General features: G+C 37.4%; 12 protein-coding genes and 5 pseudogenes across 12 annotated transcripts; 9 read left to right on the top strand and 8 right to left on the bottom strand.

Annotated features, from left to right (window-relative positions):
• Positions 1 to 12,494: 12,494 nt before the first annotated feature.
• Positions 12,495 to 15,736, bottom strand: LOC137718098 (pentatricopeptide repeat-containing protein At1g19720). Its single transcript, XM_068457608.1, has one exon. The coding sequence runs from the start codon at positions 15,556 to 15,558 to the stop codon at positions 12,889 to 12,891; it is 2,670 nt and encodes an 889-aa protein (XP_068313709.1). The 5' UTR covers positions 15,559 to 15,736; the 3' UTR covers positions 12,495 to 12,888.
• Positions 15,737 to 16,389: 653 nt separating this feature from the next.
• On the bottom strand, positions 16,390 to 19,514 carry LOC137718099 (jacalin-related lectin 3). Its single transcript, XM_068457609.1, has 7 exons — positions 19,439 to 19,514; positions 18,999 to 19,214; positions 18,317 to 18,817; positions 18,006 to 18,233; positions 17,380 to 17,901; positions 17,074 to 17,295; positions 16,390 to 16,899 (listed from the first exon to the last, which is right to left on the bottom strand). The coding sequence occupies exons 1-7, from the start codon at positions 19,439 to 19,441 to the stop codon at positions 16,600 to 16,602; spliced, it is 1,992 nt and encodes a 663-aa protein (XP_068313710.1). The 5' UTR covers positions 19,442 to 19,514; the 3' UTR covers positions 16,390 to 16,599.
• Positions 19,515 to 26,514: 7,000 nt separating this feature from the next.
• Positions 26,515 to 33,227, top strand: LOC137716900 (beta-galactosidase 5-like). The gene is made up of 18 exons (XM_068456253.1): positions 26,515 to 26,847; positions 27,136 to 27,231; positions 27,358 to 27,470; positions 28,669 to 28,735; positions 29,579 to 29,671; positions 29,791 to 29,934; positions 30,044 to 30,132; positions 30,222 to 30,327; positions 30,411 to 30,498; positions 30,608 to 30,726; positions 30,830 to 30,991; positions 31,089 to 31,267; positions 31,353 to 31,456; positions 31,541 to 31,650; positions 31,763 to 31,873; positions 31,971 to 32,084; positions 32,167 to 32,706; positions 32,796 to 33,227. The coding sequence occupies exons 1-18, from the start codon at positions 26,671 to 26,673 to the stop codon at positions 32,940 to 32,942; spliced, it is 2,559 nt and encodes an 852-aa protein (XP_068312354.1). The 5' UTR covers positions 26,515 to 26,670; the 3' UTR covers positions 32,943 to 33,227.
• Positions 33,228 to 33,516: 289 nt separating this feature from the next.
• LOC137716902 (thioredoxin H-type-like) lies at positions 33,517 to 35,399 on the bottom strand. Its single transcript, XM_068456254.1, has 2 exons — positions 35,221 to 35,399; positions 33,517 to 34,003 (listed from the first exon to the last, which is right to left on the bottom strand). Exons 1-2 carry the CDS (start codon positions 35,302 to 35,304, stop codon positions 33,668 to 33,670), a joined length of 420 nt encoding a protein of 139 aa, XP_068312355.1. The 5' UTR covers positions 35,305 to 35,399; the 3' UTR covers positions 33,517 to 33,667.
• Positions 35,400 to 37,629: 2,230 nt separating this feature from the next.
• Positions 37,630 to 38,794, top strand: LOC137718291 (uncharacterized). The gene has a single exon (XM_068457809.1). It carries the CDS (start codon positions 37,787 to 37,789, stop codon positions 38,630 to 38,632), a length of 846 nt encoding a protein of 281 aa, XP_068313910.1. The 5' UTR covers positions 37,630 to 37,786; the 3' UTR covers positions 38,633 to 38,794.
• Positions 38,795 to 39,163: 369 nt separating this feature from the next.
• On the bottom strand, positions 39,164 to 42,011 carry LOC137718233 (low-temperature-induced cysteine proteinase). Its single transcript, XM_068457747.1, has 5 exons — positions 41,455 to 42,011; positions 40,480 to 40,718; positions 40,247 to 40,387; positions 39,703 to 40,143; positions 39,164 to 39,480 (listed from the first exon to the last, which is right to left on the bottom strand). The coding sequence occupies exons 1-5, from the start codon at positions 41,873 to 41,875 to the stop codon at positions 39,388 to 39,390; spliced, it is 1,335 nt and encodes a 444-aa protein (XP_068313848.1). The 5' UTR covers positions 41,876 to 42,011; the 3' UTR covers positions 39,164 to 39,387.
• Positions 42,012 to 45,183: 3,172 nt separating this feature from the next.
• LOC137717641 (uncharacterized) lies at positions 45,184 to 47,544 on the top strand. Its single transcript, XM_068457061.1, has 7 exons — positions 45,184 to 45,408; positions 45,670 to 45,811; positions 46,169 to 46,316; positions 46,389 to 46,464; positions 46,565 to 46,676; positions 46,830 to 46,921; positions 47,186 to 47,544. The coding sequence occupies exons 1-7, from the start codon at positions 45,376 to 45,378 to the stop codon at positions 47,228 to 47,230; spliced, it is 648 nt and encodes a 215-aa protein (XP_068313162.1). The 5' UTR covers positions 45,184 to 45,375; the 3' UTR covers positions 47,231 to 47,544.
• A 303-nt stretch (positions 47,545 to 47,847) lies between these two features.
• Positions 47,848 to 51,287, top strand: LOC137718045 (probable GTP-binding protein OBGC2; annotated as a pseudogene).
• A 4,103-nt stretch (positions 51,288 to 55,390) lies between these two features.
• Positions 55,391 to 56,182, top strand: LOC137717404 (dehydration-responsive element-binding protein 2D-like). The gene has a single exon (XM_068456769.1). It carries the CDS (start codon positions 55,391 to 55,393, stop codon positions 56,180 to 56,182), a length of 792 nt encoding a protein of 263 aa, XP_068312870.1.
• A 1,889-nt stretch (positions 56,183 to 58,071) lies between these two features.
• Positions 58,072 to 59,616, bottom strand: LOC137718044 (fe(3+)-Zn(2+) purple acid phosphatase 12-like; annotated as a pseudogene).
• Positions 59,617 to 60,795: 1,179 nt separating this feature from the next.
• LOC137718043 (uncharacterized) lies at positions 60,796 to 66,440 on the top strand (annotated as a pseudogene).
• A 1,879-nt stretch (positions 66,441 to 68,319) lies between these two features.
• On the bottom strand, positions 68,320 to 79,605 carry LOC137718042 (purple acid phosphatase 2-like; annotated as a pseudogene).
• Positions 79,606 to 82,571: 2,966 nt separating this feature from the next.
• LOC137717333 (protein NRT1/ PTR FAMILY 8.1-like) lies at positions 82,572 to 86,396 on the top strand. The gene is made up of 4 exons (XM_068456651.1): positions 82,572 to 82,686; positions 83,475 to 83,692; positions 84,431 to 84,990; positions 85,577 to 86,396. Exons 1-4 carry the CDS (start codon positions 82,572 to 82,574, stop codon positions 86,394 to 86,396), a joined length of 1,713 nt encoding a protein of 570 aa, XP_068312752.1.
• A 1,592-nt stretch (positions 86,397 to 87,988) lies between these two features.
• LOC137718347 (protein WALLS ARE THIN 1-like) lies at positions 87,989 to 91,494 on the bottom strand. The gene is made up of 6 exons (XM_068457876.1): positions 91,194 to 91,494; positions 90,895 to 90,957; positions 90,667 to 90,783; positions 90,055 to 90,517; positions 89,246 to 89,397; positions 87,989 to 88,543 (listed from the first exon to the last, which is right to left on the bottom strand). The coding sequence occupies exons 1-6, from the start codon at positions 91,412 to 91,414 to the stop codon at positions 88,339 to 88,341; spliced, it is 1,221 nt and encodes a 406-aa protein (XP_068313977.1). The 5' UTR covers positions 91,415 to 91,494; the 3' UTR covers positions 87,989 to 88,338.
• Positions 91,495 to 105,593: 14,099 nt separating this feature from the next.
• Positions 105,594 to 107,905, bottom strand: LOC137717747 (transcription initiation factor IIF subunit beta-like). Its single transcript, XM_068457210.1, has 6 exons — positions 107,604 to 107,905; positions 107,249 to 107,357; positions 106,627 to 106,757; positions 106,455 to 106,529; positions 106,222 to 106,374; positions 105,594 to 106,080 (listed from the first exon to the last, which is right to left on the bottom strand). Exons 1-6 carry the CDS (start codon positions 107,832 to 107,834, stop codon positions 105,964 to 105,966), a joined length of 816 nt encoding a protein of 271 aa, XP_068313311.1. The 5' UTR covers positions 107,835 to 107,905; the 3' UTR covers positions 105,594 to 105,963.
• Positions 107,906 to 108,369: 464 nt separating this feature from the next.
• LOC137718041 (DEAD-box ATP-dependent RNA helicase 32-like) lies at positions 108,370 to 117,735 on the top strand (annotated as a pseudogene).
• A 1,293-nt stretch (positions 117,736 to 119,028) lies between these two features.
• Positions 119,029 to 121,280, top strand: LOC137717767 (probable cysteine protease RD19C). The gene is made up of 4 exons (XM_068457245.1): positions 119,029 to 119,564; positions 119,665 to 119,784; positions 120,455 to 120,698; positions 120,785 to 121,280. The coding sequence occupies exons 1-4, from the start codon at positions 119,115 to 119,117 to the stop codon at positions 121,060 to 121,062; spliced, it is 1,092 nt and encodes a 363-aa protein (XP_068313346.1). The 5' UTR covers positions 119,029 to 119,114; the 3' UTR covers positions 121,063 to 121,280.
• The last annotated feature ends 1,219 nt before the right edge of the window (positions 121,281 to 122,499 follow it).

Genomic DNA, 122,499 nt, shown 5'->3' with positions numbered 1-122,499 from the left:
AAAACCTCCATAGATAACAAAGAAATGAAATAGTTACGGTGTAAAACCATTGTTTGGTTAAAGAAGTCACTGTTTAGGAGGGCTTTCTGCAAATTGACAACTCTTCCACCTTTGTCTAGGAATGAAAATGATTATCCAATCAGTGAGTGCATATTTTGAGCTTTGATACAGATAGACACTTGTTGGACCACGTAATAATAGCTAGTCTAATTCACTTGTCTTTTATTACAGACGTGAATGGGCATTCGCCAGTAAGGAATAATTAGGGTTCATAATAATTAAACTAGGTCAATGGTGAAAATATAACCCGAGCACACGGAAATATGGTGTTGGAAATACGTGTGGGTCGAGGTCTAATATGTTTACTCAACAAAAATGAAAAAATGAATCGGAAAGCTTAAAATTAGAAGAAATAAGGAATGTGAATCAAAACAACTAATCACCTCCAGTCGATTTGATTTTTTATTTTTTGGTATTTTATTACAGATTTTAGGGAGAAATTTTCACTTTTCTAATTTCTTATGTGTACGTAAAAGTAGGAAAAAAATTAAGGAGTGGAATGATTCTCTTATCCATAATTTAGTAACATTGGGAAATCAAGAATCAAAATGATTTTAATTCCTATTTCTGATAAGTAAACACCCTCATTTTCTACCTTAATACCTTTCTTCATTTCTAAAATTTGAATTAAATAATAAAGAAAAAAATAGTGCGTAGAAATTTTCTTTTGTATGAGTCAGAAAAATAGTACAAAGAAAATTAAATGGTACAACTTTGAGTTCAACTTTATAATTTCAACGTTCAAATTATACTAATACCTTATTTTTCAATAAGATACCATATACGGTGTGACATCCCACATCGTCCAGGGAAGTGATCATTAAATGTATATTCCCATCCCTACCTAGCACGAGGCCTTTTGGGAGCTCACTGGCTTCAGGTTCCGTAGGAACTCCGAAGTTAAGCGAGAAGGGGGCTAGAGCGATCCCATGATGGGTGACCCACTGGGAAGTTGCTCGTGAGTTCCCAAAAACAAAACCATGAGGGAATGGTAAGCCCAAAGCGGACAATATCGTGCTACGGTGGTGGAGCAAGCCCGAGAAGTGATCCGCCCCGGGCCGGGATGTGACATATGGACCCTGAATAAAAATATATAAATCAACATGGATATACGTAGAAATCATTTTTCTGCGAGTCAAAAAATTGGGGTTTTGTTGAGAATGACATTGACAATATAAAATCAAGTGGTGCCTATAATCTATCTCATTTTCTTCCACTAAACAAGCCCACATGAAATGGGGACGCATGTATTCATTTTCTTTCTTGGTGTGAATGGTTGGACCCAGCAACCTTGCTTGCTTTTATAATAAGGAAAACTAACTAAAACTCCAAAAAAACTTCTCTTTCTATAAAAAGTATTTTTTAAAAGTAAAGTGAATAGTATCATAGAAATGTATAAATATAGTTTTTAGTTAAAAATGAACAATACTAGCAGTGCTTTTGTGAAACCTCCCATAATAATATTTGTAGTATAGTTACAAACTCAATTTTAATTTTTACATACTTTTATTAATTTTTATTATTAAATTTTTTAAAATTTATTTAATCTAACAATAAAAAGTTGGCAAGTGATTATTTATCACAGTGATAAAAAGGTGTTGAGCTCTTGCATAATGACATGGATTCAAGTCTCATCGATGACTAATCTAATATCTAATATAACCAAAAATAAAATAAAAACAACAAAAAGTTGAACAAGATATAAAAAAAAAAAAAAAAAGTATATGTATGACACTGTCGTATTTTTATACAAATTAAAGAACTTGTATATGAAATTTGACCTCCATTTGAAGTTGATGACCATTTGTCAGATCAATGTCGTAAACGAGGAAAATACTTCCAAATTATTCCCATTGTTAAATCCAAATCAACACTTGCCCTTTTCTGTTCACAAGATTGAGTCTTGACAAGAAGTCTTGTCTCTGTCGGGTAGCCAAATCCAACCGGATTAGATATGAGAAGCTTTGGTTGTACAATTATCATTAAATAATTTGGCTTAATGAAGTAATCCACGTTTAATCTGTCGACAAGAAGAGGTGTGTTAACAGTGCCAATGTCCTTCAGACTTGGGATTGCAACACGAGTCCTGTCCTAAGACCAACACAAACAAACTTGTGTACTAACAATTTTAATGCCCAATTGTTTAAGTCAGCAACCAATTTGGACTGTACGTAGATATATATGCATGAGTAGGACCCCATTAATTTATAAATAATGAGAGTTAACTATTGTTAACTACATTGTAAAATATAAAGTTGGTACAAGAGAAAAGAAAGATGATAGAGAGAACTAGAAAGATTGTATTGATTGAATGGATAAAATGTATACAAAATGAACTTAATGAAATACTAGCTATACAATCCCTTATATAGCCATATATTCCAATTACAATAATACCCTTCTAACTATATTTCTGTTATATCAGTTATTACCCCCCCTCAAACTAAACTTGGAGTATCCAAGTGAAGTTTGACACTAAGGCACTGTGACTGGACCCTTTTTGGAACCTTGGATTTGCTGCAAACTGGTGACGTTGTGAAGGTGACAATTACTCTGATAGTAGGAACCACTGGGATAGCAACCGTGACTGGAAATGTACCCAATGGAAGCTTAGTTGTAAGCAGCTCCCTCAAACGACGAATTGCCGTAACCTTATTTGCTAAAATATCAAGTAATGGCAACAGGTCCTCTGTTTGTAATGGAAAGCTTGGGGAAAGCCAGAGGATTGGCCTTAATCCTTTCTTATACTCATTCTCCTTGCGAGCATCCTTGTGATGATTCCTGTTATCAGAACTTGTGGAAGAAGACGACCAAACTGAACCCTGTATCATCCTGTCAAACAAACATATTGCAGATACAATCTCTCCATCCAAAAAACCAATATTCCTCTGCCTCTCACAGGATCTTCACAAAGAATTTCCTTCTTTAAGGAGTTGTAGCACACCCTCATGCCGGTTATAACAATTTCTTGCGGGTTTACCCTTCGTGGGATTTACCGTCAACAATCTCATTCAACTTGGCTTCGGCCTTTAATATTTACAAAAAACAGAAAATTAACAAACTATAGTGTGGCATCGGCCTTAACTATAGCACCACGGGATCGCCCTTTGTGGATTTTACCAAAAACAACTTCTTTGAACAATGGCATCGGCCTTCACAATTTCAACAATTTCAACAACTGAAAATCAATATCTATGTAGGATTACCCTTCGTGGGATTTACCTACTCAAAACATGGGATTACCCTTCGTGGGATTTACCATTAACAACTTCTTCGAACTTCATCGAATAACCGGACTTACTGTAGATTCATGCTAACAACTGAGCTGGTTAGACTTGACATTATAGGCTGAGATAAGGGAAAATTACTGCACAAAACTCCTAACAGAGTTGCAGAAAATTAGTGAAGTAGAGAGACAAGAATCGGATACTGCAAAATTTGTTGAGTAATTCTACAATGAACACCCTAAAGATACAACCAGCAATCCTACTCGCACGAACACCAAGCGATGCTGCAGTTACCAGTCCTAGACCACCTTCTGACCGTTCACCCCAGTTTTATGATGAAGTCAACATGTAGCATTCTACTAACAATGTGTCACCGCCCATTTCACCAAACATATCAAGATTTGCAGAAAAATCAAATCCCATAAAATTGCAGCATATCAGTGAGAGAGAAAGAACTAGACACCATACACATTGCACAATCCAGCAATGACCAATATTCTTGAATCCAAATACCCCAAATATCACAAATACTGATCCCAGAGAAGATTCACAAGAAAGATGAACAACATAGTGAACATTCTCTTACTGAAACATTTAATCAAACAGGTTATATGCACTGTGAAAACCAGAAATCAAGAACCTGATAAGAACTTCAAGCTTGACCCACTTTCATTCTTCAAGATTTCATCTTTGTCGTCTCAAACCCACCGATCAAGAACTCATCCATTGCTTTCTCCGCAACTTTCTGATGGACAGACAGCCGCTACTGCTGCCGCCATACAAGACCATCATACACGAGTGCAATCTTTTTTTTTTTTTGGCAACAGATCCGAACCCTCTGAGATATGGGAAGCCTATGAAGGAGGAGCTCAGCGCACCGATCAAGCCTTGTATTTCTTCTCCGAACTCAAGAAATTAAACCCCATGGGTTCGTCCAAAGCCATAGCTCTCGCCACTGCGCAATACGCACCGTTTCGACCAAATGATGACACTGCGTCACAAGCAGGAGGAAGAGAACCGGAACCGGAACCAGATTGAGATTCGGGAGATGATGGAGGAGGTCCGGCGGAGCATGCTGTTCGTTTCGTCGAGGGAGAAGAAGGCGTGTACGGACGAGCGGGAGGAGGACAGCGCGGGGTCGTCGGAGGAGATGAAGTCGCCGAGGTCGGTTGGGCGGACTCGGAGGACAACGACAGATGGTTACTTGACGACTTCCTGTTGTGAAATGGTGAGTCTCTGCTAGTTTGTGGAGATGAGAGCACCGTTTGGAGGCTTGATCGGTTCTAACCCCAGTGCTAACGGATCCCAGCCCAAACATGGCGTCGGCGGAGCAGTCGGCGGAGCAGTTGGTACTCGAACTCAGCAACCCCCAACTTCGTGAAAACGCGCTCACTGAACTCTCCAAGAAGAGAGAATTATTTCAAGACTTGGCAACAATCACGATCCCAACAATCGGACAAAAAACAACTCAAGAACAATTGCGGAAGCACCGAAAATCTAATAGAAATTTGAAGAGAAACTAAACTAGGGGAAAAGAAAATTGTAACTACTACGAAGAAGAGAAACCACCAGAATCGATGGCGTGAGCCTGGTGGCTCTGATACCATGTTAACTACATTGTAAAATATAAAGTTGGTACAAGAGAAAAGAAAGATGATAGAGAGAACTAGAAAGATTGTATTGATTGAATGGATAAAATGTATACAAAATGAACTTAATGAAATACTAGCTATACAATCCCTTATATAGCCATATATTCCAATTACAATAATACCCTTCTAACTATATTTCTGTTATATCAGTTATTAACTATGACCAATTATCTTAACATTAGAAATAAAACCAAATTTATAAATATAATCGCCAATATTTTATAAGGAATGTAAATTATCAAGCAACCGGAAACTAAATAACAAAAACAAAACAATCATGCAAATAGAGCAAATTGACAGTCATCCTCTCATTTTCTTCTAATCTAAACTATGGACGTTCATCCTTAATCTTCTAGTATCTTAACTTATCTAAGCCTCAATGATATGCATCAAATACTATATAAATTTAACTGCTCGAATTGTGATTCTATTAACATGCTGAATTAAAAAAAACAAAATATATATGAACTTATACTCTTTTCTTAAACATTATTGTGTAAAAAATCCACTTTATTTTTTAGGTAACACTTAATCCCACTTTACCAAAAGGAAAAAGGAATCTCAAATCCTCAATGAGATCTGGTTTACCATTTTGGTCATTCCTCTCCTCGCTCCTTCAATATAATCAATTGGGATTAAACTATAAGAACGATTAGTGCAGTTTTAAACACCAACTAAAGTGACAATGATAAAATTAATAATATTAATCGATAGGAGTTCGTTTGTAAGCTGTAATTGCTCTTTTCAACAAAAGTTTGGCAAATAAGTGGAAGTGGGGGCTCTCTATCTCTTTTCTTCTTCTATCTTTTGTGCGTCTAAAAAAGGAGAAAGCCATTTTGTCTATTTGCTTTATGATTCGTTCATGTTGTTTTTGCTTTTGAGTTTAAACTCGTCTTTAATTTACAACAAAAAGTTTTTTTTTCTCCCTCAAAGTGCAGAGCAATGAGGCAACAAAGGTCCTACACAAGGGTCACTTTACAGGCAAAGCTGTGCTCAAGAAAGCAAACACAATTGCTTTTGTGTTAGTTTATAACATAGCAGCCTCTTTTCCTTCCTGACACCAATTGTTCCCTAGATTAGATTCTTAAACTTTTTTCTTCAAAAAATTATAATTAAAGGGAGCTAAATCACAGATTATATTGCGTATTAAAACCCTAATTGCAATTAAAACCGTGATTAGAATGCATGTCAGAAGTGAGAAAAATTTTGCTTTCCTCGGGTCTTGATGATTTTAATTACATGATGAACAGCTCATTCATTCCCTATTGTTTTCATTATCATTATTGGTTCCCCATTTTTCTTTACCATATTATAAACGAGAGAAAGCTGCCAAGCACCATGCAGGTGCATGCAAACTAGCTTAATTAGTCCCTTTTTAAAACCATATAGTATTATATTAAATTAAATATTTGTAATTTCTTCTTGAATCATGCGGGCAAAGGTTAAGTCTTTTCCAGAGGAATCCCCTTGCACTGTACATGGAGCGGAATAGATAATATCATTGTATTGACTACTTCGTGATGGTGTATTCATCATAAATTAGAGAGTAAATCCAACATCCAAAAAAAAAGAGAAGTTGTAAGTGTTTATAAAAATTTAAACTACTCTACATAGTGTCAATTAGTTTTATAGTTGACTCAGTATTGAAACGTATCTATCAATATGTAGAGAGACAATTCTAGTTCACAAAATACACAAAAGATAATTAATGTATGGTACAGAGTACGTACGAGCTGGCCAAGGTCCAAAGCTAACCTAATTTTGTAACCATTCATTTCGTTTCATTGCATGCAAATAGTGTACTCAATAAATTGCACATGCATTCTGCGACAGTTTTACCCTTCACGGCCAAGCTACCAAGGTGTTCATGTTTTGCTTGCACATGCATTCTGCGATAGTTTAACTATTCACGGCTGAGCTACCAATTTAGGTGGTCATGCTATATGCCCCTTTAATTTTTTGTTCAACAGATTTATGCTACTCTTGCAGGCTGTATGCGTATCGAAGAGGAACTTCGATGGAGCTGACACGTGGTCAGCTACATTATATAGTTTCACTAAGAAGTTAACACGTAAACATAAGTGCAGTATAGAAAACCATGATGCAGGGGGTTTCCGAGAGTGGAGAAAAGGAAATGACTCATTTTCCTCGGAAGAGGATCCTCTTTGGATCCACTTTGTCGGGATAATAAAGATTCTCACATTTTAGTAGTTTATCGGATATCGTGTGGTCAATTTTCATTACGTACTATTTTTGTTTAATTTTAAATAAAAAAATTAAATGATTTATGATTACACGATACATAATGAATGATTAAGATAGAAAGATCCCTAGAATTCCCACAATTTGAATTCAAATCCCATTTTCCCTACCAAAATTACACGACGTACGCGAATTCGTACCTGGATTGAACGATAACATAATAATTAACATTTCACATCAGTGATGACTGATGAGGGCGCAAAATGTAAACAGATACTAACAAGACATTATTAAGGCGTCCATCACGGCTGATTGCTTCTTACGTGTGTCTCCTTTGTGTAATACAAATTATACAATACTAGCAAGATAGCTAGCTAGCAATAGGGAGCTTAAAGTCGCATATCGAATAGTGAGATATGGATAAGCATTGGCATTATGCATAATTGCCTATGCTATATATATATATATATAGAGAGAGAGAGAGAGAGAGAGAGAGAGAGAGAGAGTGAGTGATTAGATGCAACTACCCGAAACACATTGATAGAAATGAAGTAAATGGTTTTTGAATCAATGCATGCATGGCATCAAACAGCACAAATAATACCCCAATAATTTACACATGAAATGAAATGAAATGAAAGTGCTTGTAACTCAATGCATATGAAATAGGTGGAAAATATTGGAAAGTGTGATGCTATTTGTAGTGAAGGAGCTAAAATTTTATAACAATGAAGTTACAAGCTAAAAAAATTTTATTAGATCATTTCGTTGAGCTCCTAGTGGGTACCTGGTGAGTTATGGCACATTTTATCGATTTCTGTTGAGCCCTGTAAAGTGAAGCATTTAATCAAACACTTGTTTCAAACCATAAGGTCGCACGCAAGAAATACTAGTAGAAAGACAAAACAAAGAAATAAGAAAAGCTACAAATAACTATGCATAGGGTTGCACAAAAGAAGTAGCAGGTCGTAATTTAGTGTTTTTGACTCAATTTTTTATATAAATATTCCTTTGGGGCTATGAAGCAAGTGGGGTCATGAGCAGTCAATGACCCTAGTTGGCTTCGCCATTGGCTATTTGAACACGCGAAGTTGATGCTTACTGACATAATCTATAATATAGCCAAAACTCATATATAATGAAAGAGCGTACTTGTATTAAAAGACTTTGTGTCAGTTTTATGTGTCCAAACAATTTCATTGAACGGGAAAGAAATAAGGTATGCATACATGAACTTCCTTATGAGAGAAACCAACAAGACCAAAATATAAACGCATTATGCAAGGGCCTTGCTTTTTATGTATATATAGCATGCATATGGATGAAATTTCAAATTATCGCGCGACTATATATTACAGGCTGTAGCCTATACATATACAATTAGTGATTCTAAATTTTTACAAGAAGACAGGCAGTTCCCATATATGTATAAACTTTAACCTCTATGTTATATATATATATATATATATATATGAAAAACAAACAAATTACCCATTTCATCATTTGTAGTACCATACCTATGAGCGTCTTTTATCTAGTGAATTGAAGTTCTTTATTTTCACAAGAAATGATAGCAGTTTTTTATTACGTACTGAACGATAACAATTATAAGGGTTGCTACATGGGTACAATCCTCAATGAAGAAATATTTGATTTGGAGGTAGTTCGTGCACACAAGCAATAGTAATAATCTCCTAATTGGCGCACACACACTAGCACAAGCACTTCCGGAACAAATCTGAAATGAAGATGGCAAACTCAACAGATTTATACGGAAGCACATATAATGTCACCACCACACAAGCAAGACTACCTCAAACGATCGCTAGCAAGCGAAGCCACATTAAAACCACAACGCATACGCGGAGCCACGTCAATAACTAGGCAAGACGTTATCCCCTAGATACGGTACAAACCAATTAAAATGGGGCTATTTATTTGTCGGTGGAAGAAGATGCAGCCGGCCTGTTAATTTGCAGCATTGTTCATTCATCATCTCTGTGTGAGCCTGCGACCTTCAGCAATCCTGAGAGGTTGCTATGTATAATTTTCTTTTCGTGGTCATGAACATTAATAGTTAAAGAAAACTAATGAAAATAACTTGAAAACTTTGAGTTTTAACGATAAAAACAAAATAAAAGGTAAAGTGAATAGTACCAAGATTGACTTTTTAGTGTAAAAACGTAATTTTTCGTTAAAATGAACTGCATCGAGAATTTTTCATTAAAGTTCTCTAATAATTAATGGCTACTCGACATAGCATTTTGCATCAACGTGCATAACTGCATTGCCCCATGCAAAAAGCTCAGCTACGAGGATAAAATCTAGCACAGAATCTTGGTGTCCATCATTCGGGGGTTATATATAGTAGCAGATTGCCAGATCCAATTTAATTATTAGTTTGCCATCTGACATCATTTGTTCTGGAATTTCCCACAACAAGTGGCATATCAATTATCCATACGGCACAACATATATAGGTCATAGGTCCCATGCATCTCCAATTCTCCATAAATCCATTTCTTCTCGATTGGCATCGTCTTATATTTTTCTTTATATTTATTGGCATTTTTTTATACTAATTATGCCATATAATCCGATACCTAACCCTAATTATTCACTTAGGTCTACCAAATTAAGTGACACTTCATTTTCATGTCAGCTATAAGCTGTTATTGATCAGCTCATGCACACAACCACATTTTACATGTATCTTTCACATGTAGCTCACTCTTAGATTCTAGGGAGGTCTCTCACTTGGAACTCTCACAATTAGAATTAGTCGGTCAATTGGAATGTGTATGATCTAGAGGATCTTTGAATTGAGAAGATCCGTCAACCTAAGATGAAGAGAAAGAGTTGGAAGTGAAATACAAATAATGTTATTCAGAAACACGAAATTGTCTGACAAGTACATTTTTAGTTAGATGAACATTATCATTTTATGTGAGGTCTACCTGTATTAGGGAGTATATCAATTTCTCGTGTCTAAATAATGAACATTACTCTAATTATAATAATAATTTTTTTTTTTTTTGGTGCTATAGTTCGGGAAGCTGATTGCTTTGTTAAAAGGGTGTTTATTATTTAAAGCAGTTGAGTAGTGGACTCATATATCTATTATATATAAATTTCAAGTGGAAGAAGTTATAACAAACCTAATAGTTTATTGCACAAGTTCAGGGGGGAAATTGGCTAAATTAAAGTTCAGGGGGGAAATTGGCCAATGGTCACAAGTTCAGGGGGGAAATTGATAATATACCCTTTTTTTAATCTCTTTATCTTCATATGTAAGTATAAAATCTAAGAAAGATAATATTAAAGCACTTGATAAAGAAAAAAACAAAAAAATATTTTGATAAATAATTACTTCAAGTACTTACCTAAAAAAATGTTTAATTAATTAATTAATCAAAAGCAGTTGATCTACTCAAATTTGTTTCTTTCTATTTATATTATTCTCCCAATTGCATTGCGTCACTCGTTGGGTGATGACACTGATGGTGGTGGTGATGGTGGTGCAGTTTGACATCATATACATGCATGCATGGTTTCTGATTAAAGTTTGGCTTTACAACTGTGTATGGCATCGAGCTGATGAATGTACAGCAACAGCAGCAAACTTTCACTAATATGTCATTCTCTAAATCAACTTTACCTGAAATTCTCACCATCAGCATTACTTTTTCTTGAAATGTTAGGTTAGCTGGCTAAATCCATTCATACTTTTCCAAAACAACGACGCGATTATGTCTCTTTTGTCATGTATGATTGGATTGAATTTGATAACTTATTACATTTAAGGAATGGTGGATTATGTCACGAATGAAAATTGGTGTGCAACTTGAATAATGAGTTATACATTACCATTCAATTCTATAATTGGATTAGATTACTTATTAAGAGCTTGTTCAGTGCATAAAACTCAATGTATGTTGAAGACGTGAATTATTTTTTGTCGACTATTAGAAGGAGATTAGACATGATGAAACATATATCTTTCAATCCTACTATTTTTCTGATGATGAGGAAAAGATGAGTTTCCTTATATGTTAATCCGCTTTTTAACCTTCAAAGTGGATACAATTCTTTTTTCTTTTTTTGTCTTTCAACATACCTTGCTAAATATCGACACGACTGAACCAAAGTTCTTTAAGAGAACTTGGCCCATTAATAACCTAAGGTCTCCATAGCCATCACCTTAATTAAGGATTGTTAATTAGGCCCGTAAAAAATCAAACGAAATAGAAGGAAGATAGATTAAGGATTATTACACGATGTGAGGAATTTCCTCCATTGCCTCCATGCCTAACAGACCAGATGAATTGGCCGTTTCGATCGTACTCGATGTGGATTGAGCAAACACCGTCTGCTGTTCTTGTCAAATGAATCTGCTGATCCCAGAAAACACTCCGTCATCCCATGATCTGCCGCCACCTCCGCCCCAAGGTACCGGTCCACACAAGTGCCCGTCTAGCTCTTTTACCACCCCATAACCAACCTGGACAAACACAGGATCACCAATACAATTTGTACATTATTTTCTTCTGATTGATCTGAATTTTTCTGTTAACGTTTTCGGCATAAACCAAATTGGATGATCCATCTCTGCAATGCCCTCGGCAATCTTCATCCGGATACTTGCCATGCAAGTAACTTGTGACAGGTGGTGATTTGAGTTTTTGGGATGTATATTTCAAAGCTTCTTCAGCATTCCAAATCTTCAGAGGCCTGCTTTCAACTTTCAACCAGCAACAAGGATAAATGCAGTAATCTATCAATGATCAAATTAAAATCCAAGGCAAATAAGGTAGGTCGAGCGAAGGTTAGGATTGGATTGGATTGGACTGGAGTGGACTGGCGATAGCAGATTAACGACGCATGTACGCCGTAAAAAGATTAAGTGGGTTTATACAGGAATGAAATCTGATTCCAAGCTCCGACAGTGACCAAAAAAAGGAGAGGGAACCTAATCTGAGCAGAGATCATACGCAGAAATTAACTTTATTCTGGGGAAAAAGTTTGTTGTTTGTGGATACTATGCTGTTTGTCACGGACTTCATGAGAAGTTGACCCAATAGAAGAACAAAACAGATCCAAACCAGTCAATGAGTAGCTCGGCCTTGGAGTAGGAGGGCTTACGAGGAGCCCATGCCGTGCTTTTCAGGGCAGTATAGCCGGTCGTTTCTCTAACCTGCAAATCACGAGCTGACACATACGTTTATCTACACGCTTCACATTAATTGGTCTTTTCAGTATGAATGAGTTGTTACATGCGGAGGGAAAATGTGAAACAAGTCCAAGCAATGCTTAATGCTAATTAAATAATGTTTATTTATTTGTTTTGTATACAAAGAATTTCAGAAAGAAAAAAGGGCCCTCACCTAAACCCAAAACAGTCTTACAAATCCTCTAGGCAAACTGTGCTCCTTGATTGGCTTCCCCCTCCTAAATGTTCAGAGGTGAGCCTGGTCAAATTGGAGCAGGTTGAGTTCTGCACAATGAAAACGAAGAGGATCGAAGGCTTCTCTCTAAACATTGGTATTGAATCTGCTCTTGCAGCCGAGTCACAGAGCTACATCGAATCCTAAGTTTGGCTTCAAACTAAAAAATGTTGACGGATTGGAGTTGATGTGACTATACAAAATGAAGTTGAATGTTAGCTGCAGTCGTGCCTTTAACAAGCCCTGTTTCGCTGCACCTGATCTTTCAACTTTGGCCTTTGATGATTTTCCTTGATGGCCTCTCTACCAATAGTCACCACAAGAACAATGACCATTACTAAAATGGTGAAACGACTTTGGGTCACTCAAATATATATCACACCCAAAAGCCATAGATATATACTTGGCTGTCCTGTGGCAGTCTCCACACATTCTCAGATTTTTCACCATCCTAATACTTCGGGGTACACTCGGGGAGCCAATGAGAGCAAAAGCAAATGCAAGTTTTTCACTATGGACCCATCTAATACCCCCCTCTTCTTCCTCAACACAAAGCTCATTACAAAAATCAGGTCTCTTTGCTTTTTCGTCTATGTTTTGTAACCATGAATTTAGAAAGTTTGAGCATAACTTCGACCTGTCACCTGCAGTGTACGTATGCACTGAGTTCTTGAACTCAATCCAGCACTGCCCAGTAAATTTCTTTATTGTGGCATCTCGACCAAACTTTCTCAATTTTGAAGTATCCTCAGATATCCCACATAGAGCATATGCCTGTAACAGTAACTGTTGAATCAAAATATTCCCTGGTTCCAAGTCGAGTAAATGCTCCCCCACACGAACTGCCAAGGCAAGATTTCCATGAATCCTACATGCTGTAAATAAGGCAGCCCAAATAGAGGAGTCTGGTTCTATGGGCATATCTTCAACAAACTGCATTGCTTCTTGAAGCCTACCTGAACGCCCAAAAAGATCTATCATAGCTGAATAATGTTCTAGACCTGGTATGATTTGATAGTCTTCAGTGATGCTGTAAAAAGCTTGTCTCCCCTCGTCTACCATTCCAGCAAGACTGTATGCATATATGATACTTGCAAAGGTACCTCTATTTCGTTTAAAGCCCGACTTCTTCAGCTGATCAAAAAGGTCAAGTGCAATGTCTGAAAGACCATGCAAGACATAACCAGAAATTAGCGAGTTCCAAGTGATGATATCTTTGGATGGCATTCTATCAAATATGAATCTTGAATATGCTATATTTCCCGATTTGGCATAGGTGTCTATCAAGGAATTTGCAACAGGGACTACGGACTCCAAATTCCTACGCAATACACTACCATGGATCTCTTTCACCTTTTTCGTGGCAACTAAATTCGCACAAGCAGGCAGGACACTCAATATAGTAACAGAATTGGGATTAACACAGTAGGCCTGCATCTGCCTGAATACCCCAAGTGCCTTGTCTTTCTCCCCAAGTTGCAGGTAGCCAGAGACAAGAGAGTTCCAAGATGCCGTATTTCGTTTAACTTTCCCGTCTTTTTCCATCCCTTGGAAGAGGTCCATTGCTTGATCTGCATCTCCGCTCTGCATGTATCCTGTGATCATCACATTCCAGGTCACAGCATTGGGATGCACATCTGATTCCTGCATCTTCATGAACAGTTCATAGGCCTTACCACAGTATCTAGCTTGGCAATATCCTCCTATCATTGAGTTCCAGGTATAGACATCTTTCTCTGGGATCCTAACAAAGACCTTCTGAGCAGCTTCCAGTTCCCCACATTTTGAAAACATACCAATGAGTGCATTTCCGACCAGTACGTCATCAATGAAACCCATCTTTATAGCAATAGAATAGATTTCCAACCCTTTGTTGAGTGATTTTAAAGATGTGCAAGCTGAGATTGCACTAGTGATTGTAATCCCATTTGGTTGTACCCCTGCCAAAAGCATCTTCTTCAACAAATCCAAAGACTGATTTTTCCTGTTGTTTTGAGCAAACCCCGAAATCATAGAAGTCCAAGTATATACATCAGGAGTTATCCCACAGCTCTCCATCCTCCTCATCAGTTCCATAGCGACATCACAATGCCCTAACTGGTTATGACTAGCAATCAATGTATTCCAAGTTACCAACCCCGGTTCAATCCCTTCTTTGCTCATCGCATCAAACAGTCTCTGAGCTTCTTCAGTCTCACCTTTGTGGCAATAACCAGATATAATTGCATTCCAACTCACCCCATCCTTCTCATCCATGTTGTCGAAAAACCTCCTTGCCCACTTCAATTTTCCACACTTTGCGTACACAGCCAGTATCGAATTGTTCACTTGAATACAACTACTCAAGTTACACCGAACCACAATGGAATGTATCAATTTTGTGGCCTCTAAATTCCTACAATTCCCACAAGCCTGCAATATCTTAGGAAACAGAATGTAATCCGGCAAAACCCCATCTCTCATCATTGAGTAAAAAAGCTCCACCACCTCTTTCCACCTCTGGTCTCTGAGACACGCACCAATCATGGCAGACCAAGAGTACAAATTTCTCTCACGCATTGCGTAGAATACCTTGCGCGCATCATCCAAAAACCCGCATTTCGCATACATACTCACCAACTTCGTTTCAACAAAAGGGTTCAATTCCTCAACTACATCAATACGCTCATGGATCTTCCGACCCAGTTGAATAGAATTGGTGTCAATGCAAGATTGAAGTAAATTCATGTAGGTAGTGGAAGTTACCTTCGACCCACTTTTGGCAATGGATTCAAGAACCGTGACGGCCTTGGTGAGCTCGCCATTCTTGCAGAGGTAATTCAAGTGAGAGTCTGTGGATTTTGGGAGGGTTTTTCTTGAAAAAGAGATTGTCGGTTTGGTTTGTCGTGGTGAGAATTCAGATGGGTTGCTAAATTTGGGGGGAATGATGGCTGTTGGAGGGTTTGATTTGCAGGGGATTGTAAAATTCTCCATTGCTGAAAGCTCGAAGCTTGAAGGATTGGGTTTTTCTGGGCGCTATTTGTTTTAGTTCATGGCTGGAAGATGAGGTGGAAAGCGCGGATAGAAGATTGCAGAGTTTGTTGTGTCCGTTGGAAGTGGAACCCGCGCGCATTGCAAATTGCAATGGATTTAGCCAATGATATTGCGCCACGTAGAAGCACGGCCTTTCCAACGGAATTGGATCCCCTTTGAACCTTAGTGTCCGGAGCATGGGGATCAATTCATTTAGGCCACACAAATTGAATCCAACGGTCCTTATTAATTTATTTTCCTAGCCTACCACACAAAACTAACCGCTCTTATTTCTTTTACACACCAATCAGTAGCCCAGTTGATTTGATTCTTAGGCTCCGGACACTAAGGTTCGGAGCGGATCCAATTCCCTTTCCAACTATCTAATATTAACAAGTGTAGGAATACATTATCAACTATCGATGTGTCGTTGATATTACCGATATCACATTTCTGTACACAGTTGTCGATATACTTGTTGATGAAAGTTTTATTAGAAAATGACTAATGACGCGATATAATCTTATTAACAAATTGAACTAACAAGATCGTTATATGGTATGACTGAAGTTTTTCACTTATGCAACAATGTCAATGCGTGCAACATAAAAATAATAGAGAAAACTGCGAATGTTTGGTTATTTTTAATAGTAAGAATAAGCAACTTAAAAAACAATCTATTACGTCAAATAATCATATAATTACAATAAAAATGTTAACAACTCCAAAATAATCATCATATACTGTCACTTTCTTATTTTTCTACAAAGGAGGACGAGGATGACTCCAGAATTTCCACAAAATGGCACGACCATAGTTCGATTAAGATAATCTAAGGTTCGACTCACTTAAATGACAAGACCAACTAAACCACATAAGAAAATGACCCAAACAATCAGAAAGCTTCTCTTGTGCTTTTTAATCAAACAAATATTATTCACGAGTGAAAAACTATTTATTTTCCCAGCTGTATGAACTCCGATTATTGCTTGAGACGTTTGATCAATACTTCTTGAAGAAGGAGGGCTTGAAGCTTGTTTTCTGACCACTTCCCAGCCAATGCTGCATGTGAACTCCGATGGCGTCCAAATACAGGCTGCTCCTCCCATGGAAGCCCACCACCTTACCCTCCGTCGCGGTCGAAGTGAAGAATGTCCCAACTTCTTCTCCAAACGGACCGTACTTCCCTCTGCTTGTATAAAAACTCAGCGACTTCATGATTTTATGTCCCTCGTCATTGCTTACGCAACCATAATATCCAGATACGCAGGTGATCACTTCATGAGGGTACTCCAATTTTATCTGCAGAATATACAAATGAAAACGGTAAGTAGAAAACCAGTCAGTCAAGGCAGTATGTCCGCCCACTTGCACAAAGGTTCAAATCTTCTTCCCGTAGATTACTAAGATTATAGTTGTTTATGATATCGCGAAAAAATAATCAAATTGATGAAGATGTTGATTAAGCATTAGTACTCTATGTGGGGAAGTTCCTCCATCGCCTCCATGCTTAGCAGACCAGATAAATTGACCGTTTCGATCATACTCAATCTGCACTGAGCAAATGCCTTCTGCTGCTCTTGTCAAATGAATCTGCCTAATCCCGGAAAACACTCCATCATCCCATGGTCTACCTCCGTCTCCGCCCCAAGGTCCCGGTCCACACGGAGCTGGTTCTTTTATCACCCCACAAGCAACCTGGCCAAACACAGAATTACTAATACAGTTAGTACATGCACAATATTGTCTTATCTACCAACGGAATCGGATTGAACTTACTACCTCTTCGACTTTTCCTCTGTTTGTCATCAGTAGTTTATTTGTCCAGTGAGGATTATCTATCTCAGTAATTGCCCCTGCAGGCGCCTTTGGGACCATTGCAGTGCTAGTATTAGGAGTATTTGTGACAGTTGGTGTCTTACTTTTGAGGTCACTGTGACCGTTACGAATATTAGGAGTATTTGTGGCAGTTGGGGTCTTATTTCTGTGGTCAGTGTGGCCGTTAGGAACATTGGGAGTATTTGTGACAGTTGGTGCCTTTGTCTCTACAACATGGACCTTTCCTTCTATGGCATGGACCCCAAGAGCATCCAAGAACAGACCGCTCCTCCCATGAATTCCGACGATTTTCCCTTCTTTAAGCTTGGTGGTGAAACAGGCTCCTTGTTCTTCTCCATATGGCCCGTGCTGCTTCTTCGTGGTGTGGAAAGTGAGGGACTTGATGACACTAGGCCCCATCACCATTGTAGGCGCGAATGTTCCTGTTATATGCGTCAAGATCTCGTTCGGATAGTCAAAAACTATCTGCAAATACATGTACAGAACATTATAATTTCAAAAACACCGTAATATATAGTGTAAATACACTTAACCTGTAAGACAAGTTTGTTTAAGTACTAATTGTTCACCTTGTCACTTTTATATCCTCCAGTCCCTCCACGTCTGCCTCCCCAAACCGCTTCACCATTGCGGTCATACTGAACCTTAATGTATACAACTCCGATGTTTCTTGATAACTTGATTTGTCTAATCCCCGTATAAATTCCATCATCAAATACAGTACCACCCGTTCCTCCGAAGGGACCATATGCTACCACCCCTTCAACTTTCGAGGGAAACTTCTCAATATTCGTCATCTGAAATAAATAACTACTTGTTAATATGGCGTATTTTCAAATTGAACCCGAAAAGGAAACGGAAAAGGTGAAATTTTCCTTACCAGCTTACGTTTGGTTCCTGCATCACTTAATTCGGAATCAGAAAACTGCCCTGAGAGCATTTTGGGTACTGGTGCTGGTGCTGGTACTGCAGCTGGTTTAGTAGTGGAGTTGTCCTTCGGTCTTATAGCGAAAAACACATCACAGTTTTGGATTAATGAGTAGCCAGCAAGGTTCTGATCAGTATCAACAGTCAGGTAATTGAACTGTGTCTGAAGCAGAGTTTTCGCGTGTTGGTTTTGTTCATTCCGATCAAGGGGCTTTAGGTAAGCGCCTATTGAATCAAGATACCAGCCAGACATGCCATGGAACCCAACAATCTTACTATTCACAGCTGTCTCCGGGAGTGAAAAATAGGTTCCTTGTTCGATCCCAAACGGTCCATAAGTTGTTCTGTTGCTCTTGAAAGTAAGAGATCGAACTGTGACCGGTCCCCATTCGCTTATCTTACCGTAATAACCCTCAATTGATGTTAAAAATTCTTCTGGAGAAGCAAGCTTCACCTGCAGCAGCATGACATATATATACACAATTAATTTGTATAACACCGTGACTAGCTGACTTTTATGTCATGTACTTTGGGATGAATTGAAGAGGAGGAGAAGAAATTCGATAGGGCTGCCTAACTAAAACAAGTCTCACATGCTTTTGTGAGAATATTTAACGTGGACTAAATTAACTCACCATGTCAGTTTTCCAGCCTCCATTGCCACCGTGCCTGTCTGACCAAAATGAGTTCCCTTTCTCATCATACTCAATCTGGATGGAATCAATGGCAGCACCATGAGCTATCACCAACTGCTTCACAGTTGAGTAAACTCCGTCGTCCCAAACGAGCCCGTTGTGGCTTCCCCATGGCCCAACTGACACGGGTTTGTTGTCGGATCCCTCAAAAGTATCCTGCCATCGTTAACATTCACCTCAAATTAGTCAGTCATATATAATTAACTGGGGTTTAAGTTCCGATCAAAATACAAGAAATCACACAACAACGACGGGCCGCCAATATTTCATCAATATTATTCACCCCAACAAAATTTACCAACATGCTATCGACACATTTATAAATATGCGTTTATACGGAACACATAAAATATCTTCAAAACAAATAGTTATCTACTTACCATTTTGGATCAGTGACCAAAGGAAAGAGATGTAGATGGGGTGAGATTGTGAATGCAGTTGATCGAATACTTGAACGCTGCACTCTGAAGAATGATACGGCTGAGCTACGCATTTATATGGAACACAAAGCGTGCGTGGATTCATGAATTAAGACAATAGTTTATATCTACACCTTACAACTGTGTGGAAGAAGATAATTATTCTCTCCACTACGGAGCTAATGGCTTCAAAAGTAAAAGGAATCAAACAATTGTTCCCATCACTTCTGAGTTCTGACCTCAGATCAAGAATAAAGACTTTACATGGAATGGAATTTACCATCATCGTGGCATTCCAATCTAATAATATAATATTATGCGTAAGTTTCTCGTTACATGTCATTGCATATCGAATTGGAAAGCCACATGACGATGACCTGGACTCATTTCATATGAGTTGTTCGCCATAAAAGAAAGAGTACTATCTTTAGCTAGCTAGAGAGCATTTTACAGGGTCTAGAATTTTCCCTGTGCAAAGTTTTCTCACTGAGCATTTGGAGGACAGAAGATTACGCAGTAACGCAAAAGAGCACTGCTTTATTCGGATTCCTTGGAAATTTGTAATATATGGGAAGCTCTTCATATATGCATGGCACATCGTGGTCGATTGGACACGTCCGTATGTCAGTCAAACTTTTAGAGACGTACGTACATTTCCCAATCATTGTTTATTTCCTCAGAATTCAGACAGGGATGTTCTTCTTTGCTGGTAATTCTGGTTTTTTGCTTTTTACTACTAAGATACTCAGAATCCTTTTTTTTATCACCTTCATTTCTGTTTCTGCCCCGGGAAAATTTGTTTGGTCAATTTCTGTCCTTTCTGCAGAAAAAAAAAAGAGAGCAAAAATGGTAAATATCGGATCGGAGGGGAGGCTGGAAAAAGCACCGCAGGTAGAGACGCGACCACAGTGATGGAGTCGACCCACAGGGTGGCGGGCAGAAAGCAATTGGGGAGGAGGGGGTAGGGTGTGAAGAAGGTTGAGAAAGCAATGGGGGAGGAGGGGGTAGGGTGCGAAGAAGTTGAGGCACACCGTTAGGAATGGCAACAGTTTGGTTTGGGGACGGAAATGCTATATCCATCCCCATAACCACGAAAATTAATCATATTCATAACCGCAAATTAACCAACGGGGATTATCCATAACCATATCCACCGGGTAACAAATTTTCAATCAGTTATCGGTTATATCCATCTTCGTCAAAAAACAAAAAAAAAAAATATATATATATATATATATATATATTTATCCAATTGATGCATTATAAATTTTAGTAGATACTAATTCCGTCATTAAATAGCAACATCCAATTACAAAAAACTAACAAATATTTGAAGTTGTTCATGATAACATGCACCAATTTCTTGACAGTGAGACTCTTGAAGAGAGATGAATATGATAAACTTGTAATATTTGATAATTGATATATAAAATGATTCAATGAATTAATTTGGTTGAGTATAACAATAAGATTATTGAATTGATGAGGTTGTTGGTATGCCTCATGCATGATGTTTGGTGCATAATAAAGATAGTATAGGGTTTGATGCATGCATAGTGAATTAGTATAGGGAGGGTTCGGTAAATTGAATAAAATTATATTATATATCAAATATATATATATATATATATATATATTTGGGTCGGATTCAAGGACATATACGAATTGGGGACCCCTATAACCATATCCAAAACCATAACCGAATAAAGTTTATGGTTTTTCCCCATATCCATACCATACCCGAATTTTCATATCCAAATCTAATCCATTCAGGCGGTTATCCACAATTATTGGGTTTAACGGTTATAATTGTCATCCCTAACCACCGTAAAACCAATTGGCAATATGGGGAGTAACTCAACCTTTTATAAGTACATACAAAGTAAATAATTTCATTGATGAAATTAATTCCCAACAGTGTTGAAATCGTATTTGCAACCTTGAGATCAAATTATGAAATATGGGCCGACCCAAATGGCTGAACAGACATACAAATTTGAGCCCGAATGAACACTTATGTGAGTCCAGCCCATATACAACTTGGGCTTCAAGCCTTAACAAGAGAGCCAATTGTAGCCCAATGATTCCTTTCCTACTTTTCTGTATGAGTCAAGTAGAACTAAAATACATGACATCTCTTGCTTTTGTGTAACACCCTTACTAATGATCTCTTTCCTATTCTTTCAGTTGGCACCACCACGCAAAGATACGCGCAATGAGAGAAATTTTGATAGGTTTGCTTAATTACGACATATCCCGCACTGAGTGCAATTAACATGAGATCAAATAAGACCGAAATACATGATCTCATACTTGCGAGAGGTGCTCTACAAATACTCTCTTGGGGTGTGCTATCCACACACCCCATTTTACTTCTCACACACCCCTTGATAATTTATGTCCGTTGATTTTCTTCAATTCATCTGATCCGACGATCGAAAATTAAAAAGATGTGTGAGAAGTAAAATAGGGTGTGTGGATATCAGATCCCTACTCTCTTTTCTATTTCTTCAGCTATCACCAAACACAATCCATGGAAAAATTTGTGCCAAGACACCCAGGCTCTCCGTAGTAACTTTTTAAGTGGGATAATTGGTATCGTATCTTGCTAACACATTTTCACATAATTTTATTAATTTACTCGTATTACAATATCTAAATTACATCAAAAGTTTATGAAATACCAACTATATAGTATATTGCATATTTTAATACAAATATTAGTAACAACACGTGACAATGACGATGAAACAATTTTTTGTATTTTCTTGTATTAAAGTCCTTCTAATCCTGTTTGTCCAGAACAGATTATTATCCGGGATAAACCAAAGTGTACGACAGCTGAATGAAGGGTCGCACCGACGAAAACGGAACGGAGATATGGCGCGCTGGACCAACTTCCACATGCAGACAAACGGCCGTCAACGGTTCCCCGGTTACACGCTTCAAAGAAATTGTTAATTTCCAACCCAAAAAAAAGGGCAATAAGAAATTGAGATCCACCACTCTCGGGTGCACCTTAATTCTATCAATTTTTTTTTTTTTTAAATTATACCGTGAGTTAAATTATTAGTTGTTTGTAAGGGAAAAATGAGCTCGAATCCGCGTGTCAATATAATTACGTTATTCCTTTACAATAAAAAGCATTTGCTTATTTTATTTTTTTTTATTTTTATTTTTATTTTTAATAAATCAGTGATTTTATTCCTTTTCGTACTTCTTTTGATTTAGAGTAGACAGCTGGTTCTATCTTTTTTTCAAAGTGCTAATTTGAAATTATGGTGATGGTTTAGTTTGATTTGAAGGTATCGAAACCCTACTTAATTATTAGGTGTAGCATGATCAATCATCAAACTTTAATCATATCTGCATGTAAAAGGTCATACGGACGTGTTTGACTACAATTGTATTCACACGGCAGATAAAAGTTTGTAAGTCAAGTGATTAATTAACAGCGTTTATCTGCACATTGTAAGTTTTGTGTCGGTATCTTTTCCTTTTAGTACCGCTTATAACAAATAGTATATTCACAAAAGAAAAGGTAAACCAATTTTACAAGCAAGTTTTTGGTAGAACTCGGGTTTTATATATATATTTTGATCGTCAATTGATAGGACTTTTATTGCTAGTAAGGTTAAATATTCTATGTAAGATAAAAGATAAAGATATTTTCTCAAAATGTGATTTTTTTATTGACTCTCCATCACCTCAAAATTTAACGTTTATAGAAAAACATAATACATTAGTTTACGGGTTCTAAATTCCAACATTAATCACAACCGTATTAAATAAAATTCCAAAAGAGTGAAAATGAAGTTAAATCGGCATGCCTAAAATAAAAAATAAAAATTAGAAATAGAATGCTTTTTAGTTGGTCATTGAGATTGACATAACTCCTTACATTAGTTCCTGATATTAAAAATCAATAGAATTGGTAGAGGAGTTTGTCAACTATGAATTATTTTGGTCATTTCGTCAAAATTTTCAATTAAACAAGAATAAAATCACAATAATACCATCAATTTTTGTCATATCATTACGGTCTATTATTTATTAAACTAAGGGTATATTTGTTATTTTGATTCTTATGTAATAGAATTTTTTACGAAATGATCAAAATGATTTATGACAGGCAAACTCAAAGACTATGGGCTCGTTTGGATGTGTGTCACATCCCGGCCCGAGTCCCCACCACATCCTGGGCTCAACTCCACCGTAGTACGATAATGTCTGCTTTGGGCCCCGACCACGCCCTCATGGTTTTGTTTCAAGGAACTCACACGAGAACTGCCCAGTGGGTCACCCATCTTGGGAATGCTCTCTCCCAAACTCACTTAACTTCAGATTTCCGACGGAACCCAAATCCAGTGAGTTTCCAAAATGTCTCGTGCTAGGTAAAGATGAGAATATGCATATAAGGCTCTACTGTACTTTACTTATACTCTGACATCACGTGTGAAATGAGTTCATTTCCGCTCACAACGCACTCTCACATTTAGGCACTTTTAGATTTAAATTTATTCACATTTTCCCACATCACTATACTTTATGGCTTCGTCACCCTCTTGGTGTCGGCCATCACAACTCGATTTGGAGTCCAATGGACTTTCCGGGTCGAGGTGTGTTATGTGCTTTTAAAATGACTGAAAGCACTTTTAGAGAAATATATTTTTGGGTTTCAAAAGCACTTTAAGTGCTTTTTATAAGAAACACTAGTTTTGTGATTCTTCTATGAAACACTTTAAGTGTTTTTCTAAGATTTACTAACATTTTTACTAAGGATTGTTTTCAAAAATATTTTCATCAAAAACACTTTCAATCATTTTAAAAAAAAACATTCAAACAAGTTATATTTCTATTAATTTCAAATCTCAGAAAACAAAGTACGTATTTATATCTATCTCAAATATATTTAGCTAAACAAACCAAAATAGAAAGATGGTTAGGATTTTTGTTAAAGAGAAAGCGAGTGAAGAGTCAAAGGGTTGGACCACTGTCGAAGAAAGAAAGAAAATATTTCCAATACTCGATCAGCATTAATGGCCCCGCCCACGGGCTCAGTCTTCTCGCACCTTCTTCGATTTCCGTCTCCATCCAACCTCCTTTATTTCTCCTCTGAATGTATGGGAGACAGGTAGAAAATAAAACGGGGCAGAATTTATACTACCTTAAAGATTATTATTATTATATATATTTTTTAACAAACAATAATGTTAATGCGTTAAATAGTTAGTTGTTAGAGCAAAAGAAAATTGATGGGAATGAAACCCGCACCATTTGCCTTGGTGACGGTGCATATATGCACGTGCGTAAGTTAGAGTTGCTATTGGCGAATCTTAACAAATGTATATATTCGGGTGTTATTATTTCTCATCACGTGATTAGAGATATAGGAATACAATTTATTTGGCGACACACCAGAACTACTCTCTTTCACTTTTTTTTTTTGTCAACTCTCTGTCACGAGTTTATGAAGAAAGATTTTGATAAAACGTGTTTACACCATGTCGTCCTTATCTAATGTTATAATGTCATATATAAATTTCTTTTTACGTAATATCGTATTGTTAAAATAAAAAACGCTATAGTGACAATAAACCTTTTACATATAAGCTGCTCTCGAAATTCATGACCATCATCCAACCCATCCACCACATTTGGATTTTAAAAGGTATGGGTTAGGGTTTTAATATGTAAAGGACAAAGTGTTTTGTGTGGATGCAAATTTCCGCCTTTTCCTTCTTTGACGAAAACGCATCTGTAAATCTCTAATGCTAAAGTTATAATTTGAGAGAAAAAGTGTTTGAGAATTTTTGGGAGAGAATGAACCTCGGATTTTGGTGGAGAAATGAGGCTATTTATAGGGTTGTGGCCGGTTCTATTAGGAGAATTGGGACCGGCCACATATGGTTGATTTGTGGGATTGATTGCAAGATATTATGTGGCAATCAACCTTAATTTGAATAGATAAATTGGAAGTTACAATTTGATGAGAGAGATTTGAATAAATACTATTTTGATCACATTTGACTCTTCCTTGATTGAGCCTTTATTATCCGTTGCATGTGCTTGAGAATTCCGGTGTGTCTCAAATGAAATTCTTTTTAACCTAAAAATTCACGTATCGTTTCTATAATTTTCTTGATTATTTTTTGCACTACATTTTGTATGATGAATGCTGTAAATATAGGACAAAACAAAGACAGCTCACATGGTGCAGTAAACCCATGGGACATAGGACAGAAGGGAAGGCTTTTGCTTAAATAATTGATGAGATGTGGTTTTGGTAGGGCAGGTCGGTGCTAGCAAAAGCAAACAATTACAGAACAAAAAGCACAATCGATTGGATGGGAAATTTATGGGGGCCCTTTTTTTGATCAAATATTTACACATCCATCTATTGTTTTTTTTTTTTTTTTTTTGGAAACACATCCATCTTTTGTTTGGCATGGAAAAGAAGGCATGATCTGTTGTTTTTACATGTTTTTAAAAAGCATGTGACTTCATCATGAACCTAATCCACCTCAACCACTGAGATTTCAAAACTAATATATATTTGTGGTTTGTTAATTCAAAATAAAATCTAGTTTAATAACCTAATTAGTTAATTAGTCCGACTATGAAATGCACGTTTGTTATTTTTTAGCAAAGATCGATATAATTTTATTGATAAGAAAGTTATACAATCACGAAGTAAAGGGCGAATAATAGATTAGGCGAGAGCAAGATTACACATTAGAGCTTGATAATCGGTGGTTCAAGCTTCGCCTGAAAATACAAAACATAAAAAATATATAAAGAAAATATATCAAAGACGCATTTTAAACGTACGTGATGCACATAAAATTTTTAATTACGTAACAATCCAAAAGTTAAAACTCAAAGTAATATATGCTTTAATTTTAAATAATTGCTTGATTAAACTGAATTTTCCACCTCCCAGCTGAACCCATCAAATATTGAATAATGTAGTTAAAAGTAAGAATCACACAGCTAATTTAAGTACAATCCAAACCAAACCTCAGTGTTGCTGTCAGTGTCGTCTTGTCACTGCACAGTTTTATGGATCAGAATTCAGAATTTTAAGCTCAGAACTTCTCTCTCTCACTCACTCTGCCTTTCCTCTTTCCAGTTTCCTTACACACACACAAACACATTTTCCAGGTTCAAATTTCCCTCCAACATTTCCAGAGATGGAAACTCACTCGGTTTCCAAGCTCTTAGTTTTGTTCTTGACGATGACATTGTTCATGGCTTCCGAGCTGATCCACTGCACCACCGTCACCTACGACAAGAAGGCCATTCTCATCAATGGCCAAAGAAGATTGCTCATTTCTGGATCCATTCACTATCCCAGAAGTACCCCTGAAGTATTTCTCCTCTCTCTCTCTCTCTCATATTTTTTTGTCTGAAAAATGATTTCCGCACTCTAGTTTTCTCATCTTGCACAATTCTATTTATTTATGTCTTTTAATTCTTGTTTGATTTATTTAATACAAAGTATAAAAAATAAAAACGAGCATTGTGTATGCGAAGAAAAATTGTGTGCGAAAATCACTTACAGCTTCCTTCTTTCACTATCCCAAAATCATAAAAATGTGAATTTTGTGACTTTTTTTTGTGGTCTTTGAGAAATCATGAATTGGGTTTTTCTGTAGATGTGGGAAGGCCTCATACAGAAAGCCAAAGATGGAGGCTTGGATGTGATCGACACCTACGTTTTCTGGAACGGCCATGAACCTTCTCCGGGCAACGTACTATTTTTACTACTACTCCTATTAATTTTCACTTAATTGTTCAAATTTTAGTTTATTATTATTATTTTTTTGTAATTCTATTTTCCTTTATTTTTTATTTTTTATTAATTTTGTATTTTTCAGTATTATTTTGAAGGGAGATACGATCTGGTACGGTTCATAAAGACAGTACAGAAAGCAGGGCTCTTTCTTCATCTGCGCATTGGACCTTATGTTTGTGCAGAGTGGAATTTCGGGTACCGTACTTTCCCTTTCATTTATTTATCTATTTTTGCTAGAAACTCCACTTATCTTACTATGTTGGTCTCAAATCTGGATAAAAAAAAAGGAGGAAGAAGGCATTAGATAGTCGACAGTTGTAAGTTCGTTTTCACATCGAATCCCTAGTTTATTTTTGCTAGAAACTCCGCGTATCTTACGATGCTGGTCTCAAATCTGGATAAAAAAAAGGAGGAAGAAGGCATTAGATAGTCGACAGCTGGCAGTCCGTTTTCACGTCGAATCTCTATAGTTTATTTTTGCTAGAGTTATATCAAAGGGGGCGTTAAGGGAGAGCAAAAGGTGCAGTCACACAGGGCCCCAAATTTGAAGGGGCCCTAAATTTTTGCCATCTAACATCATGTAATAATGTTCTATATATAAAAAAATTGATTTATTAGCACTTTAAAACCGCATTGTGCACTCCTTATTAGAGATTTTTTTTCTTTCTAAATATAAAAACTTAGAGTACAATGAGATATTTTGTGTGTCTAATAGTAATAACACCCTAAAAAACAAAAGTTTCTTAGTTTTATTATATAACAACATTATACATTATACAGTCAAGTAAAACTTTAAAGTTAGAGGTTTGAAGTTTTTTTTTTTCATGTTTGATTGTTTAAGATAAAATTGCTTCTGATTAATTAGTGAAGGTTATGTTTGTAGATCTTTTTACTTATCATTAATGACACTTGTAAACAAGCAATCAGTAAGTGCTAAAATTTGTTTGTTTGTTTGTTTGTTTTATTTTTTTATTTTTGAACAAACAATATTATATGCACTAAAGATGTGGGGGAGTGGGCTAACAATCATGTGGTTCAAATTTGCCTTTGACGATAATTAAACCGAAGACCTCTCACTTACAAGTGAAGAAGAATATCACTAAACCGTAGTACTAAGTGACTTTGTTTTGATTTAAGTGAATGTTTTCTAATATCAATATATTGTCATACTTTTATTAATACTTAAAACTATCTTAAGGAGGACCCCTTTTACAAATTTCGCACAGACCGCCAAAATTTCAAAGACGGCCCTGAGTTATATCTGCATTCTGTATGATGCAGTGAGGAATAAATGCTTCAGATATCAGAATTGTTTATTTATTTTAGTTTTTCTGATATTCCATATTTATTATCTTTAACTTGAGTGCTTAAATTTTGACTCCCATTTGTGCAGAGGATTTCCTGTTTGGCTTAAATATGTACCTGGCATCAGTTTCAGAACAGATAATGGGCCATTTAAGGTATCTTTCTTCCTGAAAAATTCTACTGAAAGCTCTAGATTTTGTTCGATTTTGATGAAATTAGAGGGTTAATAGTAGAGCTTGTCCCTAGTAGACGCGGATTAGGCCAGTTGGATAGAAGAGTGTGTTCGTCCCTTTCTCCATAGATTACAGTAGTTTAGAATATTGGTATGTAAAATGAAAAAACTTGAAACTTCATTCTTTTGTTTTTTGGGTGAAGGTGGCAATGCAAGGGTAAAGCTCTAGATTTTGTTAGATTTTGATGAAATTAGAGGGTTAATTGTAGAGCTTGTCCCTAGCAGAAGTGAATTAGGCCAATTGACTAGAAGAGTGCTCGTCCCTTTCTCCATAGATTACAGTAGTTTAGAATATTGGTACATAAAATGAAAAAACTTGAAACTTCATTCTTTTGTTTTTTGGGTGAAGGTGGCAATGCAAGGGTAAAGCTCTAGATTTTGTTAGATTTTGATGAAATTAGAGGGTTAATTGTAGAGCTTGTCCCTAGCAGACGTGGACTAGGCCAATTGGCTAGAAGAATGTGCTCGTCCCTTTCTCCATAGATTACAGTAGTTTAGAATATTGGTATGTAAAATGAAAAAAACTTGAAACTTCATTCTTTTGTTTTTTGGGTGAAGGTGGCAATGCAAGGGTAAAGCTCTAGATTTTGTTAGATTTTGATGAAATTAGAGGGTTAATTGTAGAGCTTGTCCCTAGCAGACGTGGATTAGGCCAATTGGCTAGAAGAGTGTGCTCGTCCCTTTCTCCATAGATTACAGTAGTTTAGAATATTGGTTTGTAAAATGAAAAAACTTGAAACTTCATTCTTTTGTTTTTTGGGTGAAGGTGGCAATGCAAGGGTTTACCCAGAAGATTGTCCAGATGATGAAAAATGAGAAGCTATTTGCATCACAAGGTGGTCCTATCATCCTTTCCCAGGTAATGTATTCGAGTTTCGATTAACTTGATCCGCTGGAATTCGACTACATTTGCTTGAAAATGTTTGAATTCTTTGATGAACTTGTTTGACTCGATCTTTTGAATTTTGTGTTGTGCAGATTGAGAATGAGTATGGACCGGAGCGGAAGGCACTTGGAGCTGCTGGACAGAACTACATTAACTGGGCTGCTAAAATGGCAGTTGGATTGGATACGGGAGTCCCATGGGTGATGTGCAAGGAAGATGATGCCCCGGACCCTATGGTTAGCTGTCTTGTTTTTTTTCGGTTTTCTTGGTGCGCTAGGATTGGATTGGATTGGATAACTCTGATGCTCGTAATCCTTTCTCGACGTTACTATATCTTGGTTACAGATAAATGCATGCAACGGTTTTTACTGCGATGGATTCACTCCCAACAAACCTTACAAGCCTACCATGTGGACGGAAGCTTGGAGCGGCTGGTAAGTCGATCTTAACCAATGTTCGGAATTTAGCTGAGTGTATTCATGTTCATTCTTCTAATTCCGTCAGTGCAACAAAAAATTTTTAGGTTTACGGAGTTTGGTGGCACAATTCACCATCGACCTGTTCAAGATTTAGCATTTGCAGTTGCTCGATTCATAGAAAGGGGCGGCTCATATGTGAATTACTACATGGTTAGTTTCCTTGTTCATCAGTTCCTAGTTTTAAAAGACTGCCGGCTGAAAATTTGAGTTTCGCCGTTTATGGTTTATGACAGTATCATGGAGGAACAAACTTCGGACGCACTGCTGGAGGCCCCTTCATTACAACCAGTTACGACTATGATGCCCCCATTGATGAATACGGTACAAATTTAGTATGAAAGTCTAAATTTTTCAATGAATTCAAAATACAGTTGATTTTCAATTTCTGTCTTATGATCGTACACGGAACTAACCACCCAACTGTTTTTAGGTTTGATCAGACAACCAAAATACGGTCATCTGAAGGAGCTTCACAAGGCTATCAAATTATGTGAACATTCTTTACTCTCTTCAGAGCCTACCGTCACTTCACTTGGAACGTATCATCAGGTTTGGCTTCTTGAATGCGCATAATTTCTTGCATCAATCGCACGATCCCTGCTACATTATCAACCTTACGGAAAAATCTTTACATATCTTGGTTATCTTCCAGGCTTATGTATTCAATTCAGGACCGAGAAGATGCGCAGCATTTCTCTCAAACTTCCATTCAGTAGAAGCAAGGGTGATTTTTAACAACAAGCACTACGATTTGCCTCCTTGGTCTGTTAGCATCCTTCCTGATTGCAGGAATGAAGTATATAACACTGCAAAGGTAAGCAAAGATGTTGGCGCTCGTATTGCAAGTCGTTTTATTCATAAATTCGTACCTCTATCTCTCAATTTACTGATACAACTGGCTTTCCATCAAGGTGGGAGTTCAAACGTCACACGTGCAGATGATCCCAACGAACAGTCGGTTGTTTTCATGGCAGACTTACGATGAAGATATCTCTTCTGTACACGAGAGATCGAGCATACCAGCTATCGGACTTCTTGAGCAGATAAATGTTACTAGAGATACTAGTGACTATCTGTGGTACATGACGAAGTGAGCAGCCACGCAATCCTTTCTTTCAAAAATCGTTTCTTAATCTATGTCACACTTTGACATTTTCAGTTTCCATGCTATTCAGTGTTGACATCAGTTCTTCAGACCTCAGCGGAGGAAAAAAGCCTACTCTTACTGTACAGTCAGCTGGCCATGCCCTCCATGTCTTCGTCAACGGACAGTTTTCAGGTATGCTATCAAATTTTTGTTTTCCAACAGCAAGCAGGAATTTACTCTCCACTGGAAGTAAAACTTTGTCATAATTTTCTTCAGGGTCGGCGTTTGGAACTAGGGAGCAGAGGCAATTTACATTTGCTGAACCAGTCAACCTGCATGCTGGAATAAACAGAATTGCACTGCTCAGCATAGCTGTTGGATTACCGGTTAGAGCCTTACTCATAGAGTCATAACTCATTGACTCCGAAAAACTTGTGCATATAAACTCAATGATGATGCCCGTAAACAAACTCATAAATTTTTGTTTTGGTGTTGAAGAATGTCGGGTTGCATTACGAGTCATGGAAAACAGGAATCCAAGGTCCGGTTTTTCTGGATGGTCTTGGCAACGGAAAGAAAGACTTAACATTGCATAAGTGGTTCAACAAGGTCAGACAACCTGCCGAATATACATTTCTGTCACTTGTTGTTCTCACCCTCTCTACTTTTCGCTGAGGTTTTAATCTCATTAAAATCTTTCAAACAGGTCGGCCTTAAGGGAGAAGCAATGAATTTGGTCTCTCCAAACGGAGCATCATCGGTTGGTTGGATTCGAAGGTCACTAGCTACTCAAACCAAGCAGACGTTGAAATGGTACAAGGTAAGGATTTCGAGATAGTGATGAAAACTAGTCAAGCATTAGGCTTTGTAAGCTAAACTAAATGTTATCTCGGATTGTGCAGGCTTATTTCAATGCACCCGGAGGAAATGAGCCGTTGGCGTTGGACATGAGGAGGATGGGAAAGGGACAAGTATGGATCAATGGGCAGAGTATCGGTAGATACTGGATGACTTATGCCAAAGGTGACTGCAGTTCGTGTAGTTACATTGGGACATTCCGACCCACGAAGTGTCAACTTCACTGTGGCCGACCAACTCAACGATGGTATCATGTTCCTCGTTCATGGTTAAAGCCAACGCAAAATTTGGTGGTAGTGTTTGAGGAACTAGGCGGAGATCCATCAAAGATAACCCTAGTGAGGAGATCAGTGACCGGTGTATGTGGTGACTTACATGAGAACCACCCGAACGCTGAAAATTTTGATGTCGATGGTAATGAAGATTTTAAAACGCTTCACCAGGCTCAGGTTCATCTGCATTGTGCACCAGGGCAGTCTATCTCGAGCATTAAGTTTGCAAGTTTCGGAACTCCTAGCGGAACTTGTGGGAGTTTCCAGCAAGGAACATGTCACGCGACCAACTCACACGCTGTTGTGGAGAAGGCATTTCCCCATCTATAATCTTTTACTCTTTTCTTTTCTTGTCCTTTCACACACACAGGTTTACTAATATCCGTTAACATGTTTTGCAGAATTGTATCGGCCGCGAGAGTTGCTCAGTTGCTGTATCGAATAGCACCTTCGAGACAGATCCATGTCCGAACGTACTCAAGCGGCTGTCTGTTGAAGCTGTTTGTTCGACAGAAGTTACGACCGATGAAGCCAATTCGAGGAGATGAAGATATTGCAAAAGGAGGTGGAGAAAAACCTCGACACAAAGATAATATTATATGCACACCACACCATGTACGTTATAAAACATACAAATCAAGGCAGATTGAAGGCATTAACGTTTGGTTTTCACAAAATATTAGTGCATAGGCAAGTGCTTTTACCTTAAGTACTAAAGCACAAGCAAGTGCTTTTACCTTGTGTTTGATTAGATGGCTAAGATTTTGACTCTCGTTCCCGGCCTAGGGCTCGTTTGGACATGCTTATAAATTCCTGAAAGTGCTTTTAAATTATGGAAAGCACTTTTAGTCAAAATATTTTTGGTACCAATTAACAAAAATGCAAGTGAATCTTGAAAAGTGCTTCTTGTAAGAAACATCAGTCATATGCTTCTTATAGGAAGCACTTCAGGTTTCTGAAACCCAAAGACATTTTTTATAAAAACGCTTTCTATCATTTCAAATGAACTCCCAAACGACATAGTTGGGAACGAGCAATCCCGGCGCTTACTATTGAATTCGAAGCATCTCAATTAAATATGATTCGTCAAGAAAATTCATCTTAATTAAATGTGATGCCATCTTAACATTAAAATAAAAGCATTCATAGATAGTTACCATGAGGCATCAGTCATATACATAAAACATTCAAGTCTTGGAGAAACCCATAAAAGTTACAAACAACCAGCAAAGCACAGTAGGAGGTTCACATTCTCGAAAGATAACGCGAAAAGTTAAGCAGAAGCAGTAGCGGGGTCACCAGCAGTCACGGGATCACCAGCAGTCGCGGGATCGCCAGCAGTCGTGGGTTCATCAGCAGTTGCATGCTTCGCAACTTTGAGCTGTAACTCTTCTTTCTTAGCACCCACAACCTTGTCGACTACCTTGCCTTCCTTGAGGAACAAGAAGGTCGGCATTGCCTCCACTCCCCACTCCTCGGAAACAGTTTTCAGCTCATCCACGTCCACCTTTAGGAATGTCACCTCCGGGTTCTTCCTGGCCAACTCTGCGAAGATGGGGGCAATGAACCGGCATGGTCCACACCATGTAGCTGTGAAGTCGACCACAATCTATTGAAATACACACCGAATTAGTTTTAACTTAATTTGCTAAACATTGTATAAAGAAGACACACAAAATCAACCACCAGGTATGCAAAAATTCACAAGCAGTCATTAGCATAAAGCCTTAAAGCAACGAAAACAACAACCAAACCTATCCCGCTAAGTGAGGTCGGCAGCTTAAAGAAATGAATCGTGAAAATGACAATTTGTTCTCCAAACGGGAATCTCTAAGACAAAAGTTTAATAAATTCAAACCCAAAGCGGCACCAAAATCTATGAGTTCGTTTGAGGAAGCACATTGGAACCCAAAAACGTATGTAAAAGCACTTCGAAACAAGAAGAGAGACTTAGGAATCGTTTAGATGTGCTTTTAAAATATTTTAGAGAAAATATTTTTGAGTTCCAAAAACACTTTAAGTGTTTTTCCAAAATTTACTTGCATTTTTACTAAAGATTGATTCTAAAAACATCTTCACCAAAAACGTTTTCAATCATTTTAAAAACATATCCAAACGCACTCTTATAGACACCCTGGATGCCACCATGGAGTCTCAAACCACTAATAGAATCTCATACAAGACCGTTACAACACATGACATTGTATTATTGACTTGGAATGACATGCCAAGAGGTGTAGGTAAGTCATTCCCTAATCGACGACATGAAATCGACCACGAACTATAACATATTTAATAGGCTAAGCAATGTACCAAAGCAATCCAAACATAAAGGGAGCAGGATAAACAGCCGTAAACCCTAGGTCTTCCAACCATTACCCAAATTGCATCTTTTCAAAAAATGTAATATGCAACAAACCCAATTATTGTCCTTGATTTTGAAAACCGCATACCAATTTTTACTTCTCATCCATCTTCCAATACACACCTCTTAATTTTCTCAATTTTTTTGCTGTCAGATAAAAAAATTCAATTTTTTACTCTTTTAAATTTTCTTAATTTTCGACCGTCAGATCCAACGAATAACATAAAAAATTAACAAGGGTGGTTGAACATGTTTGAATAGTCATTTTCTTTTGAAAATTTTACCAAGATTTTTAGCCACAAATCCAGAACGGTGAAAGAAAAATCAAAATCCTATAGATTTTTAGCCACCGCATCACAGAACTACAAAATAACAATACAAATTCACTAATTTACTGTCTGCAGGAAAAAAATTAAAGAAAAAAAATAGCAAAAAAAACGATTGAAATTTTGAAAATATACCAGTTTCTTGCTGACGTGGCTCTTCTCGAGGTGCTCGGTCCAGGCGGCAACAGAGTGGCAGCCGATGACTTTTTCTTCCGACATTTTCTTCTTCTTTTACTCTCAAATGTTTTCCGAAGCGAATCTAGGTTTTCTCAGAGCTCAATTCTTTTGCGACGATTTGGGAAAGGGATCGGCGCTCCGCGTATATATAGGCCGGGCTTTACAAAAGAGGTCATGTTTCGAGGTTTATTGCGGAATTGCCATTTGGTGTGAATAGCGTGTGCGCTGGTGACGGTAAGCGCGGGTGTCAACAGCGGACGTGGAAGGAAGGTACAAAATGAACCTGGACAGAGAGGCGGGAAAGGACCATCTTTGGATCATTTCCTCTTAATCTTTCAAATCAACGAACTCGTATCATTGAAATTTGATCAAACGGCTACAACTATGGAACCATTTTAAAAGTTATAATAATTTCAGTCGTTAAATCAAATTTCAATGGCATTAATTTCCTGATTTGGTTGATTAGGAGGAACGGATTCGGAAAAGATTCATTTCCGCTCAAATGGAATGGAATAATATTCCACACGGTCGTAGATGGAGCTCACAGAGATATTTCACCATATTTTTGTCATTATTATGTGATTTATTAGCATTAAAAATTAAACTCAAGTTTTAAGCCTATTTTACTTCTTGAACTATCGCTTCTATACAAAAAAAATGCAACGTAATTGAAGATTGATTTTGATCTTTATTTTACTTTAGCTATGTTTTAAAGGTGTTTTTTCAAACGGAAAGGGATTCTTTCTACCAAGTTTATCCATTCGAACAATTAAAATTTGATCTAACGGCTAAAATTATTATAACTTTTAAAGGAATCATTTATTTGTAGCCGTTAAATCAAATTTTAATAATTCGAATTAGTAAATTTAGTAGATTTGATGGAAGGAATTCGAGAGGATCCCTTCAAAACATTCTAATACAAAACGAGATGGATTTAAAGTTTAGTGAAAAAGGACGAGCATTTTGTCTGCACAACCTTATCCAATCACATCTGCTTAGTTGTACGTAATTGACAATTATTATTTTCTTGGTTACTTGATATTGATGGTGACAATGATAATTATAAATTGAAATTTTTTGGAATTGATAGTGTAACTTAAAATTTATTTTTTATTTTATTTTAAGTATATCAATATTTTTACATTAGATGAAGAAAGATTTGGGTAAGTCACATAATGAACAGTTTAATTTGATGTTGAATTTGCCATTCATAAGATTCGAACCTAAGACTTCTCACTTCTAAGCGAAGAAGAATACCACCAAACTGTAGTATGAATAATAAATATACAAAATTATTAAAATCAGAATGTTAGTTTTGGAAAATACATGGAAGGACTTCCTTTAAACCTAAATTGGACAATGGGCTTTTCTCTTCAAACAGACAAGGAGTTAAAACTTAAAACTTTGCCAGCCCATTTATATAAATGGACTGAACATCACAGTCGGCCCGTTTTATTTTTCCGCCTATCTATCAACATTATCGGCTTAGGCCCATTGCATAAACCTCGGCAATTAAATGGGGAAACGACGTTTTTAATAAAATAAAAAATAAATATCAGGGTTTTCATCGTAAATTATCCTTGACAATGCGCAAGTTTTTGTTTTGGTATCTGAGTTTTAAAATCAATTGATCTGACTGCCACACAACAATATGATCATTTTCATTGTCATGTATTAATGTGGTCATTTTGTTAAATTTTCATCGAATATATAATTTTTTAACCTCTAAGTGAATCAAAAGAAAATTAGAAGAAAGAAAAAAAATGATAAATAAAAAATTGGAGTTCAGATCTCGTTATCCTAACAATATCAACATTATTAACACATTATAGGATGGAAATGAGGACAAATAAAAAAGGGGTTGTAGATTTTTGTGTTTGAAAGAAAAAGATAGACCAAACCATAGAAACCACCAGCCCAACTTCCACGTGGGAAGTCTAAAACCACATCCCAAACACTCTCCATATTTCCAATTCCTTTCCCATCTATCAAATTACAACAACAATTTACATTAAACGAGTTCACTAACGTTTTAATTTAACAATATATTGTATTATGACCAAAAACATAATTTTGAACCAAAACGTTATACAGTGCCACAGTGGTGAATCCGCTCCATACAATACTTCTCACCAAACAATAAACCAAATAAGCTATTGCTAAGCTGATCACTTGCCCTGAAGAAAATTTTAGTGTGCTGAAAACATGATTCAATACATCAAGTGTCACAATACAAATGATTAAATACTTGAAAAAGAATATTTTTAACTAATTATATTATGACACATCGGAACATGTTTCCGACACAAAATTTCTCCCTCTCTTGCCTTCTCTCTCCATATTATCCACATCTCCTTCGCTGCCTCAAAGCCACCAGATTTTTCCACATTTTCTAAAAATTTAGAGGAGAAAAACGGAAAACCAGAAAAAAAAAAAAAAAAATTAGTCACTCCCAATCTCACTCACTCTTTCAAACATGGCAATCTGACTACTCTCTCTCCTCCTGCTCCCAAACACCACTCCAATGGCTCTCCCTCAGCTCATCCCCTCCGCTTCCTCCTCCTCCCTCCCCCATAAACCCACCTTCAACCCCAATCCCATCCCCTCCCCCTTAAACCCTAACCCTAATTTCCTCTCCCCACATCTCCGCCGCCGCCGCCAACGACCCGGATCCCTCAGATGCTCCGCCTCCTCATTCTCTGAGCGCCACCCCACCAATCAGCCCAAATCAGACGACGTCGTCGAGCTCCCCATCTTCCCCCTTCCCCTCGTCCTCTTCCCCGGCGCCATCCTCCCCCTCCAGATCTTCGAGTTCCGCTACCGTATCATGATGCACTCCCTCCTCCAGACCGATCTCCGATTCGGGGTTATCTACAATGATGCCGTCTCCGGCACCGCCGACGTTGGCTGCGTTGGCGAGGTCGTCAAGCACGAGCGCCTCGTCGATGACCGGTTCTTCCTCATCTGCAAAGGCCAGGAGCGGTTCCGGGTCACTGACCTCGTCCGTACCAAACCTTACCTGGTGGCGGAGGTCCAATGGCTCGAAGACCGGCCGTCGAACGACGGCGAGGAGGACCTGGAGGCGTTGGCCAGCGAGGTCGAGTCGTATATGAAGGATGTGATTCGGTTGTCAAATCGGTTGGGCGGGAAGCCGGAGAAGGATGTGCAGGACCTGCGACGGAACCTGTTTCCGACGCCGTTTTCGTTTTTCGTTGGGAGCACTTTCGAAGGGGCACCGAGAGAGCAGCAGGCGTTGCTGGAACTGGAGGATACGGCGGCGCGGTTGAAGAGAGAGAAGGACACTCTGAGGAACACGCTTAATTACTTGACGGCGGCCTCCGCCGTCAAGGACGTCTTCCCGTCGGCGTGAAAATTGAACGGAAATTGGGATTGAGGTCTTGGAATTGCAGCCGGTGTACCACTGCAATCTCTATAAAGGATGAACTAAAGCAATCAAGTTGTAAAATTTTCAATTTTGCTTTCTTTTTTTTCCTAGATTTTTAGATATAATTACAAGTTCATTTTGCACATACTTCGTAACTTTATATGGCATTCATGTGTGTTGATCTCGTATAAAAACAAAAAACGAAATGGTTATAAACCAAACTCTTAATCTGAAGATCTATAACCGTTAAAAAAAAACAAAGAACGAAATGATTACCAAACAACTATGTTATTTTACAATTTTGTATTAAGTTCCAAACTCGGAGCGGCGAATGTGTCGATTTTGGCTTCATGAACTGGAATTATTGAACAATTTATGACCCTTCAACAAAGCAAAGAAACGAAACACAACTCTTTGCCGCTTGTTCTCCGTCCGCCTCGCGGCCCTCGCCTGCCGGTTCTTGGACCGGCAGGCGGATGAAACAGAATGGCGGGCACTACTCTCATTGTTGCGAGGTGAACTAAAATTTTATTCAGATGGACTGAGTAAATGTTACATATTACATTACATGAACAATGAATAATTTAGACAAAATTGGCATTTGCGAGTGCAACAGTTGTTTGTTTGCAGTTTATATACAGAATCTGTATCTGTGGCAAAGAAATGTGCCTCACCATGTCATTACCAATTTACTACTACACTCTGCAAAGGAAGTTCAAAGGATGCAATCGTCAACTAAGTTACCGGCTCGACTTCCTCAAAACGCTTCTGCTCATAAGCGCTTTTGTTGTTACGTTCGAAGTGACCTGGGATTGCGTTGATGGTTCGCTACTCTGCAATACAACAATGGAGTAAATTTAGTTCAATAATTGAACAATCTAATTCATTTGATATGTGGTGGTGTGAATTAACGCGCAATGATTGTGATTAGTGTGAGTCCGCAGTCCACAACAGGCAATATGACTAAAAATCATGCTTCAAAATTGACGGACAAAAGTAAACAGGAGTGTGCGGAAGTCGTTCTCTCTAATTGACAAGGAAAGATTCATGCAAACCTTGAGGCAGAGCGCCCTTTCTGTGTCACAGATGGGATAATCATGGGGACAACAGTGACTGTTATCCTTGCAACAAACAGCGGAGTTCAACTCACAGCATCTCCAAGCAAAGCATATTCCAATAAACCTCTTGGCACAACAGCAGGTTTCCCCTGCTGCGCAGTGCGTAAAGAGGTCGCATTTGGTTGGACCTGGGGGAGGAGAAGGAGGGGGAAGAGGAGGGTTTTGCCCGGTCTTTATCGGATATGAAGCTAAACTGTTGATGCCACAGACCCCTTGGGAATTGCTATGATCGCGTAGCATGTGGATGTAGCCATTCATTCCCCAACTTTTTCCCCATGAGTTCTTCACAATCCAATAGTCCACCCCATTTTCCGAACCATAACCTACGATTAGAACAGCGTGATCCAAAGAATTCGAACATGGGCCAGTGAAAATTCCCTGTAACACAAACATAAACATGAGTTAACACACTTAAGACATCTAACGATTATGATTATCCGTCATTGACCTAACAGGATTGGTGTAGAGGATTAGGGCGAACCTTCGAGTACAACTGAAATGCAATGTCGCTGCCACATATGCCAACGCTCACAGGCTGATTTGCCACAGCTTGTAGTAGTTGTTCCTCATCATTTGGGGGCACATCAGTATAATCATCTATGATCACAGCATGCCTCTTCAACTAAAACGTATGGAAAAAGGAGCATAAGTAACAATGTTTGAAAACAGAGCATCTGTACGATTAAAACATCTTTTCTCCAACGAGTTGGATACCTTTTTCTTATTGCAGGTGCCATCCAAACCTTTATACGGGTAATCCTCCTCAGTGTCGACCCCATTGTTTTCTATGACAAATTCGAATGCATCGTCCATAAGTCCACCACTGCAGCCACTGTTTGGATAAACTCTGTCACAATCAATCAGCTCTTGTTCGGAAAGGCTGAGAAGTGATCCTGTGACGATTTTGTTGATACCTTCGATGGCACCAGTAGTTGAGAATGCCCAACAAGCCCCTATGCAAAAATACAAGAAGCATTACGGCATTACTCAGAATTTAGGTCAAGAAAACCATAAGGTGTAAAAACTGCACAAAACAAACACCTTTCAAGAAATCAGAAAGGATGGTTTTTGGTTTTTTAGTTTTCATTTCGCATACCATTTCACATACATTTCTCGTCCCCAATCCCTCCAACCATTCTTCTAGTAAAATGTGAGCACCAACCAAGAACCAGTTGGAGAATACCAGGGAGAGGTTCAATATCATAGGAATTCGGCATGAAGAACAAATTGTCTACTGCCGACTACCTAACGCACTCCCCCTACTTTATCCAAGCTTGGGACCAGCCGCGTAAGATAAAGTTAAGCAGGCGGAGTTAGGGAGATGTTAACTATCATTTAAACTATTAAGCAACGTTTTAATTCCCCGATGTAGGATTCACTCTCAACACCCGCCTCCACCCTTCTTCACCTCTCCATTCCCCCGAGTACTCTCGTTATCGTTACTAACAAAAATGAAAACTAAAAACTTCAACGACGAAATGGTTATCAGACGGACCACAATTTGCCTAATTTCTCATAACATTTGGTGCTAACAAACCAGATTTCAGGCAAATTCAAATCACAAACAATATCAAAATTGCAATCATAGATATTAAAGCTAATGATTAACTAAAAGACAAAAGTCAACCCAAAAATTTACTCACTTCTCATTAAATTAAACCTAAATATTCAGAACAAAAATCAGCTTACCACAACTCCCTTGATCCTTAACCTTCGTCACCGCCCCTTCCTCCCTCCAATCAATCGAAGAAGGAACATCACGAGCCAATAAACCGGGTTTTCTATCCGGTTCACGCTTAAGACCGATGAACGAGGGCGAGAAGCCTAATCGGGAGGCCTTGAACTCGCTGCGGGTGAGATCAGAAAACGCATTGAGAGAAAGGGTATAAGAAGAATTCCCCATTTCGTTGTGTCGGGTGACAAAGTTGAGATTGCCCTCGAAGACACTGAGCCTGCGGAGCTTTTCTTGCGGTGAGGGGTAGGACTTGCCATACTGTTTGCACCAAGCTTCGAAGAGCTCGGAGGCGGCGGTTTGCGGCGGCGAAGAGAGGCAGGTGCGGGAGAGGAGGAGGAGAGTTGGGAGGAGAAAGAGAAAGACGGAGGGGTTCATTGTGCTGGGTTTGGGGTTTCGAGGGGTTGTTGGTTGCCTTTGGTATAGCTAGAAGTATGGAGGACCGTATACTTGTATTGTATGGACGTTGTCCAATTGGAGGAAGTTTCTTCAAGGGTCTTGACCATTAAAAATTGGACATTTGTGGTAAGAAGTATGATTGTAGTGAGACCCTCTTCGTAGCGATACGGTTGGACCAGTAATGGGGGGCATTCGCTAGCGGCATTAGGTCTTCACTTAGTCGAAAGAGGTTTCGAGTTTGGCTTGGATTAATATGAGAATGATTAAGTAGCGACATATTGTAATTTGTTTCGAGTAAACTTGTTGTAAGAGTATTTTTTAAATATAGATTGCACGCGATAAAGTATTATTCGACACCTTAAGTTAGGGGAAGGACTTCCTTGTAACGAGTTTATCATGATCATGGCTTTCTCAATCGGATAATGTAATGTCATTTGCAGCATGACGATAAACTCATTTCATGTAATTTTCCAAAAATTAGATTTCGCTTCTTACTCTCATTTTTATATGACATAAAAAGGTAACTTATATGACGTTTATTTTGTGAATGAGTCCTACACTGATGAGATGATGGACCTTACATGTGTAGTTCGGTTACTTCCCATATTGATGAGAAGATGGATCATACGGATGCTTATAAGTAGTTAGTATCAGAACAAGTTGTCTCACGTGTAAAGCTCAATGGCCACACGTGCTCCACGTCATCCGTTGTATTTTTCACTTGTTAGACTTGAAAATTCGCCACACATGAATAGACTTGAAAATTCGCCACACATGAATAGACTTGAAAATTCGCCACACATGAAGGGGCGTGAGAGGAGTTGCCTTACATGTGCTTATAAATAGTTGGACTATTTCCCATATTATCCATTGGTTTTATGATGAAACTTCTACTTCTCCAGTTTCTTGCTACCGATAACAGCTATGATATAGTGGCATGTCAACTTGATAGGTTCAAGAAAAGGCACTCGAAGTCAGAATCTCTTATAGTAATACTAGGAGCTAGTTTGTCATCTTAATTTCATACCACTTAAATTGTAAAAATAGTGTAAAAAAATGAAACTTTCCTAGCAAATAATCGCGTGAATTGTAAATTAACTCAACATTAACAATGAACCAGTTAAGGATGAACAACGGTTATAATGGGCAGGTAACCACAGTTATTTATCCATAACTGTTTATGTTTTTACTCATGTAACCGTTTACCTGTAGGATAATTGGCTAAACGGTTATATCTATACTCATAACCGTTTATTTACGGTTAATCATACCTATAACTGCATACCCATTTAACCGTAACCATTTACCCGTTTATCCGTTTAGCTGTTTTTTTACCCATTTACCTTTTTTTTTTCTTTTTTTTTTTTCCGGTTTACCCATTTATCAGTTGGTAAAGTTAATTTGAAGGGACTGTTGAGGGACCTGTGTGTGTGTGTGTGTATCATGTATCTGTACATAAAGCACAAGAGTTAGCAAGTGAGATTGATTGGAGTCTTATCTTCTCCTGTCTCAGCCATGTAAGTGTCCCCCGTATGTCGAATAAGCTCCCGAACTGAAATATGGCCATATTCTCCGAAGTAGAAGCTGTAGATTGCCTCGTACTGTCGCCCTTTTTCTCGGAAAAGTTTTGATCAAAACACACATGATCAGTTGCTCGCTTCTATCCAAAACGCACTTATGTTCATAATCACTATTAAGAAAAGTGCTTTTATTAAAATAAATGGTTTAGGGTTTGTTAGCCATAAGATGATCATCTTAGGGTGATCCTTTTGTCGATGGATGCTCCTATTACACTTGTAGTTTCTGAAGAATGAGAATTAACTATGTAGCATCTACATCGAGAATTCAAGTATTGTATACGTCATTAGTCCGATCTTTTGTAAGAACTACCCGTAATAAAGAACTTGCAAAATGAATCTCTTTATCAATTTTAACTTTTTTTTTTAATTTTACGTATATTAAAACAAACAGTTAAATGGCTACCAGTTTATAACTGCGGATAATACTCATAACCGTCCATTTAAATTTCACGGATAAACGGTTATACCCATAACTGTTTATTTATCTAAACGATTACCCATAACCGTAACCGTAAATTATAAATGAACGGGTAACCGCGAATACCCATACCCATGAGTATTTTGTCCATCCCTATAACCAACTGTTATCCCACCTTTTGTATACAACAAACTTTATTATGTTATACATCACCTTAGTTAGTAGAAAAATATTGAAATAATAATTGTTTTGAATATTTCAAATTTAGGCAGTGCAACTTAATTGGTAAAGAGCATTTCTTTGCCCTCACTGAATATTTTTTCTCTTTGCCCTCACCGATTAAACTTTCTCCTTCCCTATATGCTACATGTTAACATTAGAATTTATTCCATGAAAATTTGTCGTTCAATCGATTAAGAATACTCAATTTTATATTTTAGGCCTTGACATATCACTTTTGTAAAAAAATTTAAAAAAAAAAATCTAATACCAACAAAATAAATCATAGTATTGATACTTTGATCACATAGTTACCAGTAATGTTAGAGAGATCCTCAATTTAAACTATATTTGTAAATATGACATGGTCATTAATGATTAAGTTATTACTTAAATATCAATTAATGTGCTTATCTATTATATTCTATAAAGAGAACCGTCCTTGTCAACTTTTTGCCACATTTTTTCCAATTTTGCTCTCACTTTTGATACACAATACTTATATAAGGAGGGCAAAATAGTAAATTTGTATCTTTTGAGAAAATGACAATCATATCCCTATTTTTCTATTTTACCCTCATTTTTTATACATAATATTTACATAAAGATGGTAAAATGGTAATTATGTAATATTAAGAAAAATATGTTCTTATTAAGAGATATCATCATCATTGTCTCATACCCTTTTTAAAAATTTTAAAAACTAATCACACTCCTTAATAAATAAATAAATAAATAAAATTGAAATTGTTCACACATAAAGTGTGTGCTCATCTTCTAATTTTTTTTATTAATGAAACATCACATGATTTACAAATGTAATCTTAAAATTTGGTCTATCAAACATTAGTGGAAGGCAATGACAATGTGACATAAAGCCAGACTTGTGACCAGATGTGAGTTTTCTCGGGCTCCAAAAAAAATGAAGAACCGTAATTTGTCACAAATTATATTCTTGTATAAAAAGAAAAAAAAAATCATATTATTTGCAGGTCGACCCACGATTTATAGAACCTAGTAAGGGCACGTGTACAAGAACCTATAGACACAGTGAATAGCGGTTTAAAGTCGAGAATTAAAGATAGATATCGGATCACTCTCTCTAGTGACTCGAACTAACTCGGATTCGCCAGCCGATACGTAAAATCGTTCGTCGTGTCGGACCGAGACGGAACTCCCTTTTCTTTCTCCGTTCCTCAGCCGCGCCCGCCTCCGCTCCTCAGCCTCATTCCGCACCGCAGGATTTCAGAACGCGGCGAGTCATGGACGTCGATCCTCGTCACTTCAATCAAGTTGTAAGTTTCCAGTTTTCTGTTCTTAATTTCCCAAATTATTGCAATTTCCACAATCTTATTTCGATTCAAAACCCAAGGATTACACAATACTTACCCAATTAGTGTTAAATTTCATCGATTTTAGACATTGACTCGTTGATTTTGTATTTAGGGCTTGCTGCATTTGCCCAATTGGGGACGTTGGGCTCGAATTATATATATATATTTATCCTTTGTTTGATCTTTTTTAATGGGGATTTTCATTTGGTGTTTTATTGATAGGCTATCAATGACAATGATATCAACAGTATTGTTCTGTCATACCTTGTGCATAACTGCTACAAAGAAACTGTGGAGTCGTTTGTTGCTTCGACGGGGACGAAGCAGCCTGCCGACTGCATTGAGGATATGGAGAAAAGAAAAAGTAGGTTTGCAACGACGTCGAGTTTACTGTCATGTAATGATTGAACACATTGTCCCGAATGGTTTTGGAACCGTTGGGATTCTAAAAGCATGTACTACCAACTAAAAGCGCTTTTGATTACGGTGGTTAGAAAAACTTAAAAGTGATTTTGGGTCACAAAAGCGTTTTCTAGAGAAGCTTGTATATAATATAGAAAAGTATAGCTAAAGTATTTATGAGCAGTTTCCAAAACGAAAAAAAAAAGGTTATTTATGAGCAGGAGTGGCAGTTCCAAACGGACCCAAAAAAACTGTTATTGGGGATATCTTGGATTGGTTGATCGATGTCGGTGCTAATGGTATGTTTTGTTGTCTTCAGGGATTTTTCAATGTGCAGTGGAGGGGAATGCTCAGAAGGCGATTGAACTGACGGAAGAGCTGGCACCTGAGTTGCTGGAGAAAAACAAAGACTTGCATTTTGACCTTCTGAGCCTGCACTTTGTTGAACTTGTTTGCGCTAAAAAATGGTGAGCAAAATTACAATGACACCTTGTTTGTGGTGCACGTCGTGCTATTTTAATTCTTTATTTCTTTGGCAGCACAGAAGCTTTGGAATTCGCCCAGAACAAGTTGGGCCCCTTTGGGAAGGTGGACAAATACGTTACAAAGCTTGAAGTACGCTTCAAACTCTTAAGTTTCCTTTTATAAGTATATGTGTATGTTTTTTGTATGTTTATTCATGTCCGTATGGAACTCAAGTTTGATATTTCTGCAGGATTTCATGGCTCTGCTTGCTTACAATGAACCGGAGAAGTCTCCTATGTTTCATTTGCTTAGCTTGGACTATCGGCAGCAAGTTGCAGATAGTTTGAATCAAGCAATTCTTGGTTTGTTTCCCACATTCCTTACTTCTGTGTATCATATTTGTTTTGATCTTTTGCAGAGATATCCATACTGTGCCAATATCATATCCTTATTTTCTTTGATTATATTTGCAACAATCACTAATGTACTGGTTTTTATTGTGTTTCATGGTTCAGGGCATTCAAACCTGCCCGATTACTCTGCATTGGAAAGGCTAATACAACAGACAACAGTAGTAAGACAATATATGAGTGAAGATAATGTCAAGGTAACATGCAGTTACTACATTTTTATTTTTGTATCAGTTCTCGGGGTGCAGTTGCGAAAATTTAAGCCCGACTTTCACTATCTGACTTTGGTTATTTGGTCCATATCCAAGTACCATACTATTATTGGGATTGCAGAGGCCTAAACTATCCATGTTAAAGCGATATGCTCATACTAAGGATGAACAAGTAATTAGGTTATAGGATAAGTGAAATGCGTGGTGCATTGCAAAATTGCGTTACTTAGTATTACGTGGTTTTTGCAGAATGGGAATCCTCCGTTTTCTTTGAAGGATTTTATTAGAAGCTAAATGTATGAAACTTTTGGAGCAGCACCAGATGGGGATGATTGGCGATCGTTGAGCTCTCGTATACTACAGTTTGGCTAGTTTCCTTCCGACAACATTCCCACATGTGGATTTGGTGTGTCATACATTATTTCATGTTTAGAAGTAGTAATCGAAGGAGGTGAACTTGGTGGGTCGTATAGAAAACTCGGTTGGGGTATGTGCCAATGGTTTTTCTTTAGGCTTTAATGCAAGGCTTGCATATGTTATGGTGCTTGTTTTAAGACTTGCAAACTTGTGTAATCTATCTATTGAAATTGATCCAAAGTTTATCTACACGTTGCGATTTCCCAATGACTGTGAACCCTAAAGCCACATGCCACATGCTGGGGATTTTAAGACCTCTTAATTACAAATGAAGAAAAATGTAACGAGACAGTAATATTAAATGACAAATTAACACGTGTCGAAAATGATAGGAGATTCTAACTTCGGACCTCTTTATTACTAACGAAGAAAAATTACACCGGACTATAATATTAAATGACAAATAACACGTGTCGAAAATTGAGAAACTTGTAATAAAATTGGAAGTAGGAGAAGTAGAATTCCAAATAAGACATGGGCTTAAGAGTAAAAACATGCAGAAGATTAGTCGCGCCATTTATTTGGGCTTTTTGAAATACCGCAAAGGTAACTTCGTCTTTGTCTGTTGGACTGTTCGTCTCCCTCGCTCCCTTGCTCGCTCACTCGCGCTGCTTCTCTATTCGGATATGGCGTCTCTCATCTCCCCGCCACCGTCAACTTCCTATCTCTTCCGTCACAAATCCTCCTTATACGGCACCGCTTTCCCCCAAAGGTAACCTCTGAACGTTGAGGTTTCCCAATAAATCTGTAAAATATTCTCCTCCAATTCTCAACGATTAAATGCAGCAACTAAGCAGACAGTAATGTATACCTTCATTTGCTCACGCGAGTAGTTTCCATGGCGTTTTACATATAGGTGCGAGCAGGACTCGAACAATTCAAAAAATGTCAGATTCTTCGGAATTAGCTGCCGAATTAGCACCAGAGCCCAGGGGTTATCTTCTACTCAAAAACCCAATACTTTAATCAAGGAACCCCACAAGTACTTTTGATCAGGTGATCATCACCGTTCGTTCCGGAGACGGAGGCCACAGCGCGGTCCTCGCCATGCCGAACAAGAGACCTCCCAGTAAGCCGTCGCAGGGGAAACATGAGAAGGAGAAGCTGAGGAGGAAGAGCTTGCTGAAAAGGGATTTTGGTGGGGGCCTTGTTCTCGGTGATGTTGTGATTTATGCCGACGAGGGTAAGGATTCCTTGTTGGAATTTCATACGAAAAGCAGGTTCAATGCGAAACGCGGTGGCAATGTGGCTGCAATGGGGGTCTTGACATCCCAGTTGCACGATGGAGTTTCTGCTCAGGCTCTGCGTATTCCCATGCCTCCCGGTTTGTTTATTGTTTTGTGTTCTTTTGTTATGATTTTGTGCTGTGGATGTAATGAATTGGGAGTTTTTTCTTCAAGGTATAATCGGTGATGATAATGTGGTAGGATGGTCAATTTAATTTGTGTATTTGCGCTATAGGTACTGTAGTGAAGCGTAAATGAGGAACATTGTTGGCTGATCTAGCACGGCCAGGGGATGAAATTCTTGTGGCGAGGGGTGGACAAGGAGGGGCGAGACACCATGCTTATAGACTGAGAAATTTTGGCAATTGGGAAGTTAGCCTCAATCTTCGTATCATATAACTTGTCAAGGCTGTTATGCAGATTAGCTAACTTGCATGTCAATGCTAATCTGCAGTTTACATTTAATTTTTCCCACTTTTGCGGCAGATTAGCTTGGTAGAAACGCCAGAGCGTAGTAAGAAAAAGGTGATGGCTCTGACCACAAATTTGATGAGAGATGATAGTGATAAGGTATAGTTGTGCTAACGTGTTTCTACGAGTTGTTGCAGGTTTTAGCAGTTGGTCAACCGGGAGTATTCATCCTACGAGTTGTTGCTGATGTTGGTTTGGTTGTAAGTATTGCTTTCCCGTGCTCTATATTTTTTATAGTATATTTCTCTGTGGGGTTCATTTTTCTGTTTGAAGTTCTGTCTTAGAAGTTCAATTATCATATCCCCATGGTTTTAATGGAACTGGTGGTAACGATATTCTTGGTACTAGCTTTCCGAAAAAGAAACAATATTGTACCATGTTGATCACAAAATCTGTCAGACCAGATTGTACTTTATCGGATTTGGTTTCCAGTTTTGATTTGCTGTATTGTAATAAACTTGACACAGTTGAGCTGATTCCTAACTATTGGTGTTATGGTAGTGATTCTTCAGCAGTTCCTTACACTGGTTAGCAAATTTCGATGAGAGGGAAATCTAACTAGAGACTTTTGCACGTTACAATCTACTAGAGTAATGAATATATTTTGATCAAGTTAATTTCGAATAGAATCAAAGAGAAAAACCTTATATTTTGGCGTTTCATTTCAACGAGAAAGAAATGGAGCAAGACTACTTATAGAAGGTATAGGTATGGTCATTAGATTCCTAATATTTACCTGCCTTTGTTGCAGGGCCTTCCAAATGCTGGAAAATCAACCCTTTTGGCCGCCACTACACTTGCAAGACCTGATATTGCCGATTATCCTTTCACAACCTTAATGCCAAACCTTGGACGCCTTGATGGCGACCCAAGTTTAGGGCCAGGGATGTATTATTCTGAAGCAACTTTGGCAGATTTGCCTGGTCTTATTGAGGGCGCTCATCTTGGTAAGGTAATGCTTGTTATCATGTTTATCACTTATTGTAAAGCTCCAACTCTCGTAATTCAAACTCTGTCCTCCTTTAGGATCTTGGTCGCAATTTCCTGAGGCATCTGAGGCGGACTCGGCTATTGGTCCTTGTTGTTGATGCAGCAGCCGAGAATCCTGTGAATGACTACAGAACTGTCAAGGAAGTATGTGTGCCCTTGTTCATGTGTCACTCCAGCTGACTGTAGTATTACAAATACCTCACTGCCATTTTACCCAACTGTTGTTTGACCTGCGAACTGCTGTTATATAATTTTCAGGAATTGCGAATGTGTAACCTGATTACCTTGAACGGCCATACATAGTGGTGTTCAACAAAATTGACCTTCCCCAGGTTCGTCTCTTTTTGTTTGGTTTTCCGGCGTGAAAATGCTTCCCGGTTCTAATCACTATTCTTTGCTTGTCACTAATACCTTGTTCTATGAGATACTTTGATATCCTAAATTTCAATTTTTGATTAATATTAGAATATATCTGCATTTTAGGCAAAGGATAGGCTTCCATCTTTGACTGAAGAAATAATGAGACTTGGTACTGATAACGCATCTTCTGAGTTAAAAACGAGCATTATTGATGCAGTTCAACGACCGTCCTCTGAAGGTCAAAATGCAGATGTGAGTTCATCAAGAGTTCCAAGTAATGACCGAAAGGAAAAAGATATTGAGGACTATCCACAACCCCTTGCCATTGTTGGTGTCAGTGTATTGTAAGTTCATCTCTATCATCTTTTATGCTTTCTCTAACGTCTTGAGTTCTATGCTTAAACTTCATTTCTGTTTCTCTCTACTCTTTTTCTCCACTGGTTTTCGTCAGTAAGTTTTTGCTTGACAGACTATGTCGTATGAAAATCTCTAAAGCTCATTATAGTTGGAGCTACACACTTAGTTCTATGTAGTAACAACAGGCCCTGCATAGTTCTGTGTAGTAACAACAGCAGCAGCCTAAGTAAAGGTTTTGTTAAGTTGCCATTGGTTTTTGCAGGAAAGGCATCAGAGTAAACGAAATGTTGAAGGCGATAAGAGCAGGTCTGTGGAAGTGCCGAGGCATAAACGAAGCATTGCAATTGAGTGAGACTGGCTAGAACCTTTTTTTTATGCATTAACTTCTATATGTACGATGTATAGATTATATCATGTAATACACACTACAAAGAAGGCATGAATGCAATATTTTTTTAATCCCTTTCTCCTTTGTCTATCTACTTTAAACCCCCGAACGAATTGAGTTATTCGGATTAAGAGAAGGTTGGACTGAGATAAGAACAAAACTACATGAGGGTTCAGTTCCTTCTATGTTATAAGATTGGATTTTTAAAATGTTAAAAAGATTGGTGTTTATATGTGTTATGATATATGATTTTTGAGTGTTAAAGTTGGATAACTCTAAAAGAGTCTTCTGTTCAGTAATTAATAATATAAAGATCTGTTAGTGTCTGTATATGTGAAGTAACAGTTAAAAGTTAAGATTGTTATATACTTTGTACTATCTTAAAATTGATACGTTGTTCTTTTTTCTTTATTTTTTATGACCACAATAAAAATGTAAATTTGACTCTAATAATACGAAATTGTATCTATCTGTATCACAGTTAAAAGTTTATCATTAAAATATTAGTTTTGTCTTACAGTTCGTACTATCATAGGATTGCTAGGTTATTCTTTTTTTTTATTTTTTTATTTTTTATGATAACAATAAAAATGTAAATATGACTCTATCATAATACTGACAAAACTGTATCTGTCGGTAAGTGAAGTGATCTTAATTTTTGTCGTACAGTTCGTACTATCAGAGAATTGTTAGGTTATTCTTTTTCTTTATTTTTATTTTTTATGATGACAATAAAAATGTAAACCTGATTCTATTATAATACTGACAAAACTGTATCTGTCTATAAGTGAAGTGATCTTAAAGTTTTAAGATTAAAATCTTAATTTTTGTTGTACAGTTAGTACTATCATAGAATTATAACGTATCCCTTGTTTTTTAGGATGACATTAATGATGAACTCTTGACTCTATAATAATGCTGACGAAAGCCATCATACGCTTTAGTACGTAGTTCAACACACTCCTAAAGTGCTCCCCATACTTTGGGGTTCAGTTACTTATATTTTATTTGGTCAAGCCTTCAAGAAGGAGAAAAATTTATAAGTTAGTTTATGTAATACACACTATAACATGAAGGAATGAAAGCAATCTTTCTTCCGTTGATACTTCAATCCGTAAACAAAATAATGTTTCTTGGATATATTGAGTGGGGTGAAATTTAGATTAGATAAAAGAGTTAGGCCAGGGTTTAGTCTTTTTGTCAGTGCGATAAAATAAAGAATCATGATTGAAAGCTTAGAGTATGATTGTATTTTTGTGTTGTACATGTGATGTTTGAAGGTTTAACTTTACAATATTATTATTTATGTATTTATATGTGAATCATGGCATGTGACTTCTAAGAGTAGTTAAAAGCTGATACGATTGTATTTTTGTGTTGTACATGTAATGTTTGAAGGTTTAACTTCACAATATTATTGTATATGTATTTATACATGAATCATGGCATGTGACTTCTAAGAATAGTTAAAAGCTGATGTCAATGCACGGTTTGTACAAAGAACTATAAAATTTGTAGGATGTACCATTTTTTTTAATTGTTTATCATATAGTTGACAGGTTTGACAATATTATTTCTTCTGTAATGTTAGTTGTAACATATTAATTTTGATGTCGTTCACTATTACGGTTTGATGGTATTCATTTTCATTTGGAAGTGAGAGGTCTTAAGTTTGAATATCATGGATAACGAATTCGATACCAAATTAAGCTATCCACTGTGTGGCTTAACCGAACTCTCTATTCTCTTAATATAAAAATATCGATGTACTATAAAAAAAATATTAATTTTAACAGTTGTTCTTTCTGTAATGTGATTAGATCTTGACAGTATTTAGAAAGCTGATGCAAATTTAGGTTATGTATATTTTGTTTCAAAAGTAAGATATCTACATGTGAATATGTGTGTACGTGTTGATTTGCTGGAGGACAAGAACAACAACAACAGCGTGAACATAGAGAAATTTTTTATTGTCATGAATATACAGATAATAAATCATGTATTTTTATATAAGTAGGGAAATTTTTTATTTTTTAAATTATTAATTTTTAACATATAAAATATATTATTTATATAATAACATGTAATGTATTCTAGGTACCGATTATACTAAAAAATATCTCGTGTACATGAACGGAGGAAATGAGAATCAGTCCGTAGGATTCATTGTCTCCGTTAGGATGATGTCATCCTCGCACTCTGGGGCCTGTACGTCCCTTCCTATCCTTTTCGGAAAACTCGCAGATCAACGGGACCCAAGGGACCCACGGGATTTAGCAAAACACACCACGTATGCAAGCTTTGCATGCCAAATTGCAAACTGTCAAGCCCTGATTTAGGGGACTAACGTAGGGTTTATCCCCACCGTTCACACCGCCTCCGTCACTAAATCGTCCAAATTCCTCCCCCCCAACCCAAAACACTTTTCTTTTTCCAAAATGAAAAGAAAAAAAGAGAGATATGATGAATTAATTGGGATCTTATCTTGTTATAAATAAAAGAAAAGTGAAGAAAAATAAAAAGAAAATCTCACTGTGTCGAGATAACTTTTTCAAACAGCAATGCTAAAAGACTGAATTTTTAAATTAAATTTACAAATTAAATGATGTTTTATTAATAGAAAATAAAAACGTTAATCAATATTTAAGTAATAATCTAATAATCAATCACTACGCCATTTTATTTGTAAATTTCGTTTTGAAAATTTAGTTTCCATGACTTTACAAATGGTTTTCCTGACTTGATGTGTGTGTGTAACAAATGGAAGATACTTGAAGAATGTGTAATGTTGTATACATTCTTCAAGTATATTAAAATGAAAGATGAAAATCTAAACAAGTTTTAATAATTTCTTAAATATCTATTAGATATCTATTGTGAGTCTCTGCTATCCCAACAAATGGTTCTGATGTAAAATTTACTTCTTAATCAATCTTGTTGTATCTATACCATTTGTTCCTTTCCATTATTCTTGGGTCATAATTTTATAATTTTGATATCCGACGTGGATGTTCATTGTAATGTTTAAAAAAACTACCACCATCCAAATACCTATGTAGTAAGAGAATAAAAAAAATAAAGTGAACATGTTTATCTTGTCATCAACAAGTTTCTCAGATATCTCAATTATTAAGTTTCTCTCTTATTTTGACGGTCAATTAGCTTAAATAAAACATATCCATGCTTCAATAAATACTATACTCCAATCAGTTTTTCTTTACCGTTTAAATTTTTTCCTTCTACTATTATTCATTACATTTATCTCTGAGTTAACATCCCTCCCTTCTTCTCTGGTAACCCAAAACACTTCTCTTTTCAAAATATTGAAAACTAGAAAATAGAGAGAAAAAGAAGAGATAAAAAATAGAGTTCTTATCTTGTTATAAATAAAAGAGAAGTAAAAATAAAAATGAAAATCTAACCTATGTATGTGTGTCAATGGATTCTTCAAACATCTTTTAATATGAGTCAAATACGGTTACAAATGGTTTTAATGAACTAAAGATGCACATATTATTATGAAAAATTAAAATCTAAACATATTTTAACAAATTTCTTAAGTGTATATGAGATATCTACTGTGAGTCTCTACTGTACACAACAAATAATTTTGTACTAAAACTTATTAATCAATCTTGTTATAATTTTGATGTAGGATAAAAACAATAAAGTGAACATGTTTATCCTATTATTTAAATAAAAAAAGTAAAAAAAAAAGAAGAAAAACTGACACTTGTTTCAGTTGTCAGCAAATCTTTCAGTCAGTCAGCTTCAGTAAAATATACTCTGTTCCAGTAAGATATACTCTGCTCCAACAGAAATACTCATTCAGTCTTTGTGTACAGTTTAAAAATTTTCCCTCTTACTATCATCTATCAATTACATTCGATTTGTCTCTGAGTTAAAATCTGATGTGATCTTCTTGTAAAAGGCCGATTTAATAAAAGAAAGAAAATGAAAAATGAAAAGCACAGCACAACTGGAATTATAAGGCTCCTCTCCTATTGCCACCTGAGCAAGAAAGCAAACAAAGGTGTAAGCCAAGTGTGTATTAGGGATTTAAATAGTGAGGCTAGCCATGGACACGATATCTCCTGTTCACCATGCCAAATATTTAAACCCTAATCCTCCACAAGCCACGTTTCTGGTCATGTCTGCCTTACTCCTTATATAAATATCACAACTGGTTTCTCAAACTCGCCACCCAAATAAAAGTTCAGGAAATCTTCTCATAAAAATCTCACAATGTTGAAGTCGGAGATGAATGGTGGTGGTAGTACCAGTGTTGGGGTTGAGGAAAGGAAGCTGTCGAAGCGGCCGGTGCAGGCGAGCTCGAGGAAGGGTTGCATGAGGGGGAAGGGAGGGCCGGAGAATGCTATGTGCACTTACAAAGGCGTCAGGCAAAGGACGTGGGGAAAATGGGTGGCGGAAATCCGTGAGCCGAACCGTGGGGCCCGGCTCTGGCTCGGGACTTTCGACTCCTCCCATGAAGCTGCTCTGGCTTATGACGCTGCGGCCCGAAAGCTCTACGGTTCCGGGGCAAAGCTCAATTTGCCGGAGCAGCGAGTCCCTCATTGTCATCAGCATCATTTGAATCAGCATCTGCAGAATCAAGTCGTTCCCTCGCCGGTCAATCCCGGCGTGCCACCTCAAATTCCGAACCAAACCCTTGTGCAGAACAATCCATCAGGTACTAGGACTAATCCTGCAGGTTATGTTGCTCTTGTGAACGATATTGCGGTACCTTTTATTGGCGATAACTTTCTGACTGTGAAGGCGGATCAGCCCCATAGAAATTGGGCTGTGGCCCTCCCGGAGCAGGGCGGCTCGGAAGTGGGGGAGAATATGAGTAGTGGTGGGAATAATGAAATGGAGGGGATACTCTGGGGGGACACAAGCGGGAACTTTCCGGTGTTTGATGACTCGATATGGACGGAGGCCGCCATGTCGCTTGATCTTCCGGCGGTGGAAGATTATGGTGTTTTCGGTGGCGGTTTCGTGGATGGAACTGGCTGGGAAACAATGCATTCGTATTAATGGTGCATGTAAATCAAAATTGAAGGTATATAGATAGAGGTGGTAGCTTGGTAAATAAAGTTGCACAATGTCTTCAGAAGTGCTTCATATGTCGAATAATAATATATGTACAGAACTAGTAGGGGGTGTGTGTATATATATAGTAAAAATATATGGAGGTGTGTATAAATATCTAGAGGGCTGCGGCGGCGAATGAGCTTTTCTGCTCTTTGTCGTGGTCATTCCAGTGTGCTGTATATATTATAAACCAATAAGCAATAAGGTTTTCTTTTCTTAACCCCCTTTATTTTTAGTTTTAATTTGGGAGTGTACTAAAAAAAATGTAATGTGCAGGGTATTGTAAAAGAGCCGCAGCTTGCAGGGTTTGTTGCAAATCTTAATGTGGGTATATGTATAATATGAATGAAATAATTGTGGCTGTACTCTGTCTTTCTATATTATGTGAATGAATTCCTTATAAATGTGTTGTGTTATCCAATTTAATCTAATTTAAGGCATTGAACGAGTTTTCTAAACTAAATCAGGTGCGGCGTTTGGATTATTTCGTCTATTTCATTTTCTTTATTAACCAAGTTAGCTTTCTTATTTCACCAGGCGCGATGGTTGAATTATTTCGTCTATTTCGTCTTTTTATATTAACTAGACAACTTTTTCATTTTTGAGTTAAATCAGGCGCAACAATTGGATTGTATAGTTCACTTCGTCTTTTTTGTATTGTGTGATGATTTTTGTGAGTTATCCAATTTAATCTAATTTAAGACACCATATATATTCTTTGAAATATCTTTGGCACGATGGTATGATTATTTTGTCTATTTCTTCTTGTTAGATTCCTGAATTCCACCTTTTTATGGGAAGTTTTCTAGCCTCATCATTAGGATTTGGAGGATTCCTGTTCCTACCTCTTGGGGAGGTTTACGGTTTGGGCTTATCCGTACAACAGTTGAGACATTAATTCATCTCTATCTCTGTTTTCAAGCCATGTTTGTCCCTTTTATTCCACATGAACCACAAGCATCTTGTATATTTATCAATGCTGGGAATTATTGCCAATTCTGCAAGTGCACTTATATATTGCAATCGAAGTTGTTGAGTCGTAATTTATTCTTTACCATACTTTAAAGAAAGTGCGTAAAGGGTAGGCTATGCTAGTAGTTCCATCTGATGTGTAGTTAGAATATATATAACTCGTAAGATTGAATGGAAACCATTCACACAATATAGAAACATGAAATAAATGAAATAATTTAATCGTCATGCATAGTCTAATTTAGAAATCAGAAAACTCGCATAGTTAATATAGAAAGATGAAATAGGTGAAATAATTCAACTGTCGCGCTTGGTTTAACTCAAAACTTAGAAGGCTCACCTGGTTAATATAGGAAGACAATATAGATGAAATAATTCACCGTCCCGTCTAATTTAACTCATGACTCAGAAGGCTCACTTGAGTAGCATAAAAAAAGAAAAAGAAATAAGACTATCATCGCGCCTTAACTTAGAAAGCTTGCCTAGTTAATATAGAAACACAAACTGAAGAAAAATTGTTTGTTGAATTCATTTCCCTACCTCTTGTGATGAAATCGGCCCTTTCTCTTCAAAAAAGGAAGAAAAGAAAGTGGTGAGTGAAAATGGTTTTATCTTTGGAGTTAAAAGAGGATGAAGAACAGATTGTTTTATTCAGGATGAAGAATAGAGTGCTATACAATGATTACATGAAACCTTTCTCATCCTTCCCATCTCTTGAACATTTGAATTTACAATGATATGGCAGATGAGTGAAAACCTCTGCAGCAAGTCTACATGGTTGTGAGGGCAGTGAAAATACAGCTAAGGATGATGACTCTTCCAATCTGTTTCAATATCTGTCCTTCAACCGCATACCCGTCTTAATTCCGATGCCAACTGAAAAAAGCATGAGTTCTGTTCTTTATATTGAAAATCCCATGACCGAAGCTAGCTTCCCGGAAAGCTGAGTAACTTGGCTGTGGTTCTGACATTCTGCAGAAAAACACAAAATACCACCGAATTTCAAAATTTTTGATCAACAGGAAAGACTGCTCACAGTTAATACGAATGGGAATTAACATCGTACTCGGTAACCAATCCTTCTAGGTTTCCTCCAATAGTTATGTAAACCGGGGCTGACTGGTCACTTCTCGGAGTGCAGAGTCTTCGAAATGTTGTAGAAACATTTGATAACCGTTCCTGTGATGGAAACATTCATTTCTGAAACCTATATAGTTTAAACAGATTGTTCGCAGGCATGTATAAGGTACACTTACATATCGGTCGTAGGCATGAACATGGACAGGGAAGACAACATCTACTTTATATTCCACAAACTATTCCTCGTAAAGGATTCTCCTTCCATATAGTGATGCACGTAACTGTTATACAGTGGAGAATGAGAATGCATAAGAACAATAAGCCATGGTGTCACTGTCTTGTTCACTTTCTTAAGCTACTTCTTGAGCCTTGTATCGAGAGCACATAAGCATAACTAACCACGACTGACACAGTACTGCAAAATTGCTCGCACCAGATGAATTGTGGCTATAGAAGTGAGATGTAAGCATTCTTACCATATGCTGAGTAAGGGGATAAGAATACTATATATGCTGAAGCTCTCTAGATGGAGTACCATAGCGGAGATATACTGCATGAAGCTTCGTACAGAAGAAAATAACGGGTTGTGTATGGTTTGAAGGGTTTACTTTCTCCCTGAAACAACATTGCAATTATATCATACGCTTAATCATTTGTACAACTTGTTGCAGAACAAGATCGAAGTACTGCAAAAAAAAAAAAAAAAAAAAAATGAAAAAAAAAAGAGACATACAAGCTCAGGACAAAATCAATTTCGTGATTTCCAGCAGTCTAAGTGCAAGGCTGGTAAGTGACATTTCTCTCTACGAACCTCCCCCATGCGTCCGGTATCCCACCGGTTATTGTCATGAAACGGAGAATCATCTGCGTAAGAGAGGTCCCCAAAAAGCAACACCGTCTGTCCTTTCGTGGAGTTTAATTCATAATGTGAGTGTACGATTTGAATCGTGAGTTTGGCCAAGATCCCTGCTCAAAAATGCACACCACATTGATGAGAACAAGATAGGACACACAAAAATATGGTTCAAAGCATAATAAACAGCACAAGTGTGCCAATTTGTGCAAAATTTCTAAATGCATCAAATTTGAATTACCTGTGAGGCCAAGACACAATCACAATTTTCCCCTCATGATCTCGTTGTGTTATATGCACCTTCATCCATCACAACACTCAAAATTCAAAAAGCCCTAGTTAGGGTTCACCCAAACCACTACACAGAAATCAAAATCATAATAAATCATCAATCTTGAAGAACCTATAAAAAAATCTAAATCTCGGACGTGAATTAGGTAAAAAGAAACTACCATAATGCAAATACCTCCATAGTAATTGAAAAAAGTGATAAGTGAACATGTTTATCTTGTTATTTAAATACAAAGGTAAAAAGAAAAATTAAAAATTGACACCTTATTTTAGTTGTCAGCAAGTTCATCACTTATCTCAACTCTCAGTCAGCTCAGTAAGACATACTTATAGTCAGTCTTCTCTACACTTTAAGAATTTTCCCTCCTACTATCATTCATCAATTACGATTTATCTAAGTTAAAATCCGATGTGGATCTTCATGTAATGGGCGGATTTAATAAAAGAAAATGAAAAATGAAGGGGAAAACTGGAATTTGGCTCCTCTCCGATTGCCACCTGAGCAAGAAAGCAAACAAAGGTGTAAGCCAAGTGTGTATTAGAGATTTAAACAGTGAGGCTAGCCATGGACACGATATCTCCTGTTCACCAATGCCTAAGTATTAAACCCTAATCCTCCACAAACCACGTTTCAGTTCATGTCTTCCTTACTCCTCCTATATATCTCGCTACCCTTATGGGTGATCACCACCCAAATTAAAAAAAATCGCGGTAAAATAATCCTCAACTCTTCTAAAAAAATCTCAGAATGTTGAAGTCAGAGATGAGTGGTGGTAGTACGATGGTTGAATTATTCATATGTGTTTTAAAAAATTCACGGACAAAAAATCCTCAACTCTTCTAAAAAATAGACACCATATGTGTTCTCTGAATTATCCTTAGCACAACGGTTGAATTATTTCGTTTATTTCGTCTTGTTAGAAGACTGATTCCAATTATCTCTATCCTGAATTCCAACTTTGGATGGGAAGTTTTCTAGTCTCACCATTAGGATTTGGAGGATTCCTATTCCTACCTCTTGGGGAAGTTTAAGGTTTGAGACATTAATTCATCTCTATCTCTGTTTTCAACCATGTTTGTCCCTTTTCTTCAACAAGCATCATCTATATTTGTCAATGCTGCGATTTATTGGCTGTTCTGCAAGTGCACTTATTGCAATTGGAGTTGATGAGAAGTAATTTTATTCTTTACCATACTTAAAGAAGTGCCTCACCTCCCCTTGCCTTGCTGCATCGTGCCTTTCATTGCAACACCATTTGTTCGTAGACATGCCAAGGAGGCAAGGCTATGTAGTCACCCTTCCCCAAAATCTCCTTTTCCCTTGAATTTACATATAAAACAACTTATGCAAACATTAGGTATGGCAGGTGAGTGAAAACTTGTGTGCAGAAACTCTACATGGTCTGAGGGCGGTCAAAACTTGTTAAAATGCCAGCTAAAGATGATGACTCTTCCAAACTGTTTCAATATCTGTTCTTCAACAATGTCGCTTGATCTTCAGGTGGTGGAAGACCATGGGATTTTTCGGCGCCAGCGAGTTCGTGGATGGAAATTGCTGGGAAACATTGCATTCGTCTCAATGGTGCACTGAAGGTATAAAGATATATGAAGCACTGAAGAGTTCAACTTTATTTACCAAGCCACTGCCTCTATCTTTATACGTTCTTCTTTCTATATACTATAATTTTAATTATTCTTGTGTCATAATTTTTTAAGTTTTATATCCGACGTGGATGTTCATTGTAATGTTAAAAAAACTACCACCATTTATCCAAATACCTATGTAGTAAGAGAGTTAAAAAATGAAGTGAACATGTTTATCTTGTCATCAACAGGTTTCTCAGGTATCTCAATTATTAAGTTTTTCTCTTATTTCGACGGTGAGTTAGCTTCAATAAAACATATACATGCTTCAATAAATACTCATACACTCCTAATCAGTTTTCTATACTGTTTAAATTTTTTCCTCCTATTATTCATTAGGATTTATTTCTGTGTTAACATCCCTCCCCCCTTTCTCGTAACCCACATTTCTTTTCCAAAATATTGAAAACTAGAAAAGAGTGATAAAAAGAAGAGATAAGAAGAATAGAGTTCTTATCTTGTTATAAATAAAAGAGAAGTAAAAATAAAAATGAAAATCTAACCTGTGTATAGGGATGGGCAACGGTTATGGCGGGCGGGTAACCACGGTTATTTACCTATAACCGTTTAAGCTTTTATCCACATAATCGTTTACCCGTTGGGTATTTACATAAACAGGTATACCCATACCCATAACCGTTTATAAACGGTTAACCATATCTATAACCGCATACCCGTTTACTTTTTTTTTTTATACCCGTCTACCTATTTTTTTAACAACTTGAAAATTAAAAAGAAAATTGTCATAATTTTCTTTTTTCTAACTATTAAATACCGTTATAAGTACATTTAACATGTATTTTATGGGGTAAATTACACTTTCATATCTCAGGTTTGAAGTCTATTTCAATTCCTTATAACATCTTCAAAACATTTCACTTTCATACCTTAAGTACTATTTTATTTCAAAATAATACCTCTATTACATTTTCCATCTATTGATCCGTTAAATGTTGATGTGGCTGCCACATATATGCCACGTGACTACCAAATGTCTATCATGTGGCAAATAAAATAATTTTTTATTTATTTAAAAAAAAACTGAAATTTCTCAAAAAACTAAAAATGAAAAAAAAAAAATCCCTCCCCTCCCCCCCCCCCCCACCCAAAGCGACCCAAATCCCTATCCCTAACCCAGAACCCAAAAACCTGATGCAGCAACAACAAGAAGAAGAAGAGGGAGGAAGGAGGGAAAAAACAAATCCCAAAATCTAGTTCCCCCACCCCCCCCCCCCCCATGAAAAAAAATATAATAATTAAACCCACTATCCCTCCCTCCCTCCCCCCCTACGCGACCCAAATCCCTATCCCTAATCCAGAACCCAAAAACCTGCTGCAACGGCAAGAAGAAGAAGAGGGAGGAAGGAGGAAAAAAAAAAAAAATCCCAAAATCCAGTTCCACCCCCCTCCCCCCGGGGGACCTCACCTCGCTTCCCCCTATCTTATTCCCACCCACCCACCTGCGCGACCTCACCTCGCTTCCCTCTTCCCTCAATCTTATCCCCCTCATCCTCCTCTCTTCTCCTCGCAACTCCCAAACCCATCTCCCCCATCTTCATCTTCCTTGCAACCCAGGAAGAAAAAAAAAAAACCCAGATCCCGTCTCGCCATCGCCGGGTTCGTGGAATGGGTGTGGATTTAAGGAGTAGGGGTGTGTGTAGAGGAGAGTGGGGGGTGTGTAGAGAAGGGAAGAGGGTGGGCGTGAAGGGAGGGAGGGTCATAGGTTGGGGGGTGCGCAATGAGGGTCATGGGCGGGTGGGGGTTCTTTCTGGGTTTCTAGGTTTTGGTTTGGGGGGTTGACGAGGGGTGGTTTATTTCAGTTTTTTTTTTTAATTTTTAAATTTTTTTTTATAATTATTATTTATATTTAGAAGATTAAGGTTTAAAAAAAATTAAAAAATTAATTTTTTTTTGCCATGTGTCAAACATTTGGTAACCACGTGACATATATGTGGCAGCCACGTCAGCATTTAACGGATCAATGGATGAAAAATGGAACGGAGGTATTATTTTGAAATAAAATAGTACTTAACGTATGAAAGTGAAATGTTTTGAAGATGTTGTAAGGAATTGAAATAGACTCCAAACCTGAGGTATGAAAGTGTAATTTACCCATTTTTATATTAACGGCAATATTATTTATGAATATATGCGATATCTCCCAATTATTTGACGGTCAATCTATTACAAGAATCATGCATGGTTGTAGGTTAATTAATATTCTTGTATATATATATATATATATATATATATGTAAGTACGAATCAGTCTGCTAATAGGCTAATTTGATAAATATTTGGATTTTTATTTAGAAACATATGTTCATTGATCCAAGCCATTTAATCGATTTCTAATTTTGGGGTCAAATATTTATTGAAAACTCGAGGCCAATTAAATATATATATATATATATATATATATATATGTACGCATCATCTAATAATAACATGTTTCTAAATGCTCAAGGTAATGATTATCTTGAATTGATCAAAGCTTCAAAAGACTCCAAAACAAAATTGTCGAACACTAATGCTTTAGCACATTCAATCACATATATTAAACATTAACCCGTTCTATCAACTATATTTTTCTCTCAAGTAAGGTATAAATATATATATATATATATATATATATATATATATATATTATATGGCCCTTTATAACCAAATATATCTCGGGATACTAAACTTAGTTAGAAACTAATTTTTTTTTTAATTTTTAGTTTTACATATATTAAAATAAACATTTAAATAGGTATCCCTTTATAACCGCGGGTAATACCCATAACCGCCTATTTAAATTTCATAGTTAAACGGTTATACCCATAACCATTTATTTATCTAAACGGTTACCCATAATCGTAACCGTCAAATTTAAATGGGCGGATAACCGCGGTTACCCATAACCAATGGGTATTTGCCCATCCCTAGTGAGGATCCTCCTGACCAAGCCCATCAGACTGTTGAAATTTTATCCAATGAATACAATTATTATAACTTTTAGAGGGGCCCCCTGTTTGTAGCCGTTGGATAAAATTTCAACGGCCCGATGAGTTTGGTCAGGAGGATCCTCACCCTTTGCTCAGGAGAGGATCATGATCCGCATGTTTTGATATGGGTCTAATGTATTGCACAATCATAGGTAGGGTCTAATAAGTAGAGCAATTAAAATGTCCATAATTTGAAAAAAAAAATGCACCGATTGTCGTTGAATGTTTTATCATGACTCTTCCAAAATTAACATGGAACTTTAAGTTACACATCAAATCTCATCATTTCATAAAAAAAAACTCTCATTTTTTTTAGTGTAAAATATATCATTGTATTGAAAAAAAAAGAAAAAAAAAGTTACTCGTCAAATCTCGTTGTTTCATCAAAAACTCTATCTGACTCCTGTTTTGAATTTTCCTTGCGATTCATGCAGATTAGTATCCAAATTTGAATTTGAATTTGCATGAAGCTATGAGAACTACAAGTAATTTTACATGTTTTCATTGAGTTGTTTACAACAATAAGTTTCATTTTTGCTGGTATTTGTTACATGATTCTAGTCTACATGATTCGCGAGCATTATACATTGATTGTCTTATGTAAGTAATTGCTCAAGAGGCTTTTGACATTGATTGTGTTAGCTTCGGGGGCTTTTAACATTACCAAGATGGAGGACTACATCTTATTGTAAGAATCATGTAAAATTACTTATTCCACCATGATAGGTAGTTACAATACGATAGGTAGTTTAGCTTGTACAAGTACTTATATGGCAGGTAGTTTAGACTGTAAAAGTACTTATATAATAGGTAGTTTAGATTATAAAAAATCAGTTGAAATATAAGTTTATGCCGACTAATATTATAATATGATAGGTAGTTTAGCTTGTACAAGTACTTATATGACATGTAGTTTAGACTGTAAAAATACTTATATGATAGGTAGTTTAGATTGTAAAAGATCAGCTGAAATATGGGTTTATGCCAGCTAATAGGGTACCTGAGTTGAAAAAAAATAATAATAATAATATAACTAATAGCGAGGCCCCCCAAGAGATTTATAGGTGTCCGAAATTTTGGAAATGTCCTAAATTAATTTTAGGAAATATGTGGTGCGAATAGAATAACTCTAACTTTGGCTTATAGCACACAGTTTTTTGTGAAAAAAAATTGAAATTTTTAGCTTTAAGAAATATTTTGCGCTGGAGCTAAGGAAAATATTGCAAAACCTTTGGATGTGATCCTACTGATTATTAGGTCCTGAAACTATTTTTTTTTTATTGATTCTTAAAGTGAGAAAATAGAAAAATATCTTTAAATTTAGGTTTTAAATCATTGATTACAAGTGTTTAAAAATGAATTATAATATATTTTGCACGGAAAAAATATATTTTGAAAAACATGAATATGATAGTTTGTTGTTATGGTAAGATAAATAAAAGAAAAATTAACAAAATAAAAAATTTTAAAAAATGAAAAGGAAGGGATCGGTATGAAGATAGCGACTTTTTGGGATACTAGTCGCTATCTTTTTAGCGATTATCATCAAAGAGAATAGCTAGGAAAGTACCGATCGTATCATTTTCTATTTTTTTTCTTTTTCCATTGAATAGCTATAGTAGAATAAAATAGTAATCACAATGCAAAGTATCAACCTAACAACAAAAAGTGTTGACACATGGTGTCCTATTCATGGACCTAAATAAAAAAATAACTAAAAATTGGACTAATCTAATTGTTAGGCCATAAAATTGGGAAATGGATCATTTCCGGATCTCTTCCACTAAATCCACCTAATTACCTATTTCGGATCCTTGAAATTTAGTCCAACGGCTAAAGTTATTCTAACTTTTAAAGGAGCTCCCTGTTTATAGCCGTTGGATAAAAATTTCAAGGCAAAACTCAAATTGCCAGAGCAGCGTGTCCCTCATTGTCACCAGCATCATTTGAATAAGCATCTGCAGAATCAAGTCGTTCCCTTGCCGGCCAATCCCGGCGTGCCACCTCAAATTCCGAACCAATCCATCAGGTACTGGGACTAATCCCGCAGGTTATGTTGCTCCTGTGAACGATATTGCGGTACCTTTTATTGGCGATAACTTTCTGACTGTGAAGGCGGATCAGCCCCATGGAAATTGGGCTGTGGCCCTCCCGGAGCAGGGCGGCGCGGAAGTGGGGAGAATATGAGTAGTGATGGGAATAATGAAATGGAGGGGATACTCTGGGGGAACACAAGCGGGAACTTTCCGGTGTTTGATGACTCGATATGGACGTAGGCTGCCATGTCGCTTGATCTTCCGGCGGTGGAAGATTATGGTGTTTTCGATGGCGGTTTCGTTGATGGAACTGGCTGGGAAACAATGCATTCGTAGAATCGTATTAATGGTGCATGTAAATCAAAATTGAAGGTATATAGATAGAGGTGGTAGCTTGGTAAATAAAGTTGCACAATGTCTTCAGTGCTTCATATGTCGAATAATAATATATGTATAGAACTAGTAGGGGGTGTGTGTATATATTTAGTAAAAATATATGGAGGTGTGTATAAATATCTAGAGGGCCGCGGCGGCGCATGAGCTTTTCTGCGCTTTGTCGTGGTCATTCCAGTGTGCTGTATATATTATAAACCACTAAGCAGTAAGGTTTTCTTTTCTTAACCCCCTTTATTTTTAGTTTTAATTTGGGAGTGTGCTAAAAAAATGTAATGTGCAGGGTATTGCAAAAGAGTCGCAGCTTGCAGGGTTTGTTGCAAATCTTAATGTGGGTATATGTATAATATGAATGAAATAATTGTGGCTGTACTCTGCCTTTCTATGTTATGTGAATGAATTCCTTATAAATGTGGTGTGTTATCCAATTTAATCTAATTTAAGGTGCTGAACGAGTTTTCAGAACTAAATCAGGCGCGACAGTTGGATTATTTCGTCTATTTCATTTTTTTATTAACCAAGTTAGCTTTCTTATTTAACTAGGTGCGAGGGTTGAATTATTTCGTCTATTTCGCCTTTCTATATTAACGAGACAACCTTTTCGTTTCTGAGTTAAATCAACAGTTGGATTGTAAAGTTCACTTCGTCTTTTTGTATTATGTGATGATTTTCATGTTGAATCTTGTGAGTTATCCAATTTAATCTAATTCAAGACATCATATATGTTCTTTGAATTATCTTTGGCAAGATGGTATGATTATTTCGTCTATTTCGTCTTGTTAGAAGACAATTCCAATTATTTCTTTTCCTGAATTCCACCTTTTTATGGGAAGTTTTCTAGTCTCATCATTAGGATTTGGAGGATTCATTTTCCTACCTCTTGGGGTGGTTTAAGGTTTGGGCTTATCCGTACAACAGTTGAGACATGAATTCATCTCTATCTCTGTTTTCAAGCCACGTTTGTCCCTTTTATTCCACAAGCATCTTGTATATTTATCAATGCTGGGAATTATTGCCAATTCTGCAAGTGCACTTATATATTGCAATCGGAGTTGTAGAGTCGTAATTTCATTCTTTACCATACTTTAAAGAAAGTGCATAAAGGGTAGGCCATGCTAGTAGTTCCATCTGATGTGTAGTTAGAATGAATTATATAACTCATAAGATTGAATGGAAACCATTCACACAATATAGAAACATGAAATAAATGAAATAATTTAACCATCGTGCATAGTCTAATCTAGAAGTTGGAAAGCTTGCATGGTTAAAATAGAAAGATGAAATAGGCGAAATAACCCAACCATCGCATATGGTTTAACTTAGAATTCAGAAGGCTCGCCTGGTTAATATAGGAAGACGAAATAGATGAAATAATTCACCGTCGCGCCTGATTTAACTCATGACTCAGAAGGCTCGCCTGACTAGCATAAAAAAAAAAAGAAAAAGAAATAAGACAATCGTCTCACCTTAATTTAGAAGGTTTGCCTGGTTAATATAGAAAAACAAACAGAAGAAAAATTGTTGTTGAATTCATTTCCCTACTTCATGTGATGAAACCCTTTCTCTTCGAAAAAAAAAGAAGAAAAGAAAGTGGTGACTGAGAACACAAAAACAGCAGAGAAAATGGTTTTATCTTTGGAGTTAAATGAGGATGAAGAACAGATTGTTTTATTCAGGATGATGAATAGAGTGCTATACAATGATTACATGAAACCTTTCTCATCCTTCCATCTCTTGTACATTTGAATTTACAATGATATGGCAGGTGAGTGAACACTTGTGCAGCAAGTCTACATGGTTGTGAGGGCAGTGAAAACTTGATCTAAAATACAGCTAAGGATGATGACTCTTCCAATCTGTTCCAATATCTGTCCTTAAACCACAAAGAATCAGCTTCAACCGCATACCCGTCTTGATTCCGATGCCAACTGAAAAAAGCATGAGTTCTGTTCTTTATATTGAACATCCCATGACCGAAGCTAGCTTCCCGGCCGGAAAGCTGAGTAACTTGGCTTTGGTTCTGACATTCTGCAGAAAAACACAAAATACCACCACAATTTCAAAACTTTTGATCAACAGGAAAGACTGCTCACAGTTAATACGAATGGGAATTAACATCATACTCGGTAACCAATCCTTCTAGCAGCTCCAATGGTTATGTAAACTGGGGCTGAATTGTCACGTATCGGAGTGCAGAGTCTTCAAAATGTTGTATGCAACATTTGATATCCGTTCCTGTGATGGAAACATTCCTATCTGAAACCGCCATAGTTTAATTGTTCACAGGCATGTATAAGGTACACTTAAATATCGTTCGTAGGCATGAACATGGCCAGGGAAGACAACATCTACCTTATGTATAAGGATTCTCCTTCCATATAGTGATGCACATAACTGTTATACAGTGTAAAATGAGAATGCATAAGAACAATAAACCCATGGTGTTGTTGTGCGGAAGCGTCAACCAAGTGTGAGTGAAAAATAAACCACAATAACTGACAAAAGATAAATGGAACAATACCAACAAGAACACCAAGATTTATACTGGTTCGGCAATGCCTACATCCAGTTTGGAGACGACGGAGTATTCCACTATAATCAATGAGAACATACAATAGTGTTTATCACTCAATTTCCCAAAGACCCGAATAACCCAAACTCTCACACTTACAATAGGAATAGAAAACCAAAAATACAAAGCAAGACAATTTGAGAAAATTCTTCTCTATGCCAAATGGCTTCTTGCTATTTTTCTCTCTTCCTTTCTCCTTGATGTTGTTTGAGTTATGCCTACACCTCCTTTTATAGGCCAAAGGCCTCTCATCAAGTCAAAAGAATTAGGCATAATTGCATCCATTCTTTGACCACAAATTAGGCATAAGAGCATCCATTTTATTTCCCACATGTAGCATACCAACCATCAATTTTGACCACAAAAGTAGCCAACATCATTTGTTGGTTTTAGACTACTTTCTACTTTGTTTGAGCCAACAATCAACAATCTCCACCTTGGCGCAAACCCTCTAAGTAGAACTTCCAATAGTCGTCTCCCACTCCCCCATGGGGCAATCAACAAATTTTACAAATGCCAATCAAGTCTAAGCAGTGCTTAAACTTGAGCAACGAAACTGGCTTTGTTAACATATCCGCAGGATTGTCAGCGGTCCCAATCTTCTGAAGAAGAATATCTCCCTCGTCAATAATCTCACAAACAAAATGGAACCTCACGTCAATGTGTTTTGTACGTGCATGATGAACTTGATTCTTTGCTAAATGAATAGCACTCTGACTGTCGCAATGAACATCCACATGGTCTTGTTGAACCCCTAAGTCATCAAGCAACCCTTGAAGCCAGATGGCTTCCTTTATAGCTTCTGTTACAGCCATGTATTCTGCCTCAGTAGTTGACAGAGCAATTGTAGATTGCAGAGTCGACCTCCAACTTACTGGACCTCCAGCAATAGTGAATACAAAACCTGTAGTGGATCTACGCTTGTCCAAATCACCTGCGTAATCAGAATCCACATATCCAACAACACATTGACCAGTAATTTTATCCTGCTGGAACAATAAACCAACATCCACAGTACCCAGAATATACCGTAGAATCCATTTCACAGCTTCCCAATGCCCTTTTCCTGGATTATGCATATATCTACTAACAATACTAACAGCTTGTGAAATATCAGGCCTAGTACACACCATAGCATACATCAAACTACCAACAACATTTGCATAAGGAATTTGAGCCATGTACTGACTCTCTTCAACAGTTTTAGGAGACATAGAAGCACTAAGTTTGAAATGAGGGGCAAGAGGTGTACTAACCGGTTTTGAATTTTCATTCATCCTGAAACGTTGTAGTACCTTCTTCAAATACTGCTTCTGACACAAACTAATCTTGCCCTTCGGTCTATCTCTTTCAATTTCCATACCTAGTATCTTCCGAGCTTCTCCCAAGTCCTTCATCTCAAATTCATTACTCAGTTGAGTCTTCAACCTTTCAATCTCCACTTTGCTCTTACATGCTATAAGCATATCATCAACATATAAAAGCAGATAAATGAAGGTTCCATCTTGTAGTTTGCGAAAGTATACACAATGGTCATAGTGACTTCTTGTGTACTTTTGCCCGATCATAAATCGATCAAATCGCTTGTACCATTGTCTTGGAGACTGCTTCAAGCCATACAATGATTTTTCCAATTTGCAAACCCAATTTTCCTTTCCAGCAACCTTAAAACCTTCTGGCTGAGACATATAAATCTCTTCCTCCAAATCACCATGTAAGAACGCAGTCTTGACATCAAGTTGGGCCAACTCAAGATCAAACTGCACAACCAAAGCCAACAGAATACGAATAGAAGTATGTTTTACTACAGGAGAAAATACCTCATTGTAGTCAATGCCTTCTTTCTGAGCATAGCCTTTAGCTACCAATCTGGCTTTGAATCTTACATTGTCTTTTCCCAAAGATTCCATCTTTTTGGCATACACCCATTTACAACCAATTGCTTTCTTCCCCTTTGGTAACTGAACCAGCTTCCAAGTCTTATTTTTATGAAGAGATTTCATCTCCTCATCCATAGATTTCTTCCACAACACGTACTCTGAACTCATGACAGCTTCTTTGTAGGTGGATGGAATATCATCTTCAATAACGGGAAGTGCATATGCCACAATATCAGTAAATCGAGCAGGCTTTCGAATTTCCCTTCTCGATCTTCTAGTTGCAATATAGTCTTGTTGCTGTGGAGGCTCTTGGGTAGGTGCCTCCTCTCCATCATCCTCGTCCTCATCATCATGATTAACTGTAGGACTATCAGACCTTACTGGAACAACTGGAGTCTTCAGTAACTCCACCTGCTTTGAGCTACTCATGGTCTCGGTTGTTTCAGTTTCACCTTCATGCTTGTTCTGATTAACCATAGCAGCCTCATCAAAGGTCACATCTCTGCTTACAACAAATTTCTTCTCATCTGGACACCAGAGTCGGTATCCCTTCACGCCAGTGCTAAAGCCCATAAATAGAGCTTTCTTTGCTCTTGGATCCAACTTGCTTTCTCTAACATGATAGTAAGCAGGACAACCAAATATGTGTAAGAACTTGTAATCAGTACAAGGTTTACCAGACCATACCTCCATGGGCGTTTTGCCCTCATTCGCAACAGCTGGCAATCGATTAATGAGATGGCTTGCATAAGTAATTGCCTCAGCCCAAAACGTCTTGCCTAATCCAGCATTAGACAACATACACCGAACTTTCTCAAGCAAAGTACGGTTCATGCGCTCCGCCACCCCATTCTGTTGCGGTGTCTCCCTAACCGTGAAATGCCTCACAATACCCTCATCTTGACAAATTTTCAAGAAAGAATCAAACTTATATTCACCCTCATTGTCTGATCTGAGAGTCTTGATCTTTCGACCGCTTTGCGTTTCAATTATCTTTTTCCACTTCAGGAATATCTTCAAGACTTCATCTTTACGCTTCATGGTGTACACCCATATTCTTCTAGAGAAGTCATCAACAAAAGAGACAAAATAATGGCTACCTCCCCAAGATGCATTCTTGGAAGGTCCCCAAACATCAGTGTGAACCTAATCAAGAATGCCTTTAGTGTGGTGAATAGCAGTGCCAAATTTTACTCTAGTTTGCTTACCCAACACACAATGCTCACAGAATTCCAATTTGCATGCCTTTGCACCTTTCAATAAGCCTTGCTTCACCAATCCTTGCAACGCTTTTTCACCAGCATGCCCAAGACGCATATGCCATAACTTCGTGGTGTCTGTGCTATCTGCGTCAGCAGCTTCGGTGACAGCTGCTTCACCAATAACTGTACTCCCCTTCAAGAAATACAAGTTATTTCGTCTTGTACCTTTCATCACCACCAGTGCCCCGTAAACAGCTTTAAGAACTCCACCCTTCATGGTGATCTTGAGACCCTTCGATTCCAATGCACCCAGTGAGATAAGATTTTTCTTCATATCCGGTACATACCGAACATCACTTAATTCTCTGACTGTTCCATCATGCATCTTCAAACAGATTTTGCCTATCCCTTGTGTTTTGCAGGCTTTATCATTACCCATCAAAACAACTCCACCATCCAGCTCCTCGAAGCTAGAAAACCATTCTCGAATGGGACATATATGATAGGTGCAACCTGAATCCAAAATCCACTCCTTGGAGTGACCATCAGCAGATGAACTAGTCAAAGCAAACTCGAAATCATCATCTCCAGATTTTGCAATATTTGCTTCAGAACCCGCTTTCTCCTTCTCTTTGTTCTTCAATTTGGGGCAGTCTCTCTTCCAATGACCCTTTTGGCGGCAAAAGGCACATTCATCTTTAGCAGGAAACTTCCCTCGTGACTTTGAACGAGATTTTCCCCGCTTCACATATTTTCTTTCCACTGTTCGACCCCTTGCAACAAGTGCCTCGGTTTGTGAATTGTGAGTCTTCAGTTCCTTCTTACGACACTCATGATTCACCAATGCCGCAGACACCTCATCAAGTTTCACCTCGGATTTCCCATACAACAAAGTAGTTGTCAAATGATCATAATCATCAGGCAATGAATTTAACAAACATAGTGCCTTGTCCTCGTCAGGAATTTTCACATCAAGGTTTGCTAAATCAGCAAGTATTTTATTATAATCATTGAGGTGTTCATGTATAGAAATACCTGGACTATACTGAAAACGGAAGAGTCGTTTCTTCAAGAAGAGCCGATTTTCTGCGCTCTTGGTCATATACTTCTCCTCCAATTTTGTCCATAACTCCTTAGCAGAAGTTTCCTTCATATACGGGTATTTCAACTCCTTATCAAGGAACGATCGAATAGCAGCACAAGCATGAAGATTAATTCGTGTCCACTGCTTGTCATCAATATCTTCTGGTTTATCTTCCAGAACCATATCCAACTCTTGTTGATACAACACATCCATAACTTTACATTGCCACATACCAAAATTATTAGAGCCATTGAATTTATCAACCTCTAACCTTGTAGTAGCAATTTGATGTCTATTGGATGTAGATGCCGACGAAGACGATGCCGACTCCTTCCCCTTCACAGATTCATCTTTATCTCCAGCCATCTACTCGGCACTATTCACGGGATTGTAGCGCCAGCAAATTTTTCACTCCCACGAGAACGCCTAGTCGAAACACTAGGCTCTGATACCACTTGTTGTGCGGAAGCGTCAACCAAGTGTGAGTGAAAAATAAACCACAATAACTGACAAAAGATAAATGGAACAATACCAACAAGAACACCAAGATTTATACTGGTTCGGCAATGCCTACATCCAGTTTGGAGACGACGGAGTATTCCACTATAATCAATGAGAACATACAATAGTGTTTATCACTCAATTTCGCAAAGACCCGAATAACCCAAACTCTCACACTTACAATAGGAATAGAAAACCAAAAATACAAAGCAAGACAATTTGAGAAAATTCTTCTCTATGCCAAATGGCTTCTTGCTATTTTTCTCTCTTCCTTTCTCCTTGATGTTGTTTGAGTTATGCCTACACCTCCTTTTATAGGCCAAAGGCCTCTCATCAAGTCAAAAGAATTAGGCATAATTGCATCCATTCTTTGACCACAAATTAGGCATAAGAGCATCCATTTTATTTCCCACATGTAGCATGCCAACCATCAATTTTGACCACAAAAGTAGCCAACATCATTTGTTGGTTTTAGACTACCTTGTTTGAGCCAATAATCAACAATCTCCACCTTGGCGCAAACCCTCTAAGTAGAACTTCGAATAGTCGTCTCCCACTCCCCCATGGGGCAATCAACAAATTTTACAAATGCCAATCAAGTCTAAGCAGTGCTTAAACTTGAGCAACTTAAGCCCGATCGTAAATCGATCAAATCGCTTGTACCATTGTCTTGGAGACTGCTTCAAGCCATACAATGATTTTTCCAATTTGCAAACCCAATTTTCCTTTCCAGCAACCTTAAAACCTTCTGGCTGAGACATATAAATCTCTTCCTCCAAATCACCATGTAAGAATGCAGTCTTGACATCAAGTTGGGCCAACTCAAGATCAAACTGCACAACCAAAGCCAACAGAATACGAATAGAAGAATGTTTTACTACAGGAGAAAATACCTCATTGTAGTCAATGCCTTCTTTCTGAGCATAGCCTTTAGCTACCAATCTGGCTTTGAATCTTACATTGTCTTTTCCCAAAGATTCCATCTTTTTGGCATACACCCATTTACAACCAATTGCTTTCTTCCCCTTTGGTAACTGAACCAGCTTCCAAGTCTTATTTTTATGAAGAGATTTCATCTCCTCATCCATAGATTTCTTCCACAACTCGTACTCTGAACTCATGACAGCTTCTTTGTAGGTGGATGGAATATCATCTTCAATAACGGGAAGTGCATATGCCACAATATCAGTAAATCGAGCAGGCTTTCGAATTTCCCTTCTCGATCTTCTGGTTGCAATATAGTCTTGTTGCTGTGGAGGCTCTTGGGTAGGTGCCTCCTCTTCATCATCCTCGTCCTCATCATCATGATTAACTGTAGGACTATCAGACCTTACTGGAACAACTGGAGTCTTCAGTAACTCCACCTGCTTTGAGCTACTCATGGTCTCGGTTGTTTCAGTTTCACCTTCATGCTTGTTCTGATTAACCATAGCAGCCTCATCAAAGGTCACATCTCTGCTTACAACAAATTTCTTCTCATCTGGACACCAGAGTCGGTATCCCTTCACGCCAGTGCTAAAACCCATAAATAAAGCTTTCTTTGCTCTTGGATCCAACTTGCTTTCTCTGACATGATAGTAAGCAGGACAACCAAATATGTGTAAGAACTTGTAATCAGTACAAGGTTTACCAGACCATACCTCCATGGGCGTTTTGCCCTCATTCGCAACAGCTGGCAATCGATTAATGAGATGGCTTGCATAAGTAATTGCCTCAGCCCAAAACGCCTTGCCTAATCCAGCATTAGACAACATACACCGAACTTTCTCAAGCAAAGTACGGTTCATGCGCTCCGCCACCCCATTCTGTTGCGGTGTCTCCCTAACCGTGAAGTGCCTCACAATACCCTCATCTTGACAAACTTTCAAGAAAGGATCAGACTTATATTCACCCCCATTGTCTGATCTGAGAGTCTTGATCTTTCGACCGCTTTGCGTTTCAATCATCTTTTTCCACTTCAGGAATATCTTCAAGACTTCATCTTTACGCTTCATGGTGTACACCCATATTCTTCTAGAGAAGTCATCAACAAAGGAGACAAAATAATGGCTACCTCCCCAAGATGCATTCTTGGAAGGTCCCCAAACATCAGTGTGAACATAATCAAGAATGCCTTTAGTGTGGTGAATAGCAGTGCCAAATTTTACTCTAGTTTGCTTACCCAACACACAATGCTCACAGAATTCCAATTTGCATGCCTTTGCACCTTTCAATAAGCCTTGCTTCACCAATCCTTGCAACGCTTTTTCCCCAGCATGCCCAAGACGCATATGCCATAACCTCGTGGTGTCTGTGCTATCTGCGTCAGCAGCTTCGGTGACAGCTGCTTCACCAATAACTGTACTCCCCTTCAAGAAATACAAGTTATTTCGTCTTGTACCTTTCATCACCACCAGTGCCCCATAAACAGCTTTAAGAACTCCACCCTTCATGGTGATCTTGAGACCCTTGGATTCCAATGCACCTAGTGAGATAAGATTTTTCTTCATATCCGGTACATACCGAACATCACTTAATTCTCTGACTGTTCCATCATGCATCTTCAAACAGATTTTGCCTATCCCTTGTGTTTTGCAGGCATTATCATTACCCATCAAAACAACTCCACCATCCAGCTCCTCGAAGCTAGAAAACCATTCTCGAATGGGACATATATGATAGGTGCAACCTGAATCCAAAATCCACTCCTTGGAGTGACCATCAGCAGATGAACTAGCCAAAGCAAACTCGAAATCATCATCTCCAGATTTTGCAATATTTGCTTCAGAACCCGCTTTCTCCTTCTCTTTGTTCTTCAATTTGGGGCAGTCTCTCTTCCAATGACCCTTTTGGCGGCAAAAGGCACATTCATCTTTAGCAGGAAACTTCCCTCGTGACTTTGAACGAGATTTTCCCCGCTTCACATATTTTCTTTCCACTGTTCGACCCCTTGCAACAAGTGCCTCGGTTTGTGAATTGTGAGTCTTCAGTTCCTTCTTACGACACTCATGATTCACCAATGCCGCAGACACCTCATCAAGTTTCACCTCGGATTTTCCATACAACAAAGTAGTTGTCAAATGATCATAATCATCAGGCAATGAATTTAACAAACATAGTGCCTTGTCCTCGTCAGGAATTTTCACATCAAGGTTTGCTAAATCAGCAAGTATTTTATTATAATCATTGAGGTGTTCATGCATAGAAATACCTGGACTATACTGAAATCGGAAGAGTCGCTTCTTCAAGAAGAGCCGATTTTCTGCGCTCTTGGTCATATACTTCTTCTCCAATTTTGTCCATAACTCCTTAGCAGAAGTTTCCTTCATATACGGGTATTTCAACTCCTTATCAAGGAATGATCGAATAGCAGCACAAGCATGAAGATTAATTCGTGTCCACTGCTTGTCATCAATATCTTCTGGTTTATCTTCCAGAACCATATCCAACTCTTGTTGATACAACACATCCATAACTTCACATTGCCACATACCAAAATTATTAGAGCCATTGAATTTATCAACCTCTAACCTTGTAGTAGCAATTTGATGTCTATTGGATGTAGACGCCGACGAAGACGATGCCGACGAAGACGATGCCGACTCCTTCCCCTTTACAGATTCATCTTTATCTCCAGCCATCTACTCAGCACTATTCACGGGACTGTAGCGCCAACAAATTTTTCACTCCCACGAGAACGCCTAGTCGAAACACTAGGCTCTGATACCACTTGTTGTGCGGAAGCGTCAACCAAGTGTGAGTGAAAAATAAACCACAATAACTGACAAAAGATAAATGGAACAATACCAACAAGAACACCAAGATTTATACTGGTTCGGCAATGCCTACATCCAGTTTGGAGACGACGGAGTATTCCACTATAATCAATGAGAACATACAATAGTGTTTATCACTCAATTTCCCAAAGACCCGAATAACCCAAACTCTCACACTTACAATAGGAAGAGAAAACCAAAAATACAAAGCAAGACAATTTGAGAAAATTCTTCTCTATTGTAAGTGTGAGAGTTTGAGTTATTCGGGTCTTTGGGAAATTGAGTGATAAACACTATTGTATGTTCTCATTGATTATAGTGGAATACTCCGTCGTCTCCAAACTGGATGTAGGCATTGCCGAACCAGTATAAATCTTGGTGTTCTTGTTGGTATTGTTCCATTTATCTTTTGTCAGTTATTGTGGTTTATTTTTCACTCACACTTGGTTGACGCTTCCGCACAACAAGTGGTATCAGAGCCTAGTGTTTCGACTAGGCGTTCTCGTGGGAGTGAAAAATTTGTTGGCGCTACAGTCCCGTGAATAGTGCTGAGTAGATGGCTGGAGATAAAGATGAATCTGTAAAGGGGAAGGAGTCGGCATCATTTGTTGGTTTTAGACTACCTTGTTTAGACTACCTTGTTTGGCTTTGGTTCTGACATTCTGCAGAAAAACACAAAATACCACCACAATTTCAAAACTTTTGATCAACAGGAAAGACTGCTCACAGTTAATACGAATGGGAATTAACATCATACTCGGTAACCAATCCTTCTAGCAGCTCCAATGGTTATGTAAACTGGGGCTGAATTGTCACGTATCGGAGTGCAGAGTCTTCAAAATGTTGTATGCAACATTTGATATCCGTTCCTGTGATGGAAACATTCCTATCTGAAACCGCCATAGTTTAATTGTTCACAGGCATGTATAAGGTACACTTAAATATCGTTCGTAGGCATGAACATGGCCAGGGAAGACAACATCTACCTTATGTATAAGGATTCTCCTTCCATATAGTGATGCACATAACTGTTATACAGTGTAAAATGAGAATGCATAAGAACAATAAACCCATGGTGTCACTATCTTGTTCACTTTCGGAAGCTCCTTCTCGAGCCACTTGTATCGAGGAGTATATTTCCCTGCAAACAAAGCACAATTTGCGCGAGAGCACATAAGCATAACTAACCACGACTGACACAGTACTGCAAAATTGCTCACACGAGATGAATTGAGGCTATTGAAGTGAGATGTAAGCATTCTTACCATCTGCTGAGTAAGAGGATAAGAATACTATATATGCTGAAGCTCTGTCGATGGAGTACCATAGCGGAGATATACTGCATAAAGCTTCGTACAGACGAAAATAACGGGTTGTGTATGGTTTGAAGGGTTTACTTTCTCCCTGAAACAACATTGCAATTATATCATACGCTTAATCATTTGTACAACTTGTTGCAGAACAAGATCGAAGTACTGCAAAAAATAAAAATAAAAAATAAAAAATAATAATAGAGGTATACAAGCTCAGGACAAAATCAATTTCGTGATTTCCTGCAGTCTAAGTGCAAGGCTGGTAAGCGACATTTCTCTCTACGAACCTCCCCCATGCATCCGGTATCCCACCGGTTATTGTCATGAAACGGAGAATCATCTGAGTAAGAGAGGACCCCAATAAACAATACCGTCTGTCCTTTCATAGAGTTTAATTCATAATGTGAGAGTGTACGATTTGAATCGTGAGTTTGGCCAAGATCCCTGCTCAAAAATGCACACCACATTGATGAGAACAAGATAGGACACACAAAAATATGGTTCAAAGCATAATAAACACCACAAGTGTGCAAATTTGTGCAAAATTTCTAAATGCATCAAATTTGAATTACCTGTGAGGCCAAGCCACAATCACACTTTTCCCCTCATGATCTCGTTGCGTTATATGCACCTTCATCAATCACAACACTCAAAATTCAGAAAGCCCTAGTCAGGTTCACCCAAAACACTACACAGAAATCAAAATCATAGTAAATCATCAATCTTGAAGAACCTATAAAAAAATCTAAATCTCAGACGTGAGTTAGGTAAAAAGAAACTCCATAATGCAAATACCTCCATAGTAATTGAAAAAAATGATAAGTGAACATGTTTATCTTGTCATTTAAATAAAAAGGGAAAAAGAAAAATTAAAAACTGACACCTTGTTTCAACTATCAGCAAGTTCATCACTTATCTCAACTTTCAGTCAGCTTCAGTAAGACATACTTATAGTCAGTATTCTCTATAGTTTAAGAATTTTCCCTCCTACCATCATTCATCAATTACAATTTATCTGAGTTAAAATCTGATGTGGATCTTCATGTAATGGGCGGATTTAATAAAAGAAAATGACAAAATGAAAGGGAAAACTGGAATTTGGCTCCTCTCCGATTGCCACCTGAGCAAGAAAGCAAACAAAGGTGTAAGCCAAGTGTGTATTAGAGATTTAAACAGTGAGGCTAGCCATGGACACGATATCTCCTGTTCACCAATGCCTAAGTATTAAACCCTAATCCTCTACAAGCCACGTTTCAGTTCATGTCTTCCTTACTCCTCATATATATCTCGCTACCCTTATGGGTGATCACCACCCAAATTAAAAAAAAAATCGCGGAAAGAGAATCCTCAACTCTTCTAAAAAAATCTCAGAATGTTGAAGTCGGAGATGAGTGGTGGTAGTATGACAGTTGAATTATCCGTATGTGTACTAAAAATTTCACGGACAAAAAATCCTCAACTCTTCTAAAAAAATAAGACATCATATGTGTTCTCTGAATTATCTGAATTATTTCGTTTATTTCGTCTTGTTAGAAGACTGATTCCAATTATCTCTATCCTGAATTCCAACTTTGGATAAGAAGTTTTCTAGTCTCACCATTAGGATTTGGAGGATTCCTATTCCTACCTCTTGGGTAAGTTTAAGGTTTGAGACATTAAGTCATCTCTATCTCTATTTTCAACCATGTTTGTCCCTTTTCTTCAACAAGCATCATCTATATTTGTCAATGCTGTGATTTATCGGCAGTTCTGCAAGTGCACTTATTGCAATTGGAGTCGATGAGACGTAATTTTATTCTTTACCATACTTAAAGAAGTGCCTCACCTCGCCTTGCCTTGCTCCATCGTGCCATTCATTGCAACACCATTTGTTCGTAGACATGCCAAGGAGGCAAGGCTATGTAGTCACCCTTCCCCAAAATCTCCTTTTCCCTTGAATTTACACATAAAACAACTTTTGCAAACATTTGGTATGGCAGGTGAGTGAAAACTTGTGCAGCAACTCTACATGGTCTGAGGGCAGTCAAAACTTGTTAAAATGCCAGCTAAAGATGATGACTCTTCCAAAATGTTTCAATATCTGTTCTTCAACAATGTCGCTTGATCTTCAGGTGGTGGAAGACCATGGGATTTTTCGGCGACAGCGAGTTCGTGGATGGAAATTGCTGGGAAACATTGCATTCGTCTCAATGGTGCACTGAAGGTATAAAGATATACGAAGCACTGAAGAGTTCGACTTTATTTACTAAGCCACTACCTTTACCTTTATACGTTCTTCTTTCTATATACTCTATATTTACACACGTACGGCAATAGCGAGTGGTAAATATGTGTATATATATAGTACAAATATATACATATATATAGAGAGAGGTGTTTATGAATATCTATAGGGCTGCGGCGGCGCATGGGACTTTCTGTCGTGATCACCCTGGCGCGCTGTGTGTATCATCAAGCATGGGACCTGCAAGTGTTATTGTCCTTGTGTATGCACGTATAATATGAACGGTATACTAATATACAAGTAAACATGTATTTGTGGCTCTACTCTGTCTCTTCCATATTATGCGAAAGATTTTCCTTATGAATCTTGTGAGCTGTCTATCTAATCTAAGACACCAAACGAGCTTTCTAAGTTCTGAGTTAGACTAGGAGCGAATGGTTGATTATTTCGTCTTTCTATGTCAACTAGCCGAATCTTCTTAATTCTGAGTTAGATTAGGCACAAAGGTTGAATTATTTCATCTTTTTATATTAACCATACAAGCTTTCTGAGTTCTGAGTTAAATTAGGTGCAACGGTTGAATTATTTTATCTATTTTGTCTTTTTATTTCATCTATATTTCGTTTGCTAGGAGAGTGGAAGACTAATTTCAGTTAGTCTCCCTATCATTACTCCTCTTCTTAGATTTAAAGTAGTTTTGAATATTATACTTTTCATGATTATTTATGATAATAAGATTCTTCTCGAGGTTGAGCCCTCCATGGAAAAATTTGAAGATTTTGTGGATATCAAGAAGGTAAAAATATTTTTATTTTTTAAGTCACTATGTCATCTTATTTTTGTTTTCATGTACCAAATTTACTCTTAAGTGACTAATAAAGTAAGTAATATTCTCCCTTGATTTTAGAATTATCATCTCTCTTTTTTTCTTCATTTGTGATCAATTTTGATATTTTAAGAATAAAATCTTCTTAATAAGGGGATTAGTTATAGAATAAGATCATTTCCCATATTTTCTTCAATTGAGGGACTCTGAATCGTACGGATTCATACTTTCCTGTTTCTTTTTTTCCCCTCTTTTCTTCTACTTCTTGTTATATACCCCTTACTTCATTAGGATTTCATTAGGATTTAGCATTCCTCGCACAATCTTCTTCTTCTTCTTCTATTGTCCTGCTCGTAGATGAGATACATCGATCGGAAAAGCCTCTAATTTCTACCATATACGTTTGATTGGTAGAAGGACCGAGATTGCATCAGCCAATATCGTCCATTTCTTATGGTAATCTTTTTAACTCTGTAAAACTCAGTTCGTGTTTATTTATTTATTTCAAATGTGAGTGCATGATGCATATATCAACGAGTTTAAATATATTTTCAGTTTTACTATAAAGAGCAAAACGTTCATAAGAAAAAATCAACTGAGCCTGCATTGATATGAAAATGGCACTGAACTAAATCCGAAAGCAGCTTATACTTTTGGACACGGATCTAATTGCCCCTAAATAGCTATACACTTATGCTATAACTAATCAACATCAACATGCAGGAAGGAAGCGTAACCACAACTTTGGTAAGCAATGGATGTGTGGACTTCAGGGGAAAAATTGCTGACAAGCAAACAACAGGAGGATGGAAGGCCGCACCATTTATCATAGGTACTTTATAGCAATTCTCATATGGATTACAAATTTACGATTTTATTATTAGGCTTTTTATAAAAATGGTCTCTGAAATTGACATAACGTTTCACTATGATCTCTAAGATTTAAAATCAATAGAAGTGTTCCGAAGATTGTCCACCGTCAATCATTTTGGTCATTCTGTGAGAAATCTATGTTAAACTGACAATATTTTTGTCAATCAACCCCTCCTCTTGAACTTATGGTTTCTTTAATTTAACGAAGATTTTCCATAGAAGTACTAAAATGAGGAAAAGGATCCTCGCCAGCTCCTTTTCCTAGGGATCTCATGATCGTAACCGTTCATCATATATCGTGCATTTAGAAATCATTTCAAAATTTGAATTTTAAAATTAAATATAAACAATGTCTAATGAAAACTGACCGCACGATATACGATGAACGGTCACGATCATCCCCAGGAAAAGGATCTGGCGAGGATTGTTTTCCCTAAAATGATTGAAGGTGGATTATTTTAAGGATCACTTCTATCGATTTTAAAACTTATGGACAAAAGTTATGAGTTATGACAATCTCAAAGACCATTTTAACTAAAATGTTTATTTATTTATTTTTTTTTAGTACATCGATATTTTTACACTAAGGAAAATAGGAGTTTGGCTAAGTCATACAATGGACAGCATAATCTGGTATCCACAAGATTTGAACCTAAGACCTCGTACTTCCAAGTGAAGATGAATATCATCAGACCGTAATACTAAGGTTAAATTAATTTTTTTTATTTTTTGCTTAATTAATTGTAGTGAATGAGGTGGCTGAGAGGCTGGCATTTTTTGCAATTGCGGTGAACATGGTGCGTTATTTGGTATACGAGATGCGACAGTCGCTGCCGACAGCGGCGACTCATGTGACGAATTGGATCGGAGCTTCTTACGTCCTCACACTATTTGGAGCCTTTATAGCCGATGCTTACTTGGGCCGCTTCAAAACCATCATCACTTTCTCTTGTATCTATGCTGTGGTATGAAAACCCATTTCCACTTTCATTTTGGATTTTCATCAACTTTCTTAGGCCCATATGCCGTATTGGCTGAAATTCAGATAATTGGACCCATTTGTATGGGGTTGTTTTGGGACTTGTGTGAAGTGATGGAAGTGTTTTTTTTTTTTTTTTTTTTTTTGAGAAGGGTATTTTTAGGATAGCCATGTTTACTTCCCAGACACTTTTTATTAATTTTTTTCCTTTGATTTTTTTCAACTATTTCGATCCGACAACCAGAAATTGAGAAGGATATATGGAAGATAAAAAAGGATGTGTGAATAACATCAACCATTTCAATCACAAATAGTCCTTTATCTCTTACCATTTCATTAGTTTAGTCTTTGATATTTCGAACTCATCAATTTCATCATGAACGCTCTCTGTACATAATTTGTCAATGTTCTATACATGAAACACTTGAATTTTTCAATAAATAGCTTATGAACGTAAGTGCTTCCTGCAAAAGCCCTTACTGCTTAATGTGAAAATAGGTTTAAAACTCGAGGATGTATACATAATTCAAAATTTATGTTTAAATTTCCTCAAAAAGACTTTATGGTAAAATTAATGTTTGGATGTATTGATGTAAAGTGAAAACTATTTAAAATCTCAATGAATGTTGACATATTTTCTAGAACTTCAATAAATCTTGTGAAAACAGAAAAATTCTCAATAGAAGTTGGTGTAAGTTTAACTAACCCAATGTTTTTCTTATAGGGTATGGTCTTGTTGACAGTATCAGCCTCCGTGGACAGCCTACGTCCACAGCCATGCACGGTTGAACCGTGCAGCCAAGCTACCAGCGGCCAGACGGCCTTCCTCTACGGCGCACTCACTCTCATCGCCCTTGGAACCGGTGGCATAAAACCATGTGTTTCGTCCTTTGGGGCCAATCAATTCGACGAGGCTGATTCAAAAGAAATGGTAAAGAAATACTCGTTCTTCAATTGGTTCTTCTTTGCCATAAACATGGGCGTACTATTGGGGATCACGGTGCTGGTTTACATACAAGACAACAAGGGGTGGACTTGGGGTTTCGTACTCCCGACCGCGTTCACGATGTGCTCCATTATCATTCTAGCCACCGGTGTTCCGTACTATCGTTATCAGAAGCCTATGGGGAGTCCTTTCACTAGATTCATTCAGGTTGTTGTGGCCTCAGTGAGGAACCATTTGAGCGGAGTTGAGGTGGTGCGTGATGCTCAGCTCTATGAGGTTAAGACCGACGAGTCTGACATCCTGGGTGCACGGAAGCTAGCGCACACTGCACAGTTCAAGTGAGTCTTAATATGTCTCGTTTTTGGGCTGCATAGCAATGCACATATAATTAAGTTCTATCTTTTGTCAGATAGTATGTATACATAAGGTTTTTTAGTCAAAATGGTCATAAGATTTTCATAACTCCTCACTTTGATCCCTCAAATTTAAAATTAATGGAAGTGGTCCCTGAGATTGACAAGATGTCTATCGTCAATCATTTTGGTCATTCTATGAAGAATTTCTGTTAAATTGAAGAAACCACATGTTTAAGGGGAGGTGTTCATTTAACAAAAATCACCCTCAATTTAACAGAGATTTATTAAAAGAATGACCAAAATGATTGACGATGGATAATATCAAGAACCACTTCTATTGATTTTAAATGTCAGAGACCAAAGTGAGTAATTACATGTTAATCTCATGGACCATTTTGGATAAAAGCACTACATAACCTGTTTTGTGTATTGTGCGCTAGCTTAATGAGCATGAACTTGCTGAGAAATGTAGTATCAAGATTGTGAATTAACTGTTTTAGAATCCCATTTGTGTGATTTAGGTAAGTTATATGTTAATTAGCCACTTAATCAACTTGTTAATATGCAGGTTTTTGGACAAAGCAGCTGTGATGACAGACCCAGACGGCAACCCAAAGAGTCGTTGGACGCTATGCACAGTGACCCAAGTCGAAGAATTCAAATGCTTCATTAGGGTTCTCCCCGTATGGGCATCAACCTTAGCTCTCGCCATCTCATTCGCTCAACTCTCAACTTTGTTCGTCAGCCAAGCCATCAAAACCGACCGCAAACTCGGCCACCACTTCGAAATCCCCCCAGGTTCCGTCCCTGTCTTCGCGGCCATCAACGCCTTAATCCTCATCCCCCTTTACGAAAAGTTCATTGTTCCCATCATTCGCAAACGCACAGGCCACCCGCGTGGCCTGACGTCGTTACAACGAATGGGGGTCGGACTCTTTATCTCAATCTTCGCCGTGGCCTCGGCTGCCTTGGTTGAGAAGAAGCGCCGAGACGAGTTCAGTCCTTTGAGAAAAATGAGCGTGTTTTGGTTGGTTCCACAGTTTTTTCTCATTGGAAGCGCCGAGGTGTTTACGTACGTTGGGCAGTTGGAGTTTTTTTACGATGAGGCCACGGACGGTACGAGGAGCATTAGTAGTGCGATTTTTCTGAGTGAGATTGGGATCGGGAGTTGGCTGAGCACGGTGCTTGTTAAGATCATTGGGCGTGCAACCGGCGGAGAACAAGAAGGGTGGCTGAGGAATGATTTGAATAAGAGCAAGCTTAATTACTTTTATTGGATTTTGACCGCCATTAACGGTGCTAATTTCTTGGTGTATTTGTGGGTGGCTCGGCGTTACAAAGGCAGGGACGCTACTGGCACTAACGTGACAGATGGGGACGAAAAGTGATGAGATATATAGTTTGAAAGTGTTACACAATTTGACAGTGTATTAATTAGTTTCTTCAATATATGGTCATGCCATTTCCAATAAAGATTCATTTAAGCTTATATTTCTTGATTTTTTTTTTTCAATGATCGAAATTGAATAATCACTATAAATACTTTGACAATATACTCTGATGTTAATTTTTATATATTTTCTTAGAATGTTTACAGGACCAATGGCAGGTAACAATTCAACATTTTTTTTTTGTCATGAAGGAGGGGTGTCAAAATATCTGTTTGAGCCTTCATCAATGGTTTAGGTGAATGTGATACTTATATATAAGAATCAGATACCGTAAGTTTAATTCGTACTACACTTGCCATAGTGCTTGAGTTTTATATCTTAAATATTGTGAGACCCATCGACTTTTCATTTTCTGTTTTTATGGTTGAATACCTATTTTCTCTTTCTTGTTATTTATGATACAGATATCACACTTATGAGTTCAATATATTCAGCTCAAAAATAAAACTCACTCTCATAGCACTCAAATTTTCCAATTCACTGTGAAAGCCCTTAGATGCAAAAAGCGTGTAATTTAGCTCATTAAAAGTATGTATATGTGTGTGCGTGTGTGCGTAAGTTCGATTTCATTCTCTGACTGATATTCCTTGTATAAAGAAATACATACTTTCACGGACAGTAGTCCTGGAACATGATACAAAATAACTAACTACTTGCACAATGCTCTAATATATGGGGATAAATGAACACAATTGATGCCGTTCACATCACTAAAAGGAAAAGCAGCTTCCATTATAAAAGGAATGACTGCTTCTTACAAAAAATTACAAAAAAAAAAAAAAAAAACCTAATGTCATTACTGTTATGGACCCCTTTCAAGTTTCAAATAACGTACTCTTTGCTGATGTGATTTAGGATCTTACAATAATCATGCATCAAATCTTTACCTGCAATTTTGTCACCACACTAACTTAAAGAATTGTAAATAATTATACTTTTAATAGGAGAAGCTAAAATACTTATTTGAGTCTTTTAAAAGAATAAATAGTCACAGCAAAACCACTGGTTGATTATTTTTTTAATATAAAAAAGCCTGATATCAAAATTTTCTTATGGAGGCAGATTGTCTGCACTCCTGGATGCTCTTCTCATCTCCTTCTTTTTGTGCGGTCACGGTTAATTCAAGTCGACATTTAATTTTCCTATTGCTTTTTGTCTTATTATCTTTATAAAAAAAATCAATACAAAATGTTGATATGGTTTAACCGTGACCGCACAAAATAAGAGGGGATGAGAAGAGCATGGAAACAGGAGCGCAGACAATCTGCCTCCTTGCTTATTGTGATTATAAAGACATGAGTTGAGGTGATTGTGATATAAATAGTGATTTTTTTCCCATCAAAGTCTAAGATTAGTTTCAAAATGGATCACGAGGATGTGATTTTCTAACATTGCACCTCTTATAAAATTAAAATTTCGTGGCTCATTTTGACTTGATTCCAAACTTCAATGGTGTTAAATGTACTTCGACCATATGAGTTTGTTTGCTGTGATATGAAGAGCATGAATTTAGCCAGCTTTGACTACAGTGTAGGAAAACCTTTTTCATTTAATCAAACCATAAAATTAACATATAATTAAAGCATTTGAGATTTAAGGCTCTGAGTCCCCCACATAGCTGACACTGATCATGATGAATATATTCATCCCCCTGAGATCTCTCCCTCTCTTTGATTTTCCCCCTTCTCCCCCTACTAAAGAAAGTGATTGAATAAAAGTGAAAAAACAAAGAGAAAAAAAAAAGAAGAAAGAACACCTTCATTACACACACAAAGCTTTCTGATATATTATATAGCTACGGCAGAAATTTTTTTTGTCCCCCTGATATCTCTTGAAGGAGAAAGGCCCAAGATTGTCGCTAAAAGTTGGAAAATGGCGATCAAACATTTTCGGTGGATGGGGGGATGAGCGGCTGAGTGAGGGACGTCTTGGTTTGGATTTTCCTGTTGTTTGTGTGCTCTGGAGGGGACTGGAGTCCAGTCCTGCTGCTTCCTTGAGTAATTAGCTGAGCAAACTTTCTTTCTTCGCTTTTACCCCACAGCACTAGGTATAGTCCCACTATAATCAGCACTGCCCCAATGATCCTGTCCAATATTGTAGAAGACCAATATTTAAGTATATGTATATTCCACAACAACAAAGATGTGACCAAATTGTGATGCATGTGTTTTACATGAACTTCTGAATCATTCAAATATTGTTCGTTTATTATTTATATATATCTTTGTTTTCAAGTGTAAACATAATAGTTTACAAAAAATTAGTATATATGTGGTATTTGAAACACGTATAGATATCAAATTTATGTAAAATGGAGTATAAATTCTGAGGAAAAGTACAAGAAAAACACATGTTAAAACACATGAAATGCATATATTACTTGTTTTGACTTGTCAACCTACGTGTCAATGAATCTAACCCGTTTCAATGGATATTCTATAAAGAGAAATTGTGATGACTTGATTAGAATAACTCTAACTCCCACACTATAATAGAATCAGTGTGAAGTTAAGTAGGACAAAATGAGAGTTCATATTTGTGTACTGCCATACAAAAGACGTGATCGGAAACCCTACTCAAGTTTCTATCTATTCTATGGCTTTCTCTTCTAATATCATACTAATGGTGTTGGGCTGCATAGATTAAGTAAATGTTGGGTACAAACAGTGGAGGGTAATGATGAATGTCAGAGAGAGAGAGAGAATGATGAAATGAGACGGGAATGATTATTTTTAGGGTTTAATGGACCCAGGTGGTGGTGGTGGTCAGGAGTATGAACTACTTACCCGCCCAAGTAGAACTCTTCGCCTAAAGCGACGGAGGCCATTATAGCGACAACAAGGGTCTGAACAGGCTGATATACGGCCACAAATACAGGGCCCCCTCTGTCGATGCACCATATCTGTACAGCGAATGCGATCCCTGATGCAACCACTCCCTGCAATTGCAATTATACATATACAAGTCCTATTAATTAACCACAAAACAAAAATAAGTAAGGAAAAAAAGGAAGAGTAAAAAGAGAAAAGATTTAAACAATATCATTTGTTTCACTTTCATGCCCACCACCCTGCATTATTGTGTTTGAACCCTAGAAGCTTTTTTAAGTTAGAAGCAACCGGTTCACACATGAACAAGTTGTGCCTTTTATTTATTTTATGACTAGTCAGACTTTAACTTTGTGCTTCTGACTTGTTTGGTTAACTAACCAGAAAAATATGGCACATGACACCATACTAGAGAGGAAAAAAAATTCATCTTCTAAATTGGGTTGAGCGTGTTACATAATAAGAAAGATAAGGAAAAAATGTCGCATTCCTTCGCATAAATTTTATTTTTTATTTTTTATTTTAATTTAACACACTGTAGTATATGTTTATATAAAGTATAAACAAGTAACCTTTTTTTTAAAAAAAATAAATAAATATATATATAGGCGTTTTTCTTTTCATAAGTTGGGTACGGATTCAACCTAAAAGAGAAATAGATAGTTACTTAAGAAGGCGTTTTAGTTTTAGTTGAGGATTAGGAGATTTTCATCGATCATATATATACATATATAATTTAGTAATGATCTTAGCTACTAAGTACTTACCGCGTAGAGGATGCTGAACACTTCACCACCGTTGTGAAAGATCCAAGCCTGATAGTCTCTCTCAAAAACGGCAGCAATAATAATGAACTGTATGAGACCAAAGAAACACGTGTACGTCGTTACCGAGAGCCGAGCTGGGTACTTCTTCAGAACCGGGGCTTGTAGCACCAGCCAGCCGGACCACGACAGGCAGTGCCCGATGAGGTACAGGCAGCCCAGTGTCCAGCTCTTTCCATTTGCATCGCCGAGCGATGAGAGAGTCGACACTATTGCTGATGAAGAAGCTGATGAGATTGCAGAGGCGGTAGTTCCGCTCATCAGGCTCATCATCTGGAGTGGAGGAGTTGGGCTGTATATGGTGGGCCCCTTGTATAGAGTTATTACAGACGCTCCAGCGACGCAGAAGACCGTTCCGACCACCTTGGCGATACCATCTTTGCGGTTTAGTCTTACGTGCTCTATCCTGCAATATTAATTTTATAAAATAATGTTATTTAGACATGCAAAAGTGACGCTGACAAAGTAAGTGTGTGCGTGTGTGTGTGTGTATTGATGAAAAACTTGGAATAAAAATATTATGACTTATTATGTAAGTTAATAAATTAACGTTACCGGAGTATGGCTGCCATGAGGAAAGTGATGGCGGGGACGGAGTTCTGGATTGCAGAAGCAAAGGTGGGTGATGTGTTGTCCAACCCCAGCAAGTAAAATCCTTGGTTTGCTGTAATTCTGTAAATTAAGAAAATAATTAAAGTGAAACAAAAGGTGATTATTAAATAGTTAATTAGCAGAATATATGTGTCTTGGCTTTTCAAATGTGTAATTTTTTTTTTATCATACCCAATAAGTGCAAGCAGGAAGAACTGAATGATAAAGTTTAGAGTGATTGCAGGCCTGTCCTTCCTGATGAAGCAAAAAATCAATAATAAGATGAACACATTAATTGATTAATCTCCATTATGCAATATTTATTAATTATAAATAAGCACAAACTGCTTTTCTCTCCTTCTCGCTAATGTTTATTTCTTTTCTTTGGATTGAATTAATCAAAACAAATCAGTTGATAGAAATAAACATGCTTGAGCAGCATAAAGAGAAAAGAGATGCGCCGAATTTTTTTATTTTAAAGATATGCGTACTTCTCTAGAAAATAGGCAAAAGGAAGGAGGAGGAGAATAGCGATGATGTTTCTGTAAACTGGGAAGACAAGCTTGCTAATGCCCATGTTTAGGGCAGCTCTTGAGACGACATGGAAACCAGCGTAGCCGAACTGCAAGACCAGCATGGCGCCATGCAGTTGGAGCCTCTCAGGCACCGAACACATTCTCTTTGCAGAGGATGAGCCTACTGCGTCAGCCATTGGTTAATCACCTAATTAATCTAGCTGATTAAGCTAGAAAATGGAGATTAACAACGTAAGACAAGAAAGAGGAAGAAGAAGAGAAGTGGAGGTGGAGAGTTAGGAATGGAATTAGAGATATAAATATAGAGAGGAAGGAGGGAGTCAACAGAGTCAAGAGATAGAGTGAGGAGATGGATGCGGGTCCCATGTGGGTCCAACAGGGCCCTAAAATGATATTTTGTCAACTGTTGCTAACCTTCAAATGTTTTTATTTGTCTCCCACATTCACATATATTCTGCTTGGCTGACAAGACAACTCTCCAATGGATCGCACTACTACTAATATGGAAAAATAAAATTAATTTAAAATTAAAATTCTTAATCAATGATTAGTGTACACTATTATGAATGCACCTATATGAAGATTAGGTAAATATACAATAGGAAATAAAACATAATAAGAAACAGAGATAAATTACGTTCAATTCTAAAGATATTTTATGGACACTTTCAAAATTTAATTGTGCACTCTAAATTTTATATATTTAAAAAGAAAATTACTTATATAAAAAATACTCAATTAAATTTTTAGAGTATCATTTTTCGAATTGCACTTCACGCCAACAAATTGGTAGGTATATTATGCTGATACATTTCATTGTGTGCACAACCATAACAATATACCTAATTTAAATTACCAAACAAGGCAATTTTATCTAATGGAATTACCATAAAAAACCTAATTAAAATTACCAAAAAAATAAAATAATAATATGCCTGATTCAAAGAACGAAAGTCAAAATCTAAGCTACTACCTTGACTTAGTAAAAAATATATCTTAAAAGGTTAAAAATGTAAAAGCCCAAAGGGCTTAAACAGATTCTCTATTTTGGCAGCACGCTATTGATGATGATAATCGAGGGGAAAGAGCTCGCCATCGTCCAATTGCATGATCCATGATAGATAGCGCGCACGAGTACCATACGTTCTCATCCCCTGTGAAACCCTAGAACCCCACCACCACCACCCATCCCCATTCCCTCAACCCCCCTCCCCCCTTAACCAATATATATATATATATATATGAAAAATCCCACTTTCCTCCTGTACAAGTCTCATCATTTCTTGTATTGTATCTGTAAAGGTGCACAAATATAGTTTTAAGGAGAAATTAGATTCACATCTTTCATTTTGCTGCTACTATATTGATTAAAACCTTATTCATTTAAACTTTGTATCATATATTTATATTTTTAGTTTATACCCACTTTTAATTTGCAACATTTTTTTTTTTAATTTGTAGTATTTTCTTTTTAGTTTTAATTTGTACCCATATATTAATTTCTTTTAGCGCCCATATTTTTTAAAAATTCATCTGTAATCATAATTTTTTAATATTTTATTTGTACCCTAATTTATTTATAATGTACCCATTCTTCTTTATTAATGTACCACTTTGTTATATGTGAAATATATCATTTTTTTTGCAACATGTACCAATTTTTTTAACACTATGGATACATTCTTTTGCCATTTATTATTTTTTATTGTTACATAGTTTTTATCCATTTATTCAATAAAATGTTTGAATTTTTTTATTGTAACCGTTTCTAATAGTATTATAATAAGGGACTTTAAATTTATAGGATTATAAATCTCATAAAATATCAAACAATTAATGTCAAAACTATAAAAATAAAAATATTATTTGTCACATCCCGGCCCGGGACGGAACATTTCCCGGGCCCGCTCCACCACCATAGCACGATATTGTCCGCTTTGGGCTTACCATTCCCTCACGGTTTTGTTTTTGGGAGCTCACGAGCAACTTCCCAGTGGGTCACCCATCATGGGATTGCTTTAGCCCCCTTCTCGCTTAACTTCGGAGTTCCTACGGAACCCGAAGCCAGTGAGCTCCCAAAAGGCCTCGTGCTAGGTAAGGATGGGAATATACATATAAGGATCACTCCCCTGGGCGATGTGGGATGTTACAATCCACCCCCCTTAGGGGCCCGACGTCCTCGTCGGCACACACGCGGCCAGGGTTAGGCTCTGATACCAAATTGTCACATCCCGGCCCGGGACGGACCACTTCCCGGGCCCGCTCCACCACCGTAGCACGATATTGTCCGCTTTGGGCTTACCATTCCCTCACGGTTTTGTTTTTGGGAACTCACGAGCAACTTCCCAGTGGGTCACCCATCCTGGGAGTGCTCTAGCCCCCTTCTCGCTTAACTTCGGAGTTCCTACGGAACCCGAAGCCAGTGAGCTCCCAAAAGGCCTCGTGCTAGGTAAGGATGGGAATATACATATAAGGATCACTCCCCTGGGCGATGTGGGATGTTACATTAATAGTAATATAATGAGGTGTACAAAGTCAAGGGACTTTGATCAAATTTTGAAAACCATTAAGGTTTTAGTCAAAGAATGTTTAGGATTAGGGATCGCATCCGAAGTATCCCAATACAATATAGGAAAAATACTTGGACTCGTTCTTCTGGAAGGAGGCATTTCCAGGCATGCTGATTCCTCCTTGTAAGAATTATTTTGGGCAACTCTAACGTACTATACACGTAGGAGAAAACTAGAGCTTTGGTTTCTGAAAAATTTAGGTTAGTAAATTTACGTATAATACACTTACGAATTTATTCTTCAAAAGTACTTCCTGTATCCATCCATATTTTAACGTTTCATTAAATCGCACGTCTTTATAATTCTGAAGTACTATACATATATCATACACGAACATATGTATTTTTACGTTTAAAACATGTTATTTTGACACTTTTTTCAATATATGATTACATTTTATATACATATTTTTAACATATTATAGAAGTAAATGAATAATTTTAATGAAAATATTAAAATAGTTTAACAATCTTGCTCCTAATGAGTATCATACTAATTCAACAAACAGTTTATACATTATTGCTTCTATTGAATATAGTACTCACTCAGAAAAGAATTATTGTAAAAGGAAAAATATAACTAATATATAAAAAGAAAGAAAGAAAATGATTTATGTTTCCTATTATTGTTCAATATTACGTAGCACTAAATGATAATGTCTGAGTTTGAAAATATAAATTATAATAATCAAAGCAAGCAACAAAAAGATCGTTTAATTTGAAAGGTGCAGCCACGACAGCCAAATATAACGGCAAAAACTCTTGCAACACCGACTTATATGTAACATTAAAGTCACACCATAATATTGAATCTTAACGAGTCAAAGATGGACTCGACCAATCACTGGCTCGAAAGATTCTCTCGTGCAAAGAAAATCTAATTTTATCTGTCATGGATGTACTTAAGCACCTGAAAAGAGAATGGAACAGAGCAAATGCAAGTTAACATCACAGGAGGTGGATTGTCTGCCCTCCCATTTCCATACTCTCCCCATGCCCTTCTGTTTGTATGGTCCCGGTTAAGCCACGTCAAGATTTTATATTTCTATTACTTTTTGTTTTATTATTTCTATAAAAAAATTAATATAATATGTTGACGTGGCTTAACCGTAATCACACATCACAGGAAGGCATGAGAAGAGTATGGAAATGGGAGGGCAGACAATCCACCTCCAACATCAGAACTCCAACATCAGAACTGGGTTGGTAAGGGTGGTGTTCGATTGGTTCATGTAGGCTGAGTCAGATCACCCCATCCTTCTCTTCCAAAACCCTAGCCTTTACAATAAACAGTACTTTTACAAAAGTCCTCTTTGCTGTCAGAAATGAGAAAATTTTCAGCGTGTTAAGAATACGGTCTGATAAATTAAGTGTCACAATACAAGTGGTTGATAAATATATATATATATATATATATATATATATTTTTTAATATCCAACCACTTTTATTGTGACACTTAGTGTATTAAACTGTTTTTCCAGTACACTAAAAAATCTCTTGTCAGTTAGCAACACCTTTTAACGATAAAAAAAACAAAAAAACCCCTAATTAATTCAAATTAATAAATATATTGTTCCTGGGCAGGCCTTTGGTTCCTTTTGAACTATAGAATGATGGCGGTCTCAATTGAGGGGAGGCAGCATGTCTCTTAAAGCGAAGAGGATTCATATCACCATATCACAACACAACCTACACAATTGATCGAGCAAAACTTCATTAGGTTTCCTTCGGGTGGCCAGTCAGCAGTGGGAGAATATTTTTACTAGCTCTCACTTAGTGGAAACACTTCATTAGGTTTCCTTCGGAGGAGGATCAATGCATCATCAAACATCTTAGTAAAACAAATTAAAGACACTTTAATTCTGAAGGGTGTTTTAGATTTAACCCCTTACAACTGTTGAACTCTAGACATAAACCCATATATATTAAAACATCTAAATAAAGCCCAAGTTTTGAATTTGATGCCATGTAAGATAAAAGATGTCCATACATTTAAATTTATTTACAAAACCATACCACCAACATTAATATGGCTATTACGGTTTTTTTTTTTTTTTTTTTTTTGTAGACTTTTAATTTATTGTCTTTTGTTTGTCAACAACATTCAATTAGTTTAAGTTTTTTTTGCGTTTAATTTTTTTTTTGAAAAAAAGAAGAAGTTCTTTTCTTCTTTTATGTGAAATCGCCTAATCCAAATCTAATTAGTTCAATATCATTTCTATTGAAAAAGTAGATACATTAACTTGTGAAAAAAAAAAAAAAAAAAAAGGTAAAAATAAACTAGTAGATACATTGTTTCTTGTAAAAACTAAACAATAGTTACATTATTTTCATAAAAAATAAACAATATGTAAATTTTTTTTTTTTTAAATTACACAATAGGTACACAATTTTTGTAAAAATTAGGTACTTTATTTTTGGAGAAAAAAACTAGTAGGAACATTGTTTCTTTTAAAATTAAACAATGAATTTATAAGGTAAATTAGTTTGCACGTATTTTGCATATGTGGGTTTGTTATTATGTATGTAAAATATTTTTCATGTATTTTACATATACTGGGTATATTATTTTTCTTTTTTTAAGCAATTTAACATTTTAAAATTTTAATATAGTAGGTGCACTATTTGAATCAAATGTTTTTTTTTTTGTCGGTAAATTATTTTCATGAATTTTGCATATATCAGGCATTTATATATATGTGTGTGTGTGTGAGAAATATTTACCTACATTAATATGTAAAATATAATTTTATTGACTTAATTAAGCATGTATAATAACATATATTAGACATGTTTTATGTTATTATATATTAGGCAATGAATTTATAACATTAATGTTTTTTTTTTTGTAAAATTATTAATTCTCCCTTACCATCCATCCGCATGGCATTAATTGTATACATCAAACATTCAAATAGGGTTTATAAAAAAGAAATTCAAATAGGGGAATTTTAGGCATCCAAAAATTTTTTAATGTGTGAAGTCAAACATAATTAATGAATTTGCTGATGTAGAATCTAGTCAATGAGTTTTATTCAAGAAAAAAACTTATGTTGGGTTTTATGTAGAGAAAATTAAATTTTATGGGCTGAAGTCATATTTTCAGTTGAAGCACAAACTAAAAAGATGGCATTGAGGATTGGAATTTGAAGGGTTCTCGCACTAAAAAGACTCGAAAACAAAAAACAATGCCAACTTCATCAATTTAATTATTATTTGTTAGAAACTGCTTTTCAAATAACTAGAAGAACTTTTTACAATAATGTTTTTTTAATCAATCCTTATTAAAAATGTAAGTGAATCTCGGAAAATGACTTCAAATACTTTTTGTAAGAAGTACATAACTATGTTTCTTTTAAAAAACACTTCAAGTGTTTTTAAAACCTAAAACTATTTCACCAAAAACGTTTTTAGTTATTTTAAAAGCACTTTCATTCATCAATATGGTGACTGTTAAATTTGCCAAGTTAGCCCTTATATTTTGTTTCGAGTGTTTTTAGTTTGCAGACCTTTCCGACTTGATATAAGATACCATCTTTAAAGTTTATAAGAGAACCACTATTGTTTCGCCTAAAATATATTTTTCTTGAGTTTTATACCAAAGGAAACGCGCAGAAAATATGGATTCTTCTTGTTGGCTGCTACTTTTTTTCTTTTTGAAAAATATACTAAAGGTCCTGATCGATCACCTATCAAAGTGGCGTACATTTTTTTCTTACCTTTCTGATCGATCTCAACCAATGGTGGACCCTAATCGAAAAGAAGGTTTTAGTTGATCCTATGATCTTAAAATCTTCACGACCATTTGAATCTTGTTTTCTTTTTTGTTTCTCTCCTTTTTTATGTTTATTTATACTATACTTCACCAATTCTAAAATTATCGAGCTCTGATCAACTTCATATTTTCAGGGATCCATTGAAGCGTTCATGCTGAGGCACTCTTGCCGAAGCACATGAGTTCCTCTCCAATCAAGAGACCAATCACATAATGACACATGTCAACGTCAGAATAAAGCTTCTAAAGTCCCTCATTGACTGCGGACGAAAGCAAGCAACTCTTCTCAACTATAAAACGAAATCACTCTCCTACAATTAATCCCTAATGTCATTATTGTACTTAAACCCGTCATTAGAACTCACTATGATGATTGTGTTTGAACCTATATATTGTGTAAACTCTCCACTATTAATGAGAACTCCTCAACTTGTCGACGTAGCCCAACTTAGGATGAATTACGTACATCTTGTGTTTGCTTCCCTATCTATATCTCTTTACATATTATCCTCACTAAGTGACCAGAGCAACCTTATAAAAATTACAAACTTAACACTTTACGTTGTGATTTTGTGATTTTGTGCATCAACATGTTTAATATATAAAATACTTATTAAGTAAATTAGCAGTTCTGTTATGTGGAATTATGAATTTAGGATCCTAAGGTAGGTAAGATAAATAAACAATATATTAAGTTATATATTATTCTTTTTAAGCCTTAATGGGAAAGTAAACAATGCAACATGAGATCATCATCATATCAAAAATATTTTTACTTTTCAGCCTTTAGAAGGGGTGGAGTCTCATGTCAAAATTACCAGCTGATTCCTTTTTTTAATAAAAATAAAAGAATATCCTTACTTTCATGGTGTGAATAAAGGTGTGATACATGTATGGCATAACTAATTGGTTTGAGCCTCTATACACATGGGCGGAGCCACCAAGGGACCATTGTGGTTCTGGGCCTATCCCAACCACTTTGGAAGATATTTCTAGCAGCATCAATCGTGTAGTTGTAGAAAAGTTAGACATGAGGAAGATTTTCCTCATAAAAGTATAGATTTGAATGACGTCGTGTCTTATATTTTTCTACCAGTTTTGTTTATTTTTTCTTTGTGGTTTAGTGAAACTCAGGAATGGGGTGTTAAAATTGACTTTAATGTTATTTCAAAAGCAACCTAATCAATATTTGCAAGCCCCCTCTTTGCCCTCAGTTTTTTTGTCAAATGATTCAAATTAGATTTCTTTGTATTTTCTTCCTATATAAGTTAGTTGTATTATACACTTCTTTTAGTTATCTCTATTAAATTTAATGAGTCTTTCGGTTTTGTGAAGATTACTTCAATTGCTCATGTTATGAGTTCAAATTTTTTTCTCAATACATACGAAAGCCCTCTCTCACAAAGATTTCTAGCTCCGCCACTATCTACAATATATTAAGCACACGACTTTTGTTTTATTTTATTTTGGTAAACGTTTGGAGTACAAAATAAGGTAAGGTTAGAAAAGAGAGATCCCAGAATTTTTTGTTGGGCAAGTAGTAGATAACTATAGTGGACTTTCGTTTTATACTATGATTCTGCCTTGATATGGAAAAAGATTATGAGCATCAAATATGCATCCAGCATATCCCCTAGAGTTAATTAACGTTAATTCACATAAATCAAGGAAAAACCCCATGATTAAGATGTTAGAAAAAATTGGGAGGCAGCAATGATCAACTGATTGAATACACAAGAGTCGTCTTACTCGTGCCTTTACGCAATTGAACACAAATGTTTAGCGATTTCGAGACAATATGAATATTATTGTCTTCTTTAATTTATTTTTGCCCCCATTTGTACCTTTCCCTCTAGTTGATCAGCATGGACAAAGCTACACCCATCACACAATGCTAATGTTAAGTCACATTCAGTGTTAGCAAGCTAGGGTTCTTCAATTTAATGAATCTCAAATTGACAAAAAAAAAAAAAAAAGAAGAGTTTTTCAGCTTTATTGGTTAAACACTGTGGAGGAAGTTTGGGTTTTATTATAAAATTATTAATTCACATAGATATGATGAGTAACCCAAATCGTAAAAAAAAAAGAAGGTGCATTGTTCCTTATTCTTGGTGGGGGGGGGGGGGGGGGGGGGGGTGGTAGGGATGTGGTGGGATTCACACTTTCAACTTATTTTAGCCAAACAAGCTGACAATCCATATTAGATGACGTACGAGGATGTAGGCCGTTGAGCTCAACATGCATGCACTTGGGTATCTATTTTTATACCACAATGAAAATTGAAGTTTCACCATAAAATTAACTTATTTTTATGCCACAAAGAAAATTGAAGTTCTACCATAAAACTAATTGGCAATATAAGATGTTGTACAATCCTAGACATGCACATAAAATGTCCCCTAATTTCTTGATTGAGATTCACACTTTCAATACTATGTTCAAGGTAGCTAGGCAATTGATATTGCCCCGATGCCCTCCAACCTCTCAGTGACGCAGCATAAAGCTAGTAAGGATTACAAGCATAAATCCTTGAAGGGTAAAATTCTGGAGTCCACTGGTTTGTAGAAATCTCAAAGGATAATTTAATTAATTTATTGAAAGATCATTATAAATGATAAGCCAAATAGATTAAACAAACAGATTACAATCCTCTGGACATCTCAAAGACTTAGTTAGGTAATTAAGACAAAAACAAATGACAATAATCAAACGGAAAATCAAAAGTCCAATTTAAATTACAAATATTAAAACACTATTTTGGAAGCATAACGATTGTTTTTGGCCTTAAACGCGTCAGACTCGTGGTTTACCTGTACCATGTGTCAAGTTCGGCTCGTGATTCTCTTCGAATTTATATATTACGGTCCCAAATCAAATATGCCAAACCAACCACTGCATCAATCCGCACGATCCAAAACATCCACTTCTAACATATAGCAGCAGCAAGTAATTTATTAACACGTGAATTACTAATGTGCCAATCACTTTTCTCGATTGTTCGCTGCTTCCATCTTTTAATTTTATTGCATGTGAAGGAATCTAATTTTTTTCCTACATCACTCAGAGCCAACAAGTTTTGGAGATAAAATAAGAGAGTTGTGATTTTCCTTCCAAATTAAATAATCATCAGTTAAAGCATATAATAACTATTTTGAAGTGCTCTCCCAACAATTATTTAAAATAAATGAAAAGTTGTAAGGGTGTAAACCATAGCTTATTGATTGAAGAATAGCTAGCTTTGGCCTTTGGGTCACAGTCATTAGGTAATGTGACCTACCCTATCACGGTTGGACGTTTCTTATGCTTTTTCTTTTAGTCTTACGCTATTGTCTCGAACTTGTTAGTTTAACAATGTGCACGAACATATGTTTGGCATCTAAGTTGTCACACTGATAATATATCTAAACCGCCGCTCAACTAAACTCAGTCCCACTTATAGTTAAAGCTACTGATATTCCAACTAATAATTGTACAATTAAGGTGATCCTTTGAAGGTGTATATGACTGAGTGTGGGCGTTTGCCCCACTGAGATGCTGAAATTTGTTCTCCTTTTCTTTTGTAGCTCGAGGAATTTCAATTTAATTTGATCATTGGAGTTTCAACATAAAAATCGAGCTGATCTAATGAATGGTCTATAAATGTATGAATCTTAATATAACTAGAGAAGGAGAGGATTCAAACTTTTGAGTGCAAAAAACAAAATACAATGGTCTAACCAATTCAGCTGAGCTCAGGTATGTCAACACATAATTCTCGTTCTTAATTTATTTTCTTTTGGAGGGTATATGAATTCATATACAATCTTCCAAAATGAATCATGAGAATATACTACAACTAAAAATAACATATGAAGATCAATATGTTCATGTTTGGTAGATGAAATCGGATAGACATGTAAATGAAGGAAGCCTTTAAGGGAAGGGATTCTCATTTTTTTTAATATAAAAAATGAGGATTAGTTGTGAGGTCCACACCATATCAAAGTTTAACAATTCGAACCGTCTATTTTTTAAGTTGCAGCTTATAGATTATCTTTGCAAAATATTAGTCAAATCAAAAATATTTGAGGCTTTTAATTGAGTTCAAATAAATTTACTAAGTAGACAGTTCGGATCGTTAAAGTTCAATATAGAGTGGTTCCCACAACTAATCTCCATTAAAAAAAAAATGGATATCCCCTCCATTGAAGAGCCTATGTAAAGGCAAACCAAATAATCCCTCGGTTGGTTCGGTTCTTCTTCGTATTTTCCACTAGCAACTCTTTAATGCTTTTGTTTGCCTCTTTTGGCACAAAAATAGATTCTAATTTGATCATTTGAGTTTAAATTATAATTTTATAATTTGGGTTTCAGTATAGTGGATTCTAATCAAATTTCAACATAAAATCGAGCTGATCTAATGAATGGTCTATGAATGATTGAATATTCATATAAATAGATATGGGGAGGATTCAAACTTTTGAGTGCAAAAAACAAAACACAATGGTCTAACCAATTCAAATGAGCTCTGGTATATGTTAATACATGATTCTCGTTTACACATGATTCTCATTTTTAATTTCTTTTCTTAGAGTATATGAATTCATATACAATCTTCCAAAAGGATCACGTGAATACTTCAAATGCAAATAATATATGAAGATCCATATCTCCCTGTTTGGTAGATGAAATCGGATTGACATGTAAACGCAAACCAAATAATCCCTCGTTTGGAAAGATCCCTACGGCTTTATGTGGGTTGGTTCGTTTCTTTTTCATAATTTCCAATAGCAACTCTTTATTGCTTTTGTTTGGCTCTTTGGGCACAAAAATGATTCCACCCACCGGCAACACTTTGTAAACATTGTAAAAGAGTGATAGGGCGGATATTTAATTTGAGAGTACATACTACATATATTATATATACTATTACTTACTTTTGTTAGAGGAAACTGATGCATGTGGTGTGATATCCTAATGGATATGGTGGTCCATACTTCCCAATTCGAAACTATCCTTTCCCCTATATTAATGTAATTGTTTTGAACCCTCTTCCTCCCCTTAATTGTAATAAAAAAAAATTAATGAAAAAACAGAGGAAACTGCATGATTATTGGATAGGCTCATGTTTATTATCATAGATTAATCTAAAGTATAAAAAAATCCGACTAACGTACCCATCAAAGACAATTATAGTTTTCTCCTTTTGACCAAAAATTGTTGGTGATTACTGAGTAGGGCATTTTTTATTTAACTAATTGGTTAGCTTTAGCATAGTAGGAGTAGGATTGAAATTGTATGTTACTAATCAACTTTGAGATAACCCACATTTGTTTAATTAATCTACGTGAAGGGTTAATAGTGTTGACTTGGTGAAGCCCAAGTCTGTTTAATTTGCTTAATTTTCAGTTGTACTTTTAGCTTTACATATCTTTGCACTTACCTTGGTCTTTCATACCCATATACAACTTTAAACACATGTCCTATGACCGAAGACATGTAATAGGTAAGAAGCATCGGCTATTCTTGAGTATCAACAAGCATTGTGTAGGTACATTGAATGTTGAATTTGATCAACGACTTAAATTTAGTGAATGATGATCGTTGGACTAAGAGCATGTAGGTATTGAATTACAACAACAAAAATTCTATATACAAATATAACCAACCTCACTCTCGTTGATTTGGTATAACCATCATATAATCTGTCACTTCTGCAGTCGGTTTCTCTTCTAGGGTTGTGATACGTTAATAACCATGAGATCTAACTTGGGCATAAAAGCCTAAGTAGGTAATGCATGTAGAAGAAGTAGTTGTTTTAATCCCCCAAACAAGAACAATTACACAAAAACATGCATTTTACCAATGCGACTTTGTCATCGATTGCCATCTGCCTTCCACATTTATGTCCACAACATACTGTGGCAGACCACTCCTACCATCCCCCATTGAACTGAAACCCTCTCTGTCGTCTCTCTCTCTCTCTCTCTCTCTCTCTCTCTCTCTCTTCATCAATTTGTTTGCCACTTTTGGCATCCACGTTCATGGGAGTGACAGGGTTCCCATTACCCTTCGTTTTCAATCGCACCATTAACGTGAAAAAAAAGAAGGGTCCCAAACCCTAACCCACCATGCACTACCGCATTTGCATGAACAAGTTGATACCTTCTTACCTTTGCTCTCCCATGATCGGGCACGTTCTTTGAGAAGATAGTGTTGGAATCTTTTGCAAATCTTCCAAAGCTGACAAAGAAGATTCCTAGTTGGTCAATTCTCATCATCCTATTATCTAGACTTTGAAACAATCAGTGGCCTTTGGTGCTTGACAATTGACAAGGCCTGGCCTCGATTGTGATCAGCCTTGTTTTAGATAGGCATCATGCATCTTCATGCATTTTTATTGAAACATCAACTCACACACTGAGCTCAGTGGATGTCAGTTGCCTTGAAACTCCAAGTTGTTGGAATCTCGTAGTCACTGGTCTAATCGCGGCACAATCAATGAACTTAATAATTGATTAGGGTTTGTATCCTCACACCATAGATCTGTTTGATAACATTTCATTTTTTTTGTTTCGCTTTTTTATTTATTTATTTATTTTAATAAAAAAAATTGAGAAGCTGGAACTTACTTTGGTAATTATTTTATACTTTTTAAGCTGAAACCCAAAATTTGAATATTTTTGTGAGTTTTCAAGAAAAAATAAAAACAAAACAAAACAAAATGGTTATGAAACAACTCTAAACAATTTGACATTAATTAAGAAAACATGCGTGATGGATCTACATGTGTGACAAGATTCAAACGATTTGTTTTGTTTGGCATGAGTAATAATATATAACTATGCATTTTTGCATAGAAATAGTGCGGGTAATGATGGTATTGGAGAAAATTATAGATATATATCCCCATACCCTATTGGCATCATAATATTTTGAATCCAAAATATTCTACGTGTTGGTCTAGTGGCGGCCCCTGCTCTCAACATTTCAACTAGTTAGGTTTTCGTATACCATTTTCATACAAGTTCATCATACAATTTTTCAAAAAGGGGTCAAAGACATGCAGAGTTTTCATTTGCTTGATTGAGTCGTTTTACATTTCATACCATAATTCTTCGATCTGTCTTGATCAATTTAGTTTTATATCAATAAATAAATAAATATAAACAAAAAGCAGATGTTGCACATTTTTTTTCTTTCACAAGACTATGTAAGATATATTTTCTTAGCTTTATAACCAATACAGCCACCATTGTACTAACAATGATAATATGATTAGACCAAACCAAGGACATTAAGGTGATCAGAGAATACTTACATGAAACAAGGGCGTTAAGGTGACTCGCTCAAACCAATCATGCGAGGCCAGATATAGAAGCTAAAGCACATAAAAATGCATGGTTTGGGTATATTTGGCATCTCCATTTTAATGCAAGTCTCTCTGCGACAATTGCAATAGGGATGGTTGGGCCTTTAGCAGGCCAGTTAGCATGTACGTATAGCCCACATCATTATTGATTGGATAATGGAAGTTTTAACAAAAAGTCCACGGTACTGTTGACTTTAACGAAAAACCATATTTTTACATTAAAAAGTCAAATCTGGTACTATTCACTTTACCCTTTATTTTGTCCTTATCGTTAAAACTCAAAATTTTTAAACCATTTTCATTAGTTTTCCTTTGGATAATCAGCCCTTAAGTAGTCCTGTTTAGAGTCGTTTTGTGTACACCCAAATTTTCTCTTTGAACACCTTCGTTTTTCTGAACATTCAATTCACTCTCACATATTTCTTTAGGCACCCAGAATAATTTACTAAACTTCCAAACATAGTCTTCTTTTATTTTTTTTATGAATCCATTGTTCTCTATACCCATTTCCTTGTATTTGAGAGGAGTTTTAGAGAAGCATGACAAAGTGAAATTCAGATAAGCACAAAAAAGTGAGATTCGACAGTCGCTTGATTCCCACAATATTTTGTTTCCAAACCAGATTCCGCAGCAGGAACAACTGAACAAGGCATCCAAGATCATTCTACAAAACAATGCATCTATGGTTTCATTTGTCCAGCAAAGTATCAAAAGTAATAAAACTATTCAGCTAAAACCGCAGTGAAAGTATTATCTTACAAGCTGATACAGAATTATACATGCTTGCCTCGGAAGTTTAGTTTATCGAAGCATTTATCTCTCTCGTCAGATCAAACACATTATAGTTGCACATTTCAGGTTGGAAAAAGAAAATTAGACTATTGCCTCCGATATTTCGTGGGTTGAAGTTCTTGATGTTGTTACTCTGCTGCCCCACGCAACCAGCTGGCTATTCTTCTTGCTAATTCATTTCGACTTCCTGTTCTTGAGAGAACAATGGATGACGCTCGATTAGGCGGAGTGTAAGGCTTATTCTTCAGTATCCTCAACAGATTTCTTGTATTCTGGCTTGAGCTCATAAGTACCCTGGTTCGTTCCCCTTTTGTTGTAAACGCAGAGCTCATTCAGTATCTCTTTCAAGAATTGCTGCAGATGAAACATCCAAAAATTGTAAGATTGCAGGGTTGAAGCATTATTTATTGCATTTATGAAACTAATTCCAAATTTTTCGAAAATACAAAAAATAGCAGTTAGCTTAAGCATAAACAAAACGACTAAAATACTAACCGCAGGTTGATTGGTTTCTTGCACCAGCTGCTTCAAGGTCCAGTTTGGTTGTTTTTGTTCAAATAACTTGAACACTATGTCCTCCAGTTCCCCACGATCTCTTCTAGTCCTTTTCATGTCTGATTGTTTAACCGGTGCCGTTTTCTTCTTATCCTGAAATAGATAATTCAAAAAAGTTATTCCTTGTTTTGGTATTAGTTTGTAGAAATGGATGAATAGGAAGCAACGGATACCTTTGAGGTGGATGAAACCAAACCAATCATCCCAGGCATGGGCCTCATAAGTATTCCTCGGTCATTGTCGATCATCTTTGGAATAAATTAAAAGCAACAAGAGAGAATCAAAATCTGTTATTCATATACCATCGGAACTGCTGTATCAGAAACACATGGAAGAAAATGGTACCTGTATTTGTCGGTTCTTGATCATGGATTTGTTTGTCCTTTCACGACACAGCTTCCCATACTCCTCAATGTTAGTACCGTGAGGCTTCATATCAAACTTGTGATCCACTTTACCTTCCACAGAAACTTTGCCTACAATGAAAGCAAAAGCTTTTGACTATTTTTATCGACCTCAAAACTAAACGGTGTACAACGAAGAGAGAGGGTAGTAAAATGGTGAGCAGGAAAACAAAAGCAGGACATATAACTTATGACTTGATGAACAAATTGGCCACCGATAGAGGTATACTTATTGGGGAACAAGTTTCTGCAGGTCGCCCTGCATATTATCTATAACATAGATGCATCATATCTTATGTCTTGGAACCAATCAATTTCTACAGCCCAAGACTCAATTTTCGGCATTTTTTTCTTATGTGCAGTGGTCTAAACCCTGCATAAAGCTCTTATTCGTCTAAACCCTAAGCACGTCGTGAAAGAGAAGAAAGTTTTGCAACCAACGGAGTTGATCATTAGTTTAAATGTGCAGTAAACAAAATGAAGAATCTCAACTCTATTAGATATTTACGAAAGGAAATCTACGAACACAACGAGTGTCAGCAAATTGAATTCCTAAACCTCACCTTGATTTGTTTCCGAAAAAACGCACATGGGAACGAAGTCTTTAAACATATTCAAGGAATAACTTTGTGGCAAATTCGCAGCCGCGGAGCCAGGCATCTCCATCTTGAACTGATTGCAAAACCAGAAATCATAATCAACCAAATGCAGAATGCAAATGGAGCATTCGAAAACCAATCAATCAGTGGCAGAGCATAACAACAATTAGGCTTTTGCTCTAAAATCACTAGTTACAACCTCAGCTAAGCTACTAGTCAACTGAACTAACCCCAAATCCTTCGAATTTCTAACCCTAATTCAAAATTTTATATCAATAACTCCGAAATAGCGTAAGAATTGATAGAAAGCAATAAGAACCTCCATGGCAGATGGGTCGTCGGCGCGGAGGGGATCGAAAGAGAGGACGACTTTGGCGATCGGGTGGGGATCGGAGGGGTTGTGGGAGCTCCAGGACTTGGCGACGACCACCGGGCACTTCATCAGCCACACCGGGGCCTCCGCCCTCCCCGTGTCCATCCGACTGCTGCTGCTGCTGCTGTTCCCGCGCTCCTCCTCCGTCGAATCTCTCTCTCTCTTCTCGACGCCCATAGTTTTTAGGGATTTTGTTTCTCACTGACCAGGAAGACTTGAAGCTTCACCGCAGCGTCAAGAGACAGGGACGCTATCTTGGCTTTTGGGTTATAATCCCCTGCATTGCAGCTTTTATATGGAGCAACCTGTAAATTTATGGGCCTAAAAGCTTATAGCCCGTTAGGACGGCTGGGCTGCTCGGCCCGGCCCAAATTTACAAGTTTACTCTATATTGTAAATGAAACTTTAACGAAAAACTTCTTGTACTATTTATATATCGAAAAATCATATTTTTGTACTAAAAACTTAAAAAGTCAATCATGTTAATATTCACTTTACTTTTCATTTTGTTTTAAAACTCTCATTAGTTTTCTTATTATTTATAAACCCTACCGTTTACCTTGGAGACCTTTGCCTCTCGCTCGCTCTGTCTGTCTGTCTCTCTCTCTCTCTCTCTCTCTCTCTCTCTCTCTCGATCTTAGCATCTGTCAGTTTGTGACTCTCTAATCGTATTTCCACAGTTCAAAGTAGAAACACAACCGTTGAAGCGACAATGAGAAAACCCAGATCAAAGAAATCTCGCATGCAAAGTAAACACTCGGAGCTCCAGGAAGTCGAGCTTCTGAAATCGTGGATCGAATCCCAGCAACCCAAATGCGGTTCCAACCCCATGTCTCTTCCCGCTTTTCCCTCGGACGCCCGCGCTGGCCGCCTCGACTCCACAAGATTTTCGCGCTACGCCGGCGCCACCAGGTTCCACCAGCTGCCCATCTCTAAGAAGACCAAGGACTCCTTACGCCAATCCAAGAAGTACGTCCAAATGAGCGATATTCACAGGGCGTGTTTGCCCCACGCCTTAAGCGGCAGAGATGTTCGCGGTGCTGCCAAGACTGGCTCCGGAAAGACTCTTGCTTTTTTGTTAAACAATGTAAGAACTTAGTTGCCTTTGCCTTGTTTTCAGATTGTGGAAAAATTGTACAGAGAGAGATGGTGTCCTCAGGATGGGAGGATGGGGTGGGCAGCATCATAATCTCTCCGACAAGGGAAATAGCCAATCAAACATTTGATGTGTTGAGACTGGTGGGGAAGCACCATAGTTTTAGTGCTGCCCTCCTAATTGGACGTCGCCGTGGAAAAGATGTCGAAGCAGAGAAGGAGCTCGTAAATGAGTGCAACATATTGGTTTGCACGCCCGTCCGGCTTCTTCAGCACATGGATGAAAAGCCACATTTTGACTGTTCACAGCTTCAGGTCGACTTTATCATCTCTATCAGTAATATTGTATTGAATCTGCAGTTGCTTCTTGTTTCTTAATTTTCTTTATTCTTTGACTTAATTACATCCACACTAGCTTGGAACTCAAACTTGGTCTCAGTTAACCTCCTGCAACTCAAACCGTCAAGTCTGTTAACTTGGAACTCAAGTTATCCCCTTTTTTTGGGTATCCGTGACAGTAGTATTTCTCCATTCTCTCTCTCTCTCTCTCTTAAGAGGGATCCATTGTTCAGGGCACTCCGACAGTGGGTTTCAATAATCAAAACCAGATAGTTTTTAGATACCCTTGTAAGAATGATCCTTACAAAAAATTGTCAAAATCCAAGACCATTTGATGATTCAAAATTGAACGGTTCGGATTACCAAATAGCATTACATGTTTGGGCTCCCATGCAATCCCCTTCCGTGATTAGTAGAAAAGGCATCCCTATTATGAAGCTTCTCCTATATATATATATATATATATATATATATATATATGTGTGTGTATATGTATGTATGTATTTGTTTTACTGCTAATTTGGGTGGACTTTCACGGCTGTGGAGCAGGTTTGTGTCCTTGACGAGGTGGATAGTATGCTCAGCGATCCGAGTTTTAAGCAGACGATGAATGCAATCATTTCACAGCTACCGAAGCAAAGGCAAACCTTACTCTTCTCGGCAACTCACCCGAAGGATGTTAAGGATCTCGCAGCTCTATGTTTGAAGGGTCCAGAATTTCTCAGCGTGCATGAGAAGTCTGCGACAGCCACTCCTAGTAATTTGCAGCAAACATTTGTCATCGTTCCTCTTCACAAAAAGTTAGACTTGTTGTGGAGGTTCATAAAAAAAAAATCTAAAATCTAGGGTTCTAGTGTTTCTATCAACCAGAAAGCAGGTAAGTCGACATGTGTTATGTGAATTTGTGTTTTTTTATAAATGTTATCGTCCTTTGTACATTTCTCAATGATTCGTTAAAGTACACTTTTTTGAAACTCAAAGCATATTTGCTGAATAATACTTCATGTACATTTTTCACGTGCTACCGATCCATGATTTACCAAGTATGATTGTCGAATTGGTGTATTAATAGGTACAATTTGTATATGAAGCCTTTACAACGCTTCGTCCTGGAATACCCTTAATGGCTTTTTATGGTAAGTTGGACCAACTTAAAAGAATGGCAACGGTATCAGAGTATTGGAAGAAAACAGCAAGTAACGTGCACATACAGCACAGCAAGCTCAGTAAGGAACGTGCACAGACAGCACAGCAAGGAACGTGCAAGTGCATGTGTGCTGTCAGATTACAAGTGTGTAGGGTGTAAAGCTTTCAGCTTTCTTTGTATTGTGTATAAGTATGCCTTCCATAAGGCTTTCTAAGACATGAAATACATTAAAATTCAATATGGTATCAGAGCAGGAAAAATAACCTGCTTCTGCATCATCTTATCCATGTCGTAGATAGCTTCGTTGTTGAGGAGAACCGACACATCGGTGTGCTCCAAGAGGGAGTGAGTGGAAAGCACGCTGTTGTATGGCTCAACGACGGAGGTTGAGACCAGAGGAGACGGGTAGACTGTGAACCCAAGTTTCGATTTCTTTCCATAATCGACAGAGAGCCTGTCTAAGAGCAGAAAGCTGAGGCCAGAGCCGGTTCCACCTCCAACGGCGTGGAACACCAGAAAATCTTGAAGCCCCGTACAGTTATCAGCAAGAATTCGGATTCGATCAAGGCAGAGATAAACAATCCAAGCTGCTCCTTCCATTTCCTCAAACTCTCATCATCTTTATCTTTCTCAAGCTGCTCCTCCTTGCCTCATTTGAATCTTTGCTTTAACATCATCTATTGTTCCCTTGCTATCACACCACCCTTCCTCAGCTTCTTTTAAGAGATCGGCCTGGGTGCGACGTTCATTGATCATGTTCTGCACAGCTTGTCCCTCCATGGACATTCGCACGCGACGAGCTCTCACACGAGCCTGAACTCAAACAAGAGCTTGCATGCACCTCAGTGTCACAGCAGCCTGCTTCCTCACTTGTCGGCCCCGAACCAGAGCTTGCAGCCTCACTATTCCTCTCAAGGCCTTCAAAGCCCTTCTCGCCAAGAAGCCTCGGAAAGCAGTTTGGATTCTGATAGCAGCCCATTCTTGCCTCACAACCCTGAAATCCTTCGGCGGAGCTCAAACCACCGCAGCCACTGCTGCATTATAAACATCCGCCCCTCTCGGAGAATCCGACCCCTCCGATCCCGCCCTGTAATTACCTCTGTGTAGAGTGGTTTGGGATTTTATGATTCGTTTTGTTTGATAGCGAGTGTCGTTTTAGTGGCTGGTGGTTATGGATCTATAGGGATTTCGTTTACTGTGATGGATTTCTGAGTAAAAAAAAAATAAAAAAAAAAAAAAGAAAAAGGAAAAAAAAAAAAAAAAAAAAAAATTCTTTCTTTATTCTTATAGGTCTTTATATGGCGGAAGAGAATTCTTATTCGTTTGGAGATTCCCAGATACCTTCCTCCTCAACCGTGTCTGAGATGGATGTCAATCAAAATCAAAGATTAAGCTCGGTCTTGTTAAATGAGTTTAATTACTTACCTTGGTCGAGAGCAGTGAGTCTTGCCCTAGGTGGAAGGTCCAAGCTAGGGTTCATAAATGGAAGCATCGAAGTTCCTGATGTTTCTTCACCAACTTATGAAATCTGGCTTTGCAAGGATCAGCTGGTTATGTCATGGCTCCTAAATTCCATGGAACGTAAACTAGCTGAAATATTCAGTTATTCTGAATCATCATTCAAACTATGGCAGACAGTCAAGGAAATGTATGGCAGCCAGAACAATGTTGCACGTGTGTTTCAATTGAAGAAGAACATTTCCAACATACAACAAGAAGGAAAGCCCTTTGTTCAACTTCTAGGCAGCATGAAGAGCATGTGGAATGAGCTGGAAATGTATCGGCCTCACACAACTGAGGCGTCTTTACTACTGAAAAGGGCAGAAGAAGACAAGATATTCCAACTCTTGTCAAGTCTTGATCCAGGATACGAAGACCTACGAAGCCACATACTCATGAACCCCGAACTACCTTCCTTCACCAGCATATGTGCAACAATCCAACGTGAAGAAGTACGAAGGAAAGTCATGAACACTGGCACAAAGACCAGTGTAACTGAAGCAAGGGCTTATCTAGCCAACGAAAGAAAATACAAAGTGAAGAATCCACACTTAAAGTGCCAACACTGCAACTATACTGGTCACGTTAAGGAGACATGCTGGATTTTACATCCAGAATTAAAGCCAGAGTTCATGAAGGATAACAAGGGCTCACAAAGACTGAACCGTGCACCACATAGAGCCAACAATGCAACTACCTCAACCTCTCATAGGTCTGATGCACTCAAGAGCTTCACTGCAAATCCAGCTGCACTCATAAATGAGTTTGCAATGTATCTTCAAAGCAAGAAAGAAAGGATTAAGAGTGACCAAACGGTCGGCTTTGAAGATGGAAGTTCAATAGCTTTGCTAGGCAAGTTTGCTGGATTTCTGACAGAAACACAACACATGGCCCAAGATGACATGCAAGGTATCATGACTGCTTTTAAAACTGCTCTTAATGTAAATATGATGCATGATTTGTGGATTGTTGATTCGGGTGCCACAGATCATATGACCAACCATGTTTCTAAGTTTCACAAGTTTGAAAATTTTTCAAAACCGTCTCAAGTCTCAACTGCCAATGGTGAGAGTTCTAAGGTTTTAGGGAAGGGAAATATCAACTTAATATCGGACAAAATTGAGTAAGTAGCCTTATTTGTTCCTTCTTTTCCATTTCAACTTCTATTTGTGGGAAAAATCACCAATACCTTAAATTGTTTGGCCATTTTCTCTCCTCACAATGTCATTTTTCAGGATTGCCTCACCAAGAAGACGATTGGTGAAGGGTTTTACCTTGATGGCCTCTATTACATATCAAAAAACAGTCCCAGAGGATTTCAAGCCAAGTCCAGTCCATCCCAAGATAGTCAATTGTGGCATCAACGTTTAGCTCATCCTTCCCAACCTGTTTTGTCTTCCTTGTTTCCAAACTTAGGTAATGATTTAATTTCGTGTGAAACATGTCATTTGTCTAAAGCCACCAGATTGTCTTTTACCTCATCCTTATCTAGGACTAGTAAAGTTTTCGAACTAGTTCACTCAGATGTATGGGGACCAACGTTTGAATCTTTTGATGGTTATAAGTATTATGTAACTTTTGTTGATGATTTCTCTAGAGCCACATGGTTGTACCTTTTAAAGTCTAAGAGTGAAGTGATTGAAGTTTTTAAGGATTTTCACAATCTTGTTAAGAACCATTTTTCCTCTCAAATTCAAACCTTAAGATCTGACAATGGCACCGAATATATGTCTCATATCATGTCATTATATTTGAGCAAGCATGGTATCATGCATCAAACAAGTTGTGTCGGCACACCTCAACAAAATGGTGTAGCTGAAAGGAAAAATCGTGACATTCTGGAAAAAACGAGAGCATTAATGTTACAAATGAACGTACCAAAGAGATTTTGGACACAAGGAGTCATGGCGGCTGTGTACATCATCAATAGACTTCCTAGCCGAGTCTTGGGTTTTAAATCTCCACTTGAAGTCATGAAAGGAAGAAAAATCGACCTTTCACATCTTAGAGTCTTTGGCTGTGTCTGTTTTGTTCATATACAGTCACACCATCGAGATAAGTTGGACCCTAGAGCTCTCAAATGTATTTTTCTTGGTTATTCATCAACACAAAAAGGATATAAGTGCTATGATCCTCAACTAAGAAAAATAATTGTATCTAAAGATGTACGATTCCATGAAGCTAACCCTTTTTTCAGCAAATCACATGAAGCCACAAGTCAGGGGGAGTGCATCTTAGACCTAATTCCTCTACCAAGAATCTGTACTTCTACACCTCCCATTGAAGTCAATAATGAAGGTACTCATCCTGATAATTCTGTGCATGATGATGACAACGGCAACATAGAAAATCCTCAAGGAGTGGATGACAATTTGAATGAGGATGAGACAAACCTCCTAGTACCTCGACGCAATCCTCGGCGTGATAGACAACCTCCCACAAGGTTTCAAGATTTTGTCACATATAAACCGAGGCATCCAATTTCAAATTGCGTGTCGTATCAAAAGGTAACTCCATCTCATGCTGCCTTTCTTAACAACATTTCAAGTCACAGTGAGCCTTAAAACTTTTATGAGGCTAATAATCAAGTTGTGTGGAAAGAAGCAATGAGAGAAGAACTCAAAGCACTAGACCAACACAAAACCTGGAGCATCACCAAACTTCCACAAGGAAAAAAGGCAGTAGGCTGTAAGTGGATCTATAAGATCAAGTTTAATTCTGATGGTTCGATTGAGAGGCATAAAGCCAGGCTGATGGCTCGAGGATTCACTCAAACATTTGAGGTGGATTACAAGGAAACATTTGCTCCTGTCGCAAAAATGAACTCAGTAAGGGTTCTATTGTCTGTTGCCGTCAATAAAGGTTGGTCTATGTATCAAATGGACGTGAAGAACGCCTTTCTACATGGTGATCTTGAAGAAGAAGTCTATATGAGATTGCCACCAGGACACCCTCAAAGCCAAGAGCCTAATTTGGTGTGTAAGTTACATAAGTCAATTTATGGACTGAAGCAATCACCACGTGCTTGGTATGCAAAACTAAGTACCGTTCTTCATAGCATTGGTTTCAAAAGGAGTAATGCAGATTCATCATTATTTGTTCGCACAAGAGTTGCAAGCAAATTAGTTGTGTTGATATATGTGGATGACTTAATAATTACAGGTGATAATGCTGCTGAAATCACCACACTCAAACAGTCACTTCAACAACAATTTACGGTTAAAGATCTTGGGGTGTTGAAGTATTTTCTTGGAATCAAAATGGCATCTTCTTACAAGGGACTATTTCTTAATCAACGAAAGTACGTCATGGACCTACTTAAAGATGCAAATATGAGTGATGCCAAGCCTGCACTTACCCCTCTTGATAGCAAGCTCAAGCTTGACTTGGGAGGCACGCCACTCTCGGATATCAGCTTATATCAGAGGCTTGTCGGCAAGCTGATCTACCTAACGATCACCAGACCAGACATCTCACATTTAGTAAGTATTGCCAGTCAGTTCATGCACTCTCCCACCATCGAGCATCTGAACCTTGTCAAAAGAATCTTACGTTACTTAAAAGGGTCTGTTGGTCGTGGCATCCTCATGGCAAAGAATGACAACACTCAAATCATGGGGTACTGTAATGCTGATTGGGCAGGAAACGCAATCGATCGCAAGTCCACCACTGGTTATTGTACCTTTGTTGGTGGAAACCTGGTCACGTGGAAGAGCAAGAAACAAACTGTCATCGCAAGATCAAGTGCCGAAGCTGAATATCGTGCAATGGCCTCAACCGCGTGTGAGCTGATATGGCTAAAAGGACTTTTATGTGACTTAGGTGTGTTCACAGCTCAACCAATGACCTTATTCTGTGACAACCAGGCTGCCATGCACATAGCATCAAACCCCGTCTTTCACGAGAGGACGAAGCATATTGAAGTCGACTGTCATTATGTCCGTGAACAAGTACAGTCGCAGGTGATTCAGACACATTATGTAAAAAGCCTCGATCAGCTGGCTGATATATTCACCAAACCTCTGGCTTCTCATCAGTTTCAAAGACTCCTCTCCAAGCTTGGATCCATCAACCTACTGGATCCAGCTTGAGGGGGAGTATTGGAAGAAAACAGCAAGTAACGTGCACATACAGCACAACAAGTAACGTGCATAGACAGCACAGCAAGAACAGCACAGCAAGCTCAGTAAGGAACGTGCACAGACAGCACAGCAAGGAACGTGCAAGTGCATGTGTGCTGTCTGTGCACGTTCCTTACTGAGCTTGCTGTGCTGTCTGTGCACGTTACTTGTTGTGCTGTATGTGCACGTTACTTGCTGTTTTCTTCCAATACAGAGTTTAGTAAACAACCTTCAGTACTTTTTTCGACTGATGTGGCTTCAAGAGGCCTTGACTTCAACCAGGGAGTCGACTGGGTTGTTCAGGTGAGTTTTTGTCTTCAACATAAGCTAGAAAGGTAAAAGGAAGCTCTGATGGAATTTGTGATGTTGCATCTTTTTCGCATGTGCAGGTGGATTGTCCAGGAGATGTTGCATCTTACATACACAGAGTTGGTCGAACCGCTTGCTATGACTCGGCAGGGAAATCACTTTTATTTCTGATGCCGTCGGAAGAAAAAATGCTTGAGAAATTACAAGCGGCAAAAATACCTATACGGGAAATAAATGTAAAGTGATTGTACTTTTTCTCTATTTTCCACATCTTTCTATTGTTCCTGCCATTGATTTGTGGCCTACGTTAAATTAGCTGTTCCACTGATTTCTCAGCCTAACAAGAACGTAGTGCAATCAGTGTCCGGAAAGTTGGCAGATTCTATAGTCCAAGACCCAGATCTACACGGTCTGGCTCAAAGTGCCTATAAAACGTACTGAAATCTGTTTACAAGAAGGACAAAGAGAATATCGACGTTACAAAACTACCCATTGATGAGTTTTCTGCATCGACCCCCAGAATCCGCTTTTTAAACAACAAAATCAAGTCCTCATCCAAGAAAGTATCAGAACTATCTCCCACTGTTGAACCAGAGCATTTGGACAAGGACAATGAATTGGAGCTGCTTCGTAAAGAGGAGCTTGATCTTGGTTATTCTAGTGACGAGGAAGGGGATAAAGATCCTCTTCTAACAAATGATATAGCACATGCCGCAGACGGGAAAGGAAGAAAAATTGAACATATTTTGTAAGTTTCTTGTATATTATGTTTTATACTTGTTTTAACTCAGATGATTAGCTTAAAGGGCAGTATGATAACATTTTTGTTTTTTTGTTTTCAGTTTTCAATGAGTCAACAAAAACTATAAGCTAAAAGTGACTTGGTTATCGAAGAAGATCTTGTCCAGCTTTAGTAATAGTGGACGCATTACCATTGTCACACGACGAACTCTGAACTTATAATACTTATGTGACTCGCAGGTTGCATTGTACAGCGTCAACTCGGGTTTTCAAGAAGAAGTTAAAGATCAATATCCATAGACCAGTGGGAACTAGAGTTGTTTTGGGCGAGGAAGGCAACACGCTACCACCACTAGCAAGGCTGGCTGATACCAACAATGACAGTGGTCTGCTCGATCAAATTCAAGGTATGCATTTTCGTGTCGGATCTTGTCTCTTCCAAAGAAAGTGATTGCCCTGAAATTGCTCTTTTTTTAACGTAGACAAGAAGAACGAATATTATAGGAAGCTTATGGAAGATTTGAAGAAGGTGGACAAGGATGACAAGGTTCTATACCGTCATTGCTGCCGCGAGAAGCGTTTAAAGGATAAGATTAAGTCGAAGAGAGGGAACACGGACGAGCAGGAGGAGGACGATATTTCAGATTCGGAAGGAGAGCCGTCTGCAGATCGACCCCGTAAAAGGCCAAAGATATACTTTGATTGTGGGAGCGATGGGGAGATAAAAAAGAGGGATAAACCGGGGTTCATTGCTGACTCAATATCTTTGGGGGAACAAGAAGTTATTGCTCTCAAATTGTTAAGTTCCATGCACTCGCAACTATAGGGAAAGGACTTACATGGAATAAATTTATCGTTATGTGGCTTTCTGTATCTAATAATACATGGTCAAGTGTAAGTTTTTCTTCACATGATAATGTATTATTAGATTGAAGCGTCACGTGGCGGTAAATCCGTTTCATGGAAGCCATAATCTTTTTAAATGCTTTATTAGGGACGGTCAGTTCATGAAGTTGTGTATGCTGTGTTTTTAAATTATTTTTTAAAATTATTTTAGATGCTTAGTCATAGACTTGTCACTGGTGAGTTTTTTTGTTGATCGAAAACTCGTGCCCATCTCATTACCCCTCGACTACTATAACAAGAAACAAATATAATACTCGAGATAAGAGAGATCACTCGAATTGAACTCAAGATCAACTTGAGGGGCGTCGAGATAGTTCGAGTTGTTTTCGGAGGTCGCGGCGACCAACCCAAGACACCTCTGGTGACCCATTCTCTCGACGCTGCTCGCGACAACAAGCACCCAAGACCCTGCTCGTGACCCATGCCTTATATATGAAAGCTTATCCACACATATGGTGTCACATGATCGACTTTCTCCTTCTTTATATCGATTGTGTTAAAAATAAAAAATAAAAGGCATAATTAGTGTTATTGCTCGTGAGTCGCGAACATGCATGTTAGCAATCCACTTTGCCAATCAAACTTGTCACCCAAGTTCTATCCTCGTGTCCAACTTTTCCCTTATGCTGTTAGGCCGGTCTGAGATGAAGGTTGGTCCGAAAAATTGAATAAAGAGGGGGTGTCACTTTAAGATAATAATTGATATGGCATAGGTTTACCGTTATGGTAACGTTGTGTGTCAATGAGATAAAAATATGTAAAAAAATTTGTCTTTATGTCTTTGAAAATGAAGAGCAACTTACATAAAACGGGACTTACTACAACGTGATATTTCGATCCAATAATACATTGTTATGTGAAGAAAAACTTGCACACAGCAATGCATTATTGGAAAATGAACGCCACATAAATGTAATGATGAACCTGTTTCATATAAAATTATCGTTTCATTAATATGAGATGTCACGTGATGATAAAATCGTGTTACTCGTATCAGGTAAGTTCTTGATTTTAGTGGAGATAATAATTGATTAGAAGACAAGTAACGATAATGTAGTAGTAGCCATCAGCATGAATAATAGAGTCGTACGTAGAACAAAGGAAACAACCCATCTCTTTCTTCCATTTGATTTCTAGCTCAACTTGCTGACAAATCGTACGAACCAAAACAACCCACGTCTCTACAAATTCACCATCTTCTCGGAAGCCCACCCGCACAAAACACCAACCATAAGTATCTGCTTATCTCCCCGCTCCAATAGAACTCACTTCCTCACACAGTCACACTCACCATTAACAATGGATCGTCTCGCCTCCCACTTCCTCCTCCTCCTCCTCCTCTCCCTCCTATCCTCCGCCGCAGTTTCCAACTACGCCGACCCTATCATCCGACAAGTCGTTTCGGAAACTGACAAAGATCATCTCCTCCACGCCGAGCACTTCTCCAGCTTCAAAGCCACGTTCGGGAAGACCTACGCGACTCAAGTGGAGCACGACTACAGGTTCGGCGTCTTCAAGGCCAACCTCCGCCGAGCCAAGCGGCACCAGGCGCTCGACCCCTCTGCCGTCCACGGTGTCACCAAGTTCTCTGATCTCACTCCCAAGGAGTTTCGCAGGAACTTTCTCGGACTCAAGCGTCGTCTCCGGCTTCCAGCCGACGAGAACAAGGCTCCGATTCTTCCCACCAATGATCTTCCAACGGACTTTGATTGGCGCGACAAAGGTGCTGTCACGCCGGTGAAGGACCAGGTACAAATATTTCTAAATTTTTATTTATTTATTTGAAAAAAATAAATGGAATTTCTGTGGATAATTATTTTTCGTTTTGGAATGCGATGGTGAAAATTAGGGTTCTTGTGGGTCGTGCTGGGCGTTTAGTGCGACGGGAGCTTTGGAAGGAGCTCATTATTTGGAAACAGGGGAGCTCGTCAGTCTGAGTGAGCAGCAGCTTGTTGACTGTGACCATGAGGTTCTAATCTACGTACTTTACTTTCCTTGTATATGTGTATATGTGTATATGTATATATGTATGTGTATATGTGTGTATATATATTGTATATATGTATGTGTGTATGAATATATATTGTTTTCTTTATATAATGAATGATTATTTGGTCTTTTCTGTGCTTAAAGTATTGAACTTTTTGCTCTTTGAGAAGAACAAAACTTGAAAGATTAAGCTAATTGCTTCACTAATTTCTATCGTGTTATATTATCATTTACTATCTGAAAACAATTAAACGCATTTGAAAATTTGATTTTTAATGAGGAAATTGTAAACAAAGAGAAATGTATGTTCTTTGAGACTGTTTACTGTTTGACATTCATGGTTAAAAAACACTGAACTTAGACTCGTACCATTCGTAGATAAGAAGAATTTTCATACGCTTGGGAGGCTACTGTGGCGGTATCCCAAGTGTAGTTAAGTTTCTTTTGCGGATACTTGTACTTGTGATAGAGAAGATGAACTTTCCTACAATTTGATGTCACCGTGGCAGTTTAGCAAGTGTAGGTAAGTTCCTCTCGTGGTCGAGGGTGGTGGCGATGTGTGTTAATTTAGGAAGTTGGGTTTTGTTAATCCTGCGTAGATTTGACTATCCTCATTGCATTATCTTATATCAAGCCTGAACATTTTGCAGTGTGATCCGGAAGAATATGGCTCGTGTGACTCGGGTTGCAATGGCGGGCTGATGAACAATGCCTTTGAGTACGCACTCAAGGCTGGCGGGCTAGAACGAGAGGAAGATTATCCTTACACCGGGACTGATGACACCTGCAAATTCGACAAGAGCAAAGTTGTTTCTTCCGTGAATAACTTCAGCGTTATTTCTACCGACGAAGATCAAATCGCTGCAAATTTGGTTAACCATGGCCCTCTTGCAGGTACTTCAGCGTAGGATTCCTTCAAATTGATGCTCACATTTTTATTCTCCGTTTACTGAATCGTTAACTTGGTTTGCATGGTGCAGTTGGGATCAATGCGGTGTTCATGCAAACATACGTAGGCGGAGTTTCGTGCCCTTACATCTGCGGAAAGCGAATTGATCACGGAGTGCTTCTGGTGGGTTATGGTTCTTCGGGTTTTGCTCCGATTCGATTTAAGGAGAAGCCGTACTGGATCTTGAAGAATTCATGGGGACAGAGCTGGGGAGAGCAGGGATATTACAAGATCTGCAGGGGTTATAATTCTTGTGGGGTGGATTCCTTGGTCTCAACTGTTGCTGCTCTGCATACATCCAACAAGTAGTTTACGACGGCACCGTATTATTATTGTACCTTGTTTAGGAATTTGGGAGATTTGTAAATATACTTGTGTGATTTGATCTCCTAGATAATATAGATAAATGGGGCTAATAAGTTTATGTTTATGTCATGGTTTAATGATGGTTGAAGTTGTATAATGTTTATGTATTTATATTGATCTTATGGGATTGTTTACTTAATTATTATGCTTTGTGTTGTAAATAGTATTTTATAATTAGCATGTTTGTGTAAACGAGAATAGGAAAAGCAAAATCCTAGATTTTGGCTCTATGAGCAAGAGAAAAAGTAATGTGCGAACGTTATACATTACAATTATAATATCATATTTAGGTTCAGTTTTTAGGTTTCTGAGTGTTTCATGTGACTTGTCTATTTGGGTTTGATTCATTTAGGTTCTGCTTTTAGCCAAAAATTGAAAATCAAATCGAAATTACTATTTGGTTCAGTTTTTGCAATTTGTAAAGGAGAAACCAAATTATTCAGTTCGGTTTTTGCACTTGCATTTTTTTGTAGGTTTTAACAATCTAACGAATAAGGCTTTCAACATATTTGGGCCCAAAATTGGTTTACGTACTCTTGAATTGAAACTAGACTGGTTGACACGAAATTAGGCTTGGAATTTATTTTTATTTTTTTATATTTTTTACAAACGATGTGACAATCTATACTAAATTAATATAATCTACAAAGAAAGAGATTGGGAAACGGGGACCTCGAGTACATGAGTGCATGCTTCTAACAAGTTGAGTTACAAGCCACTTATAACCTGCTAAAATTATTAGAAAGAAAATTTGAGTTTAGGTGCAAGAAGGTGGTTTTGTTGCCCTAAGTATTCCAACCCACATATTACTTCTCGAGGTACTTAGTGTAAACTGTAAGCGCGTATTGCTCCTTTTTTGGGCTTGCTTACGTAGTCAGTTAGGCATGCCCAGTTCCTTCATAAGCCACACTCTGTAGGCCCAACTTATGTTGATGAAAATTAATCCAACTCATTTTCTTAAAGACAAATGCGAATGAGATTATCTTAAAAGTAGGATTCTCTACAGATTTTATGTCACCTATATTTTTGGCATAATATTTTATAATAATGATGAACGTTAAGTTGTAAAGTTATAGAAAGGTCATTGAGAGTCTCATTGAGAGAGTTTCATTTGCATTTCACTTCTTAAAATTGATTAGATATGCAAGCGGCATTACTAATGAGAATTTTTCCGTACATCCGAGATTCCCAGTTTCGAATTTCTCCTTCCCACTATCTTTAAAATTCTCATTTTTATCAAAAGCCAAGGGGGCAGCTTTGCATCCATGGTTCCTTTCCCTTTTTTTTTAATACCTACATGTCTTATGCATTATTTCCTTTGTGTCTGTTTCCTCTAGGCCTTTGGCAAAGGAGGATTCAAGGATTTGTAACCTTTCGTGA

Source organism: Pyrus communis, chromosome 15 (genome assembly GCF_963583255.1).
Source record: "Pyrus communis chromosome 15, drPyrComm1.1, whole genome shotgun sequence".
Classification (NCBI taxonomy): Eukaryota; Viridiplantae; Streptophyta; class Magnoliopsida; order Rosales; family Rosaceae; genus Pyrus; species Pyrus communis.
The sequence above is the reverse complement of the archived record's forward strand: the minus strand, read 5'-3'. Positions and strand labels throughout refer to the sequence as shown.

Excerpts from the sequence above, each read along its gene's own strand:
- LOC137716902 (XM_068456254.1), bottom strand. The coding sequence starts at position 35,304 with ATGTCGGAAGAAAAAGTCATCGGCTGCCACTCTGTTGCCGCCTGGACC. Across the intron at positions 34,004-35,220 it reads GCCACGTCAGCAAGAAACTG|ATTGTGGTCGACTTCACAGC; the intron begins GTATATTTTCAA and ends GTATTTCAATAG.
- LOC137717767 (XM_068457245.1), top strand. The coding sequence starts at position 119,115 with ATGGATCGTCTCGCCTCCCACTTCCTCCTCCTCCTCCTCCTCTCCCTC. Across the intron at positions 119,565-119,664 it reads TCACGCCGGTGAAGGACCAG|GGTTCTTGTGGGTCGTGCTG; the intron begins GTACAAATATTT and ends GGTGAAAATTAG. Across the intron at positions 120,699-120,784 it reads TAACCATGGCCCTCTTGCAG|TTGGGATCAATGCGGTGTTC; the intron begins GTACTTCAGCGT and ends TGCATGGTGCAG.
- LOC137718291 (XM_068457809.1), top strand. The coding sequence starts at position 37,787 with ATGGCTCTCCCTCAGCTCATCCCCTCCGCTTCCTCCTCCTCCCTCCCC.
- LOC137718098 (XM_068457608.1), bottom strand. The coding sequence starts at position 15,558 with ATGGAGAATTTTACAATCCCCTGCAAATCAAACCCTCCAACAGCCATC.
- LOC137718347 (XM_068457876.1), bottom strand. The coding sequence starts at position 91,414 with ATGGCTGACGCAGTAGGCTCATCCTCTGCAAAGAGAATGTGTTCGGTG. Across the intron at positions 90,958-91,193 it reads TTTGCCTATTTTCTAGAGAA|GAAGGACAGGCCTGCAATCA; the intron begins GTACGCATATCT and ends TTGCTTCATCAG. Across the intron at positions 89,398-90,054 it reads TGTTCAGCATCCTCTACGCG|GGAGTGGTTGCATCAGGGAT; the intron begins GTAAGTACTTAG and ends TTGCAATTGCAG.
- LOC137717641 (XM_068457061.1), top strand. The coding sequence starts at position 45,376 with ATGGACGTCGATCCTCGTCACTTCAATCAAGTT. Across the intron at positions 46,677-46,829 it reads TTTGAATCAAGCAATTCTTG|GGCATTCAAACCTGCCCGAT; the intron begins GTTTGTTTCCCA and ends TTCATGGTTCAG. Across the intron at positions 46,922-47,185 it reads TGAGTGAAGATAATGTCAAG|AATGGGAATCCTCCGTTTTC; the intron begins GTAACATGCAGT and ends TGGTTTTTGCAG.
- LOC137716900 (XM_068456253.1), top strand. The coding sequence starts at position 26,671 with ATGGAAACTCACTCGGTTTCCAAGCTCTTAGTTTTGTTCTTGACGATG. Across the intron at positions 31,457-31,540 it reads CGTCAACGGACAGTTTTCAG|GGTCGGCGTTTGGAACTAGG; the intron begins GTATGCTATCAA and ends AATTTTCTTCAG. Across the intron at positions 31,874-31,970 it reads TGCATAAGTGGTTCAACAAG|GTCGGCCTTAAGGGAGAAGC; the intron begins GTCAGACAACCT and ends TCTTTCAAACAG.
- LOC137717404 (XM_068456769.1), top strand. The coding sequence starts at position 55,391 with ATGTTGAAGTCGGAGATGAATGGTGGTGGTAGTACCAGTGTTGGGGTT.
- LOC137717333 (XM_068456651.1), top strand. The coding sequence starts at position 82,572 with ATGCAGGAAGGAAGCGTAACCACAACTTTGGTAAGCAATGGATGTGTG. Across the intron at positions 82,687-83,474 it reads GGCCGCACCATTTATCATAG|TGAATGAGGTGGCTGAGAGG; the intron begins GTACTTTATAGC and ends AATTAATTGTAG. Across the intron at positions 83,693-84,430 it reads TCTCTTGTATCTATGCTGTG|GGTATGGTCTTGTTGACAGT; the intron begins GTATGAAAACCC and ends TTTTTCTTATAG.
- LOC137718099 (XM_068457609.1), bottom strand. Across the intron at positions 17,902-18,005 it reads GAGGATATAAAAGTGACAAG|ATAGTTTTTGACTATCCGAA; the intron begins GTGAACAATTAG and ends ATGTATTTGCAG. Across the intron at positions 16,900-17,073 it reads GAGGAACTTCCCCACATAGA|ATAAAATTGGAGTACCCTCA; the intron begins GTACTAATGCTT and ends TATATTCTGCAG.
- LOC137717747 (XM_068457210.1), bottom strand. The coding sequence starts at position 107,834 with ATGGGCGTCGAGAAGAGAGAGAGAGATTCGACGGAGGAGGAGCGCGGG. Across the intron at positions 107,358-107,603 it reads ACGACCCATCTGCCATGGAG|TTCAAGATGGAGATGCCTGG; the intron begins GTTCTTATTGCT and ends TTTTGCAATCAG. Across the intron at positions 106,758-107,248 it reads TTTTTCGGAAACAAATCAAG|GCAAAGTTTCTGTGGAAGGT; the intron begins GTGAGGTTTAGG and ends CTTTCATTGTAG.
- LOC137718233 (XM_068457747.1), bottom strand. The coding sequence starts at position 41,875 with ATGAACCCCTCCGTCTTTCTCTTTCTCCTCCCAACTCTCCTCCTCCTC. Across the intron at positions 40,144-40,246 it reads CATTTCAGTTGTACTCGAAG|GGAATTTTCACTGGCCCATG; the intron begins GTTCGCCCTAAT and ends TTTGTGTTACAG. Across the intron at positions 39,481-39,702 it reads AAAGGGCGCTCTGCCTCAAG|AGTAGCGAACCATCAACGCA; the intron begins GTTTGCATGAAT and ends GTTGTATTGCAG.